The sequence below is a fragment of the Budorcas taxicolor genome, chromosome 5, assembly GCF_023091745.1.
Source record: "Budorcas taxicolor isolate Tak-1 chromosome 5, Takin1.1, whole genome shotgun sequence".
In the NCBI taxonomy this organism is placed as follows: Eukaryota; Metazoa; Chordata; class Mammalia; order Artiodactyla; family Bovidae; genus Budorcas; species Budorcas taxicolor.
Genome location: NC_068914.1, coordinates 16,173,491 through 16,310,433, shown reverse-complemented (window position 1 = coordinate 16,310,433; position 136,943 = coordinate 16,173,491). Strand labels below are relative to the sequence as shown.

The 136,943-nt window shown below is 38.6% G+C and overlaps 3 protein-coding genes across 15 annotated transcripts in view; all 3 read right to left on the bottom strand.

The window, feature by feature from the left end:
* MSS51 (MSS51 mitochondrial translational activator) overlaps window positions 1–6,443 on the bottom strand; it is an 8,244-nt gene extending 1,801 nt beyond the window's left edge. Inside the window, exons 1-5 of the mRNA XM_052639441.1 lie at window positions 6,110–6,443; window positions 1,775–2,019; window positions 1,348–1,503; window positions 605–729; window positions 1–413 (exon numbers count right to left, since the gene is read on the bottom strand). The exon at window positions 1–413 is cut by the window's left edge and continues 154 nt beyond it. Coding sequence (XP_052495401.1) covers window positions 1–413; window positions 605–729; window positions 1,348–1,503; window positions 1,775–1,995 — 915 coding nt within the window. The 5' untranslated portion in view covers window positions 1,996–2,019; window positions 6,110–6,443. The remainder of the gene's footprint in view (window positions 414–604; window positions 730–1,347; window positions 1,504–1,774; window positions 2,020–6,109) is intronic.
* A 9,846-nt stretch (window positions 6,444–16,289) lies between these two features.
* PPP3CB (protein phosphatase 3 catalytic subunit beta) lies at window positions 16,290–55,894 on the bottom strand. The gene is made up of 12 exons (XM_052639442.1): window positions 55,828–55,894; window positions 41,779–41,979; window positions 40,955–41,079; window positions 38,034–38,145; window positions 36,106–36,251; window positions 35,702–35,841; window positions 35,515–35,592; window positions 35,315–35,409; window positions 32,448–32,573; window positions 24,785–24,862; window positions 17,431–17,512; window positions 16,290–16,687 (listed from the first exon to the last, which is right to left on the bottom strand). The coding sequence occupies exons 2-12, from the start codon at window positions 41,927–41,929 to the stop codon at window positions 16,465–16,467; spliced, it is 1,356 nt and encodes a 451-aa protein (XP_052495402.1). The 5' UTR covers window positions 41,930–41,979; window positions 55,828–55,894; the 3' UTR covers window positions 16,290–16,464.
* Window positions 55,895–58,041: 2,147 nt separating this feature from the next.
* USP54 (ubiquitin specific peptidase 54) lies at window positions 58,042–136,207 on the bottom strand. 13 transcript variants are annotated; one of them, XM_052641384.1, is made up of 24 exons: window positions 136,089–136,207; window positions 118,081–118,936; window positions 115,597–115,689; window positions 100,111–100,245; window positions 98,311–98,424; window positions 98,088–98,170; window positions 97,597–97,756; window positions 97,347–97,493; window positions 95,530–95,679; window positions 93,676–93,844; window positions 92,151–92,321; window positions 89,497–89,628; window positions 88,945–89,325; window positions 88,458–88,689; window positions 87,413–87,546; window positions 84,206–84,373; window positions 81,606–81,725; window positions 80,489–80,684; window positions 77,679–78,706; window positions 77,319–77,477; window positions 65,133–65,251; window positions 64,674–64,814; window positions 61,010–61,196; window positions 58,042–59,344 (listed from the first exon to the last, which is right to left on the bottom strand). In XM_052641384.1, exons 2-24 carry the CDS (start codon window positions 118,225–118,227, stop codon window positions 58,785–58,787), a joined length of 4,926 nt encoding a protein of 1,641 aa, XP_052497344.1. In that variant the 5' UTR covers window positions 118,228–118,936; window positions 136,089–136,207; the 3' UTR covers window positions 58,042–58,784. The 13 variants fall into 13 exon arrangements, with proteins under 13 accessions (XP_052497344.1, XP_052497337.1, XP_052497346.1 ...); XM_052641377.1 differs by having other exon boundaries at window positions 77,319–78,706; XM_052641386.1 differs by having other exon boundaries at window positions 77,319–78,463.
* Between the last annotated feature and the right edge of the window lie 736 nt (window positions 136,208–136,943).

The window sequence follows — 136,943 nt, the reverse complement described above, 5'->3', positions numbered from 1 at the left end:
CACATCTACACCCACCATGATTATATGGAAGCCAAGGTGTCCAGGAAACATGTAGCCAAGCTCATCATAGTCCCCAGGGCGAGTGAGGAATGTCTCTGCATGAGAAGCACCAACCACGTGCACTGTGCTTCCCCCAACTTTCCCAACATTTATTCCCAAGGCCCGAAGCCCAAAGCCCAGTGTCAAGGGCCGTGACAAGACATCTGTCAGCAACCGCTTCAAAGAGCCCTTCAGGACATCTGGGTCTGGTCTTGGCCGTCTTACACTAGCCCACAGGGTGGTCATGGCCTGACTTTCAAGCACAGCATCCAGTGTATCATCTAGCTGTAAACGTCGCATAGAAAACCAGGTGTCCCAACCCTGTACAACTTCAGTCAGCCATGACCAAGGTCCTGAGGGTAGGACAAAATCACCTGCGGGAAAGAAGGAATAAGAAGTGATCTAATCTTTCTCTGCTTTCAATATTCCCTCCATGTTCATTCTCCCAACCTGTCACCACAACTGCTACCCCACTCCCCTGTCCCATTCGGTTCCTCTTTTTTTTTTTTAAACAACATGCTTTCATATGACCATCATGGCAGAGTTCCCAATACCATCACTCTACCTGTGACCAGAAGCCACTCCATGAGACGGTCCACAGCTACAAGACGCAGTTCTTGACAAACCTTCCTGTGTGTTGGCCAGTCTGACCTCTGGCACTCTGGATCACAGTAATAGACATTTCTGCACCTGAGAGAATGAGCCCCAGAAATAGATGTTCCTATACCTCATAGGTGAATAGGGGACGCCTGGGGAAGGGAACTGATATTTCCGCACCTAGGAAGAAAGATCACTGGATGAGGAAGGTAGGGATAGAACGACAGCTGCTGCACCAAATTTGGGGACTACGTTTGGCAGAGGAGGAAGGAGAGTGTGGGAATGCAATTTTTCTCTTGGATCAGAGTGACACTTCAGCCTCTATATAGAACTAACTTTTTACATCTCTTATGGGGGGGGGGAAAAAGAAAGCCCACCAGGAGTTTGTAGCTGCCCTGTTATCACAGGCATAGCCCCAACCTCTTCAGAACATATATGGTCTTAATACTTAAGTACTCAACAGAAGAGAGGTAGAAAGGATTATATTCTCCTCTCTGTCTAATCTCCCCATACGAAAATAAACATGAACCTTATAAGCAACTCTTTTCTAATTTCTCTGTGGCCTAGATCAGACAAAATGAGGAATGAACCTAAAGTTATGAAGGTCTGAAATGTAGAAAGGTCTTGTAAGTCTCAGACCTTTCTTTCTGCAGTGAAGTCTTGGAACAGGATCATTCCAGAAGTCTCCCCAACCAGCTCCTGACTAATCACCTTTTGCAGTGCCGGAGGACCTTGGAGTCTGAAAGGCCACTAGGGAGTGCTTTACAGTAAGCACAGAATCGGAATGTGTCTTCCATCTTCTGGAACATTTCTTCAAGGCATCGATATCCAAAGCCTGACACTGGAGTACCCCCGTCTAGCACCAACCTGCAGAGGACAGTATGGAGAAGGAATGGCAACAGGAAAAATATCTCCAGAAGTTCTGATGATACCTACCCTGACTTCTATACATTTTCACCTCTCCTACTCCCATCATTTCTCATTTAAGCAAATTATGTTTCTTCTATAGTAATAAAACCAGCTCAATTTGGGATGAGAAAATCCCTCATCACAAATACCCCATGTTTCCCAAGCTACACTTCCTCTCCACCTTCTGCCAGAGACAATATATCACTCTTGCACAGAGCTAGTCACTCACTTGTATTCTTCATAGCTTTTCATGTTCAGTTTTTGAAGGATCAGCTGGGATAGGCCAGGAATATTATTCTCCAAGAAGAAGAAGCCAAGTGTATCAATGCTAGGGCCAGGTTTAGCGAGGTTCAGAGGCACAGGAGCCACAACTGTAGGTGGGGTCTCAACCACAGGAGCCACTGATGAGGGGGATTTCTTGTGCCTTCGTCGTCGGGACCGTGGAGCCATGGCTTGTCCAATAATACCTGGGGACTACGTGTAGAACAGAAATGGAATGAAAGTTTGTAAGTTGGACACACATGATGTGTTTTCATGTTTGACCTTTTACTTGTCATTCTAGTCTCTCAGGCCCAGGTAACAGTAAGATTTATTTCATATCTACTGATTACTGATACCACATGCAGTTGTAAAAAACAGAGAATTTATTCTATGTGAATATAATTATGCATATATGTGTTATACATGAAGTTCTATATATAATATAGATGCTTAGAAAAAGTCTGGGATGGCTCATATAAAACTGATAACAGTTATTTTTCCTCTGAGAAGGGGCAAAGGCCCTGCAATGGGAACTAGGTCAATGAACTTTAGACTTATTTGCAATGTGTGACTTCTTACACAAAGAATATATTCATATGCTATTAGTGTGTTCCTAAAAATCAACTTAAAATAGAGGAAAAAGCAAGAAAGGTTTTGGTTGTCCAAAACTACCATGTAATTGGAGAAATAATCAATCTAATCTAGTTGGAGAAGGAAAACATTCATTTTAAAAGACCTATCATCACATTTATAAGCAATAAACCCCAAAGTAGAAATCAAATGGATATAAAATGAGCACTGGCACTTACAATGCTGAGTTACATAGCTGGAGCAAGTTGTACGTAGTATTAGGAAAATCTCCTAAAGAGATGAGTTCTGAAGTACAACCAAGCCCACACTGACCAACTACCTAGTGAGAACTCTGTGAAATCCTCCTTTCCTGGCCTGTCTTCTATTCCTTTTACAAGGACTGAGGAAATGAAATCATGAGACTATACTGGAAAAAATTAAAACACCCATTCATTCAATAAACACTTACTGATAAACAGATAAAATCATTCACAAAATACTATAACAGAAACCAATGTGAAAAAAATATACTGAACATTTAAATGTCTTATAGAAGGGTTAGATGTAAACTATAACAAAAGGCAATGTATAAATCTTACAAGAAAAACGAAACTAAAAGCACTAATGGGAGATCAGAAGAGAGTCTCTTCAGCTGGTAAGCCTCAGGCAGATTCTATAAAGCAGGTAGCAGCTGGAATAGACCATTAAGTATGGCGACGTTTCGAATATACAAATACAGGGAAAGAGGAGTTCTAAACACAAAGGAGAGTATGAGCATAACAAATGTAGACGGGAAAATTCTGGGAACTGAGGAACTAGAATGGTTTGAGTTTAATTAAGTGTAAAGACCTAACTATAAGAGATAAAACTACAAAATCTTAGAAGAACACAGGAGAAAAGTTTCATGATATTGGATTTGGCAAGTTCTTGAATGTGACACAGAAAGCACAAGCAATAAAATAAAAAAGATAACTTGGACTGCATCAAAATTTTAAAACTTTTGTGCATCAAAGGACAGAGTGAAATGACAACCCACAGAATGGGAAAGAATATTTGTAAATCACATATCTGATGAGAGATTAACATCCTGAATATGTGAAGAACTTCTAAAACTCAACAAACGGCTCAATTAAAACTGGGCATAAGTCTTGAATAGTTCTCCAAAGAAAATATACAAATTGCCAATAAGCATATGATGCTAAACATCACTAATCAAAGGCTAATCAAAACTGTGAGACAACACTTCACTCCCACTAGGATGGCTATTATCAAAATACTAGAAATTAACAAAAGTGTTGGTGAGGATATGGAAAATCTAGAACCTTCCTGCACTGATCGTAGGACAAAATGGTGCAGCTGCTTTGCAAAACAGCATGGCAGCTCTGCAAAAAGTTAAATATAGAATTACCATATGACTCAACAATTTCACTCCTAGGTATATACTCAAAATAACTGAATACATGCACACAAACAAATGCCTATACACAAATGTCCATAGCAGCACTATTCACAATAGTCAAAAGGTAGAAACAACCTAAAGGTCACCAAGAGATGAATGAATAAACAAACTGGGAGACATATAATACACACACATACATACATACGTATAAATTCAGCCATTAAAAGAAATGGATACTGATACATGCTACAATGTGGATAAATTATGCTAAGTGAAAGAAGCCAGATATAAAACAACACATTATATGATTCCACTTTTATGAAGTAGCAAGCATAGGTAAATCCACAGACAGAAAGCAGATCCATGGTTGCCAAGGGCTGGGTGAAAGGAGGAATGAGGAATGAGGAATAACTTAATGGTTATGGGTGTTTTGGGGGGAAATGACGAAAATGTTTTAGAACTAGATAGAGGTGATGGTTGCACAATAATGTGAATGTACTAAATGTCATTTAATTGCTCATTTTAAAAGGATTAATTTTGTTATGTGAACTTTACCTCAATTAAAAAAAAAAAAGAAAGGTATCTATAAGAGCTTTTGAAGCTAAAAAGTTGTTTTGCTCCCCAGATAAAAATGCCTGTAGGTACAGGGAAATGACAGGATATGACAATGCTGACAGTGGCTGGTTTTACTATGAATGAGTTAACTATTAAAGTTCAAATCAAGAATTGTGTTCTGCTCCAAAAATGGTCTAACACTGAATCCTTCTGGACCTGTTCTATTGGGGAGAATGCTCATTCAGCTGAGATGTAGGTGGCAGAACAATCAAACAAAAACTCTCCCCAAATCATCCAGCTAACACACATCACTTTACAACACGACTCTTGTAAACCACTGTTCCCAGGCTAATAGAAGAACTAATTTGATTTCCTTTGTACTTTCTTTCTCTTCATCCTTTCATTCTACCCTTGTATTCTTTCCCCTCATTGCATAAATGAAGGAACAGTTTCAAAGTCCACAAAACAGAAATAACTAAGCTCATCTGCATATCATATCTTCTATATTCCCACCAATAAAGAAAAAGTTAGACCTAAAGATAGTACATTATTTTAGAATTCAAGAGTCATCTCTCTTTACTAAAGGGTGGATGGAATTGCCCTCACGCCTTAGGACCCCATTTCCAAAAACTGACCTGGGTTTTCCCTCCAATTTTAATCACCAAGCATTTGCTTCACTGGGATTCTTCTGAATCCCAGAATCACTGCAATTCTAGAATAAGTATTTATATGCTCTCTCTACTTAGTTCCCTCTGGCAAGACATCACCTTCTTAAACTTTGAAAGAATGGAATCTTCTTTATAGATATGGAGGAAAAGTATTTTTGAGAGAAATCAAGTCTTAATTCCAAAAGTAGTAAGAATCTTTCTGATATTCTACCAAAGGCCTTTATTCTGCAATAGAAGCCAATTAAGACCAGAAAGTGCTTATCTGCCTTTCCAAAGAGAGGTCCTTCCTCCAATGGAGGATTAAGTCCAAATGAAGACTGTTTGGACCCGCTAGAAGTCAAGGGATCAGTTTGGGGAGGTATGATGTTGGTGAAATCTTTGATGTTATACTTGCCTCTGTGTCTGGAGTGGGTTCGTGATACAAATGGACTAATTTTCTGGCAGGAAGGTAAGAAGGTGGGAATGAGGAGCCAGATCTTTGCATTTGCATCTGTATATATCAACAGGCTCATGTCTGAGTTTGTATACCCAGATCCCCTGGTCTTAACTTTCCTGCAATGAGATACAGGATCCTTCAAGTTTGGGGGTGGAGGTGGGGGCTGACCTGAGAGAAACAAAAGCAGTGACTTGGGCTCTAATTTATTTTCAGTATATAGAGAGAACACCAACACCAAGCACTGGAGAGGAGACATGAATTCGATGGCCTACAAAAACTTATTTCTCATCTATAATTTCCTAAAATATTACCTAGCCTATTCCCACACCTAGGTTTCCCATCTTCCCTGCTCCTTACCACCAACAGACTCAAATTTCACCAAATCATACTCATCTTTTCACCATCTCCAGACCAGTGAGGCTTATCTAATTTTCTCTAATTCACCAACAAACAAAAAGTGTCTTTAGGGAGGTAAGGAAGAGAAGGGTAAGTGAAGCTAGTCACTGGGGATCCTCAAAAGGGGTTGGGAAAGAGAAAAAGGAGAAATGCATTAGGAATATTGCTATTACTACCACATTTAGCTGCCTAATCAGTGATTAACACTCCCTTGGGTGATAAATTCTTTACTTAACTATAAACTAAGCAAGCAGAGGAGTTGATGGAAAAGTAACTTACCCTGCTAAGCCCTCAGCTTCCTTCCTTCTCTCTTTCTTCCAAGTGAAGTAAATGCTTGATCTCCTCAGATCTAGGTTGTGGCTGATTTGCAGCTGTCCCTTCATATCACTTTCATTTGCAAACTGCTGAAATGCTGGGTCTCTGTGATTAGGTGTGCCCTGCCAACCAGACAGACAACACTGAATTCTCCCTAACGAGGCAAGCAGGGGCCTGGCCCCCTGCCCATGGACTACTCTCTTTCTGACCTTCCTGCTCTGCCAAGAAGGCTCAGAACTCTGTCAACACTCCCAAGCTCACCAAAGGCCAAGAAGGCTGAGGAAAGCTGAAGCCTACTGCTTCCTGGACCTCTCTCACTAAGGCAACATTTCTCCTCCCGGCCCACAACATCAAGAATAAGCCCCGGGGGTTAGTTCAGAAGTCAGTATTTGATACACATTAGCACAGAGAAACAGGAACTCCTACAGTTCTAAGATGTCAATCTAGACCTAGGATGGGTTCTCCCAAGCCCAGAGTCCTTTTTAGCATAACAAACACTGCTCTAACTTAACTTGACAACTTAAGTACAAATACAATGCCCAGAAAAGAATAGAAATAGTCATTCAATGGTAAACAAAGGGAAATCAGTTGTAGGAGAAACATCCAGAATTAATTTGTAAAATTCAATTTTCCTGAAAAGAGAGCAAGGTACTTTCTGAGGAGATGTCATCAGTGTATTCCACCTGTTGATTTTAAAAGAGGAATAGTGACTTTCCTCATGGTCCAGTGGTTAAGACTCTGAGCTGCCATTGCAGGGGATGTGGGTTGGACCGACACAATGTGGCAAAAAAAAAAAAAAAAAAAAAGGAATAAAATTTTCTGGGATATTAATGTAATCAAGAGCAATATATTAATGACTAAAAACACACTATTTCTAGGAACAGGAAAAAAAAATAGAAAACAATCAACTCAAATATCTCATTCCTTCCTGTAATGGATGCTGATTCAGAGAACTTTTAATTCCACATTCCTAGCTCCTTGTCAGTTAGAGCTATTAAGCACCAGAACCTATCACAAGTTGCTAGTGCATGGTTCTGTATGACTCTAAGACCTGACTTTGCTCACATCTGGCCCCAGCTATGTCACTTACCTGCTTCTGTGAACATCATCAAACTAGGGAACAGAACCACTTGCAGTGAGGTCCTGGACCGTGGCAAATAAATCTACATATGAACAGATGCAGAGAGTAGATTCCAAGGAAACCTCAAACTGCAGAAGCACAAACTACAAGCAGGGAAGGTGGAAGAAAAGTGTTAAGGATGCAAAAAAAAAAAAAACCAAAAACCATTACATAACATTATGTAGAATAGCTGTGGAAAAGGAAAATCAGTTGCAATAGGCAAAAATCCTGAATAAAATAAGGATAATTCATTTTAAGCAAAGGTTTCAGGCCAATTTCAAATTTAACTGGTAAAGCATTTAAAGGTTTTGAGGTTTGTTAATGGCTAAACTGCAAAAGGTCAAAGAAGTCAGATCATCTTTTCTGACTCAGAATGTCATCTTTGAATGTAAAAGGAGATGATATGTGGGAAAAATTTGATATTGAATAGTAATTTTACCAACATTGCTACTATTCTGGTAGACATTTAAATGTACAATTTAGGAAGATCTGAACTTTTCACAACTTGCATTCATCATCAGTTATGTTTTAAAAAAAACTTTAAAAATACTTCTATAGTTCATTGTGAAACTAGTTAAGAGGCAGACTAGAAAGAGCTTCCTATTCAACAAATAGGAGAAGATCTGAGACACTGGGTGATAGTATTCTACCACTCTTCATGTATACCACTTTTTCTGAATTCCATTCCTTCCTCTTATTTTCTTCTTTTTAATTTTTACCATTAACCCTAATTCTTCTGCTTCACTAATGATGCTTCATGTTTACCTATGCTTCCATAAATAATACATAACCCTAGTGATGGACCTAAGGACTAAAGAAGTTAATACTACTTGATATATCAGTTAAGCTCTTAGTTAAGAAATGCTATTACAGCAAGAAGCTGTAATGATTAACAATTTGAGCTCTCTTTGCTACCAAAAATTAGGCAAGTATAAATATTTCAATTTAATGTTTCATAATGGGTGAAAACTGTAATTAAACTTCCTATACAGTTATATTATGAAATGTTGAACAAAATGCAAATTTCCCTCAATTAGCAAAGTTCTATACTTAGTTTGATTATGACAAAGAAGAAAGGAATATAATGGCAGTATCATTTTTTCTTATTATTAAAAAATCTAATATATTCCAAATGCTACTGTAACAAAATTACAGACAACAACATTTTCTTTCAATTAAAAGTTAACTGAAACACTGATTTTAAATAATAGATTTAGGCCTATAATAGGCATCCAGAGTCTCCTAGTGCTCAGTTACTAGTACTCATATAAAACAAGTGTAATCAAACTTTTTTAAAAAAAAGAGCAAAATTTATGAAGACAAGAATTTAATTCATCAAATTAGCATTAACTATCCAGGAGATAGTTTTCTCTTAAGGATATATCCCAATTCTATTAACTGGATTTTCTGATTTGCAGGAGAAGGTCAAATCAGACTACATCTTCCAAATAAAACCCAACACAGAGATAGGAGCAGCGGCCCATGCATGGAATTTATTGTGTGCTACTGTTTATAAAATACTCGAATAGTCCTGCACATGCATAATATTTCCAACTTAGACAGGAGACCGTACAGGGTGCACTTTCTGGCAAACAAACAATAGTTGGTTCCGCTGCCTGGAGCTCTGAGTTGTATTCCAGGGCATGAGGGAAGCAAGCCACCAAAGTAAAGGCAAATGCCAAACCGCAGTGGCAGTCAATACAGGTCAGTAATTGTGTAAAACTAGCACATGGTTCCATTTAGTTTAACCAAGCAGTTCTGTAACTATCAAAAGAAAATGTTCAACATGCAGTCTTGACTCTTATGCTTCCACTAACATCTGAATGACTGAACAGAACCATTGCTTCTATGCTGCACTGCTTAATCAAAACACTTCCAGAACATTTTAAAATTTCCTTTGCATCAAAACATAAAATAATAAAAAGCCAGCAGTAAATCACCCTGGTGGCTGTATAAGCAACTTGAGTACTCACAATAAACTAAAATTTCTCATAACATCTAGGTAACCTATACATGTCATACCTGTACATCATAGGTCTATATATTAAATATCTGCAAAATTAAAACATGCATACACAAAATACGTCAAGTTTTACAGACATGTTTTGAATTAAAATTACTTTGACAATGTACAAACTTCTTTTTAAAGTACCTTAAATGAGTAATTCTGTAATTCTTCATAATTCTGAAATTTAGAGATTTTCTTCTTAAATCTGTGGGGTTTAAATCTCAAAAGATCTGGGCAAGAAAGATTCTAAATTAGTTTTTGGATTTGTGTTCAAGTAAGAGAGTCTGCCTAGAAATAGGTTTCATTCATAATTGAAAAATATCAAGACTATATTACAGAATTAGCCACATTTAAGAACTATAGACCTGAGGTCAGCATTTTGTTTAAATGCCAACTGGGTTTCTCAGCATTTTGCCCATAATTCAAAATACAGCTTAGTAACCTCGGAAATGTATTTTAAGACCATGCTAATTCATCCTTTAAAGACATTTCATGGAAAAAAAAAAAGTCCACATTAGCTCTTAGGATTGTATTTGAAGTTATGGTTGAAAAACAAAATCTAATTCTACTGAGGGGAAAAAGAAATCTCATTTGTAAACTTAAATGTGTGAACCACAAGCATAAATGGAGGTGTAGTTGCCCTCCACTGGAAATTGCCCCAAGCCCCTTGCTCACTGCTCTCCACCTTGGCAGCGATGACCCAATCTTATCAGTTACCACATGTCCCAGGGCCCTCAAGCCTCCATCCAGGAAGGGGGCTGGGGTCTCAAAAGCACAATGGTTTCTCCAGAGGGACTGTGACATTTACAGTCAGCTTGGCCGACCCCTCCAGTTCCTCGGGTGATCTGTCCATTTGGGGCCCGAGATGTGAGAGTCCCTGGGAAGCCGTGGGTCACTGGGCACCATGGTTGCCAGTCCCGTGGTTCTCAGTGGCATGTGCGGTGTTCAGAGAATTGAAACCATCTTGCTGTACAGCATCTTTCCGGGGTGGCATTCTCTCATTGATCCTATCCAAACCCTTTGCCTCTTCAAAACTGCAGATTCTATGTGGTGGAGAGAATCCTCGTATTGCTTAACAAAATGCAAATTTGATAAGTCAGTAATTGAAAAACATTTCTGAGATTTCAAAAACATAATTAATGATTTTTAAGAAGAAAGAAATTAGTTGTACATAGCAACATTTAAACTGTACTGTAACTGAAGCCTATCCCCATTCCAGATTTCCCCTTAAAATATGAAACATTTAAACCTAAATATAAACATGATAGCTTCATAGATGACAAGTGTTAGCATAGCCTTAAAAAAACAAGACACAAAAATAGCCCTCTCCTGACCCTGAGATCTCCAGGCAAAGGTCTCAGGGTCTCAACCTGACTCCTACTTCATCAATTATCTCCTACCTCAGGCTCTAAAATCAACAGTGGCTATCACAGTAAGACAGCAACAAGAGTAGGGGCAAGTGAGGAGGCTAAACAAAGTTAATCCTTAACACACAAATCTGTACCAAGAACACGGGAGGAGAAAAGAAATAAAGCTAAAATTTAGCAATTAGAACTACCTTGGAGGACAAGGTATCATCACTCCATCGCCACCAATATGAAATGAAAAAGGTGGGAAATGCCTCCAGGAGGTAGATCTGTGTTTGTAGGTAATAAAAAGTATTTAGAGTTCCATATTTAGGAGATGCTTTCCTTAATTCACTAGCTATTCATTGCCTATTTTTTGGAAACCTAAATCAAAACAGACAGCAATTCTCCTTCAACTGGTATGGTTTCTTATTCACTTCATCTGGAGTGATGTATCCTCTATTATTAAAATGTGCATAGAAAAGATTTCCATACTATTGATTATGATCTAGTTGCTTTAATATGCAATCCCTGAGACTCAAAAGTCTGTGCATGTGAACCAAATAAATGGTTGGGGCAGCAAAGCTTTCAGCGACGTGTAATACCAAGTTAATACATGATACACATGAATATACTATTACCAGCAAACAATAGCCCAAACTGCAGCACAAAATCATAGTGACAGCTCCTGGACTCTCAAGGGAATTACTGAAAATGACTTTATCATTTTTTTAACATGAGAATACCAAACCTGTATCTAGAGAGGATTTCACTCAAGAATATAAAAATCTGAGTTGCAAAGAATCATGCAAAATATGGAACAGGTCTTTATTTGCAACTATAAATGCTATAATATTATAGCATAACATGCTGTACTCTAAAGAATTCTGGAACATTAAATGCTGGTCTCATTACTATACTAGAAAAGGGAAAAAACCAAATTGTCACTATGGAAATCAGTCCTTGTGATTCAAAAAGAAAAAGAAGAAGATATGACTGTTAAACTTGATGAGTCAGTGAGTCTGATTCATCTTGGGCTGTGCAAGCTAGAAGACACACCCATAGGACATTCTCTGATGCCCACCCACACACCACAGATCTCTGCCCAGCGCAAGGACTCTGATCGTACCTTTTTCAGCCTCAATAGCCTCAACTGTGGCTGTACAGAAGTGAGCAGAGGCATGCAAAATGAATGAGAGAGATGAGAAGGGTCATATTGTACAGCAGAAAAGGCAATGATCACTTAAAAAATATAACAGTACCCCATACTACATCATCATTTACAATTTAACATATATAGTACCCATCCAATCCCCCAATTCCTGACACAGCACAGTTTACACACAGCACTAAGACACCATCGCTCAATGCACAGAACACAGAGACCTATTATAAACACAGACACCTCAGCATCCATGCAAATGCTAGTATTAAAATTATCCATCTTGAATTCAGTATTCTGATGGCCTTAGAATTTTTCAATATGTTTATTATATCACATCCATAACAATCAAAAGGAAATCTCTAGGATGAAATTATGAAATTCTCTAGGGTGAAACCATGATGGTAGAATTGTAGCAGAGCAAACAGAAGGAAATTCTTTTCTTTCATGTCTAACTGAAATAATACTTATCACCCGTTGGTTCCCTAAGACATAAACTAGAAGGAGTCTAGCAATGCTTTTCCTGTCACTTCTAATTCATAGAGAGAAGCATAAGCTGCAGAAGTTGCTATGTTCAGAGGACAATGAAATAAAATTTGTGGGCAGTAAACCTGGTAAGTTAAACTAACTAGAACAGTTTTGTAGTCTTATCCTTTGTGGGTAATCTAAAAGGACTCTGCTCATCTACTAAGATCTTCCTTTCTATTCTAACATTGGTGTTCCAAATATCTAAAGATATTAACATATATAGCCTTAAAAAAAAATCCATATATGTTCAGTGTATCATGAATCCAAATCTGCCTCAGATAATAAGAGTCTGCATTCTTAAGTGAAGATAAAAAGGCTAATGAGCATCTATCTTCTCAAGCCCATCTACCAACTAGAGAGGAATCAAGAGATAGAACTGAGGTCTCATAGGCAATTAAATCCTAATCATTTCATGATATGGACATACATAAAAGTCATATAAATGAAAAATGCATTCCTGATATAGCCTATCTCCAGCCTATTTAGAGAATTTCAACATATTTAGTCATATATTTTTTGTAGTCAAAGATTCTTTGGGCTCAATTCTGGGTTCAAACTGTACGAAGCGCTCACATTGAAGACCAGGACCAAAAACTGCAGAAGACAATATTGTCTGATTATATTGTCAAGTCTTAATTCTTCACTTTACTCAAAATATACAAACTCAGAATATTTATAACAATAATGTCCATCCCTTCTATTTTGCTTCTTCTACAAGAAGGTCAATTAGAAAAATTATTCCTAAAATGACCTTTTAGCAGTATACATGATTTAAAAATGATAAATTTCATCCAAAGTGGTTACTAATATGAAAGGACACTGATAAATCTAAGGAATTGAAGAAGGTTAAATTAGATAAGTTTGTAGATCTCAATCAGATAGTAAGTTGGGGACCCCCCAAAAGAAACATGAACACTGAGTAAAGGAAGAATTAATTTTTCTTAACTGTTAAATCATATTACAAATTAAAGCAGATATACTTACTGTATACCCACTGTACAAATCACCACTTAAAAAAAATCTAGCCCTGTATGCTTGTAAAATACTCTTGTAATTTGTCCACACGGAAAACTGGTATAAGTGACCCACCTCTACTGGATCATCCCTGCAATTCCTATTCTTCAAAACATGGACTATTTTCCTTATAATTTACAAATTAATTGGGAAAATAAGATGCCTACCAGAATGTATGTTTTAAAGAGCTTGTGGTAACAGAAATGACTTTACATGAAATATTTCATAATTTGTTTTATATACAGTAATAAATTTAAAAACTGATATTACTATAAGAATTGGTATCTATTTGGGTATATCAATAGTTTAAAAAGGCTGTTAAAATTTTTTCAAATTATAAAATTTGGCAATATACTTTTGTGGGCTTTTAATTTTATATGTAAAAGCATTTTCTAGGTCAATTTATATTCTCTGCTCTTTCTCAAGGCCTCTAAATGCTTCTAAATCCTTCTCAGAACACAAAATATACATCACACTCAGAACTGCACACCATGTCAAGCTTGAATGCTTAGAATTCAAAGATCATTTGAAGCTTACACATTAAGCTGGAAAGAAAGAGATCTGATAATTGCAAATTTCTATCTGAAAAGCACTAATTTTCCTCAATTTTTTTCAATTTTACAGGGCATCTTGACATGGCCTTAGTAAGTTTGAGTACAATGCTATTTCAAACTGTGTTCCTCAGTACTACACAGAATAAGTGATCAAGAGGAAATGACCTTACTATAATATAGACGGCCACATATTCTCTTATATAGTTCCTAGTGAAGGCAGCATTATAATGGCTAGCTCCCAATCAAACTCCCAGAAGAAAATGAACATAAAATATGATTAACAAATCCTACTCCAATAGGCAGTTTGTAAAACACTTAAAAAATACTATAAATTAACTGTAACGTTATTGATAAGACAATTTCAATTTTCTGACAACAGGAAAGAGGTCTCAGAATTTTAAAACTTTCTTCTTGCAATACTTAGCTCTCCATTATTCACATAAGGGGTCATCATGTCTATTAAAAATTTTAAATGCTACATAAATTTTTAAAAATCACACAGGCGATACTACTTCTGTATGAGTTCTGTTGTTTCAAAATGGGTCTACTCATGCTAGAGAAATCACTTCAATCAAATACTTAAACCACACTATCAAGATCCATTGCTGGCAGAGCTGTGGAGCTATCTAGTCTCCCAAATTGGACCCCTTAAGCTCAGCACTATCCAGTAACTCACTCTATGCCAGGAATAGACAGTCTCTCAGTAAAGCCGTCTTTCAATCCTTCCCTGCAGTTGGGGGTGATTTCAAAGTTGGAAGACTGAGCTTCAGGCTGCATGCAAATTACGAATAAACAGAAGTGCTGAGCTATCAACAAAGCATGTAATTAGCAGGTGCTAGTTACGAAATCTGAAAGGTTTGTTGTGGATACAACATAAAAGTATTATTATACCCAAGGATAACTGAGAAATGATTGTAGTTTAGATTTATTTAAGTAAGAGACCCTTCTGGGTTTTTTTTCCCTTTTCTGAACAAACAGGAAGAAGTGTACAACAATTTTCAAGCTATTGAAATTCATCCTTTTCTATTACTAGATTTATTGAATGTTTAAGATCTTAATTTGTTTTAATGAAATTCTTTTCAGCTAATTTTCCTAATGCTTACAACATAATAAGAAAAATGAAAGGCAAGAAATATAAAGATAATCAAAGCACATTTTTTTAAATAAAAAAAGAAACCTTGTTCAAAATGAAAATTTGAAGTTATAATTTCAAAACATACTTGTATATCTCACATACACCAGTGGTGGTAGCAGACAACACAATAACATATAAATAGAACATGTATACAAGTAGAAATTATTTGTCTACAGAAAAAAATTTTTTATTTATTTATTTAAGCATTTATTATGAGACTGAAATGAAATTACGAGAAGTCAATCTAATTTAAATTTATTGAAAAATTAAAATTAAAACTTTACTGTTTTTTTTGCCTTAAAAAACTAACTACAACACCAAAAAGATACTGTCAATCATGACTAAGGAAAACATCAGATCTGTTGCTTCCTATCTTAATACAACAATGACCCTTGGAGGGCTGTGGTTACAATAAAACATAAAGTAAGGCTTTACATATCACATTTTCTGCTTTCCAACCAAAAAGGAAAGAAATCTAGACTTGGAGTTACTGTGTATAGACTATAACATTCATATCACTTTCTTCTATTTAATCTGTAATGGGCTTTTAGAAAGTCAACTCAGTATTTACACAAATATTTACGCCAAAAAAACTTGTTTTTCTTAGTATAAAATATTCAATGAGCCAGATTACAGGAATGCTTTACGTATAATTCTTTTTATTTTCATGCAAAATAAAGGCACACTTAATAACACCCTTTCAATTTTGACTTACAAGATTTAAATTCAACCCCTTATATAACAATGACTTAATATCTAATGTTACATTCAGGTTCAGAATGCACAAAGCACAGCAACAAATGCAGCAAACCTTAAAACAAGGTGCTACAAAGTTGCCTCTACATCCAGACAGATAAAGTGCCTGATAGACTGATTTAATTTAACATACTTTTACAGACATACAGCTAACCTAAAGAGAGACAGACAGATTTAGGAAAGCAGCTACATCTGCAGAGGAAGGAAACAGCATGTTACAGACAGTCAATTATACATAGAACATTTGACAAACACCACAGAAAACAAACTTTGGCATCATTTACCAGGGTACAAAACCTTGCACAAATGTTTTGGCAAGTGAAGTGCATAAGTAATGATCTAGGGCTCAAGCAGATTGTTAATTCTAAAATTAACATCTGAAAATATAAGCATAGTCTAATACAATTACATAAATTAAAAAGATAAAAAATAAGAAACTTGGAATTACATTTCCATTTTAAGTAATATGAATATCCTGATTCACATTCTGAAACTGAGGCTTTAAAAAGAAAAGGGTGCATTAGACAAATGAATAAATATTTTAGGCATTATGATATGAGTTACCCCCATATCATTTCATGAAAAGCTGAGAGATTGATCATTATTTTCAATTGAAAAGAATACTGATTCTATCAATTTTCTGCCCTGGTCAGGTTATTAATCCGATACTACCTATCATACAGTATTCTGCTTGTGTCAGCTGCTGAGACAAGAACTAAAAAGCAGAAAGAATTCCCTGCATGCATTATGTGTATTGTTAGCAAAAGAGTGAGGTGTGCCCCAGTCCATCTGAGGCACAGCAAGTTGCATAACATCATTACCACTTTGCAGGGTCTGCCGTCCTCCAGCCAACACTCCACTAGGCAACATCCCTGTGGGAGTCAGGCCCTTGAGTGTCAGCACACTTTCACTCTCCTCCCTAGAGCAGAGAGAGATAACAAAGATCAGAGACTTCCAACAAGTTCCTAGTTAAAAAGAAGGAATGGGGCCCAGATGAAGTCCATGCATATAACTTGTGACATTTGCTGCTACTACCATATTTTCCTCAATTCCAAGATATACATTTTTCCACATTCTAAATGTTTCAGATATGAGGGTATGCTGTACAACTGAGACATATATTGTTTTTCCTGAAAAGTTTACTAAATATATATGAGATTCATCAGCAATAGGTATCATAAAATTGAGAAAATATGGTATTTCATATGCTTTAAAGATAAAATGTCTGATATAAGCGGTTTTGCAAACAACTTTTTAACAACTGACTCATTCGCATGCAGTCTTAAACCTGGTCTTCCTGAATTAACTCCAGGAAGACAATTTGGGGCTCCAGCATAATAGAGTTCCTTTATAGATGAGCAAGTTCATCAGGAACACTCTAAGAAGTGCCCCTTCCTTCTTATTCTGCTCTAACCTTCAGGGTACAGACCTACTACTTTCATCACAGAAGGATAAGAGATAGCAAAGGTGAGCAATAACAAGGAGTCAAAAATGCTAATTTCAGAGAGACTTGTGTCACCATTTTCAACACAGAAATACACAACTTCTTTACAGAAAGAATGCTACTATATTGTTTTTAGATATCAAACAGGACACTGTGTGTAGTAAAGCACAATAAAAGTGATTTCTGCAAGACAAATCATTGGAAAAATGTATCATTACCTGAGAACAGAGAAGACCCTTGCCATCTTGCCAATTGCTCGAATTTTGTTTCTTATGATTTCTTTCCGGGCTGCAGCTGAACCTACTTTCAATGGAATAAATAGAAAGAAAGACTCAAGTTTAGGGCATCCATACTTATACCTGTTTCACGGTCATCTGAACCAACACCAAACCCCTACCACCAGCTCACATGGAGACTAGATGAATTCATGCCAAAAAGCTTCTCCTTCAATGTTTAGCTCACTGCTGGTCTAATATTGGGATCTGATACAGATAAAAATGAAAAGTAATCCACAACTTTGACTCTCACACTACTGACTAATGAGTAAAAGAGCAATGGAAAAGAAACTAGAGTCCAACCTGTACCACAAACCAGAGGGCAAAAAAATGGTAACATTCCTACAGTCTGTCTAACTTTCATGAGAGCCTACAGCATGCAGACTAACAGACTAGAATTGGTAATAGTCTATAGCCTTCTGCTTGGTTAACATAAAAGCCTTTGACATGCAGGCTCGAAATATGCCATCATACTATGACAAAAGAAGCTTCCTTGTTCAAATTTGGTCTGAAATTGTGATATGAAGTGACTACTGGGCAGGTGACCCAGAACTAAGGACCATATCCACATTTCAACAATGTACATCTCAACTTCATGGACTAGAAGTCCTTTAAGGTCATGCAAATATATACAAGCTTTTACACCCCTAGGTGAGTATGACGTAAGGAGAGTGACAATGAGAAAAGACTCCCCAAAAAACATGGCTAAAAAATCCCTAATGCTTCACCTCCAAAGGGTTAGCTGTACTGCCTACCACCAATACAGAAGAGAATATATCGAAATAACTGAATATATGCCTGAAAAAAAGACTCAAAGGTTGTTATCTTCCTTCCCTTGGCCTCCAGAAAGAACAACAATCTCCGTCCTGTTATCTCATATATAGCAACTAGAATCACTCTGGACCCAAGAGTGTGGTTCCTTAGAATTGTGCTTCAACATGATGACAACGCACATATGGAAGCACCATAGTTGAGGAGAAGGTTAAGGAAAGGCTAAGACATTAGACCAAAAGGGGCCTTAGGTATATGGAGGTCTGAACCACCACCAGTCTTTTGAGCTACAGCATCTCATTTAAAATTCAAGCAGTCCACAAGTACATATAATTAAAAACTAAGATGATAACTGGACCTTACTGTAAGTAAACAGAAAAAGAAATCCAATTTCAAAGATGAAAACAAAGGACATATTTTAGAGAAAACAGGCTGCACAACCATGTTTCTGATGCTCTCAGGGTAATAGTATGAGCAATGAAGCTACAGCTTTTACAAATTCGAAATTGTGTGGGTACCATGGTATTACACAGGTATTTTTAAAATGCCAAAAAATTACTTAAAGTTTCAAAATCAATATTAGAATTTGAAGAGACATTAGAGATACTGAAAAACTCAATTTCCTCATTTTATAGACAAAGAAACTAATTTTACTAAGTATCTTGTCCAAGGACATAAGGATAAATTTGATTCTCTTCAAATAAATTTAATATAGATACTTTATTTTTAAATTGATGGAATTTTTTAAATAGCTAGACTGGAGGAGAGGAGTATGGGCACAGGGGAGGATGGCTGTAAGGAGATACACTCATATTTTCAGCTTTAATTATCATATCTATAAAACTGAATGATATGTAAACTATACTTATTTCAAATTAAAAATTCACTGGAATATAAGAACACTTTACAAATCAGGATTTTAAATCAGTCTACAAACACATCATGCATAATATTAAAGTAAATGTCCACAGTAAAATTACTTTGGGGAATAAGACAGACAATCAAACACCCCTAGTCATGCAGGGAAGAGTACAAAACATTACAAATAAGCAAAAGAATGAAATTTTAAAACAAGAGGAATGAAAAAGAGGGAAAAATATTTCCATGCACAGAAAGACAGATATCTTGGAATATGACTTCTAAAAACATCAAATTCTAACTTAGATAAAACTTAAACTAAATTTGCACAAGGCCCAGAGGACTCTGCATAAATATACTCAATGAATACACTAACTTACATGGACATGAGAATAACTTATGAAGTCATATTTCAAAACGATGTTACTCTGTCTGGTCTGTACCTTTTTTATTGCCATATATGAGCCGTTCTTCAGATGGAGAGTCCAGAAAAAAGGAAGTGAATGATGGAGAAAAGGTGGTTGAGACAAATAAAAAGATAGAGATTTAACTTGGCAGTGGTACTGAAGAATGAATGTAGAAAGAAAGGGAGAAAAATGAAGTCCCTCATACTTGAAATTTGAAAAATGTAGTACTGTAGATCTGGCAAATAAGGAGGGATGCCACTGGGTAGAGCTCTAAAGGAAAGATTTCTTAAAAGATATGTGTTCAGAAGAAATTATGGACAGAATGACTATAATATTTGATGAAAGTAGACAAATTAGGGACAGAAAAAAACACGTGAAAACACATAAGACTGATAAAAGACTGTGCTAACAACAATCGCACGTTTATATTAATACCCCTAAGGAAATGTGTCACCCATGGAAGCATGTTAAGTGAAAGGTAATGACACAAATGAGATACAAACTCATGTGGTTCTTCAAGGACACCAAATCTGCAAAATCTGTAGCATACACAGAGAAATGTAGGTAACTTTATAAACTACCTTACCCACTCCCAATAAAGAAAGGCTAAGCCTCCCACACTCTATTATAACAAAAGCCTATAATTTCTTGAAATCAGAATTGTGGAACTTTTGCACATACTCAGGATCAACAGTATGTGCTATCTGTTCCCAATCCAGTCTGGAAGTTTGAGGGACATCTTTTTACACAAATAGCAACAGACTGTTTCAAAGCAAGTAATAGCTCTAAGAGTAGGCAGCAAAGACGTTTCATTTGAGCTTTCCATTGTAATGCTGACATACATGATTCCATTACAGGAAATGCAAAATTTTAGCTTAGTAAAACTATAACACATATGGGTTATCTATTTCCTTTACCAAACTCAAGACAAATATAACTGAAAGAAACAGTATTCATTCTAAATATCATAGAAACCAGTCTTCAAAAATTCCCTTAAATGATTACACAATACCTCTAAAAGGAATGCTATGTGCATTTACAAATGCCATATATTTCTGCAAATTTTTGCCTTCAAAAATAAACCCACAGGTACATTAAACAATACAGAATACCAAAGTCCATCACTTAAGAATAAAGAGTCATTCCTTTGGCCAATTTCAGCCTTGAATATGCAAAAACTACTCTTTTCTTCCTCCCACTGGGAAATCTCCAATCCTATTCTTCCCCTTTCCCCACAGAAAAGCTAAACTCTTATTCTGCCTCCACAGCAATCCCCAACTCAATAAGTTTTCTTCCTAAATCAGGTTTCTCTGCAGGCTCAATCCACAGCACAGTTTCACTGCTGAGCAGGAAAAGGAGAAGGAGAGGACAGAAGGCATGTTATCGTGGTCAAAGGAAAGGAAAAAAGATGGAGTTGAGGGGAAGAAATAAGGGAATATGAATAAGAAAGGGAAACAAATGTAGCTCCAGTAGCTCTTTTCCCAACCTACCCTAGTATCTATCCTAAACTCCTTTCCTTTCCTCCATTACCCAAGGTTCTTTCTCCTTCAAATCACTCTCATTCCTAGACAAACTCACAGATCCATATCCTCAAAACTTTCTTGGAGTCCCTACTCTTAATACTTGGTGAAGCAAAGGTGAAGCAATCTGAAGGAACTGCACCTGCTATGCTGGCAGTGAAGGGAGATCTATTTCTAGTATGCAAAGTCCGAACTCAGTGTATTTTCCCAGAGAAACACTGTCAAAAGTGGTGCCTGTGCTCAGTCGCTTAGTCATATCTGACTCTTTGCGACCCTATGGACTGTAGCTCGCCAGGCTCCTCTGTCTATGGGATTTCCCAGGCAAGAATACTAGAGTGGGTTGCCATGCCTTCCTCCAGGGTATCTTGCAGACCCAGGGATCAAATCTGAGTCTCCTGCATTGGCAGGAGGATTCTTTACCACTAGCACCACCTGGAAAGCCCATAAATGGTGCTTCCCAATTTTTAAAATTACTTGTGAGGAAAAATTTTCATCCTCTCTATTCCCTCATATGGAAGAGAAGATTTTGAGAAGTTAGGTTACTTTCCTAAGATTACACAGCTAGTATAATGGTAGCACCAAGACATCTGAACCACCGATCCTTTTCACTAAACTACAGTGCCTTTTTAATGATCAAATTTGATTCACCTCTGGAGTGTAAGAATGATATAACAAGTTGATAAATAAGTATAATTTTTCATTGATAGAAAAAAATATTGATAAGATGCATAAATTTCATTAGAAGGAATATAATAAAAACTTATATTTATTCTTGGTTGAATTCCCAAAAACAATTGTCTGCTGCTGCTGCTAAGTCACTTCAGTTGAGTCCAACTCTGTGTGACCCCATGGACAGCAGCCCACCAGGCTCCCCCCATCCCTGGGATTCTCCAGGCAAGAACACTGGAGTGGGTTGCCATTTCCTTCTCCAATGCGTGAAAGTGAAAAGTGAAAGTGAAGTCGCTCAGTCGTATCCGACTCTTAGCAACCCCGTGGACTGCAGCCTACCAGCCTCCTCCGTCCGTGGGATTTTACAGGCAAGAATACTGGAGTGGGGTGCCACTGCCTCCTCTGACAATTGTGTCTATCTTCATATAAATCATCAATATCTAAACCAAGTACTATATTAGACTTAACAGACAAATTTTTTCCTTTTTATTACAGAAAGAGGACTAAAGGATCACCTGTCACTACTTCTATTTAACATTATTGATTCGAATTTTTTAAAAGAAATAAAAGATTAAAATGTAGAAAATAACAGTATCAGCCTTATGCAAATGACATTTTTTAAAGTTACGGAAAACAAAATAAAAATTATCGTAGGAAGTAATTCTGCTGATCCAACTTGTTGAACATAAGATAAACCGCCAAATATATAATTATACAGTTAGAAAATACATTAAGAGAGATACCAGTTGCAATAGTAATTAGAATACAAAATAGTGAAATATTAATTTAACTTGGTAATAACAGCTTTTTTCAAAGAAAAAACATAATTTTAAATAAAATAATGATATACTAAATATATTAAAAGGAATAATTATAGTAAATGAATTATATCGTGCAAAAAAATTTTATCTTAGTTTAGAAAATTATACATTATTTTAAAAAACTTTCTAGATTCAGATATAGATAGAATGTAATGCCAATTAAAACTTCTACTATAAAATGAAGAGCAGAAATCAATGAAATTCAAGCCAAGAAAATAACAGAGAAAAATCAACAAAATCAAATATTGGTTCTTTTAGAAGTAGAAATAAAAGTGATACACGTCCCCACCAGCCAGGCTAAACATGAAAATAAAGATTTTTTTGAAATTTATTTTTAGAAATAAAAAATTGGTTGTAAGTACTGAATCATGGATATCAAAATAATAATTAAAATATTATGAATAATAAAAAAACTCTTACTAGATAGTTTACAGAATTTGATATTAACAAAAAACTCTACTGAAAAAAATTAGTGGGATATGCACAAAAATTATTTCATTATATTATTGATCATTATATCAGTATCTATAACACTGTGAACTACAATCTAAACCTAGAACTAATCTTACAACAATGGTAGCAGAACAAGGAAAATAAATATTTAATTAAAACTATTTTAAAATGCTATGGAAAAGACAGATGATGAAATATGTTAGAACTAGAAACTTTTCTACAAAACATCAGAAAGAGAGAATTAAAATAAGGAAAAATAAATATTATTCATTGAAACTTATTATCCCCCCCAAAAGAACTAATATAAGTTAATTTATTTCAGTTAACGAAACTATAAGCCAGAGTAAAAGCACTCACTGCCTGCCACCAACAGATGGCAACAGCAGACATGTATATAGTCACTCTGTACTTTGAACAAACAGAATTAAAACAGTTTAAGAACTGAACCTGTTTGTAAGTAAAGATATTTCTAAAAAAACAAAAAAAAAAGCAAGGGGAAGAAATTGAACTAAAAAAAAAATAGTAAAGATATTTCTAAATAGCTTTATTCAGATTTTACTTGTTAAGTGGTCACCTGAGAGGAAGTTTACACAGCTGGTAAAGCAGATTTCTTCCTTAGCATCATTAGAATTCAAATATATATAAACTAAACCAATGGTAACTTACTTCTAAGTAAAAATGACCAAAACCCAATTAGGTGTGCCTGTGAAAAAATAGCTCTATGGATTCATTGCTAGAAACACTTCATATTGGTCCAATTCTTATGTAATTTGGCAGTTCACAGCTAAAATAATGAAGCTAAAATTCTTCATACTCATTATTAACTCTGTAATTTTCTTCAAGAAATTTATTCCAAGAAGGAAAATTAAAACTATTGTATGACTATGTTTATTGCATGCTATTCATAATAAAGATAATTTAAAGCAACCCAAATGCCAAACAACATAAGATTAACTACAAAGATTATGGTATAGTAATATATAAAAATATGTAGGTGTCTAATTTTACCACTATGTAGACCATGTTCAATACATGGGAACATTTATATACTGATTAAAACTATGAAAAATATGCTGCAGCAAAGATGTGAGGGGCAGATGGAAGGAAATAAAGAGTTTTCAGCTTATAAATTATTTATATTTTTTGTTTATCCAATTAACGCAATAAATATTTAAGTTCTAAATAAAATCTTCAAAACATAAAAAGAAAAGTAATTTTGCTTCTATTGTAGTAGTTTATACTATAAATGTGCATTAGATACACAGGCTGGCTGTCTTACATAACAACTAATAACCATGTATAACTTTGTTTCTACGAAAAAAAGGGCTTTCTGAATCTTAAACTAAACAAGAGGTTTCTTAGAACATAACCACTCAAAACTGGGAACAGCTTATTTTGATTTTTGAAAAGAAGAAGTGACAACAACACTATGTATTCAGGTGTTTCTGATGCATTAAGAATATAGTACCAATGAAACAAAAAGCATTTTTATCCTCCCTTCTAAGTAGTGTCCATATTCATGAAGAACCACATTCTTTTAGCACTTCAATTTTCTTTTCCTTCTGTTCTCTTTCAAATTTCCCCTTTCCCAAAATTCATTTTCTTCCCCGTATCAACAGAAAAAAAAATCACTAAAATTATTTTAGCGTCTTAAATAATATCTGAAAAAAGTGACTTGTCACTTATCACATAGTATAGCCATTTGAGAGCAATGACTATAATTTACAAGAGTATATTGAAATTGGGCAGTTAAACAATAGCATTTCACAATAAAAAACAGTAAAATAAATAGTCATACCATCAAACTGGTCTTCGCCTTCAGTCATAAGTTCATCATCAGAGCAAATACTCAGAACGTTTACCAACATTTCTGTCACTATTAAAAACAAATGTTACACATTAGCTGATTACATTCAACTATCTACATGTATACAGGGCAACCATTTATATAAATGATCACATGATTTATAACACAAGATTAACACATTTAGATAGTAGAAGTGATGGAATTAAAAAGCTATATGGGCTTTCAAACTGAAAGAAATCAAATGGCTAACAAGCCTGAGAGAGATTCTTTATGGAGTAAGTAATCAGGTGCCTGGGGAGGGTGGGGGGAGCAGCCCACACAGGGATAAGTACACGGATGAATAACATCTAAACATATACATTAATTTTTCATTATGGATACAACATTAAGGAGTCGGAAAAAAACAATGGCACAGTTTCATTGTTTTAAAAAGTGTTAGCATTCAATCTTTTAAAACCTGGCTCTAGCAATTCCCCTGAAACTTAATCTTAAGACTACTAATGACTATCTAACAACTAGAACCGACGTTTCTTTTTTAGGCTTAATTCTCCTTCATCATTCTGCCTTCTCTTTTCCCTTGCTTTCCAGAAGTTTACTCTTCTGGTTTTTCTACCTTTTAGACACTTTTTTCCCCTGAATCTTCTTTTTGTATCTTCAATCTCTTGGTGATTCCATCCATTCCCATATATTTTCAAGTATCACCTTTTGAGGATGATTCTGAAGTCTTTACTGCCAGTCTCTACCTCCCCTTAAATTTCTGGATTTCTTTGCTGGTTTTATTGTCAGCTGTTTCACACTATCTGTATATTGTCTGTTTCCCCTGCTGCTGCTGCTGCTGCTGCTAAGTCGCTTCAGTCGTGTCTGACTCTGTGCGACCCCAGAGATGGCAGCCCACCAGGCTCCCCTGTCCCTGGGATTCTCCAGGCAAGAACACTGGAGTGGATTGCCATTTCCTTCTCCAATGCATGAAAGAGAAAAGTGAAAGAGAAGTCACTGAGTCTTGTCTAACTCTCAGCGACCCCATGGACTGCAGTCCACCAGGCTCCTCTGTCCATGGGATTTTCCAGGCAAGAGTACTGGGGTGGCGTGCCATCCTATAATGGAACTTCCTGAGCACAAGGTGTTGTTCTGTTTACTCCTGCATCCCCAGAGCCATGCACATGAGAGGCATCCAGTAAATATATGACAAATGAGTAAATAAATAAAGGTACAAGCAAACTTCAATTAATAAATAAAAATGTCTATTGAGTATTAGCCCCTGGATATCCTGACAACACCTAGAAAAGAACACATTCAAAACAAAATTTAATACTGCCCCTATTGTTTCTCCTAATAAATATATTAATAGGATACTATATGCCAGGCACTGTGCTAAAGCTTTGGGATTCAGATATAAAAGGTTCAGTCTTGACCCTCCAAAAGCTTACTAACTACTAAAGGATATATAGTTATAAATAAATATATATATATATATATAAACTATCACAAAAATGCAATGAGCACTATGCTCTAAGTATGCAGAGTTATGCACAAGATCTGCTGAAGAAAAGCAGGCTTTTGGTTTGGAATAGAAATTGGCCAGGTGGAAGTGGCAGATAAGGCATTCTAAACAGAAATTAGAAAAAGTAAGCAACAGTCAATAAATCAGTGGAATAAAATTAAGGAGTCCAGAAATAGAACAATTCAGTGGGGAAAGAATAATTTTTTCAACAAATGGTGCTGGGACAAGTGGATATCCACATACAAAAGGATGAAGTTGGATCCCCACTTTACAACACACACACACACACACACACACAGTAAATCAAAAAGGATCTAGTACCTAAATGTAAAAGTTGGTCAAACTATAAAATTTTTAGAAGAAAACACAGAGGCAAATCTTAATGAGCTTGGCAATAGTTTCTTAAATATAACACCAAAGCACAAGCAACAAAAGAAAAAATAAAGAGGACTTCATCAAAATTAAAGACTCTTGTGCTTCAAAGAATATCACCAGGAAAGTAAAAAGATAATTTACACAACAAGAGAAAATATTTGCAAATCATATATCTGATATGGGACTCACCTTTAAAATATACAAAGAACTCTTATAATTCAATAGTAAAAAGACAAATAATCCATTTAAAAATGAACATTTCTTAAAATAAGACATGCAAATGTCAAATAAGCACATAAAAATACACTCAATGTCATAAATTAGAGAAATGAGATACAATTTCATATCCAATATGATGGCTATAATAAAAAAAGATTTTAAAAAAGTATTGGCAAGTATAAGGAAAAACTAGAAACACTATACACTGCTGGTAGGATTATAAAATGGTATAGCTGCTTTGGAAAACAGTTTAGCAGATCCTCAAAACGTTAGACATAGAGTTATCATATCATCCAGCAACACTATTCTCAGTTACATATCTAAGAAGAATGAAAACATATTGTACAGGAATATTCATCCTAGCATTTTTCATAGTAGTCAGAAAGTAAAGAGTACCAAATGTCCATCAGCTGATGAATGGATAAACAAAATATGGTATATCCATACAGTAGAATATTATTTTGTCATAAAAAGGAATAATGTATTGACTCAGGCTACAACATGGATAAACCTTAAAAATATTATAGAAACAAGTCAGTCACAAAAGACTACATACTGCATGATTCCATTTATATGAAATTTCCAGAACAGGAAAACCTATGCAAACAGTAAGCAGACAAGTGGTTGCACAGGGCTGGAGAGAAGATGTGGAGGGAACTGGCAACTGCTAATGGACACAAGGTTTCTTTGAGAGGATCATGAACATATTTCAAAACTGATTGTTGTGACAGACACATAACTCTGAATATACTAAAAATCAGTGAAGTACACAATGGAAATAGGTTAATTGTATGGTATTTGAATTATACCTCAACAAAACTGTCATGAAAAAATAAAGAAAAAGTATTAAGGCATGAAACTTGAAAGAGCATATACATATAGTACATTCAGGAAGTTGGCTATGCTGTTTCATGGCTGGAACATAGAAAACATGAAAGAAAACAACAAAAAAATATGAAGGTGAAGAGAAACTAGGCAAGGTACAAAGACTTCATGTGACAGGTTAAGGTTTATCTTGAGAGTTACCAGGGTCATTTACGGTTACTAAATACTAGTTTCTATGTGTGTACTGCTTTCCATCTAGAAGCTTTGCTGTGAAGGAAAGGCAAGAGAATCATAGCATAATAGTGGTCAATGAAAGATATCAGATAGGGGAAATGTTATTTTTTATTTAAAGATCAGATATATTTGAACATTTTACAAAAGAGCTTAGTAGAGAGAGTCTGAAGATAGAGAACACCTAAGTAATAGAGTAAATTTCCTGAAAAAGCAGAAGGATAATGGAGTATAAGAACAAGTCAGAAACAGTAGCCCTGGATTGAAGGGTCACATTTTCAACAGGCTAAGAATTCAAGATGAGTGCAGTTTATCAGGATGGTCTAGTGGTTAGGAATTCATGTTTTCACTACCAAGAGTCAATCCCTAGTTGGGGAACTATGATCCCCAAAAGCCATGCAGTATAGCTCCCCCCAAAAAAGATGAGTGCAGTTTAGAAAGCAGGGGAACAGTAAGCAGAAAAAGCTTCCATAGATGGTATGTGTTTTGTCTGACAGTAAGGGAAGTGGCTAGAAAAAGAAAATGTTTAAGTTAAAAAAAAGAATTTTAGAATACATCCTGGTGGCAATAAGTGAGGAAGGAGACTAGTGACATAAAGATGTCTGGGTACTACTGAGAGCCTAGCTAATGGTAGAAATCAAAGGGTGATAGCAAATCATTGTTGTTGTTGTTTAGTCACTAAGTTGTGTCCAACTCTTTTGCAACCCCACAGACTATAGTCCACAAGGCTCCTCTGTCCATGGGATTTTCAAGGCAAGAATGCTAGATTGGATTCCATTTCTTTCTCCAGGGAATCTTCCTGACTTAGGGATCAAACCCACATCTCCTGTATTGGAAGGCAGGTTCTTTATCACTAAGTCACCAGGGAAGACCCAAGGCTATATAAATATCTCCAGTAGCACTCTATATCCTAACTGTAAAAATGGAGAAAATGGATAGTTAGACTTTACTAGGGCTAAGATTTATAGGACAAAGTAGAAAAACAAGAGAGAAAAGAGTTTGGGGTTGGTGGGCTACAGTCCACGGGTCGCAAAGAGTTGGACACGACTGAGCGACTTCACTTTCACTTAAGAAGAAAGAAAGGCAAAAGGGCATTAGATTAAAAAGAAAACAACACGGTCAAAGGCCTAGCAATCCCAATGAAGACGAAAAGCAGCTATAACTGAAGTGAGGGGTTGCTAGAATAATAGTTCTCATCAGTGTGTGTTAACGGCACTATCATTACCACACTCAAAACATCCAAGCCAAATTCAATCATTCCCTCCTCTTAAACAAGCAATCTTGTTAAGTCTCACTGATTCTACTTTTACAGTTCTTGGAGTTCTCCCATACTTTCCATTCCTAATGTTAACAGGGCTTCATTATGTTTCTGATTCCTGATGATGTTTCATAACAGGTCTTCCAATCTCTAGTCTTTCTTCCAGTTCATTTCACCAGAGTAATTTTTCTAAATGACTATCATGATTATTTTCTGTTGCAGTTACATCCCACCATTTATCAAAGTTCCAGATTCTCTGTTTAAATATGATCAAAATCCTCCTGATCTAATTTTGACTTTCCTTCTTTTTCTACTATTATCCTTCATACATTACTTTCTAATGTATGAAGAGGCTTCCCTGGTGGCTCAGATGGTAAAGACTCTGCCTGCAATGTGGGAGACCCAAGTTCAAACCCTGGGTTGGGAAGATCCCCTGGAGAAGGGAATGGCAATCCACTCCAGTATTCTTGCCTGGAGAATCCCAAAGACAAAGAAGCCTGGCAGGGTCCATGGGGTTGCAAAAAAGTCAGACACGACTGAGCGATGAACATTTCATTTCATCTTTCATACATTACTTGCTAATCAAATTGAACTCCTAAACATTTGTCAGTGACCTTATAATTTCTTCCTGTCAGACTCAGCCTTGGGAAGTACCTCCTCCTAAAACTGCCTTGCTCACATCTACCTGCACAATTCCAACATTCTTTAACCCCCAGTTCAATGCTACTTTAATCTCTCTGATAGATAGAATCTTCTTTCTCCTGTTAATTCCAAAAAAATCTGGTAAATGAACAAATCTTACATAAATGACGTTCTATGGCAGATCACACCATACTGGATTCTCTGAAGCAGAGGTTCTTAAATTGAGGCCAGTAAACCTGACGGCATTACCAATTCGCTTCAGATCTATGAGCAACCTCAAAATGTTACATACGTAAAGACTGTACATGTATTTCGTACATGAAATTTTCTGGGTGGTGTAAGTCTCTAACTTCTACCATGTTCTCAAAAGGGTTTTAATCTTATCTCTGAGCTTCATTCTATAACATTTATAGATACAAAAAATAACAGCTGAGATCTGATTCGAAACAACTGAGGTATGGGATAGGGAGCAGTGGATGGGGATATAAATGACACAGTATTGGCCATGATTTGATAACTGTCAAAGCTGAATAATTGGTACATAGTAATTCATCATATTATTTGCTCTACCTTTTATATGCTGCAAGTTTTATAACATAAGAGTTTTTAAAAATGAAATAAAAAGTCCACAAGAGGTTAAAAAACTACTTTCACCTAACTCTGGGATTAAACCAGCCTCCAGGGAAGCCTCTGGCTAGGTTAGTTGCTTCCCAGGGACTAGATCAGAGTCAAACTGGTTTTCTCAGTGTGGAATCCAATGAAGAGTCATTTGCAGATTTTCACACCAAAAGAAAATTTTCATTAGAATGAAGAACTAAATAGGCTATTTAAACAGCTAACGTGTATTAAAATGGAAAAATATGCAAAGAGTTTAAGAAAATTTTCTTACTGTGTTCAACACTGGTTAGAATTCTATTTGTGTATAATGTTCAAATCTGAAATTCTGATTTTAGAAAGATATGACTAATTTAGAGAAGATCCACAGAAAAACAACAAAAATGGTCAGATAGTTTGAATACTTCCTCACAATAAATAGCTAAGATGATGCAGAGTGGCAAAAAAGAACAAAAGATCACTTTGTAGCAGACTCCAAATATAGGATCACTGAAAGGAATCCACTTTCACTTATGAGAGATCCATAGAAACTAGATTTAAGTTTTCTCATCTCTCAAAAGGAGTTAGACTACATGATTGTGATCACTGAGAGATCTAAAGTTCTATCTAAAACCAGGGCAAAAATCAGATGCCCTGGTTTTTGACAGGTGCATTAGTTGAGGAAAACCTATTAACTTCTCTTTGTTTGAATACTCATAGCATAAACATTTAGATTAGATATAATGAACTACTTCCTTTTTCGTGGAGGCATCAGAAAATCAAATTAGAAATATCCATTTTCCTCCTACCTATCTTCCCTGCTTTCCCCACCCTCAATCCCACTCATACTACATTAAAATAGTTGTGCTCCAGTCTAGCCTGGAGGCAGAATAAACAAGATGAATTCTTAAATTCCCTTTAGCCTGATGAGGCTATGATTGAACTATTTCTCATATACCAAAGATAGAAGGTTATAAGTGTAATGCATCCCTTGCACCTAAGCCCTTTACTGGCCCCCTTCTCAATTGCTAAAGTGGGTAATTCTATCTCCATATTAATGTTGACCTACGGAGTAACTGATGAAGCCCAAAGGGAATCTGCAAAAAACCTGTTGAACATACAGTTTAAGTAGTAACTCTGAATTTTAGAACCAAAAATGCCTTGGCAGAAGTAACATATCTCAGGCAGAAAGGAACATTTTGTAACATAGAGGAGGTGAGAAAAAATAGAGAGGGATATAGAACAAAATGTTTTACAATCATATCTGTACTCTAATACTCATATTCCACATACGGAAACTGAGGTATTGCCTCATGGGAAAATTAACACTAAAATGGAAAAAGAAGAATGTGATAAAGTAAGGAAGTCTTAAGAACTCTACAGAACTAAAGTAAAAATCAAAAATAAAACCTCTTAAATAGTATTTATGCTTTTTTAAGCCTATTAAGTACATACTAATAAGAATCTCTAAATTATCAGGAAACCATTACCACTAAAATTATATACATATAATATATTGCTCCATATAGGAGAAGAAATATTAGGTCAGAACCTGAATTTCTCTTTATCATTTCTGACAGTACAGAGCTGCTACAAAATGACTAATACTGCCCCAAATGGAGGCTATTAAATTCTCCCATGAATTGCCATGACATCACCAAGAGCGATGTTAAAATATGCAAAAGCGTCAGTTCCAAAGCAAAGCCATCTCTCCGTTACTTCATAAAAGATTTAAGCTAAAGAAAAAAAGAAAGAAAACCCAACAGCTGAAGACAACATCAGGCTATTTATAAGTCTTCTCCCAGTCCCCCAGACACCCTCACATGGGGGCTGTAAACAGCTAACTAAAATATCTTTGAGGCTCTCATATCCACACCCACTGACACAAGCAGAGCTGTATCCACAGTGAAACTAGACTTCAGCTCCCTTTAGCAAGTAGTATGTGCCTGCAGTAGTAAACTGGAATAAATATAACAGTGTAACAATTTTTTAAAAAACAAAAATCATACCTTTTTCTCCAACAAACGGTAAAGACCATGTGAAAACATCCATAAAATTGGGCAACCAATAAGGATGTGGAGAACAGTTAAACTGTCGAATATTCATCACATTATTTTCATACTTTAATACAGCAGCTGCAAGATAAGTTTGAATGTCAATGTAACAATTTGTCTTTAACTCCAAAAGTCTAAAACACATAAAAGCAGAAAAAATATCTTTTAAGGGGGGTGGGAAATCAAGGGGTGAGTGGAATGAAGGGTACCAGAGAGAGGTAGGAACTAATTTTTAGTAGTAATACACTTTTTGCTTCCAACACAGTTTTATGTAGAACATAGTCAGATCTTTACTTGTTATTATTAATGAAATTCCCAATCTTTCTAGAATGCTTGTTGTACTTTATAATCCAATACAAATAATCCAACATGCATGTTTATTAAATCCAAAATTGTGAGAACTCAAGTTTTTTTGAGGAAACACAGAACAGCAATGAGCAATTTTCTAGGTCTAAGAGTTCATACAAGTTGGAGGAATTTAAGAGGGTCTTTTTAGTTGCAGGCAACCTGAAAAGGACAACTAAATGGAAATAAAGCAAGAAAAAAAAACACAGAGAAGAAAAAGAAACATTTGGAACATTTTATTTATGAATATATGAATGTACTTATTTCATGTACTGTAAGAAATCAAGTGAAACTACTAAAAAGAAATATTTCACTTCATTTAGAAAAAAATTCATTAAAATACCAAAACAGAAAAACTCAAAGGTAACATACTCATCTCAATTTCAAATATCTTTCTAAAGCTTCATAAGTTGATATAAATAATACCTTAAATTAACCTGATAAAGATTTCAGGCACTGGTTATATTATTTTATGGAACATTGGATTAATGGGCTAGATTCTAATCTAAACTACAGTATATACCATATGTGTAATAGTAAATTATTTAACTAATCTGTTTCTCATTTATAAAACATCCTGCCTATCTCAGAAGTTTAAGGTCAGAGAATAGAATTCACGTGAAAGTACAAAAAAATATAAAATGTTTGGCAGATACTATAATAGTTATGTGCTTACTTTTTTTTCATTTTAATGTAAAGGACTGAAATGTATGTATTAAATTCCATGATTTGGGATTCTAGCTAATATAGAGTCAAAATACGCTTGTTTCTCTGATGAAATTCCCATGAAATAAATGTACGTCAAATTTAGCCTCAGAAATTAAGGACTTGATACCAAGCTTTTAATTTAAAAAAAGAGAAAGATAAAGAATCTAGAAAATTGCCCTATAGATGGAATGAAACATTATGAACATGTCCCGTACCATGTAAGCACTCAAATCATTAACACCATGTACAGAATCAGCACTACCAAGAGACATTTGATTTTGACAAGACGGATTGAATGGTTTGAGTTTCTTTTTGGAGTACTAAGAAAAGTATCCCTTGATCTCCTGAGTTAAACTGACAAAGGACAACCAATATGGCAGTAATCAACTGAGCACTGAACACTAGTTCCTTTAATACTAACAAAGGGAGGTTACAGGTACAAAGTTAAATATAACAAATCAATCTGGAGAATGGAGTCCAAACTTAGATATATTTTTCCTTAAAAATGAAGCCTTGCTTCATTAGGTATCTTTATAGAAGTTTCAAATTTTATAAAACAAGATTTAATTTAAAAGATTATCTTAGCACTGGTATAATCCTTGGAGGCATTATAGTTTCTAAAGACCACCAACTCGGTTAATCTCTATGGTATAGTTGTTTTGGTAATTAATACAGTATGGAGTTCTTACAGCATACCCTGTATCCAAGCTATTTGATAGCCTGCTACTGCTACTATCTGATCTCAGGTAAATGTTTTAACCTTTTAACTATCACCTATAATCTTCCAAAAACTCTATTTTGCTCCTCTTTTGAACTCAAACCCATATTTAGCAATGACCTCATTAAATGTACTTTAAAAAATCTTTAACCTTCTGTTCTTTCCTCCTGGCACAACCACTCCTGTCTGACCTTGGGAACTATGGCATAGTCAACTGAATTCCTGACATATCAAGACAGAATAGGAGCTGGTTTCTTGATTTCCTCTTCTGAAAATGTGAACTGCCTAAACATACTTAAGCTCATCTTCAATGTCCTTGGCACACACTTAACTAGATTAAGATCCTTTGGTATTATCTCTCAATGAATTATGTTCCAAGTTAAAGGAAATCCAGTTGTAACAGACAGATCAAATTTGGAGGGAAGGAGGTGGAATATAAACCACTAGAAAAGAAGGTAAATTACAAAGACATAAGAAAAAAAAGGAAGAAAGAGCAGTAAAAAGAAAGGAAAGGGGAGACTGTCTTCCTGAAAGAAGGTTGGACTGAGTTAATTAAAGGTTCAATTACAAATCATCATGGGGCAGTGGATAAAAAATTAGAGAATAAGAAAGGAAAAGAAAACCTACCTCAGTGGACATAAAACAAGAAACATGATAAACAACCATACAGTTCAAATACATGAAATGGTCAAAGGAGCAGCAGCAGCTTTATGCAAGCAAGAAAACATTCTCTTGATTATAAGAGAAAAGATTTAAGAAAGGGGAGTTTGAGAAAATCATGTGCATTTTTACTTGACAGAGTTATCTCAGAATATTCTTTCACAGGCAGTTTTCGTGAATGACAAAGCTGTGAAATGGTAACGTGACTTAAGTTTCACATTTTGGATTTTCATTTCTTGTCCTCTCCCCTCCCTTATATCTTATATTTTTTCATAAAGAGATTTGGATAGTTACAGTTTCAAACAATGCCCCTTTTCTACTATATTTTCAAAAAATAAGTCAATCAAAATACTAAGTTGTTTAACAATTTTTTTTATCAACAACATCTTACCTTTATTATTGTAGACATCTAAGTAATTAGGTGCCGAAAAAATTGTTATTAATGAAGGGAACCCTGTAGTTTGACTTTTTCTGTACATTCTATAGCTGCAAAACAAATAACTTAATATGCATCGTAAAGCATCAATCATGGTTACTAAGTTTGATTTGTACATAAGGTGTTAATTTGGGTTAGGGAAACAGAGTTCTTACCCTGCATCTTGAGCTTCATGAGCTCTAATAATCGATAACAAATTATTGTTTTGCAAAAATTCACACACTGCTGGATAGCTGTGGGGAAAAAGAGAAAATTAAGTAAAATAATGACTTTCTATATATAATGAAAGCATACGCTATTTTAACAACTAAAATGTGATTAAGCTTGAATATTTTTCCTTACTTATAAAAATACGAACATCCTCGAACTGTATTGTGACTAAAATGTTCCTGTGATTTTTCATTTCCAAAATCTTCAGAAGGATCGGACCATAGCAAGTCACACATTGGTCCAAATGCAGGTGGCTCTTTGAATCTATCTAACTGTGAAAGAAAGAAAAGAAACAAAGAGCAGAAATAACTTGTCAAAAGTGAGAATGGAATGGACAAAGGAAAGTGGTACCAACTCTGAATACTGTGCATACTACATTGTTCTGAACAGTTAGAAGATATTTTCTTAAAATACCAGTATATTAATTTTTACCATTACCTAATCTTGGCAGTGAAGAGAGGTTTGAAGCTTCTAGTCTCTACTCAACAAAATGCTATAAATAGGAATCAACTCTTGTTACTAAAATATATACTCACTCTCCTAATATCATCCAGTGTGTGTATTTCTGGTGAAAGTCCACCATGAACACAAAGAAACTGTTGGTTTAAAAGTGCAGCAAGAGGCAAGCTATCAAAAGCTTCCATACAAGCTTCATAGACTCTTTCTGAATATTTAATTTTACCTAGAGAAAAAAAATTCAGTAATTGAAAACTGCATCATTTGTTAATCATTTAAAACATATACATGCACATACATAAATGACTATTAAAACCAAGGCAAAAAATTAAAGATATGGATAACAGCCAAGTGGTAGCTAGGGGTGCAGAGTTGGTAAAGGGGTGAGTATCAAAGGCAGCAAGGAGGAATTCATGGGATGATACTTTTCTGTATTGTGACTGTGATGGTAGACAGCTTTAATCATTTGTTAAAGTTGAGAACTAAACACTTCAAAGAGTAAATTTTACTGCATACAAAAATTTTTTTTTAAAAAGGCCAGCATCTTGCCCCATAAGAATCAATAAAGATAAGCAATGTTACTGTACTTACAAAGACAAAATATTTGCACTCCTTAGATTTATTTTGTGTATGCAGCAGATAGTCATAAAATATTACTATAAGTAATAAGTCAAATCTCTAAAGATAGCTCAACTCTTTACCTTTATAGGCTAGGTAAGGCAAAATTAGTACTATACTTAAAGGTAGTGTTAATTATTTTATTCCAGAAGTCAGTGACTACTTTTTTGTTACGGAGAAGACTTAACAAAACAAAACTCAAAGTCCATCCAATTTTAAAAAAATAAAAGATCTTTTTCCTATTTTGGAGGACCAGAGGGTTTCCTTTAGCCTACAATGAACACTTAAAATAAGCAGCAAAGCAAGAAGTTAACGTAACACAAGAAAGAATTAAACTGTCATCTACTTTTAAAAGTCTGTCATACATATTCCTTTGCACCTTTATACTTTTAAATTCCTGGATATTTTATGTTTTTAGTGGGATTTTGCTGGACTGCTTGTTACTTATAAGAAAAAAAGAATTCAGTTCCTATTTCACTGCTTAACACTGTAACATTCAAATATGAGAAGATCTAGCAGTCAGAGATTATAAACTGGTAGTCTGATGACAGACCTGTTTTCCAACACTGCAGTTTAATAAAAACTTTAATTTGATTGCTTTGAGGTCAAGCATGAACTTTCCCGGCCTCATCTTACATTCATTTAAGTTACCCACCCAATCTTTGAAGTTATATCAGAGTTTGCCACTTCTGCCACTACCTGTCACTATATTGATCTTTACTGCATCATGTTTTGCATCTCAGTAATTCTGAAGTTATTTTCTAATTTTAAATCTTAATTCTAAGACTTAATACAGCCATGAGTACTAACAAGTACATAGCTAGGAGATGTGAGAAAAGGTCAAACTCTATACTATATGATTGCTTACAGCTATTAAGATTACCACAGCCATAAAAATTTAAGAGAGAAATGGAATAAATATTGTAGACTAAGACCTTCAATTAATCAACAATGTGTGTATGACACAATCTGCATAATTAAAGAATAAATAAAACAATCTGCAGTGATGACAGGATGATTAATTTGTTAAGAATGTTCATGGCAATGTCTCAATATCGGTGGAGAGAAATCTCCAATGCAACATTTCTTTTCACTTGGTTCATATTCTTCCTGTTAGAAAAAAATAATTCTAAAATTAAAACTATACACAGAGCTCAAAACTGTTCCTAAGTACATATGTAAAAATCAAATTTATTAGGAAATACTGAAATGAAAACATCTGAATAGTATTAAACACCAGAGAACTGTAGACAATCTTCCTGAAAGCTTTACATGTTTGGACACAGAATCTGTTCTTACATGTTGCACTGTAAAATCTTCAAACTCTACTACCCACATCACTCTAAAAGAACCCTGAGGAAGTGAAAATAGTTCTCATGGCAGTACTCACATTCCTGCTTAAAGGTAAAATATTCAGTAAGGTGTCTGCATTCATGGTTGCCTCTCAGGAGAAATAATGTACTTGGATATAGAATCTTCAGGACCCATAAATATAAGACACACTACAAAAGAAAATGTTTCCAGTGAATTAATCTTATATTTTTGTTTAACTAAGCTGTTTGATCTTTGTTTCATTTCCTCTAACCCTATTACCCTTATAATTTCTATTATTCTTCATTATCTTTTTATTATCTTTTTCTCTTTGTCCCTTACTAAAACAAAGCTCCACGAAATTAGGGACTTTGTTTCTTATTCATGCCTGATTTACCACTCAGAAAAGTACCTAGCAAGTAGAAGAGCAGTAAATATTTGTTGAATAAATGAGTCAAATAATTTAATTACTTTAGATTTACAAATTGTTTGCTGTAAAAACAATTAGCAGATTGGTCTCCTCCTTAGGTATACCAATAAATAAAACAGTAACAATGTCAAAAATAAATAGCAACTAATATTTACTGAGTATTCATAATATGCTAAGCACTAATTATTCCTCAAACAACCCTATGAAGTATGTAATATTATCTGTTTTACAAATGAGGAAACAGAAGCAAAGAGCTTAAGTAACTTGTCCAAAATCACAAAACCTCTAATCCTCTGATTTTAAGCATTATGCCATGCTGCCTAATGAAGAGAAAAATCATGTTTTATGTTTACTTTGTTGGTTATGAATGTTGCCTTATATAATTAGGTGCTTATTATCTGAAATGATTCAAAGACAATGTAATTTTAAACAAAAAGAGTATTAGAACAGCAACTATTTTTCTCTAAATACACCTAAGAAACAGACTCATATTTTACTTATTTGGTTTAAAAAAAGGAAAGACTGTTTCATATGTAAATAAGTTTGGTTTACATGATCACATACAAAAAGAAAATACAAACTCTTTATTTTTTTGGCTGCACTGCATAGCTTGCAGGTCTTGGTTCCCTGACCAGGGATGGAACCTGGGTCCTTGGCAGTGAAAGTGTGGAATCCTAACCACTGGACTGCCAGGGAATTCCCACAAACTTTGTTTTAAACAAGTTAAGGTTAACTGAAATGTGTAACACATTTCATTTTATTCACAAGAAAAAAAATAATTAAGCCTGGTAAGTACTTAATAACTACCTGCCCTTTTCACTTATTCTGATTCTTTATTACTTTCCAACAATAAAATGAATTAAAAGAGTCAGCTACAGGGGCTTCCCTGGTGGTCCAGTGGTTAAGACTTACAGTGCAGGGGATGCGGGTTCAGTCCTTGGTGTGGGAACAAAGATCGCACGTGTCAAAAAAACCAAACAGAAAACAAAAACAAAAGTATAACAAATTCAATAAAGACTTTTAAATTGGTTCACATAAAAGAAAAAGCTTTAAAAAAAAGTATTGTTAAAAAAAAAAAGTCTGCTACAAAACCCTCTAATACCAAATGCTCAGTTACCAACTAAGCTTCCTAAAATTGTTCTATTGTTTCTCTCAAAGGCCCGAATCTTTCTATCAAGAAGGGCCAATTTCTAGCTTTCTTGAAGGCTCCAAGGAAAGACTGAGCAGGGCCAATGATGACACTATGAACAGAAAGAACAACTCAGGATAATAAAATTCCCAAGGGAATTTGGATGGACAGAGCCCTGAGCTCCCTTTCCCACAGGATCCTAGCATACCTCAGAACGGAGGTTGAAAACACTAGAGGAGATATGAACAACAGTAACTGGCATAGAAATTCATCAGGTAAGGTTTCAATATCTAGTGGAGGACATGGTTAAAAGCACAGGCTCAAACTGCCTAGTTCCACCACTTACTAACAATATGACCTTGGGCAAGTTATTTAACCTTTTCAAGCCTCAGGCTCCTCTATAACATGGATAAAATAAAAGTACTTACCTCATAACTTTGTTGTAAAAATTAATCAAGTATGTTAACTGCTTAGAATATGCTTGAAACACATTAATACTAACACACCTATTTGCGGAGCTTCTACTCAACAATTTAACCTCTAAGAATTTGTCCTACAGAAATAACTGGGCAAGTATATAAGGATGTATAAATGATATGGTCAACTGAAGCATCAACTGTCATGGCAAAAAACTGGGAACACCTTAAATGCCTAACAATAAGAATTGATCGACTGTGACTAGTTTAGTCAACAGAATACAATGCAGCTATTAAAAATGATGCTGTAAATTTATAATTGAACGGGCATGACATCAGAGCATAGGAATTAATAAAAAAAGGAAACTACAGAACATTATAATAGTTCATTTTCATTTCAAAAAAGGAAAGAAATGCATATGTTAGAAAATACAAATTGTTCTAAATCTTAATTTTTATAATTAGAAAAGTAAAAGGAGCAAAAAGAACAATCTACTATTAAGTGATAATAAACAGGTCATTTTAATGCCTCTCAAATTTTTAAAAGCAGATGAATACTTTCAGAATACACAAAGATTCCATATGATATACTTGGGTCTTAATGGCTACAGGAGGAAATATAGAAGCACTAGAGTTTAAGTGATAAAAGCATTCTATTTTATTTAATTAGAAAAATACAATTAATCTTTTTTTTTTTTTTTTGCATGGCTGAATGCCTTTAAGGACAAGAGAGATAAACAGCATTAGCTCCTCAGGGCCACTAGATAACAGGCAATAAAGGCCACTCGTTTTGCTTATAATTTCCACTGGGAAATGGTAACTACAGTAACACAAAAAAATTAAGAGAACAGTTTGAAAGACAAAAGAGGAATAAATAATAGCTTTACCTAAAAACTTCAGAATATGCAGAGGTATTAATAAGAACCCAATACAGGTAATTTAAAGAACTTATTTTATTAGGAAGTAATAGAAATCATCTATGATAACACTTAAAAGCAAATCAAATGACAGTATATGATTATTACCTCTATACTAAAATAACCTCTGTCCACATAATCACCAAGAAAAAGGTATCGTGTATTAGCAGGTGATCCTCCTACTTCAAAAAGTTTCATCAGATCAAAAAATTGGCCATGGATGTCACCACACACTGAAACAGAAGATTATTAGATATGAAAAAAAAATCTCAAATAACAAATTTTACTTAAATTCTAATTTCGTTTACATAAGAGAGAGCATAAAATTCTATCAAGAAAGGTCTACGACAGAAGCAATCTATGAAGAGTCATGACAGGGATAATGTGCACCCAATTGTTCATGTGCTCAAGATCTAGAACAAGATATAACAAGAGTACTAAAATTTGTAGTAAGTGACAAAATTTTCATCTAAATTTATAAAACTCTTCTTTAGGAAGTCAAGCATGCACACCTTAGGATGGTAAGATTATACTGGTGGCAGTAAAATGTCCATTCTAACTCCATACTTTCTCATGACTTCTAAATGATCATTTTTGGCATCTGATATGGCACTGAGGTATTTGCCCCTGATGACTGAAAGCACAGTAAATAAGTATTTGTTGAATCAAATTCAATGATGGCCGACTCAACTGATGAAACCTTCATAAAAGCATATTAGACTAACTTCTGCACTCAGATTATTTAGGATCATGTCTCTTCATTGAAAACAGGCAAAAACTTTCGTTATAGGAAATAATCTGGAAATTCAAGATAATGTCCATGTAATACTAATTTAGTATATAATATGAATGAAGAAGAAACAGTTTTATAATTAGGTAAGTAAATAATGGTACAGTAAAAAAAATAATATCCAAAACATAAATAAGTGTACCTGTAATTGGAGCCTCTACTTCTATCATGGTTTTCTCTCTCCGAAGAATGGCAGCACCCTCATTGATAATTCTAAGTGCAATTTCTTCATCTACCCGACCTTCTTTTACTAAGTGGTTCTTCAGAACATCAACCCTGGGTATCCCATCCATATCAAATACTTCTTCAGATGTCAAGCGATGTGTTGGGGGGAAAGGAACAGCTGCAATTTTTTTTAATTAAAAAAAAATCACTATTAATATATTAACATAAAAACTAATCAATGGATCTAGGTAAGTAAGAGTCAAAACTGAAAAGCTGAGGTTTTTGTTTTGTTTCTTCATTTACTAGATAGAGGTATTAACTTTTAAAAGCTTTTTTAAAAAGAGAAATCAAATTATACTTCTTTTTAAAAATAATCTATATATAACAACATGAGAATTATTAAGAGAAATGAATTGTCTCACAAAATTACGTTTTTTCAGGATGACTAAAGCTTTTTTTCTTTAAGCCAAACCATTTTTTGATAGAACTCTCAAAACAGATTATACACTCTTCATCTTAAATGAAGTATAATAAATATAACAATATCATATAAGCATAAATAGAAATCCGAAATATAAGGTGACTGACCAACTTCCTAATAAAAATATATAAAACAATGCATGCTGGCCAACTTGAGCAGAAACTTCTGTGCTGTGTTTAGTCGCTCAGTTGTGCCTGACTCTGCGACCCCATGCCCTTTAGCCTGCCAGGTTCCTCTGTCCATGGGGATTCTCCAGGCAAGCTTACTGGAGTGGGCTGCCATGCCTCCTCCAATGGATCTTCTCAGCCCAGGGATTGAATCCAGATCTGCACTGCAGGCAGATTCTTTATCAGCTGAGCCGCCAGGGAAGCCCGTGAATACTGGAGAGGGTAGCCTATCCCTTCTCCAGGGGAACTTTCCGACCCAGGAAATTGAATCAGGGTCTCCCGCATTGCAGGAGGATTCTTTATCAGCTGAGCTATCAGGGAAGCCCAGAAATTTCTAGAAATATAGATTAAAACAGCCAAATGTTTACTTACAGATTTAAATTAATCTAGATGCATATATATATTTAAAATAACATTAATACTGCTTTTTCTCTTACCTTCATTTTTCACGTAACAGTTTCATTCAAAATCTTTACACACATTTTTGACATCAGTGCATTCCTTGCCACTAGATTCATTTTTTGTCATCTAAAACACTTTTATAAGCAAATCATCCTCATTTCCATTTAAGTTGCTTAAGATACAGCACTTTTTAAATACATCTCCAATGCTATTGCTGCAAATTTATCCTAAAACACAATTTCCACTTGTCTTAACTACTGAAATAGTTGGCCTTTTTACTCCTGTAGCATATAATTTCCATAAATATTTACCAACTGTATTGTTTTAAATTGAAATCTGTTAAGTGGAATAGAGAACATGAAAGTCCATTTTCAATGGCATCTACCTTAAGGTCATGTACCTAGGAAAACTTATTATATATCTGTTAAAATTTTGTATTCCTTTTTAACTGAATCCAACAAATGATCTCTTTATGCATTTAAAATCAGCTTGGGTTGAAACAGTTTTAGGCTTTTTACCAAAGAGTACTTTGGTTTTCAAAAAAAAGAAAGAAATTTATAGTAAGAATGTAGTCTACATATAGACCCAAATGTATTTCTCTCTTTTCTGAAATAAATTTTTAAAGAAAAAACTCACTTTGTGTATGGGCATACAGTACCCAGTATCTTCCTGACCATCACTGTGATTATCAATTATTATACAGAAGACTGGAAAAGTTTAGGATGAACTGCTTCTTCACAGTTCAACTTAAGTAACTAAAAACGGGACTGGGTTAGAATCTTATCGATTACTGAAGAAAAGAATAAAAAATAACCATATTCTCATAGGAGAAAAATAATTTAGGAAGAGCTCAGTTCTTAGAAGTGAAATAAGAACTAAAGCAGAGGAATATAAACCATTTCTAAAAGACTTTGAAATCATCAATCCCTCTAGCTTTTATCTTTTTTTGATAGTTAGTAAAACAAAACTTGCTTTCCCTGGCCCCTTCTTGAGAACACATTTATTCCCATTATTTTTTACTGCATCTAGAACAAGGCATTAAAGTACATTTTGCTCCCCCAAACAGGGCTTCCCTGGTGGCTCAGATGGTGAAGAACCCACCTGCAATGCGGGAGACCTAGGTTCGATCCCTGGGTTTTGAAGATCCCCTGGAGGAGTGCATGACAACCCATTCCAGTTATGTCTTGCCTGGAGAATCCCCATGGATAGAGGAGCATGGTGGGCTACAGTCCATGCTGCTGCTGCTAAGTCGCTTCAGTCATGTCCGACTCTGTGCGACCCCAGAGACAGCAGCCCACCAGGCTACCCCATCCCTGGGATTCTCCAGGCAAGAACACTGGAGTGGGTTGCCACTTCCTTCTCCAATGCATGAAAGTGAAAAGTGAAAGTGAAGTCGCTCAGTCGTGTTGACTCTTAGTGACCCCATGGACTGCAGCCTACCAGGCTCCTCCATCCATGGGACTTTCCAGGAAAGAGTACAGTCCATGGGGCCACCCAAATATAGCTATGTCAGATTCTAAAAAAATAAAAACCTTTATTAATGTATGTTTTTCTTCAACCAACGATTAAACAGACTATTATACTATACGGTATTGGAGAAGACAATGGCAACCCACTCCAGTACTCTTGCCTGGAAAAATCCTGGGAAAACCCCACGGACGCAGGAGCCTGGTGGGCTGCAGTCCATGGGGTCGCTAGGAGTCGGACACAACCGAGCAGCTTCACTTTCACTTTTCACTTTCATGCATTGGAGAAGGAAATGGCAACCCACTCCAGTGTTCTTGCCTGGAGAATCCAAGGGATGAGGGAGCCTGGTGGGCTGTCGTCCATGGTGTCGCACAGAGTTGGACACGACTGAAGTGACTTAGCAGCAGCAGCATACTATATGCTATAACCAAATTTGCCACTATCAGTAGATCAACTGTTTAAAAGCTACAGAAATTAACAATTACTAAATAAATCAAAAGTTACTTTTGGGACATTATAAAAATGAAAAGTTTAAATATATCTTAAATAAAAATTTCTGAGATCAAACTGGGATATTTTTCTCATCAGGCCAAGAGAATTTCTCCTCTACTCAGGGAAAGAGATACTGTTTAAGATGTTGCATTCCAGATTACGCAGAACATAACTCCTAATAATTAACAACATAATTCCACTAATAGCTGAACTTTGTTCAAAATACAGAACTTCCTAAAAACCTATGTGGGAGACCTTCCCCTCCATCAGCCAGTCACCTGTGGTACTGCATGTTTTCATGCACACTGTGATGCCCCACTGCAAATCACACCAAGGTACTGCTCCTCTTTAACCAAGAGTCAGAATGTCCTATTCATTTGGGGGAAAAAAGTATACACTGCCCCCAGACCTATGTTTTCCATTTCTTTTTCAATTCAAGGCATACTTTTAAATCTCAACAACAGCTGCAATACCTTTTAAGGAATGGGCAGGTAGAGGGGTGAAGAAATGTCACCACAGGTAAAAGCAGATGAAAACTAAACACAACACTAAAACGGGAGAGTAGAAAGTTTTGGAAAAATGTTTTAATACATCAGTAAATAAGAAAATAAGAGGCAAAAAGGCATTGTGCTCTTTGGCAGGTGGAAAAAGGAGCTATAGCAGGTGATCTAACTAAGCAAAAGAAAACTGACCAAACAGAATTTGGCCTAATAGGAAATTAATTACTGACACTGCTGGTCAATAGAGGGTTGAATTTGTTATTAACTGAGAAATTAATACTACCATTTTGCAACTCCTAAGGTACTTTTAAAGCATTTCCATCTAATTTTAGGTTTTTAATTGTTTTTTTACATTTCTAATTCGTCTTCAGCCAACTATTCCTGTTTTCCAACTCTTCTAAGTTTTAGATAGGGAAAAACCAGCACATAAATGTATGTACATACAATGTGAATGGTCAATAAACAGAGGAGCTTTTCCCTGTTGCCCAACCCTAAGCAAAGACTGCAAACTATCAGCCCAATGAGGCCTCCAACACTATGTGGGGCACAGCCTACGCCACCTGAAAACTCTTCTCCAAAGTAGCATTCAGATGTCTGTGCTTTTCATCACTGCCATTACTCGCAACTGTCCAAAATAAGTTCCTCTTGAATTTATTCTCTGTATTTCTTTTATTCACACCATGAGTAAGAGCAAACTCCGGGAGACAGTGAAGGACAGGGAAGCCTGGCATGCGGCTGTTCACAGGGTCACAAAGAGTCAGACAGGACTCAGCGACTGAACAGGAACATCCTCAGGCTGTTCCCCTCCCTCTTCATTCAGCCTCCAGAATTCCCACCCCTCTGAGCAGAAGAGGCTACAGTCTTTTAGCTCTCTATTTCCACATCTAACATCATCACTCCTGTGAAGAAGAAAATGCTGCCTCCTTTGAGGTTCATGTCTTCTGGCTAGTTTATTCTTGTCCTAGCCATCTACTACACTTCTGGTCAACTCTTACATGAAACTCGGGTTCCTAGTTCAAAAGCCTTCTCCTCTCTAAGCACCACCATCATCAATGCCCCTGAGGATGACCTATGTAAACCCAAGAAATGAGAGGTTCTGACCTCCACGCCACTTAAACTTTCTCAGCCTTGCCCATCATTTCTGCTCTACCTCTGAGATCCTGAACTCCAATCTCTTACTCCATGACCAAAATCTCTAATGCTTTCAGACTCACTCCCTTTTCTCTATTTGTTCTCCAAGTATATCAAGAACCTGGACACCTCCCCTAATCAACTACTTCTGGAAACCTTTGCTTCCTGTAATTCTGAAGCTATCCCATCAACCACCCACTTTTTAAACAACATCCTGAATTGTTTTCTTTTCTACTTCTGAAACTCCAATTCTTGGATGAGCTAGTTTCTAAAGTTGGACATTAAGTAAAAAATCATCAAAACAATTCAGTGCTTATACAGATTAATGGTCTGCAACTTTGTTGGTCATTGGCACTTGCCAGCGATCCAATTAAACCTCCTTGTCTGTGCTCTCTCCCATTCTCCTCAGTGGAGATTTCAAATGGTCACCTCTTCCTTGAACCCTAAACTTAACTTCTCTCTTACTCAGTAATCAACTCTGCACCTTTTTCGGAGAAAATTGAGACCTTCAGACCAAATGTCATTTTTCTGCTCCTCTCCATCTACATCTACACCAGGATCCATCTTTACATTTCTTCCTCTCTCAAGGAAGAGGATTCCTCCCACCCAAGACTAAACATTCTACTGTGCTTTGAATGCCACCCCATCCCCAACATTTTCACTTCAGTCACCCTTCCCACCCACCCATGCCCCTATTCTGTGTTTCCTGCCTCCAGCTCTCCATAGGGTCTTCCCTTTGAGGAGATAAACATACAGCCAGCCCTCCAAAATGACAGGTTGGCATGTGAGGATTCAACCAACCAGATAGAAAATATTTTATAAAGAAAAATATTTTTCAGGTAAAACTTCAAAAAGAGAATATTGAATTTGCCTCTCTAGCAACTATTTACATAGCATTTACACTGTTTTATTACAAGTAATTTAGAGATGATTTAAAGTAAATGAGAGGATACAGATAGGCTATATCCAAATATTACACCATTTTATATAAGGGATTTGAGCATGCACTGACTTTGGAAGAGGGAGGGGTATCCTAGAATCAAATCCCCACAGATACCAAGGGAAGACTGTACCCAATTCTCTATGATCTTAAAAGCAACCCCAACAAGTAATTTTCCCTTACTCCTCATCCCTGTTTCTGCCATATATATCCCATATTTTACAACTAAGCTTCTTCAAAGAGTAATCTACAGTGGATATCTTCATTTTTTCACTTTTGTCTTCTTTCCTCAACCCACATTTATCTGGCTTCTGCTCTATTCCTTCACCTCATAGCTCTCTCTCTCTCTCTCTCTCTCTCTCTCTCTCTCTCTCTCGGGTTCTTGAAATCACTCACCTGGTTTTTCCCTTAATTCTCTGGTCATACCTGATTAACCTATCTCATGAACTTCAAGTCCTTTTCCTAATCCTATGACAATGTGGCTGAGGATTCTGTCCTTGGCCCTCATATTATACTCCTCTCATTCATAACTACGGCTTCAACCAAAATCTATATTTTGTGGACTCCCAAACAGATTACTCAGTCCAGACTGTGCCACTAAACTCCAAATCCCTATTAAACTATTAAATATCTCCACTTGCATGTTCCATAAGTATCTTAAACTTAATACAGCCAAAACTTAATGCATGAACTTTCCCTCCGAACTATCACCAATATAGTTGTTTATCTGGAAGTTATCCTAAAAGTCTTTTTCTTCCTCACCCTAACACAGCCAATAAATAGGTCCTAGATAATTCTCTGATCTCGTTTAATCCCTTTGGTCCTAAGACACTGAATAAGGACTTTTTCCCCCTAAAATTACAAAAATCTTTTCAATTTGCCCCGGTTTCACAATAACTCAGAATACTCTTTTTTTAAAATTCAGATCTCAACATCCACCTGTTGCAAGACTGGATGATGCACCACATAAAATCCAAATTCTGTACTTTAACATGTCATATAAGATCCCTTCTAATCTGACCCCTGCCTACATTTCCAACCCTCATCTTTTTGCCACTAACTCATATTCCAGACACATCCTATACTCCAGATGTTATTTTCATTTTTAAAACTACATCACTCAAAAAAAACCTCTGTACATTGCATTCCCTATTATTTATAGGTACACTACTTCCATATTTTGTCTAATTTCTCTTTGTCCTTAAACTTCATATCAGTGTTCCAATTCTTGAAAAATGTTCCTGTTCTTTGGCTAGGTTACCTATCAGCTGCACTATAACTACCTTGCTTCCCCCTCAAGCTTACGAGCTCCTTAAAAGGGAGCAAGCTGTCTTTCATCACTATATAGCTAGTGATTAGAACATAGGTACTAATGAACATTTACTGAATTAATGAAACATTAGTTACAGTTTTTAAATTACTTATCTTTACACTAATTTTGGAGAAGGCAATGGCACCCCACTCTAGTACTCTTGCCTGGAAAATCCCATGGATGGAGGAGCCTGGTAGGCTGTAGTCCATGAGGTCGCTAAGAGTCAGACACGACTGAGCAACTTCACTTGCACTTTTCACTTTCATGCATTGGAGAAGGAAATGGCAACCCACTCCAGTGTTCTTGCCTGGAGAATCCCAGGGACTGGGGAGCCTGGTGGGCTGCCATCTATGGGGTCGCACAGAGTCGGACCCGGCTGAAGCGACTTAGCAGCAGTAGCAGTACACTGATTTATATATCAATGACAATATATTTCTAGTGCTTTGTTTACAGTTTAGAAAATGCTTTCATATACACAATCCTATGATTCTCAGAGACATCCTATGAGTTTGGTAGGGCAATTTTATCTCAGTTTCACAGAGAGGATAACAGGTTCAGACAAGTTAATGGCTCTCTCAAGGTGTTTTAACTAGTAAGGGGTAGAGTCATGATTGAAACTGAGGTCTTCAGAATGCTACTCCAGTACCACTTGTCTTATACCAACACGACAACAATGCTCTTCTAAGAGTCATCAAAAAGTCTCCTGATCAGGAAAAATGGTATAACCCACCCAGCTGCCAGGGGTAGAAGCACGCATTAGCCACATGCTTTAAGGAAAGGTTCAATAAATCCTACAGCACTGTCTTCAAAATTTCTAGGTATCCCTTGAATTCCTTTTAATTTGTGGTGGTTCTTTGAACACGATACCCTTCTCTCAAAAATTAGTTTCTCCTTCCTGGCTTATTTTTGTTATGATATCATCATTCTCTGTCACTCAGATTTAAAATTTTGATGTCACTGTTCTCTTTCTGGACTCTAGTTCTATTTTAAATTTTCTCTATTTTATATCTCCATTGCTGCAATGCTAGTTCAAGTTCTTATCACTTTGTGTACGAGAAAAATCTAAGCTCTACTTTTCCTCCCCCTTTATTGTACAAAGCACAGCTAAATAAATCTACTCAAAATACTGGGGTGGTTTCCACCCTAATTTCTTTTCTACCCTTTACTGTTTAGTCAAAAAAGGACTAATGAATAAAGGAGACAAAAGTCTGAAACTTATTTTTCAAAGTCCTTCTTAACCATCCCCAGTCTCTTACCTATCACTCCAATCTCTGCCTCTAACTACAACTGCTCAAAGTATCACTAAAGCAAAATAAGTTTCATTACTGTTTTCTTAAAAAAGTTTGCTCTTCTACCTGTTTCATTCCCACACCCAGTCACTGCTCCTGTATATCTACTTTCTAATATTACTCAGGATTTGTGTCATATTTGATTTTTCTCTTTCTCATAATTCATCCATGCCGTGGTCATTTTACACTTGGACTACTCCATTAACCTTCTGACACCCTGATTTTAGTCTCTTCCATTTTAATCAGTAATCACTTATCAACAATATCTGTTACCTTTCAAAAACCAAAACATTGGGTCATCCCTCTACTTTAAAACTTTCAATAATGTGTCAGGCCAGGCACTATGGCACAAATTTTCATGAATTGTCTCTGTTAATCCTTCAAAAACCCCATAACTTTATTAACTGTATTTTGCAGATGAGAAAATTGAGGGTTGGGGATACTCAGTATCTTGTCCTCAGTGAAACGATTAAGGCAGAACTAGGCAGTCTTAATTCAAACCCAGGCAGTCTTAATCATCCAATGTTCTTAACCATCCAGAGGCTATACTCCCTAAGTTTCAGGTCCTCAACTTGGTGTTCAAAAAAACTTTTTCAACTTCATCTGCTACTTCTTGCCAAGAACTTAACACAATACTGTCACACATTCCGTGCTTTTTTCAAACTCCATGCCTTTCTACTGCTGTTTTCGCTACTAGAAAATATTTTCTCCTTCTCTGCTAAGTCGCTTCAGTCATGTCCGACTCTGTACGACCCCACAGACGGCAGCCCACCAGGATCCCCCGTCCCTGGGATTCTCCAGGCAAGAACACTGAAGTGAGTTGCCATTTCCTTCTCCTTCTCAGCCCTACCTTAATATCTGGAGAAATTCTACTCATCCTGTAAGGCCCCCCTCAAAGTATAATCCTTTCAGTGAAGCTTTCTCTCTAATTAAGAGTCAATTCCCTCTATACAGCTCCAACAGCACTTCGTACCTAATTCATTATATTATTTATTTGCAATAGTGTCTCCTCCACTAGACTGCCTCCAAGAAAAATCTATCTTAATATATATAATTCAATTCTGTATCCCTAAAGCCTAGTATAATGTCTGGTACAAAGAGGTATTCAATAAATGATGCACAAATAAATGGTTCCAATCTTCTGCTTATTTGAATCCTACCCATCCTCAAAGCTCTTTCCTCCTATACAAACACTTGCTAGACCACTCAACTCTAGACCCATACCTATCTCCTTTGAACTCAACTTGCTGGATCTGCCACTTAACTGGCAATTATTAATCACACAGCCTTATGACATAAATTATTAACTTTTCATGAGTACCTATTTCCCCAAGGACCAAGATTGCATTTTATCTTTTATACTGTTTCCCTACAATTTTTAGGTATATGGCAGGTATTAAATAAGTAGTTGCTATTTGGTTACTTTGAATTTCAAAAATAAATTTCACATACCATATAAAAATGTCAATTAGTGTTAGCTTATTTCATCTCTATGTAAAAGTAAACATTTTTATACTGAAATGAAATCACAGGATTGGCACTAAAACACATCTCATCTAATAAATCAAAATTCTTTCACCAACATTTTCCTTATAACTTTTGCCAATTCATTCAACAGCACCGGAACCTGAAGATTTTGCCTCACTACTGAGCAGCTACATTTCTTCCTTGGCATTTTCCTTCCAAGATGACTTGTTGCCAAAGTGTTCTCTTTCCTTCTCACTGTCCTCTCTGTCTCATATACACACACGCACACGTGCGCGCGCGCGCACACACACACACACACACACACACACACACACACACACACACAATTCTCTGTTCCCCTGCTTTCTCTAGGGCACATGGTACTAAAGATTTAGTATGCTTAACAGTTTGACTAGGGTAAAAAGGAAAAGGAAAATCATTTTCAAGAATTATCTCTTTTAGATAGGTTAAGTCCATAAAACAGATTTTGTTAAAAAAAAATTAAAATTCACGTTGCTTTAAAATATAATGAACTGGGGCTTCCCTGGTGGTGCAGAGGTTAAAGCATCTGCCTGCAATGTGGGAGACCTGGGTTCGATCCCTGGGTTGGGAAGATCCCCTGGAGAAGGAAATGGCAAGCCACTCCAGTATTCTTGCCTGGAGAATCCCATGGACAGAGGAGCTTGGTGGGCTATAGTCCACGGGTTGCAAAGAGTCGGACACGACTGAGCGACTTCACTTTCAGGGCTTCCCTATGACTCAGTGGTCAAGAATCTGTCTCTCATTGCAGGAGACACTTGTTCAAGCCCTCTTCTGAGAAGATCCCACATGCCATGGAGTAACTAAGCCCATGCGCCACAACTACTGAGCCTGTGCTCTAGAACCTGGGAGCCGCAACTATTGAGCCCACACGCCCTACAGTCCATGCTCTGTCACAAGAGAAGCCACTACAATGAGAAGCTCTCGTACTACAACTAGACAGTAGCCCCTGCTCTCTGCAACCAGAAAAAAGAAAACACAGCAACAAAGACCCAGCACAGCCATATAAAATTATTCAAAAAAAACCAAGCAATCATGATGAACTAGAATTAGCACGCACACGGGCGCACGCGCACACACACACACACACACACACACACACACACACACTTGAAGTAGCTATGTGACTCCAAGACCTATGTGGGTCATCTAAAAATCTGTAATGAAAATAAGCAATCCTATTAAAGCTAAGTTACTGGAAAACACGTTAGCCAAACAACCTCTGATTTTTAAGCAGAGGAGCAGGCAACAGGACCTAAATGAATCATAATGCTGCCCATTAGATATTAACAGGTAAAAAACTTACAACACACACATTTTGGTTCAATCTGAAAGTCTGATAATTTAAGAGATAAGCATAATAAAACCTAGGGAATAAAACATGCTGAATGCAAAAGAAAGTGAGTAGCACTGTGTGTGCTAAAATAAACATGTACACAAAATGGACAATGCAATGTAAGCAATAAAGGTGAATTTTTGCATTAAGTGTAATAGATTTATTAATTTCAAGGGAAAATCTAGTTTTACAAATCTGGGACCTCATCTATACAGCAAAAAGTACATTTTAAAAGTATCTGAGGGAAAAAAGAAAAAAGACCTGGACATTTCAGGTCAAGTAAATTTCAGGGGGAGGAGAACAATATAAATAAATTCAGGGTTTTATGCTTTAATTACACACACCAGTTTTGCTGATGTGGCAAAAAGGCACTAGGAAAAATTAACTGTTTTTCCTAGTTTGTTTCTATTTTCTTATTGCCAACTTACTATCTTAGCTAAAGACAGAAAAATGCTTAACAGAAAATAGTTAAGAGGGCATACTATCTCACCTAAACCACTTGGGCTCCAGCAACTTTTAAACAAATGAATTTGACCAGAGCCAGAAACTGGAGCAGGCCCAGAACTGTCTTAACCAGGAAACCTAATCACACATAATCAGGAATATGGAATTACCACTAATAATTTCAGTGAATAGATAATTTATACATGAATCACCTACCATATTCCAAGATCTCAAATTTCACATAATGTGAAATTCAGGCATTTGACACGAAACAAAGAAGACCTATTCCCCTTCAAAAGCTATGACCATAAAATATAGGCCTCTTGGCTAGAAGTGTAAGAGCATAAAATCTGAGATAACAGGGAAAGTTTCAGGGAGTAAAACACTATTTATATTCAGCCAACGATGGTCTCTATAACCTTACCACTATGAAATGGTGCAAAACCAGCACATACTAGACTTAAATCTAGATTTGTAACAAGTTACACTTAAGTTGAATTAGCACCGTGGTTTTATAGCTTCAGCGAACTGGTGTTCTTTGTCATCAAATGAAACATTATACTACAATTACTGAGGAAGGCAAGAAAGAAGCTTGAAAATGAAATATAAAAGATTTCTACAATGAAAGGTAAATTTCCCAGTAACTTCCAAGGAAGCCAGAAACTCCTGGAGCAGCACAAACCAGTCTATTGCACACGATCTCTAAAGCATGTGATCCATATCTGCCATTCCAACTAGCTAACAAATTCCATAAAGAAATGAAAGTTGTCTTGAAGAGCATACTACTAAGTACATGGTATCTTATATCCACGAGTTCTACTATGATTTTCTATATCAACAAACTCCCATTTACCTAAATCAAATGACTTTTATTTCCTACCAATAAACTGCAAATATGACTATGTCTTGCATTCACAACCCACCCCTAAGGAATATGCCCTATGTCTGGAATCTTATTTTTACTGTATTAAAGAAGTACAAGGGAAACATTACCATATAAATGTCAAAAAACAAGATTCACAAGCGTTTAAGTATAGCATAAACTTACTGTTCAGAAATGTGACTGGTTGTCCCATCTAATAGTAGGGTGAAAAGTGCCAGGGGAAATTAACAGACAGCACAGGTATACTGTCAAAAAATTAACAGGCAGCTCACGTCTCCTATTCCCAACCCAACAAAACTTCAAGATTTTACAATAGCATGAATGTCTGAACTGCCGATCTTTTTTCTTTCTCTTTTTCAAAAGACTTCTTGGGACAAGGATTCTATAAAAGCTTTTTTCAACTGATGCCTGGCCCGAATATATACACAATTAAGCTTTTAAAATTGTCTACATAAATCTAGATACAAATTAGTATTATCATTAAAGGAGGCTAGAATTGATAAAAACCACAAAACAAAAAGTTTTTCTTGTTTTTAAATATTTTAATGGAAACATGTCTAGTCAGATTTCCAAAACTGGAGTGTTTAAACATTATGCCAGTTATGTTTGAGAAGTTGAATGAAATAAATAAAACAAATAAAAGAAGTATCTATCTTTCAAAAATAAATGTGATACAATAAAGAAAACTTTATTCTAAAATGATTTCAATTTATTGACCAAGCTACATGATAAAGAAAAATCATTTCAAATTATGTTCTTCACCTCCACAACAGTGTTTGAAGTTGATGGGCTCTCCCAGAGAGCATGGAAATCTTAAGCAATTCTAAATTAGCCTTCAATTTCTCTATTTCAAATTAATGTTATGACCTGTTGTAGTTAAACAATCATAAAGTCTGCACCAGCTGAGAAATATTTAATTTTTTCTTCTAGGGGGAGTGTGTAGGTGTTTGCATGCACGGGAGGGCTAACCCCTCTTGCCCTCTGACCAGTGTTGCCGGTTTTAAGTAAATGCTTCTTCCTATCGCCGAAGATTTTTTTTTTTTCCCTGTCTTTTTTCCATCTCTTATGCACTTAAACCCGGAGCCCCCAAATTCTGGCTTATCCCTGCACCCTTGTCCAATCCCATACAGTTCCCCCAATTTCCGCGCGGGGTGACACCTGAAGGCCGAGTGCGAACCCCTGCGGCTGGCATTAACTAGGCGCGAATAGGGCGGACGGCTGTCACTGGGGAGCAGGCGTGGGCCAAAGGCGAGGTGATTTCTGACTGCTCATCGCCCAGCCCCGCGTGGCTGAAGGTCTGAGAGCCCCTCCATTCGCCCCGGCAAGCCAGGCGTGCAGCTGTCGCGGTGCAGGAAGCTAACCGCGGCCTCTGGGCCGCTTTGACAGGGCGGGCAGGAAAAGAAAGAGGCTCACCGCGACTAGTAGCCTCACCCCTCCGGCTCGGAGACCTACAGAACGAAACCTCTGCCCGGGCCCGAAGGCAAGCGAGAGACCTCGGAGCCGCCGCCACCGACTCAGCCCAGCCCAGCAGGGGCCCGCCCAGGGGCCACTCCCCAAGTGAGGCAGCCAGTCACTCGCCCGCCCTTCCGGGCCCGCTCCGGAGGGGACGGTCTCCCGCCCGCCCTCACACAGCTATCTCATCAGGCCAGGCCCCCAGGGCTTCGTCCACCTCTCACCTTTGACGACGCGGTCAGCCCCGGGAGGGGGCGGCGGGGGCGGGGGTGGGGGCGGTGCAGCCCGGGCCGGCTCCGGGGCGGCCATGCTGGGCCCGGGGCTCGGCTAGGCGCTGGGCCGGGCGGGGCTGGGGGCGGGGGCGGCGGCTACCAGAGCCAAGCGGCGGCGCCGCCGGGGAACATGGCGGACCCTCTTTCCCTACAGAGGGGCTAAGACCGGCATGCACCGCGCTTGCGGGGGCGGGGGCGGAGCAGGCTCTAGGGACTTGAGCAAAATTACTGAAGCTCGGAGAGAAACAAGACCATGCCAAGGGATCAGCTTAAAATTCTGGACAAGCAGAAATAAAAGAGAGTGAGCAGAGATGATTCGTCTGTAGCTAGTTCCTGCGGTGAATGAGTGCTAGGGAACACGACACCGGCTTTCATGGAGCTCCTAGAGAGATGGAGAGATGTGACCCAACCTAAGAATCTCCCGCAAATAGAGAAAAAAAAAAAAGTATAACAATTTGACTGTCAGATTCGGGTACTTCGGTCGATAACTGACAGAACTAGAGGAAGCGTTGTAGGTTCTAGAGCGAAGCAACGGTTCAGAATGGAGTTTGAGAGAGAATCTGGCCCTTGTGTTTAGAGCCTGGGATTCTCAAGTCTGAAAGCACAAAGAATGCAGGTACAGCGGACTAGGCTCCAAGGGTTCAGAATCAAAACAGGTAAGAGGAAAGGAAGGGTTTTGTCACTGAGATGTTTAAAGAGTCTACGAAATTCACCTGAAAAGGACACAGCCTCCCTCTTGATTCACTGAGAAAAGAGAAATTTCGAAGGCAATAGGGAATTGGAAATTAGTTCCTCATAAGAAATACCTCTACGGTAGAATGTGGTTTTTTCTACGGAAACTTTAAAGAGATGTACACTCATGGGGAAGGGAGTAGTGGGACAAGAAATGATTGTTCAACCAATAATTATTAGAAGAGTATGACAGAGGATGAGATGGCTGGATGGCATCACCGACTCGATGGACATGAGTTTGAGTGAACTCCAGGAGTTGGTGATGGACAGGGAGGCCTGGCGTACTGCGATTCATGGGGTCGCAGAGTCGGACACGACTGAGCGACTGAACTGAACTGAACTGATGTGTTAATACCAGCAGAGGTACTGGATCAGTAGCAGGGATCAGAATATCCTAAGATCTATATATCTTTTTTTTATTTTTGCTGCACCGAGAGGTATGTCAGATCTCAGTTCCCCAACCAGAGATCAAACCTGTGCCCTATGCAGTGGAAGCGCGGAGTCTTCACCACGGGACTGCAAGGGAAGTCCCACATCTATATATCTTGATGGCATAGGATTCAAGTAGGATAGGGTGAGAAATGCCTGCCCATCCTCCTGCTCAATACTACATGTGCTCAGAATCTGTTCATAACAGATGGTGATAATTAGGCAAGCAATAGTCCAAAGGACTCAAACACCACCTCTCTACCTCTTGACCTGTCAATCTTAATGATCCTGAGAGCTGGAATAATCTAAGAAAAGAGAAATGCCCAATTAGTAATGTTTGCTAAGGGAGCTCACATATTATTTTTTAGAGGGAGATGAATTTTCGAGTGAGGAAGGAGTGAAAATGGATCTTTCCTACATGGAAAGTGAAAGTGAAGTCACTCAGTCTTGTCCGTCTCTTTGAGACCCCATGGACACCAGGCTTCTCTGTCCATGGGATTTTCTAGGCAAGAGTACTGGAGTGGGTTGCCTTTTCCTTCTCCATTCTTACATGGAAGTGCCATATAATTCTGGAGGGAAGGCAAGGGGCAGCCATATGAAGAGACAAAGGAAGGGATAAGAGGCACATGATAAACTTGTAGAGGGAGGGCACAACGGGTACCTAGATCAGGAGTGACTTTCTAAGAGTCTGAATCCCAGAAAATCTCCGAGGGGGGAAGGAGAAAGTATGTAATGTGTTGAGTGCCTCTTGGCAGGAAAGGGATAGAAAATGTACCAGCAGCAATAAAAACAAGGAAAGTCACTCCATATTAGGACTCATTGACTCCTACCTTGAATACATACCCTTCAACCAGTCTTCAACTCCTCTTTGGCTCCTCACTTTCACTCAGTCAAAAGCCATATACTGAGCCCCAGGCCACTGGGAATTGGTATTTCTTGCTTCCCCAGCCCAATACAAAAGAGCAAGAAAATACAAAAGGAATCAAATAGACAAATGACAAGGAATTAAATAGAACTATCTTATAGATTTATTAATGAAAAATACTTTACAAAAAACAGTATGTTTGGCCCTAAAATAGTTCAGCTGACTCTGAGGGTTTACAGCGGCGACTGAGCAAGTGGCAGTAATGGCTGTGCTGCTGAGGACAGGAGAGTATGTTAGTGTGCCTGACTCCCATTTGTTCCGAAGAGTAAATGTTATGTTGGTAGTCCCACATTCTAGGCCTAAGGTTTGGGGGCTGAGGGAAGGCTGACAGTCTGGGCAGGTGGGCTAGCCTGAATGATGTGGTCAGGACCAAGAATACAGGGCTACATGTCCCTCCAAGGATGAGGGATGGAGAAGACAGAAGGTCGGATAATAGGGATAGGTGGATAAAACAAAGCATAGAAGTTGGTAATATAACAGGGAACAGAATATGAGGGCTTAGAGTATTCAAGAATAAAATGGTGACCCTAAGATCCTAAGGAATGGCTAGCGTCCAGAGTAACATGGATTCACCTTTAAAGTGGATCAAATAAAACCCTAAACAGCAGCTGCTTCCTTTTGCTAGGTGAATGGAAATTGAAGTTTCAAATATTCCCTCAAAGAGCCAGGTCTCCTTAGGGGTTCCTGGCACCCCTGGGAGAAATTGCCAACTCTGTATTGAGATAAGACTTGCACAACCTTGGCAGGGATGCAGGGTGCCAACTCTGCTGCAGTACAGTTTAACAGAGAAAGCTGTGGCTCCAGGAGAGGAAACGGGTAACCCTTACCACCTGCTCTGCTGCAGGGTTCTAGCCCTGACCTGTTCTCTGCCAGGGGCATCTGCTAGGACAAACAGAAACTCCTCTCTCCCTGTCCTCCTGTGCCTAGACGGCAGGGCATAACTGCTTTGCCTCCAGTCATCATCTGGGGGCATATCTACTCTTCGAGGACCAGGGGCTCGAAACCCTGGAACAGGACCTGAATTCCAAGCTGACCTCAGGGGTACACAAAGACTGCTTGGTGGTGGCGACACAGGGTGAACAACAGGAGGGTGGGAGGGTGAATGGAAAAGATCCCCCCAGGACTGAGCATGAGGAACCTGAAGGTCCTGGTGTCTTTCTGGTAGTGTGGCAGTGTGGGTTAGCTGAGGCTTGCACCCTGGAGTAGTCAGGAATCTGGCCCCAATATGCTGGTTGGCCTCTGACCATGGTCCCCGGGAGGCATCTGTTCTGGAACGATGGGGGAGACTCCGGTAGTTCAAAGTCCTTCCTGTGTACTTGACCCCTTCGCAAGTTTCACCCCTGTCACACATAGCCAGAAACTGCTGGACACTCCTCGAAGTTCCTGGGGAGAGAAAAGAAACCCAAAGATTGAGCATCTTCAGTAAAACCATTATCCTTCCCAGAGGACCATTCCTGGCTGTTCCTTCCAACTCCTCACCTCTTTAAGAACATACAAATAAGGGAATGAAGGAACCTAGCTTTGCTTTTAATTTCATTTTTAAAAATTCTTAATATACACTAAAATCAAGTCACTGCCAATCTGTGTAAATGAAACAGTCTCCTGGATATTGCACACTCCTATCTCACTGCATTATAATCTGTCCTCCAAAAGACAGACAGACACAAACACACATACATGAATGGCTCTCTGATATTCCAAATATATGTTCTCTGTGATAATTTTACTCCTTAGAGTCACTACTCCAAAACATCACTCAGTTTTTTTTAACAGAGTACTTTCACTCCAGGTGAACTGTGTCTGCTTACATTTGTGTTCATTCTCCAAGATTTCTGCTTTTGTTTGCACTGCTCCCACATACATAATGTAGAATGCCTTTTCTAAACATTGATTCCCCTTTACTTAAAAGAAGCAAATTAACTAATTTTCCAAACGTCACTTCTAAACAGTACTTCTCATTTTTATTTTTTAAATTCCATCAACAGCTGTGCTATACATATATATATATATACCTGATTACTGAAACTTTGAGCTCTTTAAGAGCAGAGAACTGCCTTCTTTCTCCCATGTATTTACTGTAGTATTTGGTGCAGAACAAGTTGCAATAAATGCTGCCTTACTGATCAGATACTTCTAGTAACTCTCAAAGGATGCTGGTGACCTGGCAGCTCCACTGAGTAATTAGAAGTCCATTTATCCAGAAGGCCTGCTTATCCAAAGCTCCCTAAAATTTGGACACAAATATCAACAGTACTACTCAGTTCTAAGAAGATCCTTTTCCCTGGGGATTTATACCCATAGACAGATTTCTCAACTTTGGCACTACTGATAATTGGGGCTGATCATTCTTTGTCTTAGGAGTAGGGTAGGGGTGTGCAAGGAAACTTCTCTGTGCATTGCTAGATGTTTAGCAGCATCCCTAGTCTTTCTACCCACCAGATGCCACTGGTACCTCCCCTTTCTCATTAAGAACCACTGCCTTAAACTGTAGATTTGGTCCATGAGGGGAAAAATGGAACAAATCTTGCTGTGGAGGGTCAAAGAAAGCCAGAAGGATGCTGCCCACCTTTCCCAGGATTGTCTGGGTCTCTATGCATGGCATGGGTATTCTGTGCATAGGATCTTTCCAAGTCTGCCATTCACTACTCATCCTCCTAGACCATCCCTCAACTGAGACTTGGGATAAAAGGAGAGAAAAACAGCTGATAGAGATGATATTTCCTGTTTTGGGGGATCCTAAAGACTGGGTACTAATTCCCTGGGTCACTTAAAATCATATCCTATCACAACTGAAGCAGTTCATTTTCATGAGTAGTTAGATTCTGGGAGCTCTGGTCTAGACCCCATGTTGCCCAAGAAATGATTCAGTCATGATTCATCAAGATCAATGCTTGATCTTTAAAGCAATAATTCATTTCCCTTTACAACTCCACCTTGGGACCCTCCTTCCCCTTCCCCATCCCCCAACAGATGCACTGATTTGATTCTTCCAGGTCCCTGGAAAAGTACTACATTCCAGCACATAATATTAGATTTGGGGAGAGTTACCTGGGGGTCTATGGGGCTCCCCTGCCATGCTGGGCATCAAGACATCTGGGGACAGGAACTGTGGTTGGGGTGGGTAGAGTTGGGGACCAAGGAGAAATACAGGAGGGTCATGGATGACAGGGAGGGAAGAGGAGCTGGAACAACGATGCCGGGTTTCCAAAGGCTTTTTCCTCACGCTTGATGAATCCTTACAATGAGACAAGACAAAAAAAACATAGAGATGAGGATTAACACACAGCAGGCTATGGTTGGGTAAACACAGTGAGGGAAGCAGGGGGATATGGAAGGAACTAGAGTACAAACGTTCCTTAATCTAGAGATGGACCCAATTTACTCGACACTCTTCCCATCAGCCCCTCTAGGAAACATCCTGACTATGAAACATCCTCCACTATGAACTTAAGACACCAAAGTACAGTTCTCTTCTCTTAATATGTCTTCCTCATAACCCTCACTTTCCCAATCCTAACATCAAGGTCTTTAGCAAAGTCCTTAATGCTACTATTAAAATTAGAGAATGAGATAGAAATTTAAAAATAGACAAGAGGGAAATTCCCTGGCTATCCAGTGGTAAGGACTGCAAGCTTTCACTGCCAAGGTTCAATTCCTGGTCAGGGGACTAAGATTCCGCAAGTTGTGTGATGTGGTTAAAAAAAAAAAAAATAACAGAAGCCTCTAAAAAAATTAATAAAAATTTAAAATAGAGAAGAAATGAGAGAGAAATTCTGAAAACCAAAAAGATTGAAAAATTCTACACTCACTCTAAATATTGGGAACTAATATCTCCCTAAATGTACAGTCAGAAACTCTCTATTCCATCTCTCCAGTTACTGCTACACTCCAGTCTCCATTTTGGTGTGCCTGTTAAGTCTGTACCCACTGTTGCTTATGACCTACTTTGTTCTTCATTTGTCATTCACTTATGTGGCAAAGTCTCAGAAATATGTTTTTTAATATATGAGATATGAACATGTCCAAAACTGAACCAACATTCTTCCCAACTCCTCCTTCTGGTACCGTATTTTCTTAAGTCACCTAGACTCAAAATATTGACACTGTCCTTGATTTTGCACTTTTCATCCACAATTCCATTAGTTGCCTATGCCATATACTGTCATTTCTACCTACAGGTTTTATATTTAAATTCAACTAGACCACTGCAGCAGCCTCCAATTTAGTCCTTCCTATCTCCAGCCCACTGCCTCCTTTAGTGTGGCCTGCAAGTTCTGTGTGATATGGCAAAGCTGATCTTTCTCACTTTATCTCCTACCATTCCTGTGCCTTTTACACGCCAACCTTCTTAATATTCTTCAAACATACGAAGCTTATTCCACCTTACGGCCTTTACACTTTGTGTTTCTGTTACTGGGAATGCTCTTCCCATGGCTTACACCTTCATATCACTGAGGTCTCTCATCACATGTTACTTTCTTAGAGCTGATTTTCCTCACTACTCTATCAAAAAAAACAGCCCTGAGAATAACCACTATTACCTCTTTATTCCTTAGCCTCTTGCTTTGTTTTATTCTTTATCACACATTGTCTGGGGTTTACTTGTTTAATGTCTTTTCTCTCCCACTAGAATACATTTCTTTTCACTCCAGTATCCCCATAACCTTGAACAGCTCCTGGAGGATTATTATAGGCACTTAATAAATAATATATTAAATAAAATAATCTATATGCCAGTGTATCTTTTTTCTTTTTTGAGATTATAAGAAACTTTGTGTTGTTTCAGCAGTGTGTGCTCATAGCACCTAACATGGCCTGGCACATGGTAGGCATTTACCAAGTAGCCTAAGGACCAGATGCCAGTCCTCTCTGCATGTGACACCGTCACCAAAAGAAAGACACCCTTCTTCACTGGGTCCCCTTCCATCCCTATAGCCTCTTACCAAGTCTCCTTTTGGGGTTCTTCAAAAGAAGAACCTTAAATCTGATTCTCTTCAGAGATACGTCCTGGTTTTTTTTTTTTTTCCTCTTTTTGCATTTCTCTTCCTCTTTTCAGTGGCTATGATTCTCAAATCTCAATTTTAAGTTTATATGTCTCAGAATCAAAAGCCTACCAGATATCTTTCTCAACTCAAGCTTAATACGTCCAAATTTGCACATATCTCTCCCTCCAAATATATTCCTGCTTCTCTTCCCTCAAATATTATCATTAACAACCACAATTCCTAGATATCATCCTCGATTCTCTTTTCCCCATGTCCAGGCAAGTAGGCACCAAACATTTTAATTTCCTAGTTGACTCTCCAATGTGTCTACATCTCTCTATCCTCCCAAACTCCTTACTATGGTTCATGATATGACCCTTGCTTATAGTCTTAACAGTCTCACTTGTCAACATTCTCCATTTATCCCTTGCCAGACTCTAATCATACCATACCAAAAAGCTTTTTTAAACTCAGTTAATATCTGCTTCAGTCCCCTTTATCTGCTACATTCATTTTAATTCTCCAGGAAGACTTCCCTGACTCCTCAAGCCTCGAACTCCCCTATTTTGCTTCCATAGCATTAAATCCTATCATATTTGTATTATAATTGCTTATCTGTCTCCTCCAGTAGACTGTAAAGTCAAGAGAGCAGGGAGTGCGTCTAGCTCACTCAACACCATTTTTCGGCACAATACCTAGAAGATAAGCTCAGAAAGCATTTGTTTAAAAGAATGAATCAATGTATAAGTGAATGATACAGAAGTCAGGCCAAAAGGAAGCCAACTCTCCTAGCAAAATAACAACTTGCCATTAAAGGTATATGAGAACAAATGCTGGGCAGAAAAGACCACCTTTTCCAAAAAGAGTGGCCAACTGTTCAGAGCTGTTTATAAATGTATGACAATAAACTGGAAAAAATGACTACCTCTTGGGCAGTCACTGGGAAAGAAACTGGATCTGAAGAACTGGTGGAAAAGACTTAGTTTTCCTTTTTGTACTTTTCTATTTTTATACCACATATTTAAGACCTGTTTTTCAAAATTTTTATGAAACTGACATGGTGAGCAAGCTTCAATGTACTACTGGTGCTTTATATCCTGACCTATACTGTAATAAAATCTCAAGTTGCCTCAGGCAAGTGTATGAAATTCTCAAAAGGCACATTTTAGAAATCCAACCACTGAAACTATTTGAGTTTGCTGATCTCTGCTGACTTGGATATCCCTGGACCTTTACTGCATTAATTCTATATGAAATGCCCCAAAGATGAGGACTTTAAATCATTTTCCTTCTGCTGCCAATGCATATGCTTCATTTCAGCTTGAAAGCCCACTGGACCCCAATCGGTCATTTTCTAGGATGAGGAAGAACAGGCAAAACAATACGTCATCCCATCTCTTCTTTTTCCTTTGATTAGTGCAATGGATTCTGACCCAGCCAGCAGTCATGGCTCCTCAGAGACTCCTCTCAAGGCTTCTGGGACACTTCTCATCCTGAGGAAGCCAACATTACACCCTCCAGAACTGTAACAGGGAAAGAACATTCTTCTGGGCTCCAAGTGAATGTGTGACCAAAAAAATAATGATTACATGTCCTCATTTTTGCTGGGTGCACATGGCTTTCCCCAAATTACAACCTTCCATTTCTCTTGCCCCTTCACCACAGTGTATTTTTACCTAGCAAGAGAAAGAAGATGCTCTAAATAGACAGACCCTGATTCTACTTACAAAACTGTGGGAAGAGACTGGGACCTCCTCCCTCTCTGAGACAACGGTGCCACTGAGACTGCGTGAGATGCGCCGAAAGTTCTCTGCACCATACTGATCATCCTCCCCACACTCCCTGCTGGGGCCTTGGCAAGGTGCGGCCTTCAAATACACAGACACACAGGCAGACACGTAACATCAGACCTGTGGTTTTCCCACAGACTCTGTCCCGAGGGATATGGGAGAGAATAGGGTAAGTAAGACTCACTAGTAGAGATCTGAATTAGATATATTTGAAAGGTAGTAGCCATGTGGCAACCTCCTCTCACTCAAAAGAAGCCCAATCATAGATCTTGTTCTCTTCTAATAGCCCCACATTCCTATGCCCTGCCTTATCACCAACCCCACCACCCATCTCTCTCCATAATTCTTTCCCAACATACCACCCCATGCCCAGAACTATAGAACCTGAGGTGCTACCTGAGAAGCAGATACTGCGTTGGCTTCATGGAGACTGTGCTCCATTTCTGCTGTTGGGGTCTTTGAGAGACCAAGGCCAGGGGCTGAGTGCAACCTCCTCCCTACACCATCTGCAGAGCCTGAGGAGGAAAACATAAACATAAGTTGAACCCATCTCTTCTCCCAGAGTCTGCACTCAGACTGCAACACAAAACTCTGCAGTTTTTGCTTCATTAAATAACAAATATTCATCTCTGAATTCAATGGAGGATGGATTCCTAGAATGTAGAAACAGGAGTTTCAGAATGTGGATAGCTTCCCATAGGCCATAGGGATCTCAAACACAAGCCCTAGAGAAGGGGCTCTGTGGACACATAGCTAAATAGTAAATATAATCAGCTTTGCTGCTGTCAGATTTGGGTCCAAGACTTATAATAGATACAGAGGAAGTTACCTGACACAGTAATTCTCTAGAGCATCTGCAATGACAAGGGAAATGTTGTCTCCAGTCTAGTTAGGAAATTATCATAGTAACCATATATTAAACCACCTCCTTTTACAAAACAGGAAAGTAAGTTCCAGAGTCTGACAAGTAGTAAGTAGTTTAATCAGGATTAAAACTCAAGTCTTTGGATTTTCACTTCCAAATATATACTATGAGCAGAAGCTCTTCAACATCTTATATGTGTAGTGTGGTCTTTTATTTCCTCATTAGCATCTCTCTAATCACTTACATTCTAAACAAATTCTAAATGTTTATCTCTTCCTAAAAATCTTGTGAGACTGTAAAGAGATGAGCTGCTCCAAACTGGATATGTGACTCCCAAGGGGCTTGCTCCAATACAACTAATTAAGCCTTCTGAAAGTGCACACACCCTTGACCTACATTTGATATATATGTCTATTGCCAATTCACATCTTGATTTGATATTTTGATTCTAATATGTGTACCTAGCTAAAGCATGATATTGCTGATACTAAGCTAAAAGGCCAGTTATTTTTAATATTTTCTTGTGCTTAAATGCAGTGGTTCCAATACTACCTCTATTCATCTAGAACTTTTTAAAAATACAGCTTTGTGTATCTCTCCACGGACATACTAAATCAGAATCTTTCTGGTTAGAGCCTGGGAATATTATTTTTAAGAGATTTCCATAAAGAATGTCGGAGAATAGCCTTAAACATTGTTAGAAGAAATGTGAAATGTTATAGTCTTCCTAATAAGCAATCTAGAGATAACCATTAAGATTGAAAATATATTTACTTTCTTACCCTCTTGAGAATAAGAAGCAAAAATATCAGTTTATTGTGGCATTGTTTGGCTAATAACTAGAAATAAAGTAATGCCTATCTACAGCAGAATGGCTAAATACTTTATAGTATCCTCAATATCAAATACTGTTCAGCCACTAAAAAAAAAAAAAGGAATTGAATTAAACTAGATGACTTTGAGGAATTTTCAAGTATTTTCAAGTACTGAGTTAAAAGAAATCTGTAAAATAATCCCCAAGAAAAAAACATGATATATATACATCTGCATAGGATTACATGAACAGAAAAATACAGATATATGCCCAATAGATTATTGTCTGAGAAGGTTGAGGGCAGGGGTAAACAGTAGGGACTGATTTAAGGAAAGGAGAGAGAAATTTTCTATAATAAAAACATCAGGTATGTTATGATCCCATTTATATGAAATTATTCCTCTCTTTTTTTTTTTAAAGCCATTTCTTCAGTGACTGTGATGGGCAGTCAGATTTAAGAATTATAGCTGTAATGGTTAGAGTTTGCTCAGTTGCTCAGTCGTGTACGACTCTTTGTGACCCCATGGACTGTAGCCCACCAGGCTCCTCTATCCATGGGATTCTCCAGTCAAGAATACTGGAGGGGGTTGTCATTTCCTCCTCTGGGAGATCTTCCCAACCCAAGGATCAAACCCCTGTCTCCTGTGTCTCTTGCACTGGCAGGCTGATTCTTTACCACTGAGCCACCTGGGAAGCCCAGGAGCACACTGATAAGGTTAAGATGAGCTTTTTGACCAAGAATGGCTCCATGTTATTCATGGCCAAGCACTAATAAAATCCTTCATCAGACTGAACTCCTTACTTGCCTTCTGCTTCACTGATATATAAAGAGCTGTTGGACAGAACCTGGATCCGCTTATCTGCAGACACTTTTGCTTCATTTTTCAACCAAGTGACCTTAATAGGAACTTCTCCATGAGCCTGGCAATCTAAGAATCTAGAATTTGGAATTGCTCTAATCAAATGTGATTCCTATCTAGTGAACGAGGTAGCCACTGGAATCTCCTGAAGAGAGTAGACACTGATTCCTTTAAAGACATTTAAACAGAGGTGAAGGTGGCCTCCGTAAGGGGTACTGTTTAGGGCACTTCTGGCTTTGACAGAAGCAGAACTAAGGTGCCCCTTCATGGATCACAGCCTTGTCATAGTGAAGGGGCCTGCGTAATAACACAATGAAGCTATGAGCCACGCTGTGCAGGGCCACCCAAGACGGACAGGTCATAGTGGAGAGTTCTGATAAAACGTGGTCCATTGGAGGAGGCGATGGCAAACCACTCCAGTATTCTTGCCTCTGTTGTTGCTGCTGCTGCTGCTGCTAAGTCGCTTCAGTCGTGTCAGACTCTGTGCGACCCCACAGACAGCAACCCACCAGGCTCTGCCATCCCTGGGATTCTCCGGGCAAGAACACTGGAGTGGGTTGCCATTTCCCTCTCCAATGCATGAAAGCAAAAAGTGAAAATGAAGTTGCTCAGTAGTGTCTGACTCTTTGCGACACCATGGACCACAGCCCACCAGGCTCCTCTGTCCATGGGATTTTCCAGGCAAGAGTACTGGAGTGGGGTGCCATTGCCTTCTCCGATTCTTGCCTCTAGAACCCCATGAACAGCATGAGAAGGCAAAAAGATTATGAAACCGGAAGATGAGCCTTCCAGGTCAGAAGGTGTCCAATAAGGTACTAGGAAGGAGCAGAGAGAAAGCTCCAGAAAGAATGAAGAGGCTGGGCCAAAGCGGGAATGACACCCAGTTGTGGATGTGTCTGGTAGTGAAAAGTTGTAAAGACTAATGCTGTAAAGAACAATACTGCAAAAGAACCTGGAATATTAGGTCCATGAATCAAGGTAAACTGGATGTGGTCAAGCAGGAGATAGCAAGAGTAAACATTGACATCTTAGAAATCAGTGAACTAAAATGGAAAGGAATGGATGAATTTAATTCAGATGACCATTGTATCTACTATTGTGAGCAAGAATCCCTTAGAGGAAATGGAGTAGCCCTCAAAGTCAACAAAAGAGACCAAAAAGCAGTTCTTGGGTGCAATCTCAAAAATGACGGAATGATCTCAGTTCATTTCAAGGCATATCATTCAACATCATAGTAATCAAAGTCTATGCCCAACCACTATTGCCGAAGAAGGTGAAGTTGAAAGGTTCTGTGAAGACCTACAAGACCTTCTAGCAGTAATATCAAAAAGATGTCCTTTACATCACAGGGGATTGGAATGCAAAAGTAGGAAGTCAAATGATACCTGGAAGAACAGGCAAGTTTGGCCGTAGAATACAAAATGAACTAGGGCAAACGCTAACAGAGTTCTGTCAGGAGAAGCATTGGTCATAACAAACACTCTCTTCCAACAATACAAGAGATGACTCTACACATGGATATCACCAGATGGTCAATATCAAAATCAGACTGATTATAATTCTTTGCAGCTATAGATGGAGAAGCTCTATACAGTCAGCAAAAATAAGACCTGGAGTTGACTGTGCCTCACATCACAAGCTCCTTACTGCAAAATTCAGACTTAAACTGAAGAACGTAGGGAAAACCACTAGGCCATTCAGGTATTACCTAAAGCAAATCCCTTATGGTTATAAACTAGAGGTGATAAAACAGATTCAAGGGCTTAGATCTAGCAGACAGAGTACCTGAAGAACTATGGATGGAGGTTCATAACACTGTATAGGAGGCAGTGACCAAAATCATCCCAAATAAATTCAAGAAGGCTAAGTGGTTGTCTGAGGAGACTTTACAAATAGCTGAGAAAAGAGCAGCGAAAGGCAAGGGAGAAAGGGAAAGATATACCCAACTGAAGGCAGAGTTCCAGATAACAGCAAGGAGAGGTAAGAAGGACTTCTTAAATGAACAATGCAAAGAAATAGAGGAAAACAATAGAATGGAAAAGACTACAGATCTTCTCCAGAAAACTGGAGATACCAAGGGAACATTTCATGCAAAGATGGGCAAAATAAAGGACAGAATGGCAAGGACCTAAAAGAAGCAGAATAGGTTAAAAAGAGGTGGCAAGAATACACAGAAGAACCATACAAGAGAAGTCTTAATGACCCGGATAACCACAATAGTGTGGTTACTTACCTAAAGCCAGACATTCTGGAGTGCGCCTTAGGAAGCATTACTATGAACAAAGCTAGAGGAGGTGATAGAATTCCAGTTGAGCTATTTAAAATGCTAAAAGATGATTCTGTTAAAGTGCAATACTCAATATGTCAGCAAATTTGGTAAACTCAGCATTGGCCGCAGGACTGGAAAAGGTCAGTTTTCATCCCAATTCCAAAGAAGGGCAAAGCCAAAGATTGTTCAAACTACCATACAATCATGCTCATTTCAGATGCTGGCAAGGTAACACTCAAAATCCTTCAAGCTAGTCGTCGGTAGCTTGTGAACCAAGAACTTCCAGATGTACAAGCTAAATTTAGAAAAGGCAGAGGAACCAGAGATCAAATTGTCAACATCTGTTGGATCATAGAAAAAGCAAGGGAATTTCAAAAAAATCTGCTTCATCGACTACACTAAAGCCTTTTAACTGTGTAGATCACAACAGACTGTGGAAAATTCTTAAAGAGGTGTAAATACCACAACATGTTACTTGTCTCCTGAGAAACCTGTGTGTGGGTCAAGAAGCAACAGTTAGAACCGGACATGGAACAAGTGACTGGTTCAAAACTGGGCAAGGAGTACATCAAGGCTGTATATTGTCACCCTGCTTATTATAACATATGCAGAGTACCTCATGTGAAATGCCAGGCTGGATGAATCACAGGCTGGAATCAAGATTGCTGGGACAAATACCAACAACCTCAGATATGCAGATGATACCACTTTAATGGCAGAAAGTGAAGAGGAACTGAGAGCTTCTTGATGAGGTTGAAAGAAGAGTGGAAAAGCTGGCTTAAAACTCAACATTCAGAAAACTAAGATCATGGCATCTGGTTCCATCACTTCATGGCAAACAGATGGGGAAAATTGGAAACAGTGACAGATTTTATTTTCTTGGGCTCCAAAACCACTGCAGACGGTGACTGCAGCCACAAAATTAAAAGACATTAGCTCCTTGGAAGGAAAGCTATGACAAACATAGAGAGTGTGTTAAAAAGCAGAGACATGACTTTGCTGACAAAGGTGTGTCTAGTCAAAGCTATGGCCTTTCCATTAGTCATATATGGATGTGAGAGTTGGACCATAAAGAAGGCTGAGCACCAAAGAATTGATGCTTTCAAATTGTGGTGTTGGAGAATACTCTTGAGAGTCCCTTGGATAGCAAGGAGACTAAACCAGTCAATCCTAAAGGAAATCAGTCCTGAATGTTCATTGGAAGGACTGATGTTGAAGCTGAAGCTCCAATACTTTGGCCACCTGATGTGAAGAGCAGACTCATTAGAAAAGACCCTGATGCTGGGAAAGACTGAAGGCAGGAGGAGAAGGGGACGACAGAGGATGAGATGGTTGGATGGCATCACCAACTTAATGAACATGGGTTTGAGTAAACTCTGGGAGATAGTGAAGGACAGGGAAGCCTAGCATGCTGCAGTGCATTGGATGCAAACAGTCAGACAGAACTTAGAGATGAACAACTGTGAAAAGACGTTTGTGGGAAAACTAGAAAAAAATGAAAACTGGCTAGTTACTATATACTGTAGTATAGTGTAGTAATACTATACTATAGAGTATACAACTGGAAAAAATGAATACTGGCTAGTTACTACATTATATAATTTCTACTATATTATATTAAGAAATTATTGCTAATTTTTTAGGTATAATAGTATCATAGTTCGGCTTTTAAAGGGGGCTTCCCTGGTGGCTCAGTGGTGAAGAATCCATCTGCCATTGCAGGGGACACAGATTCACTCTCTGATCCAGGAAGATCCCACATACTGCTGAGCAACTAAGCCCGTGCACCACAACAATTGAGCCTGTGCCCTAGAGCCTGGGACCCGCAACTACCTGAACCCTGCCCACCCTATAGCTCACACGCTGTAACAAGAGAAGTTACCACAATGAGAAACCTGGGCACTGCAACTAAATAAAAGCCCCTGCAGCAATAAAGACCCAGCATAGGCAAAAAAAGAAGAAGAAAAAAAAAATCCAGTGGGGAAGGGAAAGGGGAGGAGGGTTGCTAAATGAAAATAAGCCACATGTTGATAATTGGCCAAGATAATCACCATGGAAGTCAGTGATAAGTACAAAGGGGGTGATCATAATACTTTATTGTTGTTGTTCAATCGCTCAGTTGTGTCCGACTCTTTGCGACCCCATGGACTGCGGCACGCCAGGCTTTCCTGTCCTTCACAATCTCCCAGGGCTTGCTGAAACTTATGTCCATTGAGTCAGTAATGTTATCCAACCATCTCATCCTCTGTCGTCCCCTTCTCCTCCTGCCTTCAATCTTGCCCAGCATCAGGGTCTTTTCTAATAAATCTGTTCTTTGCATCAGGTGGCCAAAGTATTGGAGTTTTAGCTTCAGCATCTGTCCTTCCAATGAACACCCAGGACTGATCTCCTTTAGGAGAACTCCTTTAGGATGAACACCCAGGTTGGATCTCCTTGCAGTCCAAGGGACTCTCAAGAGTCTTCTCCAACACCACAGTTCAAAAGCATCAATTCTTCAGCGCTCAGCTTTCTTCACAGTCCAACTCTCATATCCACACATGCCCACTGGAAAAACCATAGCCTTGACTAGATGGATTAGAGGTTTACTGACACCTTTTTAGGGTACTGAAAAAACACTTTAAAACTGATGGTGGTGAAGGGTGGATGGCTATGAATATACTAAAAAACCACTGAACTGTACACTTTAAATAGGTGAGCTGTCCAGTATGTAAATTATATATCAATAAAGCTTTTTTTTTAAGTAGTAAGTCAGAGTAAGACAAAAAACATAAGATCACACTTATATGTGGGGTCTTAAAAGAATTAAACTCATAGAAACAGAATGCAATGATAGTTGCCAAGAGCTCAAGGTTAGGGGAAATATAGATATTGGTCAAAGGGTACACATTTCCAATTATAAGATGAATAAGTTCTGAGAATCCTAATGTATAGCATGGTGACTATAGTTAACTATGTTGTGTTATTATATACCTGAAAGTTGCTAAGATAGTAGATCTTAATTAAATATTCTCACCACACACACACACAACAGTAATTAGGTATGGTGATGGTTTTGTTCACTACCTTTATTGTGGTAAAACTTTGCAACATACACATGTATCAACCATCACAATGTATACCTTAAACTTACAGTATTACTTATCAACTATAGATATAAATCTGGAGGAAGAAAGGAATTTGGTGCTTAATAAATGCTTTCCAATAAAAGAGGACTCCCCTAAAGATATATTCTATCATATATGGACCCTAACCAGCGTTTTCCTCCTCGATTTCCTTCCTTCATCTATTTCTCACTTCCACTGACTTCATTTTGTCATGTCAGTTCTGAAAGACTCGACTTAAAAGAGACTAACCAAAATACAGCCTACTTTGGTTTGACAAGTTATTTTTAGGACTGATTCATCAAATGGATCTTAAAAATCAGTTTTCTTTCACTATCAAGTACAAATTAATGGTTGGTAGGTATGCCTGGAGAATCCCAGGGACGGGGGAGCCTGGTGGGCTGCCGTCTATGGGGTCACACAGAGTCGGACACAACTGAAGCGACTTAGCAGCAGCAGCAGCAGCAGGTATGCTTTCATGCTGCCTTCAGAAGTATAATCTTCCTGAGTTTGCCAGCATGTATCAAGAGATTTTTTTTAAGTTTAAAACTTTCAACTAGTTATTATCCTTCTAAGAGTTTATTCTAAGGAGTTTATCAGAAATGTGGCCAAACTCTTAAGTATAAAGATACTCATCACAGTGCTATATTACCAAAAAATTGGAAGTAAGTATTTAACCAGAGTAGAATGGTTGAATATATTATGGTATATTCATGTGAAGCATATTATAGTCATTAAAAGTAGTTTTTTCCAGAAGGAAAATGCTTATGGATATAAGAAAATCATGGGACTAAACTGTATCCACATTTTACAATGATTCTACTTTTGATAAAAACAATACAAATAAATATATAGTATATATGCATAAAAAACAAAACCAGCAGCAACATGGCTGGACCTATAGATTATATTAAGTGAAGTAAATCAGAGAAAGACAAATATACATCACTTATACGTGGAATCTGGGCTTCCCTTGTGGCTCAGGCGGTGAAGAATCTGCCCGTAATGCGGGAGACCCAGGTTCGATCCCTGAGTTGGGAAGATCCCTGGAGAAGGGAAAGGCTACCCACTCCAGTATTCTGGCCTGGAGAATTCCGTGGACTAGTCCACGGGTCGCAAAGAGTCAGACACAACTGAGTGACTTTCACTTTCACATACGTGGAATCTAAAATGATGATACAAATGAACTTATTTATAAAACAGAAATTGACTCACAGACATAGAAACCAAACTTTTGGTTATCAAAGAGGAAAGAGGGGAAGGGATAAACTGGGAGTTTGGGATTAACGTATATATACTACTATATAGGAAATATATAAACAAGGACCTATTGCATAGCACAGGTAATAGTCAATATTTTGTAATAGCCCATTTTGGAAAAAAATCTGAAAAACAATACACACACATATATGTATATATATTAACATACATATGTATACAGTGGCTCAGCAGTAAAGAATCCGCCTGCAGTGTAGGAGAAGCAGGTTTCATTCCTGGGTCAGGAGGATCCCCTGGAGGAGGAAATGGCAACTCACTCCAATATTCTTGTCTGAAAAATTCCATGGACAGGGGAGCCTGGCGGGCTATAGTCCAAGGAGTCACAAAGAGTCGGACATAACTAAGCAAGCATGCATGCATATATATACATATATATATATGCATATATATACACTATATATATTAATATATGAACTGAATCACTCTGCTAAATACTATATACCTAAAACTAATACAACTCTGTAAATCAACTATACTTCAATTCTTTTAAAAAGTGTATCAACCAGGGCTGGGACACAACCCAAAGCCAGAAGTAAACTCATGAAATTACTGAGTGGGGTTATCAGTGATTTTTCTTACTTTCAGTTCAGTTCAGTTCAGTCGCTCAGTCATGTCCAACTCTTTGCGACCCCATGAATCACAGCATGCTAGGCCTCCCTGTCCATCACCAACTCCTGGAGTTCACTCAAACTCATGTCCATCGAGTCAGTGATGCCATCCAGCCATCTCATCCTCAGTCGTCCCCTTCTCCTCCTGCCCCCAATCCCTCCCAGCATCAGAGTCTTTTCCAATGAGTCAACTCTTTGCATGAGGTGGCCAAAGTATTGGAGCTTCAGCTTTAGCATCATTCCTTCCAAAGAACACCCAGGACTGATATCCCTTAAAATGGACTGGTCCTTGCAGTCCAAGGGACTCTCAAGAGTCTTCTCCAACACCACAGTTCAAAAGCATCAATTCTTTGGCGCTCATCTTTCTTCACAGTCCAAATCTCACATCCATACATGACCACTGGAAAAACCATAGCCTCGACTAGACGGACCTTTGTTGGCAAAGTAATGTCTCTGCTTTTCAATATGCTATCTAGGTTGGTCATAACTTTCCTTCCAAAGAGTAAGCGTCTTTTAATTTCATGGCTGCAGTCACCATCTGCAGTGATTCTGGAGCCCAAAAAATAAAGTCTGACACTGTTTCCACTGTTTCCCCATCTATTTGCCATGAAGTGATGGGCCCAGATACCATGATCTTCGTTTTCTGAATGTTGTGCTTTAAGCCAACTTTTTCACTCTCCTCTTTCACTTTCATCAAGAGGCTTTTTAGTTCCTCTTCACTTTCTGCCATAAGGGTGGTGTTATCTGCATATCTGAGGTTACCGATATTTCTCCCTGCAATCTTGATTCCAGCTTATGCTTTTTCCAGCCCAGCGTTTCTCATGATGTACTCTGCATATAAGTTAAATAAGCAGGATGACAATAGACAGCCTTGACATACTCCTTTTCCTATTTGGAACCAGTCTGTTGTTCCATGTCCAGTTCTAACGGTTGCTTCCTGACCTGCATACAGGTTTCTCAAGAGGCAGGTCAGGTGGTCTGGTATTCCCATCTCTTTCAAAATTTTCCACAGTTTATTGTGATCCACACAGTCAAAGGCTTTGCCACAGTCAATAAAGCAAAAATAGATGTTTTTCTGAAACTCTTTGTTTTTTCCATGATCCAGCCTGTAGAGTTGCAAAGAGTTGGACACACTGAAGCGACTTAGCATGCACCCCAAATAGCAACAATTTATTGTTTTACTATAGATACTTTTGAAAATAAACTTTATATACTTTAATATATTTATATATATACTTTATATATTTTCAAAAATATCTATAGTAAAAAAAAAAAACTGTTGCTATATGGGGTGCATGCTAAGTCGCTTCAGTGTGTCCAACTCTTTGCAACTCTACAGACTGTAGCCTGCCAGGCTCCTCTGTTCATGAGATTCTCCAGGCAAGAACACTGGAGTGGGTTGCCATGCCTTCCTCCAGGAGATCTTCCTGACCCAGGGATTGAACCCATGTCTCTTACATTTCTTGCCTTGGCAGGAGGGTTCTTTACCACTAGTGGTACCTGGGAAGCCCACTGTTTGGACTTTTTGTTTTGTTTGTACTATAATGTTTGACATTCAATTGCTTAGTTCAGTTTTAGTCACATTGTATTTTTTCATATGTATTTCTTATCCTTAAAACACTTCACATTTGTATATTCTTTCTCTGTTACATTAGCCAGGATCTAACTGAGGCAAATTCCTACTTTTCCTTATTCTTTAGAATCTTCCCATATTGCTTTGTCCTATGTATCTAAGGATCCTAAAAATGTTATTGCAAAGTCTAGAGTGAAGATCCTAAGAAAAACATATCTTAATATCAAATTTTATATTTATGTGATGATCCCCACTCTGACACTAATGGAAACAGAAGATTCTGAGTAAACACTTGTTTGGCTGTAATTAAATGTTGGTTGGCAGCATACAAAGAATCTATACCGCCTGAACTGAAGATACATTTCTCTGAGTCAATTTCACAGAATCATACATATCATTTTAAGAGTTGCAAAGTATCTTTAAAAGAAAATCACTGAACCAACTTTCTTATAGGTAAAATCTTATATATTAAATGACTTCTCCAAGTTTATACTGATAGTTAATGATGGAGACAGGATGACAGTTCAGGCTTTGGATTCTTAAGTACATCAATCCTAAATTATAAATATCCTTTACGTCTTCAGTTTATAGAACTATGTGTATACTTTGCATTTAACATTAGACTTCATTCTTCACACAATATAATCTCACAAAGAGTCAGTCAACAGGTACCCTACAAGCATACCTCCTTGAAAATTCTAAACCCGGTAGTTTCAGAATGGATGAGGGAAGGTCTCGGTATAGCTGGTTCAGTACAATCTGGAAATGCTACATTGGAGACCTGGCTCAGTGTGTACATCCTTGTTGCAAGCTGGATCTGGAAGCTGGATCTTGGGATCAGTTCAGTTCCTAAGCCATACAAGGATGACTTACCCACTCAGCCTCCCCTGTCTCATGCTGAATCACTCTCAAAGGCCTAAGAACCACTCCTTAGCATATATACTGCAGCGCCCTGGGCATACAGTCATCAGTCTCTTTCTTTAGAAGGAGGGAACTAGCCTGTGAGTGATGATTCTGCCCCCATTCTCTACTCTAGCCAGGAAAATGTCTAGCTCTTATCATGAAGTCGTTATAAATAAAGTCAGAAATTCTGCTGCTGCCACCTAAGCTGAGGATATTATTTAGATAGAATACCATCCCCCCTTCTGATCTTATCCTCCTGCCTTCAGCTTTTCTGTGTCCCCCACACCTCCTGCCCCTGGTTGCATTCTTACCTGTTTGGCTCAGTGGGTTCCAGGCTACTTCCTGCTGCCCACATCCAGAATAGCCAGATTGAGAAACCTGAAGACTGGCTTGGTAGAGAGACTCCAATTCTGAGGTCTCCTGCTCTGTGTCCTGGTTCCAATGTGGATGCAAAATGATGTGCTTTCTTTCTGGATAGGTTACACAGGTAAGGGAATCATGAGGGGAGGACTTCATTCCTGGCCCAGGGACCCCATGTGTAAGCTGAGAATCACAGAGCCTTGTGACATTCACCCAAGAATCCAAAGGCAAGGAAGTCCCCGAGTCGACACTGCTGCCCAGCTCCTTAGGCCCACCATCTCTCACTTGAGACGGTTTCCCGTGGTAAATACCTGACTCTACCAATCTGGGCTGTCCTCCCCTAGAAGCTTCACCGTTAGGCGGCCCAGAGTTCATGGCAAGAGGAGGATGATTAGCAGGCTCTTCCCAGGAAGGCAGTTTGTTCCTACTATCCAAACAGGGTTGTTGTTTTGCCCAAGACCAGTGGCCTTTCCCTTGACCCTGTGGGAAAGGAGGCTTACAGTCGGAAGGTGGAGAGTCCTTCCTTAGACTATTTGGCAAACTTCTATCCTGGGCACCTGTTCCATCCCTGGTGGAGGCTCCATGCATCCTCTGGAACTGCTCTGCCAAAGAGCGGACAAGCCCCTTGGTGGTAGGAAACTCTGGCATAGAGGGCTCCTCGCTGCCTCGGTCCATATTTGAAGTCAATGGAGTTTTGAGGTTTGGGGTTTGGAGGCATTGGTTAGTTTTCTGTACAGTATTAGAAGAGTGAAGCACAGATGAGGAAGGAGCAGGTTTTACGGGGTGGCAGGCCCTGTACAGAGAAAGGCTAGGCTGAGCTGCTGAATTTGAAGGACCACAGCCTAGACTGTGTACATCTCCTCTCTCAGAGGTGGCTATTATTCCATTTGGCTGCGGCCAAGGCATCACCTGGGATAAGTCAGCAGGATCCCTCTGTTCTTGGAATAGCTGTTCTGGATCGGTGTCTCTTCCTTCTTGTTGGGGGAACCGGGTCCCGCTGCTATTGTCACCCCTGCAGCTTTGCAGCTCATCCTCTGATTCCCAACCATGATGAGAATTCTTCTCAGTTCTCCCTGGTATTTTAGGTAAGCCCTGCCTGTGGAACACAGAGGGGTCAATACTGTCCACCTCCACAGAAGTAAGAAGGTTCGAGGCAGACCCACTGGGGGAATTGTGCTGTGGAGCAGACAGGGCGGATGACTCTGGGAATAATGGCGAGTGTGGCTCATGGCAGGAAGCAGGTGAGTAAATGAAAGTACTGGCCCCAAACTCTGTATTCGTGTAGGGTTCCAGATGGGCCTCCTGGCTTAACAATACTTGGAGCGGGATAGGCTGTTCACTGAAATAAATAAAGATAGCCAGTCATAAACTGTCTTAATTGACAAGATTACTTACAAAAAGAACTGTTCATCTGGTTCCCATTTCTAGCTTTTCACAGAGGGAATGGTGAAAAGAAATAGAAAGACAAGCATAAGTAGGGTCAACAGGTTGGAGGTTCACAAGAGAAGACATGTGGTCAGCTCATACCCAAGAAACGGGTAATATCAGTTCTCTTTATTAAATATCCTCATCAAAGTTGTACACAGTAATAGTAAGCAAAGCTCTTGCCAATATTCTTCATTACCTGTAAAGTCCCATTCCAATCATCCTCTACTTAAAAATTCAAAAACAAAAATTTCTAGTCCCACATGCAGATGACAAGAGAAGGTAAGCAGAGCCTAGAGATCACTCATACCTAGGGTCCTAAGAGGCAGACCAGCCAAAAGAACCAGAAGGCCATATTTACAGAGTACAGGATGACTTGGGTTCCTGGCATTACCAGAAAGATCAACCATTTCAAGCGTATTCTTATAATCTGGATTTGATTGTGTTTATTCACTGAGATGCTTCCTCAAAGTAATAAATGGTGACTCTCTTGAGATCTGGGAGTGGGAGTAGGGATTAATTTAATTGGTTTCTAACTAATTGTTTTATATTTCTGATCTGAAAATCTCATTAGAAGCACTTAGATATAACCTTAATTACTCACATATATCAAGTGGCCTTAAGATTTCTGAAAAGAGTTTAGCTCCCTCAATTGCTTACATTCAAATATATCTCTGATCAGATTCTCAAATCAGCATTCAACTAGTGGAGTAAACAATAGGAGAAAAGAAGAAAATGGGAAGATCCTAGCTAGGAGTATTAAATTTCAATGATAATATACTATAAACTTATTACCCTTATAACACTGTGAAGAATGTATTACTTATAAGGGAAACCTAATGGAGTCCAAAAGACCTGGATTTGAAATTCTATGCTTCTACTACTTACTAGCTGAGTAATCCTGGGTATCATACTTAGTTAATCCTCTCTGAGCCTGAGTTTCCTTATTTATAAACCATTGCTAAATAGTAATCCCTGTCTCCTAAGGTTATTGTGAGATAGGTAAAATAAAACAGGAAAGTATTTAGCTTACTGCCTGGGCAAATATTCAAAAAATGTTAGCTTCCTTTATAACATTTATATTCTAAAAACTACTCAGGCTTATTAATAGCCAACATTAATTCTTACTTACTTCTATCTATTCTAAGTAACAGCCAGTTTCAAGGGCTAAAATGTGGGAACTATACTAATGGCCATGGGGACTTTTTTCCTATTCCTGACCATAGGGAAGTAAAACAAAGGGAATCTTTGTGTCTTCTCTCAATCGTTCAGTCAGAGCAAGGAAGACTGCTTTCTCTGCTTCCTTAAGGGACATGAGACACTGAAATCCGCAAATAAATCACATGGTTTCTACTGCAAAGTGAAATGCAACTCAGATTGTCATGTCTAAGATCGTAATATGTACCAATTTGATAATCATGTTATTATACAAGTCCAGAGACAAACTCACCCACAGGAAATATGGACAAGTGGTCTATTTATGACGCTATACTTTCTGTATCTTTCTAGGAACTCTTAAGACAAGGACCAGCAGTGGGATGAGCTTTTCTTTGTATATCTGACCTGAGAGAAGAAATCTTTTCAGAGCACTCTTCTCTCTCCCTGGAGTCGCCAAGACAATGAGAGCTGGCTATGGAGCACCCATGGTCACTTCCTCCCCTGGCGTCCATAAACTACAGTGGTTCCCAGGCACTACCTTGTTGGCTGAGGGAGGGCTCCTCCCTGTGAGGGGAGGCAGGTTGAGGGCTGCGACGGCGGCTGAGATGATTGCTGCTGCTGCATGCGATCCTGCAGGCTCCGTGCTTTTCGAATACTGATTTGCAACTTCTTATCGACTAGGGCTCTGCTGTGCGTGCTAGAGCTGGCACCATGCAGGGCAAGTCTTAGTTTAGCTAAAATGCAAAAGAAAATATAGCAGAAACAGAACACAAAAATACAAACAAAAATAAAAAATAAAATTGAACCAAAAATGAGCAGAGTTATGCAGTAAAACTGAAAATAGGCAGCAGAACTACAAGGCATGGACCATGCATATGGTGTCCAGGGCACAGAGCTGCCTCTGGCAGCAAGGAACATTCATGGGAGCCATGGAGGCCAAACAGGTTCATTCAAATTTAAAAATCAAACGAACAAAAAGCTAAACTAAAATGAGTCAAGAAGATAAATTGGTGCTTCCATCTCAGATGTTACCACTCTCATTGTCCTTTGCAACTAACCTGTCCAATTCTGGTCTCCATTCTCTGCTCCCAACTCCCCCTTCCCGAGAGCCAACAGCAGAACTAAGATCCAAACCTGCGTCTGTCTTTATAGAACACAGCTTCTTGCAGGTCATATTTGAGAACCAGATACAAATTCTTAGTCCCTTGCTGTAACCCTATGGTGCAGCATACCAGGAAGGCAGGGAAGAAACGTAAAGAATCAAAGATGCAGTTAAGAAGTCACTGGCCTAGGAAGTCACAGCCAATTTATTCACTTCTTCCTGCCCTAAGCTCCACTGCACTCCACTGTCAGTAACTAGCACAAGAGCAGACTAACCTCGCCTCTGAGGCCTAACTTTATTTGGGGATTATAAGATAGGTATGGCTGGATAGTTCATTTGTAGACTCCTGCTGAGATTTTTCCAGCAAATATCCACAGGCCACAGTGACAGTGCCTAGCACATTTAGGAATCTGAAAGGAAAAGATAGCTAAAGGGCCTCAGTTTGGGGGAGTGAGAGTAACGAGACCTAAAAGCTCTTTTTATCCTATCTGAGTGAATAACTATCATGAAGTTAGTCAAAAGTGCCATAGCCATAGCGGTTAGAGTTACTTACAGATAGCTTCGTTACAGAGAGCCAAAGCGGCAGCACAGTCTCCCTTCTGCTCCAGATGCAGCGACTCTTCAAACACTGAATCTGCCTCTTGCAGGGACCTCTCAAAGCCGTCACTCCTCCCTGAAAGGGCCAGCACTTTTCATTTTCATAACAACCTGTTCCAACCTTTCCTATGTACCGTTGTTTCCCTTCGGTGCACATAAATCCTCACTGCTGAGCCTCTGGTCCATCTCTACTCCAGCTGACCATTACTAGTAAGAATTCTCTGAAACATGTAGGACATCCCCTTTTCTTTGCCTTAGCTGAGACCTTACCAAAGCCATGAAAGACGGGCATGTCATTGCCCACCACATATTTCAACTCCAAGACCTCTTACGACAGCCCTCAAGAAAGAACAAAGTACTGTCTATAACAGAAGGGTGGGTTCTTCTGCCTGGAAATGACCTGCTTCCCCACAAGACTGTAACAAGATACATCTTGGCAATGTGTAACAAGATACATCTTGGCAATGTGTGTCCAGAACCCCAGATCTCATACCGAGACCTCCACTGCTGTGTTAAGGCAAAAGTGGCTTCATGACTCTATGGATAGCCATGTGTAACCCTTCTTTCCTGTACTAATTCATAATCCTCTCTACCACCTGCACCTGGAAAATCAGTACTCCTCTTGGGCACAGGTGTTCTACAGTTCCGAACTTCAATATATCTACCAAGTCAGTGGAACCATCTTTGTTCTTGGTTTGCACACACATATCTTTCATCAGCACAGCTAAGTATTTACTTCTTTCCTGCCCTTGCTCACCAAACCTACCATAAAAGAGTCACCTTCCCACACAGTGACCATGAAATGTTGCCTTCTCCCCAAAAGTGAATCTGTGCCAAAGCAGGTACAGGAGTCGAAGAACAGTGCCAGATAAAAGTGACAAACTACTCTAAGTGTAACTTCTGTCAAAGAATCTTCAAGTTTATGTATCGCACTGCCTTTTACTCACTCATAACCATAAATCAGTAGTAAGCTGTAATGTAACTTTACCTGTGATTGGAATTAATGGTGAGTTTCACAAGCTCACAAGAAAAAAAAAAAATTATTTCTCCCATAATATCCCCATCCTCCATTAACCTCCAGCTGGACATGGTAAGAAAAGCTCTTCTATACCCCTAACATTCACTCCCCAATTCACTAATAACTTTTGGAGAATAATTGGGAAGACAGTGGAAGTAGCATTTGGGTTCTACCCCACCACTAGAGTTATGGTCCCTGGGGTAGGGGGTACACAGGCCTGAAATTTTCTCATTATATCCTAAATCAACTGAATCTATGCAATCTTTATAATCAGAGGTGGTGGCTACAGCAATTAAAAAATGTTCTCTACAGAGACATAGGAAAACTACAGCTGGCCAGTCACTGTACTAAATTTTAATTCTTATCCTCCAGAATTCTTAGCACTCCATTCCTTGCTCTTCCAGGAGGTGCTAAACCAAAACATCTGGAGCACTGACAGTGAAATACAACCAGAGGGACCCACTCTCAGTTCTGATGCACTAACCAACTGACAGAGTGGGGAGAAAACTAAGGGAGGAAGATGACAAGACCCCTCTTTCAGAAGCAACGTTAACCTGAGACACCAATGTGATATAGCTTAAGGAAAAAAAATCAGAAAAAGCTATCTAATTATAGGGATATCTAAGTAATTAGGAAAGGTAAGCTAATTTGGAGACTAATACAATATTCTGGGAAGTATAAAGCAACAATTGCCTTGAATCAGAAGACAGTAGAATTAGAGGAGAAAAGGGGCCCCTCGAAAAGCCCAGGAAGTTTCTTTGAGTGTTGATAAGAAAAAAGAAGTGGGCAAGAGAAAGCAGCCACCCAAAACAGCCCAGGCTCCTGTTTTTTACACTGCTTTAGCACAATCTGCTGTATCTGGCTGGAGGTTCTGAACAATAGATTTATTTCATAGACAAGCAGAGATATAGGTTTCAGGGCCTATTTAAAAGAGATACCTCAGCCTTTTTAAACTCTTATTTTGAAGGCTAGTCTCTCCTGGTGTAAAATGACATCTCAAAGCAATCGAAGAAAAAACCAGTAACTAATTTGGGGCAGCCAGAGCAGCTGAAACAAAGGCCAGGAAAACTGTGTGAGACTGGAAAATGAACCATCAGAGGATGAAAAGGCAGTCAGCCTCTTGTTCTTAGAACCTCCTTGGTAGATCCACTTCCCTGAAGCTCCAGGTGGGAAATCTCAAGGGCATTTTCCTGCTGAAGAAGAATTCCCCTCACAGTCAGTGTGGTTCGTTCATTGCCTTTTTCTGCTGTTTCTGAACTGTGAGTAGTTTAATTTACACCTTCTATAGCTGCTCATCAGAAATACTTTTCATGAACAATGTACTATCTCTAATCTACAAGCTTTTAACAGGCCCCAAATCAGTGCCTGTCTCTATCTAACAGGCTTGTTACCTCCTACTTTAGTTCTCACTGAAATGGCTAAATTAAGATAAAATATAACTCTGCTAAAGAAAAGACAGAATTTATGAGCTCAAATACCTTTTTCCTTCCCCCTCTCTCTGTCCCCATCACCCACAACCTAATGCTCACAACAATTACCCTGATTCTGCAGTTCATCCAAGTCCATGAAGCGGCTGGGATGAGGGTTAAACCCTTTAGCTGCCTCTAATTCCTTCTCTCGTTTCCTTCGAAGTTCCTGTTCCTGTGCCCTTCTGGCCACTTCTTCCTGCAATTCATCCAGTTCAGTTTTGGAAGATATCTCCCCACCTGGAATACAAGCAAGGGAGAAGAGAAATCGCCACTTTCCCATAACCAAGACTAAGCACCTGCTATATTCCTGGCCACCACACTGCTTTTTCTTTGGAACTCTTGGCTTCAGTTTGGAATGCAAATTTGGATAGTGTTTTCCATATCAGATTCAGGATGAGGCCTGGGCCATGAATAATAATAATAAGAGTGATATTTATTGAGCACTTTATAACACAAATAACAACATAGCAACTAACATTTGTTGAGTATTTACTATGTGACAGGCATAGTTGCAAGCACTTTTACCTGTATTATTTCATGTAATTCTCACAATATGTGAGGTAGATACTATTATTGCCCACATTTTAAGAAATGAAGAAACTGAGTCACAAAGACAATAAATAGCTTCCCCAAAATAACAAAGATGGCAAATGGTAAAGCTGAATTAAAGTCAAATAGGTTAAATTCATAATCCAAGCTTTTAACTATTAAGGAGCATTCTCTACTGCCACTGACTCACCAGGAAGTTTCAAGCAAGTCAATTTCTCTCCCTTAATTTTCACCTCCTTCCAAATGAGTTTGTAAAATATCCATAGTAGTAAACCTTAATTTTATCAGTGTTCATAGATGGAATCAAATAGATCTAAAAGGATACCCATGATATATTAAGTGAAAAGCCAAGTGATATAATAATATCTATAGTATAACTTCCTTTTATTGATTTTTAAATGGTAGTAATAAGTTTACTTAGGGGTTCGCAGGTGGGTCAGTGGTAAAGAAGCCACCTGCCAATGCAGGAGATGTGGGTTCGATCCCTGGGTCGAAAAGATCCCCTGGAGAAGGAAATGGCAATCTACTCCAGTGTTCTTGCCGGGGAAATTCCATGGCCAGAGGAGCCTAGTGGGCTACAGTCCATGGGGTTGCAAAAGAGTTGGACACAACTTAGCAACTAAACAACAACTACAATAAACTTATCATTATACTTGTACACAGAATACAACGCATAGAAAGAGATGTAGAAAGATATATACCATAATGGTAACACTGCTGCTGCTGCTACTAAGTCACTTCAGTCGTGTCCGACTCTGCGTGACCCCACAGACGGCAGCCCACCAGGCTCCCCCGTCCCTGGAATTCTCCAGGCAAGAACACTGGAGTGGGTTGCCATTTCCTTCTCCAATGCATGAAAGTGAAAAGTGAAAGGGAAGTCACTCAGTCGCATCAGACTCTTCGCGACCCCATGGACTGCAGCCCACCAGGCTCCCCCGTCCCTGGAATTCTCCAGCCAAGAGTACTGGAGTGGGGTGCCATCACCTTCTCCGAATGGTAACACTAGTTCCTTCAAATTGAAGAGGCACAGCACAAGTTACCAAACTGCTGGACTTGTGTTAACCTCTGTAATTTTTTAAAAGGGTGATCAGTCACCAGATGAAAAAAAAATAGAGTTTACTATACAAGGAGGATGGTAGTGTAGTATAGTATATAAAGAATTTATTCTAGCTCCTTGCCAAATATCTTTTACAAGTTGAGGAATCCAGTTGGTGAATTCTACACAGCCAGTCTAGAATCAGGGCTATCAGTGAAGTCATGAGATTCAGTCTTCAGTGTACTGAAAAGCTATTGGCTGTTCAAGAAAAGAGAAGGGAGAACAGGCTAAAGTAAGAGCACGGGTATCTCAAAGCCATGTTAGTCAATATGAGACAAAATGTGGGAAATAAACTAAACCTATAATTTCATTAGGAAGAATAAATTTCTTCCATGGGTTTCTAACTGTAACCTACTCTAGCCCAGAATTTCAGAGATTATCTGCCCCTACATGCATTGTTCTGCTTTGCCAGATGTTAGCAGTCTATGCCCCTCACTCATACCTGAAAGAGTTCAGACCTTTTTATTTCTGCTGCATATCACGCTTCCAGCCACCTCTAGGAACTTTCCGTGGTCATTAAGAGAACTGGCTGTCAAACCAGTAAAGTTCCTGGGCTCATCTCTACAGTTTGCCGTGTAGTATTCTGGCCTCATCTCCCTAGTGAGCTGGCCACAAATCTATATTCAGATGCTCATTAAATCAGATCATAATTAAACTTCTGCCCACACATGCAACTCCCAATTCATCTAACATACCAGAAAAAGAGAGGGATGATGAAACACACCTTTCAGAGAAGGTTGATTTCTAAGTTAGACAAGCAGATCCCAGAAATCCTCAGCTGAGTAAACAATACTGAATACATATTATCTTCCCTCAAAAATCAAAAAAAGTGATTGGGGAGACTATATAGTTATTACCTCGATTTTCCGCTCTAAGTAAGGATCTATTCATTTTGCTTATTTGAATATGCACTCTAAGTATATATGTGTGTTGTGAGAAGAATGTAAATAGGATATAAAATCTATGACTACCTCAAATTTCTATGCTTGGTGTATGATGCCTAAAATTCCAATATTCCTTTATCTTTAAGCTTTGACTTGCGAAAATACTAGCTTCTCTTAAAGAAAGCACATTTTCACGCATTTCCAGTCACATATATCTAGTGTGAAAGAGTCAGATCATCCCTTTAGAGCTTCTTTGGAGAAGGAGGGACACAGGCACGTTCAAGAAGGAAAAACCAAGCAAGGATACTAGACAGGATAGACAGGCAGGGGTAAGGGTAGCTCTGACTTGCTCATTTCCCAATTTTGTCTACAGTCTACATGTCCTCCTTGTTATCTCAATTCAGAGAAATAAACAATAAAAAGTCCATTCCCAAGAGGATGCCTCTACACCGAGGAAAGCCCCAGGACTTGTTCTTCTGAGGAAAGCAGGTCCTTCTGACACTGTTTACCATATTTCTGTTCCTTCTTGCTTCCACCAGAAGGAAAGGAGCAAGCAGGAGAGCTGTGATAGAACAACAGTGAAAAAGATAAACCTGGAGAGAGAGCAGATCAAACGCCTCCACATTCACGTTCTGGTGGAACGAAGCGCAACTGCCCTCTCATTTCAAATGTGCTCAGGTTAGGCTGTTTCCCAGACAGAACTGGCAGTGAAACCCAGCTGTCCAAATCCAGCGTCCCTCCACTTACCTGAAAGGGGCTGGTTCTTCATCCAGCCACTCCTGGACACAGTGGAGTCTGCCTCCAGGATGCTGCTACTATGAGACTTAGGGATGTGACGCCAGGAAGGGGCCAACCCTGCTGACCTCTTAGCACCTGGATCCCTTCAAAACAGAAACCAGAGGCGAAGGAAAACATCAGAACGCTGGTAAATAGCAACATGCATAGGACCAAATTCCCTCCAAAAGCAACAACAAAAACCCAAAGCACCAAACTAACATTAAAATATCTGCTAAACTATTTCTGAATATCGAAACACCCATTCGTTTCCCCATCTTATTGCACCTCATTCACGTTTTGTGTGTGTCTGGCACAAAATTTCTTTAATGAATTAATAAACAAATGTTCTCATATAGACTGCCTTCCTCTTTCCTACACTTTTATAGCATCTTTGCATGTGTTAAACTGAACAGGGTCTGAGGTCAGGGAAGAGCAGTGGGAAAGTATGGTGATACAGTTATCAATCTTTTGGATGATGTCCCTCCTTTCAAAGCAACTATACTGTTAGCAAACTTATCTCTGAGGCAACTCAGTAAAAAAACAATGTATGGAGATCTGAAATATATAAAGCAAATGGGTTTTATGGACAAGGTGCAATGACCACTATTAAGCTGTCATCATTATCTTATGGAATGATGAATATCATTGGCTTCATAAGACACAGAATCCCTGGTGAACCTAAAAAAAAGAATAGTAAAACAAAAGGCAGGAATAAACAACAACTGGATTTTCTCTCTGATCGTATACAAGTTTCAATTCACTAACTCATTCTTTCATTAAAAGTTTGCCAGTTATTTTATATATAACCCTTTAAAAACGTTGTCTCCCCTTTCTCAAGTGCCTTTGCTTCTTCGCCCAGCAGAGGGTGCTGTTCCCACAGAAACTGATAGAGCACATTTGCTTGCCCACAAGGGGGAAAGACAGTGCATCTCTTCAGCTTGTGTGAGTTAAGAAGCCTCGTGGTGGCTTACATTTCTGTGAGGAACAATACAGCTATTCAAAGGCCAAACAATACCTGCAGACACTTGAGCTCTCAGGCAGGGCTGCATCCAGGCTGCCAGGGCTGCTGCTGTTCCTCTCACTGCTCTCATAGCCAGATTCCATTCGCTGGATTAGGCGAGGGTGTTGCTCTAAAAAGTGACAGCCTGGCCGTGCTGGGCCCCAGATCTTGTACTGGGGGCTTGGTCCACCAGTTTTAACGTCACAGGCAGGTGGCTTGCTTGACTCATCTGGTGTAAATTCTTTCGCTATACCGATCAAAGGACAGCATGGAAAGAGAGGTAGATTCAGCATCTGCCTCAAAACAAGACAGAACTAACCCCTCCCTCTAGTGACTCATTCATTGAGCTCATATCCACAGCAGGCCACTCAGGAGGGTAAAATTCTTACCCTTCAAGGTAAAAATGTACCTTGCCAAGTCTACCAGAAACCCCAGGCTATACATATATATATATATATAAACTTTATTCAAAAGCTCAATTCTTCCCTAATTATCTTCTCACCTGAATCTTCAGAAAACGGGCTAAGTTGGGTATAGCCACTGTGCTTCCTTTTGTCCTTACTAAAGATACTGTCAATATTCAGAGACTCTCGTTTGGGTCTCCATGTTGGACGGTATTTGCTAGAAGAACTGGATTTTGACTCGCTGCTGGTACTCTCTACTTCCCAGTCACGAGAGTGTAAAGGCAGGCTCCGAGGAGGTTTTTTGTCGGTCTGTTCTCCTCCCTTCCCTGCACAAGGAGGTCCTAGGGTGGTCTGAGAAGCCAGGGATGGTCTGCTATGGAGCATATTGCTGACTGTCTCTTTAAAATCCCTTAGCCTGTTGGTGCTGCTGGATGATTTGGAGGCATTCCTAGGAGCCTGCTTCTCTTTCAGTGTTTCTCCTAAAAACACAAAGAATGAAACAACTGTAAATGTTTAAAGCCATCATGGATACCCAGACCTCAGAGTCGAAAAAGAAAGGCCTTTGAGCAGAGAGAAGAAGCCACAGGCTGAAGTGTGACAAAAGCGAGATAGAGTAAAGAAAGAAAGAGAAGCTCTGCAGGGGGGCTTGCCTTCACTGTGGTACCCTGAGGCCTGAGGCTCATCGCCTTTCCTCCTGACCCGGCCAGAGCTCCTCTTGCGCTCTATCAATGACCCTTTCTTGGATGGGAGTTTCTGATTACATTCACTGTCAGTCAGGTGTCCTGAAGAAAACAAGGAAATGAGGGTCAGTTGGTATCTGAGACTGACCTCCATCCATTTGAGAACCTACTCTCCCTTTGGGATTCATGGCAGCGTCGCCAAATTTAGGGGATCAGAAGCTGTAGAGGCCAAAACTACGTATCTGATTTCAGTGCAGCAGGAATCTCTCAGTAGACAAAGGCAGAGAAGCTCAAGTATTTATCAGGAATTTCCAAATTTACAGTGTCTCCTGAGCAATGACCAGTCTCAATCTCCCTCATAATCCTTCCCAGTGACCCAGAAGGATACATCACTTGGTAGTTTTTAAAAAGCAAAAGTTTTAAAGATTATATAAGAATGTCATGTATCAATATATTTTCATTCTCATCAAAAGAAGACAGTTTTCCTTCTATTTATTTAACAACACAAATTAAGTGAAGGCTAATTTTTGTTACATCTGATATTATCCCAGGGGCCCTAGCCTTTGCCCACGAAAGCTCTGACTGTGTATAGCTTTAACACCCAATTCTAAACATGCGTTAAGAGTGAATCATCCCAAAGGACATTTGAACTTTGAATAATTCAAATCATTCCCAGCCATAACCCAAGTCTTACCAAATTTGACTTCACCCAGAGATTACATTTCATAGTTCCTCAATACTAATCTCTGGGAAACCCGGGAGATCTGGGCTCTTTTATGTAACTTGCCACATTTCATGACCACAGTGTGTAAATGTACATACTGTATGTATGTATGTATGATCTGACCACAGTCAGATTCTAAAGGTCTAAGCTGCTGGAAGCCAAAGGTGAATTAAGCAACTGAAATAAACCAGAATGTAGACTTGGAGGAAACCCCCTAGGGTTCTCAACATGTCTGAGAGCTAGCAGAAATTTGCTTTCATATGTTAGTTAAGAAAATCCTTATACATATTCAGGTATAAGATGTAATGATATGGCTACATATTTACAATCACTTACCAACACAATCTTTTATTGCTTTTATCTAATAATTTGCAATCTCTGGGCTGATAAGAAAGATTTAAGAAAGGAGGAAATCAACTGGAACAACTAAATCCACAAATGTTAAACCAATGTGCATGCTTCCCCAGCCCCAGCCATTCACAAACCCTTAAAATAAAACCTGACTCTCCTCATTTATCCTGTGACTTGGTTTCTCCCTGGTTCCGTTTCAGAAATATCATCTAACAAAAATCACACTTTGCCATAGTCATTCATACAATAGTCATCAAAAGAAATCCAACGCTGACCAATCTGACCAAACCACTATATCCAACTACCACTTTATAAACAATACAGAGGACAAAGAAATATGCTAAAGTTTACCATATAGACACAATCAGCAAAATTTAGAATGAGGAGAAACTATAGCACAAACTATCTAGTTCTACAATAATAAATAGAAAGAAAGAAATAGAGGAGAAACCTGCAGATTAGAAGATACGCAAGATTTATCAACCCATTACAGTGTGACTCATGTGGATTCTGAGTCCAAAAAAAAAGCTACTACAAATATGAAATTTATAGACAAGAGGATATTTGAACACTCACTGGTTATTTAGTGGTTTTAAGAAGTTAATGGTATGTTAAAAATGATTATTTTAGATACATACTAAAATACTTATGGAAAAGAGGATATAATATCTGGGATTTGCTTCAAAATAATCCACGAGTAGGGGACATGGCCAGAGGTACAGATAAAACTAGACTGACAAAGAGTTATAATTATTGAAACTAGGTGACAGGGACATGAAGGGGCTGCATATTATTCTGTATACTTTTGAATATGTTTGAGAGTCTCTCTTTTCTTTTAAGGGGATGCATAGGATGTAAACCACCAATCTGAAGCCATGAGAGCACTAGTTCCCAAGTCTCTAAGAGTATGGGTACTGTGCTATGCTTCCAACGATGAGCTTTTCATCTCAGCAGTCACTCACTGTTCTTCCTTTTATATCCTGTAATGATTTCTTCTGACACAGGCACAATCTTCTATAGATTAACAGAACAATTCAAGGATGTTCTCTGCATGGAATTCACAATAACAAACAGGCTGGCTTTTCATCTTTTTGGTTCTCTGTCCTTCAGGAAGCCTAGCAAGGTGATGAGCAGGTTCCCCATCCATAAATACATCCCTTCTCACAAATCCCTTTGGGATGAGAATGTGATGAGGTACAGGATCACAAGGGTTAATGGGACACTATGAGAATGAGGGATCAAGAGCACAGCAGGAGAAAAGTCTCTAGAAAAAGACTTCAGGATAAACAATCACATTATAATCACATAAATAATCTCATTACAATGGTCCTTACTGAGAAGCTGCTGTTGACAGGCACATGTCCAGTGGAACACCATTGTTCATTCAGAATTGGCATTGCTTCCTTTCATCCCAGTCAATTACCCAAGTTCTCTGCATTGCCCTCTTTGCATGAGAAACATTTCTGACTCGCCCCGTTTCCTTTTCCTTGGGAGACCCTCTATGTAGAACAGAGTAAGGCAGGCAGGGTTGACCGTGTTAAGTCCCTACCTGTGTCCCGACTGCTCTGAGACGTGGAATCAGTCTCCACATTATAGATGACTGTCCCCTGAGAATCAGAAGAGAAGTGACTGACCACAGACTCATGGTGGAAGTGTTTGTAGGGATAGCTCTCCGTTGAGGAATCTGTTCGAGTGTCACTTGAGATGGAGGGCTCCCTCCCTGAGGGAAGGAGGAGATAGGCAAAGGTGAGCAGAGAGAGGACAGTGACAGAGAGAGGGGCAAAGAGTTGGGTGGCAACAAAGGCCCATGAGGTAGGAACTTCCTAAACAGTTGGATAAGAAGGATATACCAGAGCCGTTCTTTCTGACACCCAACCTCAGATGACACACACACATATAAATGATGCCTCCCACTCCTGCCCCTACCTTGCTGAAGCCCTCAATGTGCCTGCCACTGTGAAAAACTGTGGGGCTTTTAGAAAACCTAAGGAGGGAAAAGTAGGAAGAAAGGAAAACGCTGTGGAAAGTAAAATCTAGTTAGATGGCAAGTCCCAGGCTGACCTGGCACACATAACAAGTTGTTTCCCTATTCCATAATTTTTCTCCTATACTGTCAGAGCAGTCATTTGTAAAAATTTAGTTGATATTATAAATCATAAGCATGTTTAATATGCATGAGACATTCAGGGGCAGTCATTTATACTCTAGTGTGAATTAGTTCATTTGGACTGCTTTCCTCTGCACACCTGGCTGCGATAAGCACGATAAGCACGATAAGCACGACAGTGTGAAGGGGTGTTTGACTGAAGGGAGAAGCGGCAGAGCAGGTCTGGGTGGGGCGCAAGGGCGGAGGGAGCACACCAAGTGGGAGGGAGGCACAAAGGAAGAGGAAGAGAGTTCAGAGACGAGTCTCTTCTCTTTCAAAATTATACTCAGGGCCATCCAGCCCTAGATCCAAAAGAGGAAAAAGAACATGACTTTTTCCTCATTTTAGGAATCAAGCCAAAACCATTAGGGTTGTATTTCTATTATAGGATGAATTTCTGAGGGACAGCCTGAGATCTTAGCAATAAAGCTGAAATTGTTTCCACAGGAAAACACGATTTAAGTTCCAAATAATTGAATTAGAAGTGAACAGCTAAGGAATATTGCTTCTGCACTTGGCCTTTTTAAACAAAAATCACTCATCCCAAACAAAGTGACTAGCTTTGTAGTAACTCATCATTTTCTTGGTCCTAACAATTCATGTCACTGTTAAATCGCTAGTAAGAATCAGTCACCTTAGCAATATGAAATGGTTAAATAATGAGGTTTCCTCATAAACTTAATATCTCAGTCTAAATCAACATAACTTCTTCTGACTTCTGAATCGGGGCCAGGTGATCAAGACAACATCTTCAGACAACAGTGAAGGAAACTAAGCCTGGCGCAACTTGGGCTTCAGTGCAAGTTGGCAAATCTGCTTTACCTTTCTCCAAGCCCAGCCAAGTGCTAGGCTCATGGCTATAAGACCCTATCATCTAGTCATCACATGGCCAGAGGGAGGGAGGAAAGTAAAGAGCTGGGCTGCTCACCTGAATCTTCACTATCGTAGCATGTCCTGCTGTATGACTGGAACCCAACTTGGGGGGGCAGGTCCTGGGTGGACACTGGGGTACCCTGGGGATCCGCATAAAGCAGCAGCAAAGGCTGATAATGCCCCTTGATGCATTTGGTCACCACATCCTTCCACTTGGGCCCAATCTGAACCAGAACAACCAGAAAAGCAAGACCAATTATACTTCATGTCCATAATTCAACATATATCTTTCTGTTCTATTTTTCTAAAGAAAAAGAGATGAAAAGACAAGAACTGGGTAAAAAGATAACAGAAGAGATTATACACCTAAATTTAAGACAAAATCTTTTTTTTTTAATTTTTGGCCACACCATGAGGCATGCAGGTCTTAGTTCCCCAACCAGGGATCAAACCTGTGCCTGCTGCACAGTGAAAGCACAGAATCTCAACCAATGGACCACCAGGAAAGTACCAATGAATTTTTTGTTAAGTCTTTTTTTTGTGAAATCCTTTTAGCTAAAACCCTGTAACAGATAGGAATGATGAATAAAATTATTTTTCTTCATGTAAAACATCAATTCAGTTGTGAAATACGAATACAAGTTCTCAAAGCTGAATATGCTATGTGAGGCAATTTCAGTTGTACTTGGGGATCAATTTCTTTTCACAGACATCAAATAAAAGCCCCTGCTTGAAATCTGCATTTCTATCATTTTCTCCTAAATATTAAAATCACTTGTATGAATCTAGAGAGCACACAGAAACTCTCTCACAGGCTAACTTAGAATAAGTGACATTCCGTTTCAGAGTTCACACGTGGCAGGACATAAAATGTCAAACTACTTAGAATGGACAGCTGAACCCTGCAGCTTTAGCTTTGTGCTGGATTCAGTGCGGCCACAGCGGTGGGGAAAAGTGACAGGATAGCCGTGGAAACAACAATCCAATCAAATCCCCACACTGACTCTCTCCTAAGTCTAGACCAGTCACATTCTTAGACGGTGTGTTCTTGCAGTCAGACAACTAGCGCAGTGCTTATTTCATAACAGACGTTCAGTCAACGTATTACTGAGTTATTTTAACTGAAACACATTTATGTGCTTTTTTCATACAAATCTTATTTACTATTTTATAAGGTGGTCGTATTATTTTTCAAATAAAAAAATCTAAAGCTCAAAGAATTTACATAAGTTGCCCAAAATTACAACAGTGAAAAAGAGACGAAGAAGAGAATCAGGGAATTTGACAAATTCCCACTTTACTATTTGTGGAAGATATTACGAAAGGTCCACAAGTTGGGATAGATTAGAGTCAGCAATTTCCTAGCTGCTAACCTTATCACAAGAGGCTTCCTAACTCACATGGACCACTTAAACTACTTCAGCCACACACTCCATGGTTTAGATAGCACCAAATTTCCAGCTTTAAATATCATCATGACCTTATTTTTTTCATACTATCCCAAAACACGTTAATCCATGATGGAGTATTTCAGGGAGATAACTACTTCTCAATTTACAGCAGTCCTGAGACAAAGCATTATTCACTGTTAATTCCAAGATTTGGAATTCTGAATTCCATGCTAAGCTTAAAAACTAATTTGAGACATTAGATTGTTTTTGCTCAAATCAACCAATGAATGTATTTAAAAAGCCCTTTTAACTATAAATACAGAACTGTGCTGAATGCTTGGTGAGGGGATTCAAAGACAATATAGAAGATAAATTGATCCTGTCTTCAAGGAACTTGTTCTGTTGGGGGAGACAGGCAGATAGACAATAAAATTATGAAAATGAAACACTGAAGACAAATAACTGTAGTTTTATGTTCCAGTCACCAAACACATCAAGAAGGGTTTGAATATTCCTACCTCCTTGACATGAGCATCATCAAAATACATCCATTTGCGGATTTTTGTTTGGAAAAAGAATGTAGAGTAATGTTTGCCGTAGTAACAGATCATTCCTACTAAGTACAGTTCAGACTGCTTGGCCCGGTCATCTGTCACTCTGAAAAACAGCTGTGGGGAAAGAGGAGAAAGCAAAGAAGAGTCACATACTCAGTCCTCTCATATCATCTCTCAGAAGACGCCATCATTTCTTAATTAAGGTACTGACTTGCTTCTTGTTTTGCTAGTTCATGTTATCCTAAGTAATGAACCTAAAAAGGCAGAATTTAAGGAAAAGAGAGAAAATGGTCAAACTGGTAAGGTGGTGATGTTTCTTCATACATTTTAATAATTTTTCTTGCTGGGGCTTATCCTAAGAGGAGCCAGCAATGTTGGGGGGGGGGGGAGGAGAATAAAACATTCTTAAGTTTCAAAAGTTATTTATCAGCTGCTGCCATAAATATAAAGTTCCTCCTGAGACACGAAGTAGAGGATAAGAAAGGCCTTAGGAGGAGGAATTGCTTCACACTGGTTACTAGTATTTCAATTCCAAGATGTCCAGCACTGTCCTGGGTACAAAGAGACATATAAAATGTTTGAAGGCAAGAACTCTTGCCTTAAGGAACCTGTTCCGTTGAGAAAGCAATCATAAAAACAAAACAAAAGTAGAAGAGAAAACATATGCTACAGAAACTTAGAAAAAAATGAGATTTTTATTGTGCATAGCTATTATGTCAGAGATCCTTTGGCAAGGAAGTCTAAAATAAGATCCCAGTAGTCCACTTATTCTCAGCCATAACTTAATGACATTAAAAGACAACAAAGGATCTCCTTAGTCACAGGACCATCAGAGAGAGAAACCAGTAGAAAGGAAATTACAAGCTTCCTGGCTCTTCTTCTGAACTGAAGGAAAATTCTGGCTGTGCCTATACTAGGACATGCAGCTGATAAGGCAATGACCCCATGTTTGAAGTCTGTTCCCTATTCCCCTGAATAGATGCATGGAAAAACACTAGAATGCTCTTCCAAGCCAATTCATTACAGTGTCAACAGACACTGGTTCCTCACCATGAATTTAATATCCGGGACTCATGTGACCAACTTCTACCTCTTTCATTGCCCATAGCAGCACCAGTCAGGACTGCTCACCTCTTTGACCTCACTACCTCCCATGGATGAACACGCTGGTATTAACTAACAATGAGCAGAGCACAGGATAACTCTATGAATTATTTGATTTTTAAAAATTATTTATTTTTGGCTGCGCTGGGTCTTCATTGCGGGGCCTTTCTCTAGATTCAGTGAGTAGCGGCTCCTCTCCAGTCGTGACACTCAGGCTTCTCACTTCAGGGGCTTCTCCTGTTGCAGGGCACAGCCTCTAGGGTCTGCAGGCTCAGCAGTTGTTGCACATGGGATTAGCTGCTCTGTGGCACATGGGACCTTCCTGGACCAGGGATCAAACCCATGTCTCCTGCACTGGCAGGCAGATTCTTAACCAATGGATCACCAAGGAAGTACTGAATTACTTCATTCTTATCAATAACTAAGCTCTGCCCATTGTATCTTTCAAGGCCAAGATCATTCCATATCTTCCAGAAAGCCTTTGCCACCTGTACAAAGAAGGTATGTGAGCATGTACATGCATGCATATACATGTCTACATATACACACAATCCATTTGTTCAAAACTCTTTAATATTTGTCATTTAGGATATACCTTTGTGGTTAAAGCTCATTGCCCTTGAGCAATACTAAGATATAAGAACCCCAAGTGAGAGATACAGCTAATTAACACTCACATCACCCAGCTTAAGGCAGGTACCCAGGCTGTGAATGACATCCTCTGCCAAGTCTGAGTGGTCCGAGTCCCATACCAGCCCAATTGTGATAATCTGTGGTGCGTTCATCAACACACGGCGAATCCGAATCCTTTCTCCACAGTTGCTCTGAAATACACATATCAGGTCGATTTGACATGTTTCTCACTGGCTTTGCCTTAATTCCACTAACTCCAGGGCTCTCCTCCCCACTCTGAACCCCACAACTCACCGGGCAGTTCCGCAGATCCCCCATGGTGCTGGCATTCTGCAGCAGCTCACCAAACATGCTTGGTGAGGGTTTTTCTCGTCTTTCCAGCATACAAATAGCCTGATTGCTTTGAGATGGGAAGTTGAAGGGCGATGATTTGAGGAGTTGTACAGAGTTATAGCTAAATCAAATAAATCATTCATGCAGATTCCTAACTCACATGTTTGACTTCCTTCCTCTGTCCACTGTGCTAAAACCCCTTGTCCTGACCAGCCTCAGTGTCCCACAGAGTAAGTGAGCCTGCTGGTCCCAAATCCAAAGCTCACAGAATCCCCATTCCTCCTCCCACGATGGGACAGGAAAGGAAGAGAACAAAGGTTATTCAAAATGACTGTTCTGAGATCCCATAGTATAGCAAAGACTCAGCAATAAGGCTACAAGCTACCTGGGAGCCTTTGGTTAAAACTCAGGAATGCCTATGAATACAGAGAACGAAACGCTGTAAGACTCACCAAAGGGAAGTAGTGGAGATATAATGCACCATCTGGATGAAAGGCAGCGGGTCAGAAGTGGCGCCACAGCTGGTACATACACACTAAGCCCAGGGAAAAAAAAGTGAAACCAGTAGGCCACAGTCATTAACTGCTTTGGCCCCCATGTGACACTCTACATCCTCGGATAAAGTGTTCTTAAAGAAAAGGTCTAAGAAGTGATAGGGATAAAGGTAAGGTTCACCTGCTCGAACAGTGTCATCGCAAACTTCTGGTGGGAGATGCAGTGCTGGGCAGTACATATGTCCTCTTTGGTTTCATCAGCAATGTGGAAGTGAATTCTCATCAGGAGGTTTTCCTAACAGAAGGAACAAAAGCAGTGTATGAAAAACATTTAACAAAGGAAAGCACAAATTTGTTGGCAATTTACTCAGAGAGACAGCAATCCGTCTGGGAGGTGAGAATATCTCTGATATATTTTTATAATTTTTTATTTGAAATAATTATCAATTCACAAAAAGTTTCCCCAAAAAATTGTACAGGCAGTCCATGTACACTTCACCCAGTCTCCTCCACAGAAGGCATCTCACATAACTATAGTATGATACCCAAACCAGCAAATGGACATCAGCACAGTCCAGAGTTTGTTCAGATTTCACTAGCTTTACATACATTCATCTGTGGGTCTGTAAAGCTCAATTCAGTTCTATCACATGTATAGTCATGTAAACACCTCCACAATCAAGATATAAAACTGTTTCATCACCACAAAGCTCCCTAATGCTATCCTTTTATAACTTTACCCATTCAATCCCAACCTTAACATATTAGCAACCACTAATATGTTATCTTATCTCTATAATTTTTTTATTTTAAGAATGCTATATAAATGGGATCAACCTTTTGATACTGCTTTTTTCACTCAACATAATTCCCTTTAGATCATTCAAGTAGCTGCACATCAACCGTTTACTTTTACTGCTGCGTAGTATTCCATGGCATAGAAGTACCACGGTTTGTCTCACCATCTATCCATTAAAAGTATTTGGGGCTTTTTACTTTGGGGCTATTATAAATAAAGCTTCTATGAATATTCATGGGTAGGTTTTCATACGAACATATGTTTTCATCTCTCTGGGATTCATGCCTAGGAATCTAACTTCTGAATCTTACGGTAGTTTTCAAGTTTAGTGTTTTAAGAAATTGCCAGGGGACTTGCCTGGTGGTCCGGCAGTTATGACTCTGCACTCCCAATGCAGGGGGCATGGATTGAACCGCTGGTCAGGGAATTAAGACCTCACATGCTGTGCAGTGCAGCCAGGGGAGAAAGAAACTGCCAAAGTGTTCTCAAGAGTGGCTAGATCATTACAGATTCCTACCAGCAATAAATCAGGGATCCAGTTTCTCAGGGGTACATTTTAACCTGTAATAGGATGTACATTACTCAGACTGTTTAATAGTTGCACAAAGAGAGACTTCTGAAGAAGTCTCTGGAGTGTCACCTGGAGTGGAAAAAGTGAGGCTTATCTACTAAAAATCACCAAAAGCAGCACATCATGTTTGTGCTAAGGACTCAGCTACTCTCTATTTAATTATCCTGGGTAATGCAGGAGCTCTCAAAGTGTGGTTCCCCAGACCAGTAGTATCAGGATTAGCCCACCTAGGAACTTGTTACAGATATTCTTGGGCCCTACCAAACCTACCAAACCTACCAAATCAGAAACTCAAGAGAGTAGGACCCAGTAATTTATATTTACATAATGAGCCTTGTCTCCTCTGAAGGTGAGAGCTACTGCTCTGTGCAAGGACAAGCACGAAACGACCCTAAGCCTGAAGGAAAAAGAATAAACCCACTAGGCAATTCATACTGAGAATGAATTCATACTCAGCAGAGACAACTTACAGCTCTGAGAAACTAGGGAAATTCTAGTGCCAGCTGTAGAGATGAGGAATACAGTAAATACCACAGTAAAGTAACAAGTCCCTGACGGAGGCCATCCACAGTCTCACCCCGTATCAAAGAGGGCCAGAGGCCAGCACTTACAAAGCACTCCGCGGCATCATCCATAATTCCCAGCTGGAAACGCTGTTCATCCTGAAAAGTCTTTGCCAGGGCACTGCGGAGAGTGTCAGATGGAAGCACTTTTTCACTACTGCACTGAAACTGGTTAAAGATTCCCTGTGGAGAAGAGGTTAGACAAGGGGAAAAGCACAATGCTGTTACTCAGCTTCTATGCATCCCAGTCTGCCATGCTAGCATCTCCATGCTTATAGCTATGGAACCAAATGTACCTTCCAGGAGTTGATATGCCTGCAGTAAGTAACAAAAAAAGTGAAAAACAAGATTCATAAGAATGGGCATGACATGCACTCATAAGGATCCTTGCTCTTCCATCTGAGTGTGATATACCATTAAGGACACATTAGGAGAAACTGTTGTCATGCATTAAAGAAATGCAGTTACCTCATTTCCTCTGATATATAAAGAGATAAATGGTCTATAGTAAATAAAGATAAATGACATGTCAATAAACTGGTTAATTATTCTCTGGTGACTCATCCTATGAAATCTGGCCCTCTTCTTTTAAACTGTTTAGCCACCATAAAATTACCCAAAAGTAAATAGAATAACAAATACGTACATGTCTAACACTCAGAAATAAACATTCTATCATGTTTACTTCTAATCTGCAGATAAAGCTAAAGTCTCCTTTAAGACCAGTCACTCACTATCATGAGTTCATAGCACAATCTTTTGTTTTTAATACTTTATATATATTTGTAAGTGTGTGTGTGTATATTTATCTCTCAATAACATATAGTATGCTTGTGTGTATATGTTCTTTGTTTATGTAAAAAGTATCACACTGAATTTTACTTTTTAAAAAAAATTCAGCATTATTTTTGAAATTATCCACACATTTCATCCCTTCTCCTTGCTGTATGCATTACATCAGGTTACTCTATCACATCTATTTATCATTTTTTAATTGACAGAAATTTTGGCAGTCTCCACTTTTTTGCTATTATAAAGAGATTATGGCAACTTAAACTTCTACCAGTGCATGAATATAAATAAACTGCCCCGTATCCTTGTCAGCAATTAATATAGTCAAACTGGTTAATTTTAGTCTTTCTAACTGCTTTAGTTTTTCTGGGTCTTCTGTGAGCACTACTTATAGCAAATACCTTCTTCTAGTCTTCTGGTATCTTTCAAGCGCAGCAGTTTTTTATTTTGGTGTAACTAAATGTATCTGCCTTCTCCATCTTTACCTGTATTTGAAACAATGGTGAATGTGATATGCAGAGAATAGAAACAAAGAGTGGCAACAAGTGACACCTGGCTTGAGGTGTCTTCCCCAGTGGTATTAGGCCCTCCACCCTGAGATTAGAATGTGTTTGCTGACATCACATGGCCCAGATCCACACTAAGCCACCCAGATAAACTACTCCCCCAACAGTGAGTTACATATCAACATGACAAAGAAGGTCACTCTCCTGAAATCCTTGTTAGTAATTATTCATATAAAAAAAAAAAATCCGGGGTTATTTTTCAGACTTACGAATGAGACGAGAAATGAGATCACTTTTATCAAGCTACCTATGTGAGCTAACAATAAGAGGTCCTACCAACCTAAAATGGCTAATTCTTGGTCCTCATTTTACTTGACACTTTACTTGCAGTACCTCAGTCACTCATTCCCTTCCGATTTTTATCCAAACATTACTTTCTCAATAGAGTATTCCTTGATCACTCTATTTAAAACAGCAAGCCTCACCCACTTTTTCTAAACCTCCCACGTTGACCTGTTTTAATTTTCCCTATGGCACTTGTTACCAACAGTCATACCATATATTTTATTTATTTATTGTCTAACTGCACTCCCTAGAATATGAAGTCAGCAATTTCTATCCTTTAATTCCTTGCTATACTCCTGCACCAAGAACAGTACTGGCAGGTAAAAGGCTATCAACAATTAGTTTTCGGGCTTCCCTGGTTGCTCAGTGGTAAAGAATCCACCTGACAATACAGGAGACAAAGGTTGGATCCCTGGCCTGGGAAGGTCCCACATGTTGCAGAGAAACTAAGCTTGTGCGCCACGGCTACTGAGGCTGGCTCTGGAGCCAGGAAACCGCAACTGCCGAGCCTGAGCGCCACAACTGCTGAAGCCCACTCTCCCTGGAGCCTGTGCTCCGCAACGAGAGAGGCCACCAGGGTGAGAAGCCCTCACACTGCAGCTGGAGAGCGGCCCCTCTCGCCGGAACTGGACAGGGAACCACACAACAAGGAAGACCCTGCACAGCTAAAACAGCGTATAAATAAATTTAAAAACTTTTTTTAATTTTAAAAAATCTAGTTTTAAATGAATGAATGATTTTATATGGGTAGATCGTATCAAGGGAAAATATTAAGTCCCTACTCTTTTTAAGCAGATGAAGAATCAACTTTCTGAGTGAAAACTTTTAAAGTAATACAACCAGTTCAAGCAAAATGGGACTAAACCTCATTCTTCTGATTTCAAGTAGGAACTGTTTTCTTCACCCTATTTTCTTAATATCATCATTCCACCTCATACACATTGAACATCTATCCCTGTAGTAACTTGGGAACAATTTACCATGTACCTGGCTATTATTTGCCTATAAACAAGTCTTTGATATGAAGGAGGCAGTACCAACAAACCATATTTAGTATTATTTAACAAGCATGGAGTTGGGGGCAGAGGTCTCTTATAATTACTTTTAAGTTATTTTAGATTGATCTAGAAAGTTTTAAAAAGTCTATTATAAGATCAGGTAAAGGCAGAGCAAGATCTTCCATAATCTGTTGCTGGAAGTGAAAGAACATCTATCAGGGACCCCTTAAACTAGACCAGAATGAAAGGTCTAGGTCCACAGTTAAACGCTGCCAGAGGCAAGTTGATACCGGCCAACACTCCCAGAGGGCAACTGGATACCGACCAAGTGACCAACGGTATTTTGAAACTTGGGAAAATGTGAAGAAAAAAGGAAAAGGAAAGTAGGAAAAGAAATAGTGACTGCTTGTACATATGGTGACCTGAACACTTGATGATATAATGAAAGAGAGTCACTTTAGCAGGGCCAAACTTGGTAACCACTAACATATTCCCACCTGTCATTCTTCTCAGTCATTAATGGTAAGGCATCAGTGCTCTTGGGCAAGGGTTGGATAAGGTTTGGTCCTTTGTTCAGAGCCCACAGTCAGTTCCAAAACAAACCAATACAAAATTAGTTTCAGGATAGTTCTGTACAAACACAACAAATACAAACTACATCCCCTTTCGTCTTTCTCCACTGGGTTTCCTCAAGAATTAAGTCTTAATACTAGAAGGCATCAACAGCTCCCAATGAATTAACTTCTCTCCTACACATAGTTATGTTACCATCCTAGAGAGAATTAAGAAAACAGCCACTCAAAATACTTTATGGCTCCGATGACCCTGTTTGAGAAAGGACAGAGCTCCACGGAGAGATGGCATAGCATAACAGTATGGACTCTGGAAACATACTATTTGTGTTCAAAATCCCAGCCCTATTATTTATCATCTATATGACCTTGGACAAGTTACTTAACTTCTCTAGGCTTTAGTTTCCTCTTCTAAAAGAGAATTAATAATAGTATTTACCTCCTAGGATTATTTAAGGATTATATAAATTATCTATCTTTATACTTATATCTTAGATACTTATATCTTAGTCTGACAGTATGAAAGTGCTATCTAACTGCTGTTATTATCATCACCATTCTATTTGGGAGTTATTTTAGGTTACTGCCTGCACTGACCTATGAAGAAAGGCCTTGAGTCAGATACACTTCTGCCTTGAGCTACCTCCTCAGTCTCTGAGATCTGGGTACGAAGGTTGAAACTCTTCTCTATTCTGCCGCTTGTATTTAAGAGGCTGATTTCCCATGACCTAGATAACAAGGGAAAGAAAGACTTAAAGTCAGAGCTCTGCCTGCATCCACAGTGCTATGCAACAACAGATCTGGCGCTTGTGTTCAGCGGCATCATCCCCACGCTACTCTCTTTTAACCTCTTAATTACAGACAGCTTTCTCCATACACACTGAATATCTTTTCAGAATAGCCTCTGCTTGCATATTCTTTCTTTTCTTATTTCAATTATTATCAGTCTTGTTAGGAACAAGCATGTGCATCAGGGATGAAGCAGCCTAAGCCTGCCCAGCATGCATCTGTGGAGCCACAGCTCTGGAAGAAGCTGTAGCACAAAGCCCCTCTGTTAGGGCAGCACACTAACTCTGTGTGTCCCTCTCACATGAGCACAAGGCTGGAACGAGCCTTCTCCTGTTCCCTTTTTCGCCCTCCTCCCACCTTTCCCAGAGGGAGATCCTATTCACACCAAAGAAAGCCAAGAACATTTAGTTCAGCAATAAGAACAGGTGGTAGCACCAATAAGGAACAAAAACTGGTATTCTTCCAGTTGCTGAGCTCTATGGCAGAGAGGGAGAGAGGGCAGGAAGAACCAAAACCCAGGAATCATTTTCCTCTGTGGGGTCCCTGTCAGTTTCATTTCAATAAATAGAAAACCCAACTTTGAGGTTTCTCTCTGCTCTTCTTGACAAAAAGGAAACCAAAGAGGTGTTCCTTTCCATTCTCAGGAAAAGGCAAATTACTTTTTGTTTATTAACTGTTTTCTTGGATGTGGTGCAAAAGCAACAAGACTTTAATGACTAAAAGCAGGTGCTTCCCCACCCATCTCTCTTGGATCAAGTAGCAAAACAATTCTACCCACAGGGGCATATAATTATTTGGATTAGTAAAAACCATGTAAATAAGATAAAAGCGCCATAAAGACAGAAAGTCTTTGTACTTTGGCATGTACAAATGCAGCTGTTGCTTGAGATTTTTTTTTTCCTTTCCCCTAAAACACAGACTTTGTCTTTAAGCAAGGAATAGCTGATTATTTCTCTCTCAGAACTTCCTAGCTTTGTATCAAAAAGAAGTCATGAGTAGAGAAGATACAGGTCAAGGAAAAGGGCTGTCACTAAATTTGATGCTTTATGGACCCAAGGTTTTTGGAAAGTGCCCTAGCTGGCAGTCCAACTCACCTCTGAGAGGTGTCCAGCAATATTTTATACAAGGGCATGACGCATGTTACACACTGCTACTAACTCAGTTCTCTGGATTTCTCTTCTTGCTCTGAGCTTCCCAAATATATAATTTTGGCTCTTATAACTATCTTTTTTTTCCCCACACCTCCTGGAAATCATACACCTAAATAAATCCTAAACATAGATATGGCCAATTGAGCCTGTTTGTAAACACAATCCTTTGAAAGGAAGATAAAGGAGCTACTCCCAGTGGGTCACTGACTGCTGAAAGAGAGAAATTTCACCCTAGTCTTGTGTGATCAAAAGAAAGCTGAACGTTTTCTTTCAAGAGGAGAAAGAATGTTTAAATGTTTACCATTCTGGCACCCAAAAGAGTAACACTGGATTTTTAACATTTGTTGAAAAGAAGTTCAAATATATCAGGTTAGACAAAATGGCACAATAAATTTCCTTGTACCCATTATCCATTCTCAACAATTATTGGCCTGTGGTCAAGCTTATTCTATATATACCACCCACCCACTCACCCCTTTCCCAGATCATTTTGAAACAAATACCAGACATTATCCATCTGTAAATATTTCAGAAGATGCCTCTAAAAAATAAGAACACTTCTAGTTTAAAACATAACCATAATACTATTACCACACTCTTAGAAAAAGGTATCCAGTCGGTTCAAAAGAAACGCCTGCTCAAACTTCGGGGGAGGCAGAAAACAGCTGGCCAGTTTCTCTCCTGGGATTCTTTAACTTTATGTCTTAAAATAGCCTCTGGACTTCCTAATTAGAAAATTAACCACATACCCTATATCAGTTCCTTTAAATTAAATTCAGTTATCAATACCATTATCTCCCAATGAGTTCAGGGCTTTATCTGCACTCAGTTCACAATCTAAAACCTTGGACTTGCAGCGGTGAAGTAAAAGACCATCATAAACTACCTTTCACACTCATTCCTCCCACTCATACAAAAAAGACACCCACATACACACAAAGGTAGAGACCCAGAGAGAAATACCAAGACTTCAAGACACTGGACAGGTAGACACAGAGGCATAAATAGACCAGATTCATCAGGGAATAGTACTGCTTTCAGTGGGCAATCATAAACTAATATTGAGCTAAACTAAACTAAAATATAAGTCAATCTGCTAGTTTTTGCCAAGATCAAAAATGTAGGACCATATAGATTACCAACAGTATTCAAATCAAATTTTGAGAATCAATATCCTAACCATTTACTCCATGCGGAAATAAAAAACGGAAACCTTCCAGACAAGCACAAGGATTGTGAGATTGTAAAAGTTTCAGGTTCTGCCATAAACTCTGGAAAGGAAAGAATCATGGTGATCTACTATATTTTTCCCTGTAGTCATATTCTCTATTTGAAATATCATGTAAAATTCTGAACTCTAGAATTTCATTTTTGCTTTTTATTTAACTTTATATTGGAGTATAGCCAATTAACAGGTGATGCTAGTGGTAAAACCTGCCTGCCAATGCAGGAGACATAAGAGATGCAGGTTCAATCCCTGGGTCAGGAATGCCCTAGAGGAGGGCATGGCAATCCACTCCAGTATTCTTGCCTGGAGAATCCCATGGACAGAGGAGCCTGATGGGCTACAGTCCATAGGGTCGCAAAGAGTTGGACATGACTGAAGTGACTTAGGAGTAGCAGCATAGCCAATTAACAATGCCATGATAGTTTCAGGTGGACAGCAATGAGACTCAGCCGCACATATATAATTTTTAAAAGGATAAGAGCTTAAGTTTTATACTATCCAAGTTATGTCAATCGTTAAATTAACTCAGAAACCTTAGGGATAGACTAATACAACTTTAAAACTAAGAAAAGTTAGGGACTTCTCCAATGGTCCAGCGGTTAAGAATCTGTGCTTCCACAGTAGGGGGCACAGGTTCCATCCCTGGTCAGGGATCTTGCATGCAATGTATGCAGTGTGGCCAAAAAGTTAAAAAAAAAAAAAAAAGACTAAGAAAGGTTAACCGAAAGATCACAAAAATAGTCATATTCCACGAATAGGCAAAACAATGAAGTTCAACTTAGACACTGCCTTAGACATAAGGACCTTCCTTATGTGAGGGCTGTTTGTTACGAGCTAAAATTTCTGGGTAACATACCAGAAATCTAATTTCCTGGTTTACATAGTCAGTCCAGGATAATGGGTTTATTGTTTTCTGATAGTGGCAATGACTACAAGACAATGAAGAACTTTCGATTCTTAAAATCTACAGAAAAAACAAACAAACAAAAATGACCAGACTGTAATTCCTTACACCACTTTACTCCCTATGTGTAAGTTTCAGTCCCCAGTATAGGAACAGCTACATGGTACAAAATCAAAAAATATTGAGATTTGTTCCCTTAACCCTCAAATTTCCTCCCAGTTAACAAGTGAGCAATCAGCAGAACATAGACTTTACTGCTCCTTCACAATAGTCTTACTGCTCTACAGATACAGACTTACACATTCCAGGACACCTTAGTAGACAAAAACCTATTTCCTCCATCCCTACCTCCATCATCACCACCTCTCCGACGCTTTTAGGCCTTATACTAAGTCTTAAAAAAAAAAAAAAATTCACTAATTGAGAAGATTTATTGGATTTAATCAATCAATGCAGCATTCTTCTTTGCCTATAACAAAAAACACTCTGTCCTACATCCTGGCACTGCAAAGCCTCTAGTACAATCCCTGGAAGGAGAACAAAATCTTTGTGGCATACTAAGTACAGAGGACGGATTTCCTCCTCTGCATAGAGATAAATAAATAAACCAACACTAAAGTAAAGTCATACCCTGGGGGCCAGGGTGTACGAGCAGATTTGATCTGAGTAAGAGCTCTGGGCTATAGGCATGACAACGGTTTAGGTCAGTAATACTAGATGGGAGTAAATTTGGTGTTTTAGAAGGGACAGGGTAATTAGCACACAAGTCCCTTCTATTTGCTAAATCAGAGTTGAAAGAAATCCTGGTTCAAAGTAAGAAGAAAGACTAACAAATTCTTCATTAATAATTTGCATGGAAGATTTTGGGGCTGCAATTACTTTAGGGACTTAATGTTAAGTAACACAGAAAAAAAAAGCCAACAGTATATTTTACAGGACCAAAAGAAATGGACCATCAAAACTAGTCCCTTTCTGTGGTTTTGTGTACAAACCACCAAAAAGTACTGGACACAACATATTCTACTGTACCAGTGAAGGTTATAAGACAGGATTATTGACAGATGTTCACAGACCAAAAGAAAAAACAAAATAAAGACATGATCCAAATGTATCCACATAAGGCCAATAGTAAATGTATATTTAAGGTGCTAGGTAAAAAAACAACTGGAGAAAGAGCAGGGATACATATCTTTCAGCCAGACTTGGAAAGGTAAATCCTTCATCCAAACATCATATTAAGAGAAAGTTGCCTAACTTCTGACTCCTCTAGGAACATGTTTGTTTCTTTTTGCCCTTAACAGTAGGTTCTAGAGATTAGCAATTATGCTCTAACATAAAGAATTCTGACTTTATAGAATTGGCAAGTTTTACAGACTATTTCAAATTCAGGGATTCTGGAGTCTCTTGTTTAAAAAAAAAATCTAAGAAATAAGAATTTTATGTATAAAACTTAGCACTAAAGAATGCAAACAAGTCATGAAGTATCAGCAAAAAGGAATTCTTACTGGCCTCATCAAATATTCCCTTAATTTTTTAAATAGAAAAATATTTACAATTATACTCACAGAGAAAAAAATATAGAATTATGCCCAAACTAGTCACCTCAAAGTTAACATGTAACTTAACCACAGGATACCATATAACTGCTATGCTGACAGAACCCTAGCCTTTCACTCTTTCACCAGCTGACCTTTACCATCACTGACTCCCCTCCCTGTCACCACCTCAACCCCTGCACATCTCACTCTTCCCTTACTAAATAAGGCATGAAGGCTTAGATTAGTGGACCTACTAAAAAAAGTATGAGGCTAAATGTCACAATATGAAAATCTGTTAAACAGGACAAAGTGAGAGAGAATATAAGACAGAAAAGAAAAAGGCAATACCCAAACTCCGTAACAAAAACACCAAGAACTACTAAAAGACTCAGGCTTCCCTAGTGGCTCAGATAGTAACACATCTGCCCGCAATGAGGGAGACCTGAGTTTGATCCCTAGGTTGGGAAGATCACCTAGAGGAAGGCATGGCAACTAAAAGACTATATGAACCCAGAAAAGCTGTGCTTATATTAAGGTCCAGGCACTGAGCATAACACCAAGAGAGAAGAAACCCACTCAGCCATGCCAAACATTGTTAAGTCAATCACAGATCTGCATAGGGAGAATATTTTTAAAACTTTGTAAAGAAGATAAATTCTTAAAAGAGTTCTGACAGGTAGATGTGGTTTGATTCAAAAGGGATGTGTTATTGTTTTACCTATCTTTATGCTATTGTTTGGGGTGACAAGGGAGCCAGGCAGAGTGAATGACGTCCTCTATGCGTATCTAAGAAGCAGGCATACTATGTGCACTATCTACTGTCATAGCTGAAACACAGTCTTGGGAAGGAGAGCAAGGGAAAAGGAAGTGAGAAATTAGTGTTTTACACGTCTATAATCTTGCCTTTTAAAGTGATTTAACAGACAACTGGAAGCCTGCTCCAGGGTTATAAGAAGGGAGTAACTTCAAAATATCACTCCAGGGTAGTCTTAGGTTCAAACAAAGAGGAAGATATTAGAGATTGAAAGGCAATATAAGGATGGGGGGGGTACTCTTTTTACTGAAATGGTGGGCAAAAAGACTTATTACTAGAAATATCATAGACCAGAGAGGAGGCATAAAGCGAAATGACGACCCCTGTGAGGGAATACAGACTATTTTGTTTCCCTCTTTATACTTTAGGCTTTCTAGATTGCAGAAACATGATGCGTATATGCAACCAAAGAATAATAAATAAATGCCCATGTGCTTACCACACAACTTAAAAAATGGAAAAATTGAGTTTGAGACTCCCCAGGTGATTATATCCTCCCCATTCCACCTTCCAGAGGTAACCATTATCCCAAATTTTGTGAAAATCATTCCTTTTTTCTCTACAGTTTTATCATATGTATGTATCCCTGAACAATATGTTATTTAGTTCTGCCTGTTTTTGTTTTGTATATAAATGGAATCATAGTTTAGCAGTCTTCAGTGACTTGCTTTTTTCATTCAATGGGATTGCATCTCTACTGCTCTTAGAGATGATAGAAAACCAATCATCTTAGGAAACCAATGGGATTACATCCCAATAAACCTACCGAAAATATATGTAATTTATCTACCAAATATCATAGCCTACTGCTGCCGCTGCTAAGTCGCTTCAGTCATGTCCGACTCTGTGTGATCCCATAGATGGCAGCCCACCAGGCTCCCCCATCCCTAGGATTCTCCAGGCAAGAACACTGGAGTGGGTTGCATTTCCTTCTTCAGTGCATAAAACTGAAAAGGGAAAGTGAAGTTGCTCAGTTGTGTCCGACTCTTCACGACCCCATGGACTGTAGCCTACCAGGCTCCTCCGTCAATGGGATTTTCCAGGCAAGAATACTGGAGTGGGTTGCCTAGCCTACCTTAAACATGCTCAGAACATTTACATTAGCCTACAGTTGGGCAAAACAATCTAATACAAAGCCTACTTTACTGTAAAGTAAATACGTGATCTAATTTACTGAATACTGAAAATGAAAAATAGAATGGTTGTATGGGTACAGAATGGTTATAACTGTGTTGGTTGGTTTAACCTTATGATTGTGTGGCTGACAGAGAATGACTGACTGTGGCTGACTGACAGCTCATTATAGCTGCCCAGCAACACAAGAAAATATCATATCATGTATCACTAGCCCAAGAAAAAAATCAAAATGCAAAATAAGGTTTCCACTGAATGCATATCGCTTTCGTATCATCATAAAGTCAAAACAATCATAAGTCAAATCATCGTAAGTCAAGGACTGTCTGTAATGTTTCTGTGATTAATTTAAGTTGATATATGTAGCTGCCAACTATTCATTATCACTACTATATAGTATTTTACTCTGGGAATAAACTGTAATTTTTAATTCATTACACTATAGTTGGAATGGGTTGCTTCCATTTTTCGGTAATCATAGAAAAATACTACCTTAAATATCCTCTAAGATATCTTCTGGTATGTATGTACAGGAAGTTTTCTATAGGGAATATCTAGGAGTAGAATTACTGAGTAGTAGGATACCTGTTCGGAGAAGGCAATGGCACCCCACTCCAGTACACTTGCCTGGAAAATCCCATGGACAGAGGAGCCTGGTAGGCTGCAGTCCATGGGGTTGCCAAGAGTTGGACACGACTGAGCGATTTCACTTTCACTTTTCACTTTCATACATTGGAGAAGGAAATGGCAGCCCCCTCCAGTGTTCTTGCTTGGAGAATCCCAGGGACGGGGGAGCCTGGTGGGCTGCCGTCTATGGGGTCGCACAGAGTCAGACACAACTGAAGTGACTTAGCAGCAGCAGCAGGATACCTGTTCGGAGAAGGCAATGGCAGCCCACTCCAGTACTCTTGCCTGGAAAATCCCATGGATGGAGAGGCCTGGTAGGCTGCAGTCCATGGGGTAGCGAAGAGTCAGACACGACTGAGCGCCTTCACTTTCACTTTTCACTTCCACGCATTGAAGAAGGAAAAGGCAACCCACTCCAGGGTTCTTGCCTGGAGAATCCCAGGGACGGCGGACGGCTGAAGCGACTTAGCAGCAGCAGCAGCAGCAGGATACCTGTTACTTCAATTTTGTTTGACAAATGCAATGACAACTTGGTTTCCTAAACAGTGTATCAATTTATATTCCAATCAACAATGCACATAAATTCTCATTATTCTACCTTTTAGTTAACAATTTTACCCAACTTTTAAATTTCAACTACTCTGAAGGGTATGGTTTAATTAACATTTTTAGATTACTCAATGGATGTTGAGGCTAAAACTCCAATACTTTGGCCACCTGATGCGAAGAGATGACTCACTGGAAAAGACCCTGATGCTGGGGAAGATTGAGGGCAGGAGGAGAAGGGGACGACAGAGGATGAGATGGTTGCATGGCATCATTGACTCGATGGACATGGGTTTGGGTGGACTCCGGGAGTTGGTGATGGACAGGGAGGCCTGGCGTGCTGCAATTCATGGGGTTGCAAAGAGTCGGACACGACTGAGTGACTGAACTGAACTGACTGAGATTACTAAAGAGGGTAAGCCTCTTTCATATCCTTAAAAGTTAATGTCTTTCCCATTCTGAGAAATGTCTATTTATGTCTTCTGTTAGTTTTCCTGTTGACTCATTTTATGTTTTACTTATTCTTCATGGGAGTTCTCTAAATGCTATGCTAGATACCAATCCTTGTTGACTATATATAATAGAAACACTTTCTCACAATTTGTAGCCCTGTATATTTACTGTCTTTACAAAATCCTCTGATGAACAGAAGTTCTTGAATTTTCTACAGTAAAATATGTCAAACTCTTTAGCTTTGTATTTTTCATGACTTATTAAATCCTCTCTATCACTTAGGCCATGATACTCCCTCATAGTTTCTTCTAAAACTTAAAAACTAGAGCTTAATTATTTAACATTTATTTAGCACTGAGGGATTGAAAAGCATTTTAGGAAAAAAAATCAAGTTTTTAATCTTCCAAGAGAGCAAATTTGATAGCTCAGCTGGTAAAGAATCTGCCTTCAATGCAGGAGACGCCAGTTCGATTCCTGGGTTGGGAAGATCCCCTGGAGAAGGGATAGGCTACCCACTCCAGTATTCTGGCCTGGAGAATTCCATAGACTATATAGTCCATGGTGTCACAAAGAGGCAGACGCGACTGAGCAACTTTCACTTTACATAGCAAAACCATCAGTGAAGGAAAAGAAATCTAATGGACAGACCCGGCAATGATGTGATTGATGAGGAAAGCACCAGAATTCCAACACATCCTCAGAGCTGCTGCTGCCGCTGCTGCTAAGTCGCTTCAGTCGTGTCCAACTCTGTGCGACCCCAGAGATGGCAGCCCACCAGGCTCCCCCGTCCCTGGGATTCTCCAGGCAAGAACACTGGAGTGGGCTGCCATTTCCTTCTCCAACGCATGAAAGTAAAAAGTGAAAGTGAAGTTGTTCAGACATGTCTGACTCCTAGCGATCCCATGGACTCCAGCCTATCAGGCTCCTCTGTCCACGGGATTTTCCAGGCAAGAGTACTGGAGTGGGTTGCCACTGCCTCCTTAGAGCTAGAAAGTCCTAAATCATAATCTTTGATCCACTAAGCCCATTTACTTACCTATCATAAGCAACTGCTTCTCTGAAAAACTCCCAAGAAAACTCCCTTAGCCCTCTAGCTTGAAAAATTAGATGTCTCAGAAGGTGTCCCATAAAGTCTAGTGGTTGGTTTTCTTTATCTCTCTGACTTATATAATTGTATTGATTTATATTAAAGTAACAATTTGTCCCTCTGAAAAATGAAACATAAGACCGGGACAACCAATTCTCCAGAGTCCAGTCTGGGTCAGTGAAGAATATGGCACAGTCCTAACTAATCAAAGGCATGTCAGAGGGTCATGTAAGTGCCATCATCTCTTCCTGGTACAGATAGGAGTTTTCTATCTGTAGAAATTCTATCTGTAGGAGATTCTCCTACCAGGTATTTCCCCAGGATTCAGATATCCCTAGCAAGTAATTTGCCCTGTTTTTTTGGTTTTAATGTCATGAACCAGGCTTCCCTTGGATTTGATGGCCAAAGGATCACTATGTTTCTTGTCTATCTAAAATTAGATACTTAATGTCAATGTACCTTTCAGAAAATCAAGCCAAATGCTCTTTTGAATGGACTTCTGTCTGAATGGGTATAGTCAGAAATGTTACAACTTGTAAAAATCTGGTTTCATTAAAATTTAACATTTAAACTCCTCAATTAACCAATAATTTATTTTTTTGGTTTTTTTTTGCTGCACTAACAGGCACAGATGGAGAAGGCAATGGCATTCTACTCCAGTACTCTTGCCTGGAAAATCCCATGGATGGAGGAGCCTGGTGAGCTGCAGTCCATGGGGTCACTGGGAGTCAGACACGACTGAGCGACTTCACTTTCACTTTTCACCTTCATGCGTTGGAGAAGGAAATGGCAACCCACTCCAGTGTTCTTGCCTGGAGAATCCCAGGGACGGGGGAGCCTGGTGGGCTGCTGTCTATGGGGTCGTACAGAGTCGGACATGACTGAAGTGACTTAGCAGCAGTAGCAGCAAGAGGCACAGAGGATCTTAATTCCCCAACCAGAGATCAAACCCATGTCCCCTGTGGTGGAAACAAGTAATCTTAACCACTAGACTGCCAAGGAGGTCCTCAATGATTTATATTCTATATTTTGCTAAGCTATAATGGCTGCAAACAAAGAATTAGAAAAAAAAAAAGATATTTGTGACCCTAGTGGCAAAAAGTTCAGAAGTCTCAGTTATCTCTTTCCAGAGATATCAGCCTACCACGGACTAAAACTTCAAACTGATGTTGGCCAAAAAATTGTTTTGACTCAGCTGTTGCAAATTTAACTAGGAAATAATCCTGGAGTTTTTTGGTTATAATTCCTGTTTTCAGATATAAAAACAACTAAGTGAATAATGATCACAACCAAGCATCCTTGTGACAAACCAAGGATTCAGACTTCATGAGACTGAAAAACGACCCTAGAAGCTTCATCATCCAACCACAAATAATGCATTGTATATCTGGGCCAAGAAAACAGAGAGGATACATGTTGGAAAATTGATGGAGAATGGGCCTTTTATACATCCTAGTTCTTTCTCTTTAGCAATTTACCTAAAAATCTCTGAGTCAGAACTCTTTCACATTACACCATTTTATTTGCCTCTAAATGAATCCTCAGTTTCACTTTATTCAGAAATGAAAAAACTGGAGTCAGATGAAAATAGAACCAATATAAAGAATCTATTACATGTGATAATGGGAAATATTAGGGAATGCAAAAATGGGAAAATTTTAGTACTGGTTTTTCTTCATAGAAACAGTTTGTTGCTAAATTTAGCTTTTACAGACAACAGTTAATTCCATGAAAAACAGCTTGTTGTTTGTTTTTTCAAAGTGAAAATTTAGTATTAGCTTTTCAGATAAATACTCCAAGTCTAAGCACATGTAAATAGTACCCTATCACATTAAATAGAGTTGTATGGGCAAAAGGTTCAGAGAAACAGAATACCAAGTAGTATTTCTTTGAAGCAAGCAAAATTAATCATACTTATCCTTTGCACTAAACCATAGGCAGATAATGTAGCAACAAATTCTTTAGCATCAATCTGAATAATCAAACCACCTCAATATTGATCATTTGGCAACCTAATGACAGTGAGAAGAAACAAGTTTGAAGTATTTACCTTGAGAGCACAAAAGATGCAGGAATCTCCCATGCATTTGTGAGTTGTAAGCTGCCTAAAGCTACGTCGGAAGATGTCCAGGTGCCATAAAACCTGAGGAAAACGGAAGATACTTCATTACACTACAAAAACTCCCCATTTAAATCAAGAAGTCAAGCAAACATAGGTAATAATCACAGAAGACATCATTACTCTCAAGAGAAAAGTTCATTCTAATGTATCAAAAAAGTCCAAATAAAGTGAAGTATCCAATCAGAGGCACAGATGACCACATTATGGAAAAAACACTAATTCAAATATAAAGTAGATCACACAGAGAAAAACAATTATTTTTAACTTGTGACAAGATTATAACAGGCACTCCAAAACTATCAATGTCTTCAAGTATGACATATATCAAATGTGATCCTAAAGAGGTATTTTATGGGTTAAAAACTGCAGAATAAGGATTTATTTTAATGGTCCACACAAGAAAAGCAAAAATATTTAAAAACTTATTTAGAAGCTTGATTTTGTAGTGTGGAATTTTGTCTTTGTTAGATTTCTTCATTTTTGGACCTTTCTGAGAGAGGTGTGACCTCCTTAAGTCAACAGAATTTTAAAAAATAACAGTAAAATCAACAGTGATAAATCTGTTCATAGAATGCAACTTTGACAGAAAGTGACGAGAACAGCACTTTACTTTTATGGTATTTCTCTCAAAAACCCATAACCCCAGTTTAATCATGAGAATCACATCAAATTCCAATAATGGGACATCCTGCTAAATACTTGACTAGTACTATTCAAAACTGTCATGATTATCAAAACAAGGAAACTGTGAGAAACTATCACAGCCAAGAGGAGTGTGACAAGGAGATATGACAAGTAAATGCAGTATCTTGGATTGGATTCTGGAACACAGAAAGACACTATGTAAAAAACTTAGGAAATCTGAATAAACTTTGAACTTTAGTTAAAAAAGAAACAGTGTAATATATAGCATAAATGCCTTAGGAAGCTTCTCTTATCTGGAAAACATTTTAAAAGCATCATATTAAAAATAAAATAAAAGCATCATATCTGAAAAGGCACTACACTTTAGGTGTACCAGATAATAGACACCTCTGGGGCATCTTCACATTGATACTTAGGTATCTATAGGTATATATTTCCAACGTTTGTTGAAATATGCTACACTCCCAAATAAGTAACACCCTTTTATAATAAATGTAATGGGTTCAATACACCTGTGGTGAACATAGCTTTCATATCATAGAAGTTAGAATATTAGCTCATAGAAACAATTATGTTTAACTTGTAACAAGATTATAACAGGCACTCCAAAACCATCAATGTCTTCAAGTATACATATAGAAATATGTATATGTGGATAAATTATATGTTCTATAATTGAGTAGTGGCAATGAATGAACTAAGACTGCTAAATGTTAACCACTGTTGAGCCTGGTTGATGTGTGCATGAAAATTCGTAATACAAAATAAGTAAGTAAATAAGCTTGACAAGATTCTTGAACTACAAGTGAGAAAACTAAAATACTATTACCTGTATAAAGTCACAAGGCTAGTCTAAAGAAAGGCTAAAACTTGAACTCAGGTCTCCTAATTCTTAAGTCCAGTGCTTTTTATACCAAATACACTGTCATGTCTTTTTTTTTCCTCTCATAACAACTTATTTTCTCATATATCTGAGGTGTAAAGCTAATTAATACTTTACCCAAGCATAATTGTCTTAAGATTTACTCTTACTCTGAAGAGGAGAGAAAGGGGAAAGTTATCACTTGAAAGTTAGTCTGAGAGGGATGAATCTGTCACACTATGGCCCTGATTGGGCAGGACAGGAAGACAGACAGTAAGCACTGGGGTTTTGAGAAGGCTAAGCAAGACCAAAAGGGAAAATTCAGAGTAGAGAATCAGCTTAGGGGAATTTATTTTCTACCAGCTCTGTGCCAGCATATCTAATCAGATACTATAGGAGAGCTCAGAGGAAGGAGACAAAGAAGTGGGCAAAGACTGGACCCCAATCAGTGGGTGTGCTGAGAGCCTGAATATTATGAGACAAGAATAACATACCTGAAAATCTTTGACTTATGGAAAGAATTTTGCTTTCTAGACTGGAGGAAAGCAACCAGAGTGATGAGACACCTTAGTCTCAAATGGAAAAAAAAAGAAACAGTAGAGACTATTCAGGAACAAAGTCACTAAACAAGTAGTACGACCTAGTCCATGTACCTCCCTTTAGGCAAGCAAGTAGTAGTAGTTAGTTATTATTTCTATTATCATTATTAATCTCTTTTACCAATCAGGTAATTGAGACTCAAACAGATAAAGTGACTTGCCTATGATCACAGAGATGAACTTAAAAAATGATCTTAAGCTGCTGACCTCAAACAGAGACTATCAAGTATTAGATTTTAAAAAGTAATCAGAAATACAGCATCAGCAACTAGAAGTCGAAGTTCACCAAAAAGAAATTATCCTTACCTGCAACGCACTGTTGAGAAAGCAGCTGTTTTGTCCTGGCTCATTGCTGAGGCCTTTGCTGGGAGCTATAGAGGTTGAGCTTCGAGGCGCAAACATCCCCTGGACACTACCACGGCCCCCTGAAAAATAATTTCTCTTCCAAGACATTACTGTTCACATTTAGCCTGAAAACAAGAGAATATTTTGTATCTTTGGGGGAGTCCTTAGTCTTTGTTGAAGTCCTTAATATAAAGAGAATCCAGAATTTAACAAATTTATGTTGAAGGACTTTGAATTTACAATCTTTCAAACATCATATAGGTAGCTCAAGAAACTCAGGCATCCTTAGATCCACAAGCCAGAGCTGTCCTCAACTTGTTCCAAACAATGCCTAAAATTTAACATGGCACAGGACAAATTCAAACAGAGAAATCCTTAAGTATTGCTTCCTTCTATTTTTCTTGAACTGCCGCCATAAAATCCTGGTGAAGCGGCTGTAATCCTTAACTCCAACAGAATTCAGGATCAGGGTAGAGTGTGTTCTTTAGGCTTGTTTATAATGCTTCCTGCAGATTGAAGATTTTCCCAACTGGAAGGAGAGGCAGACAGACAACCAAGAATCCAGCACAACTCTCCTCGCCTTCTACTGCCCTGTCCCATTGTCCCATCATCCTCTGAAGTAAAAACCCAAGTTCTAAGCAATTGACATAGATTTCAGAAAGCTAAGAAGTTTGTCTGAAATACATGGAGTTTCTGCTGTTGTTGCTCTGCTGCTGTTCTTTAGTATGTCCCAAACATCTTCTATTATTCCATCCACCACTTCAGAAAATCTCCTCTCTTTTCCTCCGTGACCAGACTAGCCAGCTGTGCCAGAGAGCTTTAACAGAAAGAAAAATAAATAAATAATCAAAGCTTGCGTCACTTAATGACTCTACTAGCTTTGTGTTGTTCTGCCAAGATCAACGCTGCCTCACCTCACACTATAAACTTGAAACCTTGGCTAACAATACATAGCCCTCCCCCAACCAAAAAAATAAGCCCAACAACAACAAAAAGGAGAAACACTCAACAGGCAGGGGGAAAAGGTGTGAGCAGCCTTACTTTCATAGGAGACTTCTCTCAAATTTTCTAGGAGAAGAAAGTTGATCTGGACAAAAATAAAACTCCAATGTGAACTTTCCACAACCAGGCTAAGAAAAAAACTACCAAGTAAACACATACCAAACTGGGAAATTGAAACAGTTTCTTTTGGATGTTTTGAGTACAGAAAATTTTAAAGGTGTTTTACATGCCCAAGGCTATAAAAGCCTATTTAAAGGTGGGAGGGGCATGTTATCACTTTACTGAATAAAGATGTCCCATCCCAGAGAAACTTCATGGTGAGTAAACCATATGTCCTTAATATTCAGTCCAAAAAAAAAGAAATCTTCTTCTGCCCTGTTTGTTTGTATGTTACTTTTTTTTTTTTTTTTTTTTCCGCCAGAGATCAGAGAGATCATTTGGGTTACGTATCACTTAATCCTCAGATTATATCCAAGGCAGTCACCATTAGAGGCCATCCATTGACCAACAATAATCTTCAACTAAAATGCCAAAGAAGCAAGAGGCAAAAATTTCCTTGGAAGAAAATGCTTCTAATATTCACCTTTAAGTTTTCCTATAAGGCCGCCAGGTCCACATAAGGAAAAAATTAAGAATGTTAAATATTAAATTTGGTTTTAACAGTTGCCCAAGCTTCTCCTTTCCTTCTCACCATCATATGCATGACCTAAAAAACCAAAAATGCTATAACAGTTTCATCCTTCTCAGATCACCTAGCACTATCTATAGTGTGTTCAGTGGAAAAGCTGAGGCACAGGAACATTAAATGGTTGCACAAGAATGTTCTTTCCCTTCTCTAAATTCCCAGACTATTTATAATCTACAGGTCACAATTAAAGTATTTGATTATACATTATAGTGTCATGTTATTCTCTATTTGTTTTTATTACTCTTTGTTTTATATGGTGTCAGTCATATATCCTGACCATGACTGTATGAAATGGAATACTAGCTAGTATCAGACACGTGCTAAACAATACCAACATTCTTTATTCAGTCTTCATAACAGCCCAATCAGTAGGTATTAATAGTTCCATTTTACAGAAGCATAAAGGGAAGCTTAAAGATATTAACTTGCTCAAATCAAAGTTGGTAAGTGGGAGACACGACACAGAATTGTTTGACTACTTACTGTGACTTAATTATGCATTTTATTATACTATTCCAAAAGCTCCTAACACAGTGCTAGTCATAAGGAAGCGCTCAATAAATACTGCCTGATGATTAGCACACAGCACCAGGAAAGATCCCACATCTCCCACACAGACTACAAGACCCTCAACTCTCTACACACACCCTCATAACACACCCCACCGGAGGCCACTAAGCAATTTCCAACAAGCCATGCAGCATTCCTTCAGCTTAACTGCTGCAAAGGAATGACAAGGACCAAGCCTCCACTCTGCTCAAAGCCAAAAGAACTTGGCAGCAGCATCCACGTGAGGAGCTCACTGAAACTCAGCCTGCCCTATGATACACACCCGTGAGTTCACGGAGCCAAGGGGAAAAAGGCAGTAGCAGAAAAAGATTCTCAGGCTCTGAATGGCCTATGTAGGGTAAGGCAAAAAGCTCTCACACTTGAATTAGGTGTGTCAGAAACCAGAGGTGAGAGCCAAAAAGAACAAAGCCAAGAGGGGCAGTAACAAATGGTCCAAAGAAACACTGATGAAAAAATATTTCAGTTAAATCGCAGGTCTCACACCAAACAATATAATCCATCTACGAAACATACCTGAGAAAGTAAATAAAAGAATTCTACCCACAAAGCCCTAACTTTTGGGGGAGTGGGGGGTGCACTGTACAGCAGGCGGAATCTCAGTTCCTGGACCAGGGATGGACCCTGTGCTCGCCCACGCAGCCTTAACCACCAGACCACCAGGAAGTCTTGGATTTATCTAACAACCTTCTTTTTTTTTTTTTAAAGCAGTTTATGTGTTTTTATGATTTTTGTTTGCACTGGATCTTCGTGACTGTGCACGGGCTTTTCTCTAGTTGGGGCGAGCAGGGTCTACGCTCTAGGTGCAGCGCTGGAACTTCTCGCTGCAGAGGCTCCTCTCATTGCGGAGCACAGGCTTTAGGCACACGGGCTTCCATAGCTACAGCATGTGGGCTCAGCAGCTGAAGCACACAGGCTGGAGCTGCTCTGTGGCATGTGGAATCTTCCCGGACCAGGGATTGAACCCATGTGCCCTGGACTGACAGGCAGATTCCTATCCACTGTCTACAAGGGAAGTCCCTAACAACCAATTTTTAAAAGAAAAAGAACTTCCTAGGCAATATTGAAGTATTTTAGGGGTGAAAGGGCATAATGTCTGCAACTTACTCTGAAATGGTTCAGAAAAAAGACTTGTGTGTATGTGTGCATACTTAAATATACATGGAGAAAGAAGGAGAGAGAAAATCATAAACTGAAAACAGCAAAATGTTACCAATAAATAAATCTGGCTGAAGGATATATGGAAATTCTTTGTTCCATTTCATAGAAGTTGTTTATAAGTTTTTAATTATTTTGTTAAGTTGAAAAGGAACTGATATCTGCAAATAATAAAACAATTTAAAATTACATAAGAAAATATAAAAAATGTATAGCTATGTGGCCAAATTAGAAGGAAATAAGTGTTAAGTCACTTAGTCGTATCCGACTATCTGTGACCCCATGGACTATAGCCTACCAGGCTCCTCATCCATGGAATTCTCCAGGCAAGAATACTGCAGTGGATTGCTATTTCCTTCTCCAAAAAGGAAATAAGGCTGGAATACTATTTCTATGAAAAGAAGAGCCTGAAATACAATATAAGGTCAAGTTGTTGTAAGCAGTAAATGATGTAAAGTAATCATGATATTGGGGCTTCCCAGGTGGTGCAGTGGTGAAGAATCCGCTTGCCAGTGCAGGAGACATAAGAGACAAGGGTTCCATCCCTGGGTCAGGAAGATCCCCTGGAGCTGGAAATGACGACCCACTCCAGTATTCTTGCCTGGAAAATTCCACGGACAGAGGAGTCTGGTGGGTTGGAGTCCATGGGGTCCAAAGAGTTGGACATGACTGAGTAACTGAGCACACACACAACAATTATGATATTATTAAGAGGACTAGGACAAGACTTGCAGTTGGAAAATATGGGCTCAATTTCCACATTTTTATTACTTTCTGTAATCCCAAACAACGTAGCGGTCCTGAACTTTGTTTTCTGGGTCTATAAAACAGCTTTACAATATCTATTTCACACAATGACTGAGATTTAACATGATAGGTATGTCCAAGCAAGTTTTCAAAACAAATAAATTATGAGTGCCTAAAAATGGAGAAGCAAATTTCTGTTTGGGCACCTCAGGATACAAGAAAGTTGCAAGCCAACAGGAATAAGTCTTCTAATTGTACAAAAAGAAATGTAATAGGCCTCACGCAGAGCAAGGTACATATCAGTATTATTGAGCCATGTGCTTGAAGAAACATTTAAATTTTACAATTATTTTAAAAATACACAGATTAACGTGAAAAGGTAAACCATTCAGTCTGTTACAAGAAATAGGGTAACATTTTAGAAGGTCTAAAGAATGACAAGAAAATCATGAAAAGTATCTCAGTTTCTAATGAAGGAACAGTAGCCCCATTACTAGCGATTAAAGCCAAAAGTAACCCAAACAATAGGAAGTCAAACTGGACTACACTGAGATATACAAACAAGTTTAACCAGAAAATTTGCTCACATTTCTGGTTTCTGTTCATCTGTGGAGCAGTTTACTTATAATTTCCTGGAGACTCTATATTTGCCATACAGTCAAAGGTCCATATAGTCAAAGCTGCGGTTTTTCTAGTAGTCATGTATGGATCTAAGAGTTGGACCATAAAGAAAGCTGAGCACCAGAGAACTGATGCTTTTGAACTGTGGTGTTGGAGAAGACTCTTGAGAGGACCCTGGACTGCAAAGAGATCAAACCAGTCAATCCTAAAGGAAATCAACCCTGAATAATCATTGGAAGGACTGATGCTGAAACTGAAGCTCCAGTACTTTGGCCACCTGATGCAAAAAGCTGACTCGTTGGAAAAGATCCTGATTCTGGGAAAGACTGAAGGCAGGAGAAATGGATGACAGACGATGAGATGGCTGGATGGCATCACTGACTTGATGGACGTGAGTTTGAGCAGACTCCGGGAGTTGGTGATGGACAGGGATGTCTGGCCTGCTGCCATCCATGGAGTCACAGAGTCAGACATGACTGACCGACTGAACTGAATCAAACTATATTTGCACTGATAAATCAATAGTTATCTCAATTCCTTCGTACACTCCACACATCAATAATTACAAACTGGGGGTTAGGTGCTTCTCTGTTGGCTCAGAGGTTAAAGTGTCTGCCCGCAATACGAGAGACCCAAGTTCGATCCCTGGGTCAGGAAGATCCCCTGGAGAAGGAAATGGAAACCCACTCCAGGATTCTTGCCTGGAGAATCCCATGGACAGAGAAGCCTGGTGGACTACAGTCCATGGGGTCGCAGAGTCGGACACAACTGAGCGACTTCACTTACTTACTTACTTACTTATACACATATAGCTGATTCACTTTGTTGTATAGCAGGAACTAACACAACATTGTAAAGGCATTATACTTCAATTAAGAAAAAATTACAAACCATATTCACAATATCTTGTTGCTGATTACGAGGATATCAATATAGTAACCCCTATACAAATTAGTTATTATCATTCACACATTCCCTTCTCACGAACTCTTTCCCCTTTAAAGATAAACATATACAGATATCCTATATTCTTTATTTTTTTTAAAAAGTAACAACAAAGACCACCTTGAACTTATTCACTCCTACACCTACTGTCCTAAATTTTTTTCAACCTTTCACTGCTAAACATCTCTGTAAAATAATTTACAACTGCTACTTTTTCTTGCTCACCATTAATCTCTTCAAAACACAGTACTGTTCCTTCCTTCTACCACCACCATTTTACTTCATGGTATCTTTGTTTTCAAAAGAAATCTCCTAATTTCAAAACCTACTGGCTCTTCCATATGCTTCGGTCTTCTTAACTTTTCTGCAGCACCTAACACTGGCTGCCTGATCTTACACAATCCTGAATTCATAGGGTGAATTAAAAAGAAAATGAGAGAGTAACAAAAATGAAAGAATGACAAATGAATACTGATTCTCCTATACTCGAACAGTCCATTTTCTCTCTCTCTTGCTGCTTTCTTAAAAGCGAACATTCCCTAAAGTTAAAATCAGGTGTGCCTGCTTTTGTCTAGAGTGCGTCCCATGGTGTTCTCATCCTCTTTTCCATCAGAACTTCAACCGTCACTTCTGGTTGATAAATGACAAATCTCATGAACTCTGAAACAAAATTACCAACTATGCGCATATTGTCTCACTTTCAAAACAAGTTTAACATGTCGAAATCTGAAGTCACATCCTTCCCCAACAAAAGAATCCTTCCTCTTATTCTCCCCCCACCTTTTTTGTCAAATAATGGCATCTCCAATTACTCAGGTTCTAAATCTTAGCTATCAGTCTCTGACGCCTTTCTATCCCTCTCCCCCTTCCCCATCCACATCATAAGGTCTGTCAATTACCCCTTCAAAATCTCTTACATCGATCCTTCCTTTTCACTTCCACTGCCATCACCTAGTTGGTACCACAATTACCTACCCCTCCTGGTGGCTCAGATGGTTAAGAATCTGCCCTGCAATGCAGGAGACCCAGGTTCGATTCCTGGGTCGAGACAATCTCCTGGAAAAGGAAATGGCAACCCACTCCAGTATGCTTGCCTGGAGAATCCCATGGACAGAAGAGTCCAGTGGGCTACAGTAAAATGGGGTCACAAACAGTCAGACACAACTGAGTGACTAACACTAGACTATTACAATACATAAGTCTTTCTGGCCTCCTGTCTCTTGCTAGCCAATTCATTCATAAAATTAGTTTTTTGAACTAATATTTCTCTTTAACATACTTCATTACTTACTTGTGATTTCACACACACAAAAAAGTGGAAAGCTTGAATTGTTCCTTAGCAGTAGAACAATGTCAGCTATTCAGCTAAAAAAGGTTTTTGATAGGACCAATCCCACCTTTTTAGGTCCCCCAAAAAAGTAATGATGTCTACTCTTACTGACCCTGTTCAACATCATACTGGAAGTCCTAGCATGTACAACAAGGCAAGAAAAAGGAATTTTTAAAACATATAGACTATAATGAAATGAAATAAACATCTTTCTAGAGTCTATGTTCTATACTTGAAAATCCTAAGAAATCTACCCAAAAACCTCTAAGAACTAATAAGTGAAATCAGGTCACAGAATACAAAGTCAATATTTTTTAAGGAATGTTGTGTTTCTGTATGATAGCAGTGGACACTGGAAATCAAAAGTCCTTTAAAGTACTACTTACAATACTATCTTTACCACTGAGCCACCATAAATATAAAATACTTAGGTAAAAACATAATATATATAAGCTTTATATCCCCAAAACTACAAAACCTAAGTAAATGGATAGGCATGTGACGTTTGTAAACTGGACATTTCAGTTTTAAGATGCCAATTCATTCCAAACTAATGCAGAGATTTAACGCAATTTCAAATCAAAATTCCAGCAAGATTTCTTTTTTGTAGAAATTAACCAGCTGATTCTAAAAGTTACATGGAAGCAAAGGAAGTATAACAACCAAAAGAAGTTTAAAACAGAAGAAACAAGGTGGAATATTCACTGGTCAATACCATATGGTACTGGTGAAAAGACAGATACACAGAGCGCTGGAACAGAACAGAGAGCCCAGAAACAGGCCGACACAATTAATGTCAACCAATTTTCAGTAAAAGTGCAAAGGTAACTCAAAAGAGAAAGGATAGCCATTTCAACAAATGAAGTTGGAACTGGACAAACCTATTAAAAAAAAAAAACTGAACCTTGACCCATAACTTACATTTTATACAAAAATAACTCAAAATGGATTACAGTCCTAAACGAAAACCTAAAACTATAAAAAATTCTAGAAGACGAAAATTTTGTGACCTTGGGCTAAGCAAAGATTCCTTAGATACAAAACCAAAGCACAATCCATAAAAGAAAAAAGAAACATAGAATTGGACTTCACCATAATTAAGAAGTTCTATTATTCGAAAGGCACTATTAAGAGAATGAAAAGACAACCCAAAGATTAAAAAATATTTTCAAATAACATAATGAACAAATGATCTGTATCCAAAATATACATCGAACACTCTAAACTTAATGAGCAAAATTATCCAATTTTCTTAAATAGCAGATAAACATATAAAAAGATATTTACCATTATTATTAGTCTTTAGGGGGACGGAATTAAAACCACACTACAAGCATATTAAATAGCTAAAAACAAAAACTACAAAAAGAAGTTATTGAAAATCTGACAACAACAAATGCTAGAGAAAAAGAATCAGAGCAACTGAAAGTCTCCCAAACAGCTGACAAAAATGCAAAATGACACTGTTGGCAATTACATACAATGTTAAATGTACTTTTACCATCTGAACTAGCAACCTCATTTCTAGGTATTTTACCCAAAAAGAAATACAAGCTTATGCTACGTAAAAACCTTTATACAAATGTTTACAGTGCCTTCACATATAATCACCAAAAACTGGAAATAACCCAAATGTTCTCCAACTAGTAAATGGTACATACATAGATTAAACTCAACAATAGAAAGTAATGATACTAACACACAAAAAAAATGGATGAATCTCAAATGTACTATGATGAGACTCAAAAGGTCATATGCTATACAATTTTACTTTTATGACATTTTAGAAAAGTCAAAATTAAAATTCAAAAGTCAAAATAGACCAGTAGTTGCCAGAAGTTGGAGGTGAGGGTAAGAGTTGATTACAAAGGGGCAGTACCAGCATGAGGAAACTGTTATGTGTCTTGATTGTGCTGGGAGTTACACTACCTCTCTACATGTAAAGGAATGTCAGGTCCATGAATCAAGGTAAACTGGATGTGGTCAAACAGGAGATGGTAAGAGTAAACATCAACATTTTAGGACTTGGTGAACTAAAATGGACGGCAACAGGCAAATTTAATTCAGATGTTCATTATATCTACTACTGTGGGCAAGAATCCCTTGGAAGAAACAGAGTAGCCATCATAGTCAACAAGAGTCCAAAATGCAGTACTTGGGTGAAATCTCAAAAACAACAGAATGATCTCAGCTCATTCCCAAGGCAAGCCATTCAGTATCACAGTAATCCCAGTCTATGCCCCAACCACTAACGCCGAAGAAGCTGAAGTCGAACAGTTCTATGAAGACCTACAAGGCCTTCTAGAATTAAAACCAAAAAACATGTCTTTTTCATCATAGGGGATTGGAATGCAAAGTAGGAACTCAAGAGATAACTGTACTAACAAGCAAGTTTGGCCTTGGAGTACCAAATGAAGCAGGGCAAAGACTAAAAGTTCTGTCAAGAGAACACGCTGGTCTGAGCAAACGGGTTGTCTGAGGAGGCCATACGAATAGCTGAGAAAAGAGAAGGGAAAGGCAAAGGAGAAAGGAAAAGATATACCCAACCAATGCAGTTCCAAAGAACAGCAAGGAGAGATCAGAAAGCACTCTTAAGTGAACAATGCAAAGAAGTAGAGGAAAACAATACAATGGGAAAGACAAGAGATCTCATCAAGAAAATTAGAGATACCAAGGGAACATTTCATTGAGATGGTCACAATAAAGGACAAAAATGGCAAGGACCTAATAGAAGCAGAAGAGATTAGAAGAGGTAGCAAGAATACACAGAAGAACTATACAAAAAGAGGTCTTAATGATCTGGATAACCATGATGCTGTGGTCACTCACCTAGAGCCAGACCTCCTGGAATGCAAAGTCAAGTGGGCCTTTTTAGGAAGCATCACTACAAACAAAGCTAGTGGAGGTGATGGAATTCCAGTTGAGCTATTTCAAATCCTAAAAGATGATCTTGTGAAAGTGCTACACTCAATATGCCAGCAAATCTGGAAAACCCAGCAGTGGCCACAGACTGAAAAAGGTCAGTTTTCATTCCAATCACAAAGAAAGGCAATGCCAAAGAATATTCAAACTACCACACAACTGCACTCATCTCACATGCTTCCCAAGGTAATGCTCAGTATCCTTCAAGCTAGTCTTCAACAGTACATAAACCAACAACATCGAGATGTACAAGACGGATTTAGAAAAGGCAGAGGAACCAGAGATCAAATTGCCAACATCCACTGGATCATAGAAAAAGCAAGAGAATTCCACAAAAACATCTACTTCTGCTTCATTGACTACAATAAAGCCTTTGACTATGTGGATCACAACAAACTGTGGAAATTTCTTAAAGAAATGGGAATACCAGATCACCTGACCTGCCTCCTGAGAAACCTCAGGTCAAGAAACAACAGTCAGAACCAGACATGGGACAACAGAATGGTTCAAAATTGGGAAAAGAGTACATCAAGGCTGTATATTGTCATCCTGCTTATTTAACTTACATGCAGAGTACATCATGTGAAATGCCAGGCTGGATGAATCACAAACTAGAATCAAGACTGCCAGTAGAAATAACAACCACCTCAGATACACAGATGACATCACCATTATGGCAGAAAGCAAAAAACTCTTTGCTCTTGCCTCTAGATGAGGGTGAAAGAGAAGAGTGAAAAAGCTGGCTTAAACTCAACATTCAGAAAACTAAGATCATGGCATCCAGTCCCATCACTTTGTGGCAAATAGATGGGGAAAAAGTGGAAACAATGACAGATTTTATTTCCTTGGACTCCAAAATCACTGCAGACAGTGCCTGCAGCCATGAAAAGATGCTTGCTCCTTGGAAGAAAAGCTATGACTAACCTAAACAGCACATTAAAGAGCAGAGACATCACTTTGCCAACAAAGGTCTGTATGGTCAGATCTATGGCTTTTCCTGTAGTCATGTACAGATGAGAGCCGGACCATGAAGAAGGTTGAGCGCCAAAGAATTGATACTTTTGAACTGTGGTGCTAGAGAAGACTCTTGAGAGTCCCTTGGACAGCAAGGAGATCAAACCAGTCAATCCTAAAGGAAACAGTCCTGAATGGTCATTGATTGGAAGGACTGATGCTGAAGCTGAAACTCTAATACTTTGATGTGAAAAGCTGTGAAGAGCTGACTCACTGGAAAAGACCCTGATGCTGGGAAAGATTAAGGGCAGGAGGAGAAGGGGGCGACCGAGGATGAGATGGTTGGATGGCATCACTGACTCAATGGACATGAGTTGGAGCAAACCCCAAGAGATAGTGAAGGACAGGAAAGTCTGAAGGGCTGAAGTTCACAGGGTTGCAAAGTGTCGGACACAACTGAGCGACTTAACAACCACCACCACCACCAAGGTTGAACAAAGAAATTTAAAATCTGAACATAAATTCTTATATTTATTTAATCTTTAATCTACTTTAAGGTAATCTACTTTTAATCTACTTTTTTAATCATCATTACGACTGGGATTTACTAAGTCAAAACAGCCTGCCTCACTTTGTTGTCTCTAACATCAGGTATATTTCTAGGAAGCTTAGAAGCTAAAATTGGGAAGGAAGCATGGCATCTTATTACCTATTACCTATTAGTGAAATGCAGTTACTAAGCTTTATGTCCCATATGGTTCCCAATCTGAACACACTAACTTCCTGTGGGCAGGGTAAAAACCTTTCCCCTGTGTGAAATGACAGAAAACAGTGGGTCCCAAACTTTTTGCAGATTCCCACATCCAGAAGCAGACTTAACAAGAAACCATGAAGATTAAATTTCAAGGTCCTCTCTTGCACAGGCCCTCAGGCCCAATATTCAATTTTCTATTTTTTAAAAAATGTTTTCCTTAAAGTGGGTCCCCTAAATTATATAAGCTCCAGGACCTACAGAATCTGAATCATATTACAGAAAATGGGCTTCTATCATACATGTTACTTGAAAAAATATTTAATTCAAAAAGCTACTTTGAATTCAGTAATGCTAATAAATTTGTATTTCACTAATCAAACATCTAATGTTATTCATAGTTTACAATTTCCTTAGCACTAAATAGACCTAAATTGTACTGCCTGGTTTACATTTGGGTTTTTCATTCTTAGGCAGACTGTAATATTTCTACTACAGATCCACAGTTGACAGAGGAGAAATGGCAGGGCTAAATTTAAAAGGCTCAAGACTGACAGCATTAGAGCAATAAAGCTCTAGCTGATGACCTTCAGGAAAAAAAAAATCAGTTTATTTCCCTGTATTAATGAAACACAGAGAATGATTACTTCACAATGAGTATACACAATACATCACACTGTGCTGCCATACTTCTCAGGCCAAAGTATTAAACCAGGCTACAGACACAGCTACCCTAACTATCCACTACTGTATTCCACACCAAACAGCTAAGCTGCTCTTAGCCTCTATTTCTGAAAAAACCCTAAGTAGTCATTCAAGTGTTTGGTGAAATGAAACTGGCTTATGCCTAAAGAGAAACGAGGCCTGAAAGGACACTGGGCCACAGGAAGAGCCCATCACCCAAGAGACAGTGGGGTGAAGGGGATTCAGAGACATATAGCTTATTAGCTATAAGCTAATAACTGGAGACTTCATTATGAATGGGATACGAGCGTGACTGACACCAGTAAAGACTAGAGGGATTTGTTCCTGCAGAACCTGAGGGTCCTTTGATGAAACCAGGAATAAGGTACAAGTACCCTGGAAGGGGATAAGTCTCTTAAGGAAATTCATTTCATAATCATTAAATGAAGTTCAGTGAGGTCTCTAAGTGATACTACTAATTCCATGCATAGAGAATTCCACGACATTCATGCAAATGATAGTATCAAAATATCTCCAACCAGATATTAATTAAGTACAAAGGGAAAGATTTTAACTTTACTATAGAGAAACCAGGCAGAAAGGCCCTGAACCAAGTGATCAGGTCAAACATCACCAGCAAAAATAAATAATGACATTATGAATCCCGTGTTAATAATGCATTGAGAACACATTTCTGTGATAGTCTTGCCTAAACCTTATAATCTCAGTTCAATCATGAGGAAAAAAAAAAAGACAAATCTAAATCGAGGGACATTTGACCAAATAACTGACTAATACTCTCCCAAAATGTCAGAGTTGTGAAAGACAAAGAAAGACTGAGAAACTTTTACAGAACACAGAAGACTAACAAAGAAAAATGTGTGAAATGCAATGTGAGACCCTAGATGGAATCCTCAGTAAAGAATAATGATGAACAAACTAGTGAAGCTTGAAGGTCTTTCCTTAATAGTACTGAACCAATGCTAATTTCCTGGTTCTAATCCTTGTACTACAGTTATACAAGATGATCACATTAAAGGAAGCTTAGTAAGATATCTAAAAACACTCTGTACTATCTTTACAACTTTTCTGTAAGTCCCAAATTGGTTCAAAACAAAAAACTTTTTAACTATGCAAATACTTCACTGAGGGAGATGAAAGCTTGGCCCCAGTGGGGAACAAAGGTATTTGGAGGATTAACTTTCTACAAGTGTAGGTGGACTAATAGTTTGTGACCGTGGGAAACTTAAGAATCCAGTGAAGACTTGTTTGAAATCTATGGGTTTATCATGTTTACCCTCACAGTTCAGCAGTTAATGGGTTAAGTTCCATTAGTTCAGAAGTCTGTTTCTCAGAGCTTGCTCTATCTGGAATGAACTATTAGAAAAGTTTTTCAATCTGTAAGATCAAGAAAAAGTAAATGTAAAAGGACAGGTGTCTTGTTAGGGTGATGCATTTTTTCCCCCTGTTTTCTCTATTTTCTAAATTATCTATAATTCATGGATAAATTATATTTAGTTTACAATTTCCTTCAAGTAAAACTAAAATTGGATTTTAAACTCATTTTCCCTAAAAACAGAATGAATGTACTCTGGACCAGAGGTAACTAATCATTGAGACACCTAAGATCCTAACAATTTGAAAGCTGTTTAATAATTGGTAACTCTTGCCTATTTAAAAACAGGAGGCTAGATTTCGATTTCGATTTCTTTTCATTCCAGTCTCATTGCTACTGCTGCTACGTTCAGATCCTCTCCCAACTGGACTACTACACCACATTACTGACTCATCGTCAGACCTCCATTGCTGCATATGAGACCACCAGAGGACTCCTAAAATGCCATGCCATTCCCCTTTTCAATGGCTTCTAGTGATGAGGATTCTTTTGGCTAGAGAAAAATGGTACTTTTTTTAAAAAATGGCATTTTTATAATTCACAAGGGGAGAAATTAATGGATGGAGTTTTCACAAGTTTCTCTCCCATAATTTTTTCCCTGTCCACTTATTCCACTATCAGGGCAAAAACAAGAACAAACAGTAAACTTAAAGAAAACCAAAGCAGTCAGCAGGACCTACTTTGACAGTTTTTGTTGCTGACTCATGTTCATGATAGTGTTTTTTTATTGCATGTTTTTATTTTGTTTTCTTTTTCTATTTTGCATGTTTTTATATTCACATATTCTGCTAGTAAAATTAACTACTAACTTATAAAACTGAATTAAATATTTCTGGCACTTACACAAAGTTTGAGAGTCATTAGACCTTACCACCATTTTCCAGTTACATCTTCTACTCACTCATTCACAAACGAATTTGTAGAAGATATAGCTGGATCAATTGATCAGACATCTGAGCCCCTATTAAGTGCCCCTCACTCATCCTCCACTCCAAGATGAACATTCCCATCCTCATTCATATTACAGTTACTTGTGTACAGGGACTACCTCATATATTCCTTAAGGATATCTTTCATTCCACAGAGAAGTGGAATATAACAGGCACTGAATCACTGAAAGTTTATTTAAAGAGGAAACTTTATGTCTGAAGGGATAAGTACCTAGAACAACCAATTCCAACATTCTGATAAACTCTGACTCTCCTTAAATGAGTCCCCCAAATCTCCATATCTAGCTTGAGATACTGCAGACATTTTTTCCTAATGAAGACTATATAAGTCAATCAATATTTGCTTTTGATTCACACTTAAAAATAAACAGAGATAGCATCTACAACCATAAAAAAAAGGCTACACTATTTGTTGATTTATGGGCTGATTATTGCAAACTCCCCAGTGAATACTGCTACCCAGCTCAAACAATTTCCTGTGGGTTGGACTTTGGCAGCCTCAAATTATTACATCATGTACAACAAGAAAAACTCTATGCTGATAAAGGACAGAAAGCTTTATTTTTTTCTTTTGTGAGAACTTGGAACACTGTCATTTACCACAAATCCGTCCAAAACCAGCTGGAAAAAAAAAAAAACCAAGGCAAGTTTCACTTTGTTATAAGTGACAAACTAAATAACTAAGAAATGACAGTTGCATGCTACTTAGCCCCTCCTTACAGAGATCCAGAGCTTTATAGATAATTAACTGATCTGTAAGGGAGGCAGTGGGCTTCCCAGGTGGCTCAGTGGATAAAGAATCCACCCGCAATGCGGGAGACGCAGGGGAAGAGGGTTCGATCCCTGGGCTGAGAAGATCCCCTGGAGGCGGGCATGGCAACCCATTCCAGTATTCCCGTCTGGAGAGTCCCATGGACAGAGGGGCCTGGCGGGCTACATGACTGAAGCATGGCAGGACATGACTGAAGCAACTGGGCACACGTGAAATAAGAGAGGCAGCAAGACGGCAGCAAGAGCACAGTGGCTGAAAGCACAGCCTCTGCAGGAGCAACTGCATTACATAGCCTCAGGCAGCACCATGCTCACAGTGGGATCCAGGAGGTACCATTCTAAGAGAATACTATGTGAATTCTAAAAGTCAGGGAGCTAGAGTTCACAGGGCAGAACAGTTTTGGACCCTATCACCTAACATCTGTGTCATCTTGACCAGCTTACCGAATCAATTATTGAAGTCCCTGATAACCAGGTAGGATTAAAAAAAAACATGCCTCCCATAGAACTCTTACACAGATTAAATGAAATAGTGTGTGTGTGTGTGTGTGTGTGTGTGTGTGTGTGTGTAAAATTAGCCCAGTATCTAGTACTTAGTAAATGAGGCATCAATGTTTTGATGACAAAAATTAATAAATGTTTTGATGATAATTATCATAAAGAAGGATAAGATGAACCTACATTCCAATCCTGTTCCATCACGTTCAGGTCTTTTACCATCTGTAATAAATGTGATTTATTGAGAGTACTGTAACAAAATTCTAATACTCAGGGCCAGATACAAAATAGAAGTTCCATAAGTAGTAGCTATGATTATGAAAACTGCATCCCCATACCAATTGTCTCTCTTTCCTTTTCCCTCTCTCTCTTATACACACAAACACAGGCATACATACACTTACTATAAAAATTCTATGCGATTAAACTATAATTGATAGCACAAACAGAAAGCAGTATCAAAAAGAAGGAAAATGTATTCCAAAAATAATGCATTCTCAATACAGTTCAACTATTGGTTTTTCTAGTAGCCATGTACAGATGTGAGAGTTGGACCATAAAGAAGGCTGAGCGCCAAAGAATTGATACTTTCAAACTATGGTGTTGAAGAAGACTCTTGAGAGTCCCTCGGACAACAAAGAGATCAAACCAGTCCATCCTAAAGGAAATCAGTCCTGAATACTCATTGGAAGGACTGATGCTAAAGTTGAAGCTCCAATATTTTAGCCACCTGATGTGAAGAGCCAACTCATTGGAAGAGACCCTGATGTTGGGAAAGATTGAAGGCAGGAGGAGGACGACAGTAGATGAGATGGCTGGATGGCATCATGGATTCAATGGACATGGGTTTGAGCAAACTCTGAGAGACAGTGAAGGACAGGGAAGCCTGGAGTGCTGCAATCCAGAGTCATAGGGGTCCTAGAGTTGGACACGACTAAGCAACTGAACAATCACCAACAATATTTAGCTCAAGAAACTTCAGTGGCAAAATACTTATAGTCAAAACTCCTAGGACTTAAACGCTCTTCCAGTCTTAACCCATGCATATTTCCAACCTCAAGTATCGCTGTTCCCCTTAAAATAGAATAGAAGATTTGTTCTCCATATATGCCCAGTATTTTACTCAATAAAGAATATGTACATTTATTGAATAAAGTCTGCATATAAGTGGACCGATAAAGTTCCATCCCCTGTTGTCCAAGAGTCATCTGTATTATCTTTGCCCCGGCTTCGTCTTCCCAGTACTTCCTAATACTAGAAATCCGCTCCACTCAACAAACCTGTTTGAAGAAGCCACTCAGCTGGTAAGTTATAGTAATGATGACTAATGACAGTCACACCCTATTAGAAAGGAGTAGTCATTTATAATTAGTTCATTTCCCAAAAGATTTTCTAAATACTGTTCCCCACCAACTGGGACTTACTCTGTCTCAGGAACTTTGTTATTCAGTGCTTACCCAATACATAAGTGCTTTATTAGAATACAAAGTAGAAAGTTACACTGCCGCACCTTCAACAAATGTTCAATGACTGTTAAATAAATATATGAAGAACTAAGTTTTTTAAACACATTTTTCAATTTAGAGATAACTCAGTTATAAGCATAATCAGTCACCTCTTTATTTCTTCCCTGAATCTACTTCCTAAATCATATCATATCTAAATCGTACCTTGTTTCCCAAAGGTCTATGGAAGAAAGATACTTTAGCTAATAGCCAGTAGGACAAACACAACATTCTACTCATATACAGCTAATATCCAAACCAGTAACAATGGCAGATAAAGGAAAGAGAATCAACAGCAATTATAGGCACCAAGACAGCAAAATGATAACTACGCATTAAATAAAGTTGCCTTATACTATCCTTTAGCTCAATATCTTAGAATCAAAGTTTTTTCCTAATTTTTTAAACCACTGAGGTTTTTTCTTTAACTTAAACGCTCAATTACAACCATTCACTATTTATGAATCATTATAAACTTACCATTACCCAAATTATTTCAGCACAAACAATAATGAAAGCATGATGGCTCTCAAAAGCCACTGACTGCACTGACTTGACTCATTTCTGCCGGGAGAACAGTGGCACTGAATGGCACAAGCAACTCCAGTGTGAGACACTAAGCACATGACTGGGAAGGTGACAGAGGATACCAAGGAAAGGAGGAGGGGAGGGATGGGCAGGAATCCACTGAGTTTACTCTAGAAGCCTTCACAATACTCAAGCAAAACATGCTACCAGACTCCCGGTTTTAAGCCAGCTCAGATCTTACTTCTACCACGGACAACTGAGAGACCTTCGGCAACTCTTCCAGCTTTAAGATTATAATAATAGCAGCTACCACTTGTGCCCTGTGTCCCATTCCCCAGTTGTGTCCGACTCCCTTCGAGACCATGAACTGTATAGCCTGTCAGGCTCCTCTGCCCGTGGAATTTTCCAGGCAAGGACACTGGAGTGGGTTGCCATTTCCTTCTCCAGGGGATCTTCTAAACGCAAGGATCAAACCCCCATCTCTTGTGTCCCCTGTATTGACAGATGGGTTCTTTACCAAGAGTGCCACTTGGGAAACCATCACTTAGTGAACACCAGCTCTATGCTAGGCACAAGGCAAATGGTACATCCTTTAATTCTCATGATTAATCTACCAAGTAGGCATTATTTCCCTCAGTTTCCAGAAAAGTAAAACCCATGTTCTACTCATGCACAACTCTTTCCCAGAGGGATAATACTACCTACTTAACAAGGTTGTACTGGAAATTAGAAGTAAATGCAAAGCACTTACCATAGGAACTAGCACTTGTCACACAGTAGGAGCTCAGGAATTCATTATCATACAAG

Coding starts and splice junctions, on each gene's coding strand:
- PPP3CB (XM_052639442.1), bottom strand. CDS start 41,929: ATGGATGGGATACCCAGGGTTGATGTTCTGAAGAACCACTTAGTAAAA. Junction 35,842..36,105: donor CACTGGATGATATTAGGAGA/GTGAGTATATAT, acceptor TTTCTTTCACAG/TTAGATAGATTCAAAGAGCC. Junction 17,513..24,784: donor AGGCGAAGACCAGTTTGATG/GTATGACTATTT, acceptor CATTGAAAGTAG/GTTCAGCTGCAGCCCGGAAA.
- USP54 (XM_052641377.1), bottom strand. CDS start 118,227: ATGTCTTGGAAGAGAAATTATTTTTCAGGGGGCCGTGGTAGTGTCCAG. Junction 93,845..95,529: donor ATGATGCTCATGTCAAGGAG/GTAGGAATATTC, acceptor GTTCTGGTTCAG/ATTGGGCCCAAGTGGAAGGA. Junction 64,815..65,132: donor ACGCAGTATCTGCTTCTCAG/GTAGCACCTCAG, acceptor GTGTATTTGAAG/GCCGCACCTTGCCAAGGCCC.